Below are 144,179 nucleotides of genomic sequence, written 5' to 3'. Positions count from 1 at the left end.
TGGTGAAAAATTGGAGTAAGATTTTATTTATATATATGTATATAACAATGATTGTATATTTTGTGTTTTAAAGGTAACTTCAGTTGACAAATTCAACACATTAATATATTCTTTATGAACAAAATAAATTGTGATGTTTTGTGGTCTCATTAGTGCCATTAATGAAAAGATTTTGAAGCTATCTTATTATGAAAGATTTCAATCAAATTTTTAACAGTGTTCAGTTTTTAGAAAGCATTTAACGATGTTATATGAGTTAATAATGTAAGCTTAAGATGCCTGTCCTTATTTAAAAAAATGTTCCATTGTGCATAACAGAAGGCTTTGCAGAGCACTGACTTTGCACATTACTAATGTTAAGATTGTGAAAACTTTTAAATATGAAGATAAATAACCATAACTTTCAGGACATTAATATGCATTAGACATTCAAACAATATATCTTGCTAAAATGTGATTAATCTTACCATACTCATGGGTTTTAAAGCAGAAGCATTATTGAAATTAATTTTGTCTTGAGACAGCAAGTGTTCAATGAATCTGATGGTGTACTTATAATTTCAATTTCTGGATGGCATGCTGAAATTTTAGCATTTATGATATTCCAAATATTGGGCTAGGTTAGCCATTTTTCTATAATTGAGTTTATTTTGTTTTTATAAAACTCCATAGAATAACAATTCATTTGAAAATGAAGGAATATATAAAGCATTGGGAAATGCTTTATATATATAAATATAAATATTATATATATTTATAATTAATATATTATACAATAATGACAACAAATCAATACATTGTCTTTCCTGGTAAAGAAACTTTGGTAATGGAAAAACAACCTTGATATACAGCTCCACAAACCTGCAGTGCGAAAATGCCTCCCAGCATATTAAACTGAGTAATGAGAAATTATTTCTATTTACTTATTTGTAATAGTTAATCATATTACAAAATTATAATATGTGCATGGTGAAATAGCCTAGCTATAAAAATATGAAAACTAAAATTAAAAGACATTTTCTCATCAGACACCAGTTTTCCAGACTATTAAATGTGAAAAGTTTATTGTATGTTTTGTAGAAGCATATGTGAATGTAATTTTTTATAAAATAATATTTGTATATATATATATATTATCCTGAAACATGAATTACTAACTTAACAATATACTTCCTATATGTTTATTCATCACTAAATATAGATGGTCCTTGATTTATGATGGGGCTAACATCCCAATAAAACCATAGTAAGTTGAAAATACTGAAGTCAGAAATGCATTTAATATGCCTAACCTACTGAACGTTATAGCTTAGCCTATCCTGCATTTAACATGCTTAGAATACATACATTAACCTACAGGTGGGCAAAGTTATCTAACACAAAGCTAATTTTATAATAAAGTGTTGACTATCTCAAGCAATTTTAAGGTAACAGTAGCCTCCCCTTATCTACTGTTTGCATTCCATGGTTTCAGTTACCTATGGTCAACCACGGACTCAAAATAGGTAAACACAGTACAATAAGATATTTTGAGAAAGTGAGACAGGACATATTAATATGACTTTTATTTTTTCTATTTTATTATTAACTACTGTTGTTAATCTCTTAGTGTGCCTAATTTTAAATTAAATTTGTCATAGGTATTTATGTATGTAGAGGTGAAAACCTGGTATACATATAGGGTTTGGAGCTACCGTGGTTTCAAGCTTCCATGGGGGTTATTGGAGATTTTATCCCGTGGATAAAGAGGAAGTGCTGTATTATTTTAAAAGTGAATATTAGCATGATTTCAAAGGTACCTGAAGTATGGTTTCTACTGAATGCATATCACTTTTGCACCATTGTAAAACTGAAAAATTTTGTCAAATTATGGTAAGTTGAGGACCGTCTATAAATATTTATTACTACTATTTTAATAACTGTGTAATATTCTAAGAAAAATGTTAATTTTACTGGAATGAAGTGAGTGAGTCTCATGGCTTAAATAAAATTGGAGAGTTGGCTGGGATCGGTGTCTCACGCCTGTAATCCCAGCATTTTTGGAGGTCGAGGTGGGCGGATCAGGAGTTCAGGACCAGCTTGGCCAACATGGAGAAACCCTAGTCTCTCCTAAAAATACAAAAATTAGCCGGGCGTGGTGGCACGCACCTGCGGTCCCAGCTACTCCTGACGCTGAGGCACAAGAATTGCTTGAGCCAGGAGGCAGTTGCAGTGAGCCAAGATCACGCCACTGCACTCCAGCCTGGGCAACAGAGTGAGACTCTGTCTCAAGGGAAAAAAAAAAAAATAGAGTTATATAAGAACTCAGCAAATGCAAATGCCGTAAAATGGACCATGCTTGAAGTCTTTGAGGAAAAGAGAGGAGGCTGAGGTGACTGAACTGAGAGAAAAGCAGTAAGAAATAAGACAGAGACTCGAATGATGGAGACAGACCATGTAAAGACTTGCAGTCCATGGAAAATGTTTTGTTTAGAGTGATATGGAAAGTCTCTTGCAAAAAAAAAAAAGTAAATGGATAGAGGAACAGAGCACATACCTAGCTTAGAACAGAGCGTATTGGGGAAAATGACATACTGCTGAAAGAATTTATATGAAAATGAAAATGGACAAGAAAAACAAAATGATTTCAAATTTCAAAAACGGAAAAGCGTAACCTAGTGGATAGCAAAACACATTTAAAATTACAGTAATTTGGCTGGGCGTGGTGGCTCACGCCTGTAATCCCAGCACTTTGGGAAGCCGAGGCGGGAGGATCACGATGTCAGGAGATGGAGAGCACCCTGGCTCACACGGTGAAACTCCGTCTCTACTAAAAATAGAAAAAAATTAGCCAGGCGTGGTGGGGGAAACTGTAGTCTCAGCTATCTCTGGAGGCTGAGGCAGGAGACTAACGTGAACCCGGGAGGCGGAACTTGCAGTGAGCTGAGATTGCGCCACTGCACTCCAGCTTGGGCGACAGAGCGAGACTCCGTCTCAAAAAAAAAAAAAAAAAAAAAAAAAAAAAAAAAAAAAAAAAAAAAAAAATTGCAGTAATTTAAGCACAGTTAAAAATCCACATGTAACTATTGACTCTCCCCAAATTTAACTACTAATAGCCTACTGCTGAGCAGAAAAATGTTACAAATAACATAAACATTTGGTTACCACATATTTTCTGTTATATGTATTATATACTGTGTTCTTACAATGAAGTAACCTATAGAAAGATAATGCTATTAAGAAAATCATAAAGAAGAGGAAATATATTTACTACTAATTAATTGGAAGTGGGTCATCATAAAAGCACTTATTCATCTTCAGGTTGAGCTGAAGTCATCTTCCGGTTGAGCAGGCCAAGAGGAAGAGAAAGGGTCACATGGAGAAGCACCAGAATCTGTCAGGAGGTAGAAAGTGTGAGGGTAACAGCTTTTATTGTGGTTTCCATGGAAAAGACAAGGCAAGGCAGAGTGAACAGACTTATAGTTAGAGAGTTTGAATAATTTCAGCAGGCTCTCAGGTAGACAGGCTATCTCCAGTTGTGTTGTACCTGGCCCTAAGATGATTAGAGCAGAGAAATATTGCTTCCTGGGGTGTATAGGTAAGATAGATAGAGGTGTTTCAGAGTATGGTCTCTGAATTCTTTATAACTCCAGGGGGAGTTATTTCTTATCTTTAATAATTGGCTAGCCCAGGAATGGGCAGTCTCTTCTCTCTCATCAAGACAAGAAAGCATTGAGAATACAAACATTGAGAGTATATTTGATGAAGTGAGAATATATTTGAGAATATAGTTTATGCAATGGCTTATTAGCTCTATAAGATAGGTTTTTTGTTGTTGATTATTCGAGATTTCTAAAACAGGCAATCATATAATGTGTAAACAAAGATAGTTTTACTTCTTCCTTCTGATTCTATATTTCTCCCATTTCCTTTTATTGTCTTATTACATTATCTAGGACTTTCAGTATGATATTGAATAGGAATGAGGAAAGAAGACATCCTTGCCTTGCTCCTGACCTTAGTGAGGAAGCAGTTAGCTTCTCAACATTACATCTGATTTTAGCTCTAGGATCAGTAGATTCTTAAACATCAAATTGATAAATGTTCTTCTATTTCTAGTTAGGTTTGTCTATTTAATAGGTAACACTGTATTAATTAAATATCCATAATTAAGAAAATAAATTTTGACCCAGAAATTTCACTAAACACAGCTGTTAGTTCCAGATAAATCATAGACCAAAAGAATGAAGATTCCAGAAACAAGGAAGAATGTTTTCATGAGTTTTATGTTAGAAAATTTCTTAAACAAAACACCACTGTAAAAAAAAATTGACAATTTGGATTACATTAAAGTCCACAAGTTTTGTATATTAAAAGAAATGACTCCAAAATAGGAAAGGCTGTAAGCAGTGGCTCACTCATGCCTGTAATCTCAGAATTTTGGGAGGCTGTGGCAGAAAGATCACTTGAGTCCAGTAGTTTGAGATCAACCTGGGCAAAATGGTGATACCTTGTCTCTAAAAAAATAAAAAATAAAAATGAAAATGAACTAGGTGTGGTGGTGCACCCTTATAGTCCCTGATGCTCTGGAGGCTGAGGTGAGAGGATGGCTGGAGCCCGGGAAACCAAGGCTGCAGTGAGCCGTGATCATGTCACAGCACTCCATCCTGGGGGAAAGAATGAGACTACATCTCAAAAGAAAAAAAAAAGAGGAAAGTGAAGTCATTGTATGGGATACACAGTTTTCAAAATATTTATTTGGCAATAGACTGGGATACATAATCTAAAAATAACTGGCACATTTCCTTTAGAATAAACAATCTCTGCCCTCTCTTAGGCAAATGATTGAAATTGCACTTCCCAACAGAATACATTTAAATGGGTAAAAGACTATTAAACTTGTTCTGAAAATCATATTATCATAAGGAAAATGTAAATCAACACAGATTGAGAAAATGAACTGGCAACAGAAGCCTAAAAAATCAGCAATACAAATAAAAACATGGCAATATCATATGTTGACTAAGGTATGTAGCAAGAATAATTCACTTATCTCACTATTCTGATCACAATAGAACCTTTAATTCAACAATTTGCTGCTAAGTGTATACCTAACAGGACTGCTGACGTGTGAGCACCAAAGTACACTTTAATCAGGAGAATGTATACTGTATGATTGTCTAGGTATTATATTTTAAAATGGGCCCAATTAAAAGACTGTTTATGTGCCTTCCCATATTTATCTTTCCTAACTTAAAATTGGATGCAAAATCTTGCTCAAAGAAGATATACAGAAGAGCTTCATCTATTCTGCCTCTTCATATGGCCAACTTAGGTTTGAGTGCATACATGAAATTTGACCAGAAACGCTGGGTACCAAAACAAGGTACTGCAGAGTAATTAATGCCCCATGGGAAGAACTGAGATCAATGAGAAATAGGAAAAATAAAGGATAAAAAGATAATTCCTTTTTCTTTTTTTTTAAATAGTAGACATTTCTATCTTGCACATAATTCCACATACCTTGTGGAAAAGGCACAAGTGTATAAGAACAAGCTGTGCATTTTGTAGTGTTAGCCAGCCGAGTAAGATACTACCTTTATCTGACTTTCCTATCTCTCTGGCTGCTTTTGCTTTGCTCCTGTTATTCTGGCATCCTGAATTACAAATTTTCAGTAAGGCATAATCACATAATATTTGTTTGTTGTTCTGTTTGATAGAGAACATGAGATAATAGGTGAAGAAAAAAAAGAAATGTGTTACTATTAACTAAATCTCAATTTCTATACATAACATTTCTACCATTAGGTATAAACTTTTTAATACATGTGGAGATAAGGCTAGAGGGATAAATGGATTGGCATAAATTGGGGGGAGTTGATAATAAATTGAGAGATAAAGACAAGCTTATTTTCATGAAATGTGATCAATTATGAACTTACTTTAATAATTTATTAACATTATTATTTGTATTTGAATTTAGCACGTTGAAATAATTAAAGTAGCATTAAAGAATTTTAAAAATTAGGTGAATTTTTCTACCTGACAATTGTAATATTTCTTATAATATCCCTATAGAGTTACAAAACAAAGATTATGAAAAGCATGACGGTTTTAGATTTATTATAAAACTACTATAAATAAATATAATAAATAATTTATTATAAAGTAAATAATAAAAGACCTTCTGTATCTTCTCTTTATTGAAATTTGAAAATAAGTTATTTCTAAAATAGAGTTGGAATAGTTGCTATGGAAATGATACAAATAATATAAATAATTCCATTACAGATTATTTTCTATGTTGCAGAACATAAAATATTTTTCTACTTTTTCATAATTTTACTTCTATATGAAATCATATTGCATTTCCTGTTCCCCTTGCATAACATTTGCACATCAACCACTTGTAAAAATTTTAACCAACTCAATTTAGTTTCTACTCGGTAATGTATAATCTGGCACCCCACCAAACTTTACCACCATTTCTTATCCTTCTCTTTTGCATGAATGGAGCTTACCAAAAATTACTCTTTCATTCACTTTTGCAGACATCATTATTATGTTATGCAGTTTGTGTGTTGCATTTTTTATAAATCTAATGTTATTATTTCATTTACTTATTTTAGCTGGTGTTTATTTCATGTCATGTTTTTTGATTTTGAGGAAATGGTATAAACTGTCAGAAAGAATTGAATTTTGTTTCCAAAGCTAACAGTACACTTTATTTGAAGCAGAAGCTACTTTATTACAAGTAAACTTGCTGTTTTTGCAAGTTAAGTTAGGGGCATTAATGCATTTGAGAGGATATATGTCAAGGTTTCTGAGAAAAATAAAATGAGTGTCAGAGTACCGTGTCAACGCAAACTATCACACACACAAAAAGCACTACTGCTTCTATAAAATATCATTTTAGAGATTCGTATAGAATAAAGTGGTACGGTTACCCATGAACATTAGAAAAAAAGAAAATAGGCTGGGCTCAGTGGCTCATGCCTGTAATCCCAAGCACTTTGGGGGCTGAGGTGGACGCATCATGGGGTCAGGAGATAGAGACCATCCTGGCTAACACGGTGAAACCCCATCTCTACTAAAAATTCAAAAAAAAAAAAAAAATTAGCCGGGCGAGGTGGCAGATGCCTGTGGTCCCAGCTAATTGGGAGGCTGAGGTAGGAGAATGGCGTGAACCCGGGAGGCAGAGCTTGCAGTGAGCCGAAATCTCACCACTGCACTCTAGCCTGGGCGACAGAGCGAGACTCCGTCTCAAAAAAAAAAAGAAAGAAAGAAAACAAGAAAATATTATTCTGCCCAATTCATTAAGCAGGTTTTACTTTACTTAACTCTTAATAGATTAGCTGCCTATTTAATACCTGGAATTTTCTACTTAAAATAAATAATGACCTTGCAACATACATATGCTGAATATATTCTGACAAAAAAAAATTGAATGGTTCATTACTCTGTTGACTCTAGTGATAATAAATTCCTGGAATTTGCCAAACAAGTTTTTTTTTTTTTCTGTATTTCTGTGGATAATAACATTATGTCCTCTCCAGCACACATGAAGTGAGACAATTCAGTTGTTATCAATTTCTTATAATAGATAAGTCATTTTTTTCCTAAGAAATGACAAACTGTAGTTCAATATACTCTCACGCTAAAGGTTCATTGCTTAAAGTACAGGCTTGATTTAACCTTTGGGAATCAGTGATGGAATAGGCCTTCCCTCAGAATTTTCTGCAAGTTAAACGAAAAGTCTCAGAACTGAAATGTTATTGAAACATGCTCAAACTTTAAAGACACATTTCACAATCTCTTTTCATGCTGGTATGTCAGAGCTGTTTAGTTTAATTAGATCCCATTTGTCTATTTTGGCTTTTGTTGCCATTGCTTTTGGTGTTTTAGTCATAAAGTCCTTGCCAATGCCTATGTCCTGAATGGTATTGCCTAGGTTTTCTTCTGGGGTTTTTATGGTTTTAGGTCTAACATTTAAGTATTTAATCCATCTTGAGTTAATTTTTGTTTAAGGTGTAAAGAAGGGATCCAGTTTCAGCTTTCCACATATGGCTAGCCAGTTTTCCCAGCACCGTTATTAAATCGGAAATCCTTTCTCCATTTCTTGTTTTTGTCAGGTTTGTCAAAGATCAGATGGTTGTAGATGTGTGGCATTATTTCTGAGGCCTCTGTTCTGTTCCATTGGTCTCTATTTCTGTTTTGGTACTACTACCATGCTGTTTTGGTTACTGCAGACTTGTAGTATAGTTTGAAGTGAGGTAATGTGATGCCTCCAGCTTTGTTTTTGCTTAGGATTGTCTTGGAAATGTGGGCTGTTGCTACAAAGAGAATAAAATGCCTAGGAATCCAACTTACAAGGGATGTGAAGGACCTTTTCAGGGAGAACTACAAACTACTGCTCAACAAAATAAGAGAGGACACAAACAAATGGAAGAATATTCCATGCTCATGGATAGGAAGAATCAATATCGTGAAAATGGCCATACTGCCCAACGTAATTTATAGATTCAATGACATCCCCATGAAGCTACCAATGACTTTCTTCACAGAATCGGAAAAACTACATTATTTTCATTATTCTAACCATAGTAAGACCATCGGATATAAAACAGATGATTTCATATAAACACTTAAATCCATTGAGAAGATATATATATACCAAAGAGAGTCTTATGATGGCTGTTAGGAGGATAACAGAGTGAGACTCCATCTCAATAAAAGAATAAATAAATTAATTAATTAATAAATAATAAATAATAATAAAATAAAATAAAATAACTTTGTGAGAATTCCTCTTCTACAAACTTTCTACAATTTTCTCATATATATTCAATTTTATGTTCTGTACTTTTCCATTTTCTTATTTTGAAACAACCAATCACTTCATTTTAAGAAAAAGTTACTCTCTTTTTCCCCTCATAAAACAGAACAATTTCACACCTGCTACCTTTTTCTTAACAAAAAACACATCCTATTTTTCTTGCATATTTGCATATAGATAATTTTAAAATTCTAGTAATATTAGTTAAATATATCAATTAAAATTTTTAACCCTTAGTGACCTTAATTTCCAGTCAATGCTTGGAAGCAAGCAATTTTGAACTGTCTGTCACACCAGAAATCTACAGATTGACAAATCTATCTATGAACCATAATTTCTAGATGCATACTCTTTCTCATAGTAAAATTTGTCAGTGTGGCAAAGAACATGTTTAGTATGTTTAGTCTTTCTGTAATAAGAAACTGTGGAGGAGGAAATTTTTTTTGGGATTTCTTTAGCTAAATGGTAATTAAATAATTTATTTATATATTTTTCTCAATGTTCCTCTCTTTACAATAAAAATAGTAAAACCTTCTTGTATAGGGAGGACATCATTCATACAGAAATTGTATCTTACATCTATTTAGCTCACTTGTTTTTCAACAAATATGCTTGAGTTGCTCATGAAAATGAGACATTATCAGCTAGCCAGTAACAAAAGCTATTTTTCTTGCTGACAAATTTTGCAATATAGAGATAACAAAGGCTTAATTTACCACTAGGCTTAGATAGGAAATCATGTGTCTGTGTTATATTTAATGCTGAGCAATCTGAAGATATGCCTGTTTTAATCAAACCAATAGTGTCTCTATTTACCAAAGATTACCCAAGTCATGTAAACTTGAAAAGAATTTGAGTTATATCTTATTTTTCTGAGAGAATACTTAACTTATGTAAGTGCACATTTTAAGGCAATTACATAGAGCGTTTTTTACAGTTTAAAATTTTCAATATCATAGAGAGAAAAACAAAATCACACGAATATGTCATACATACAGTTATATAAAAACATTTACACCGAAACAAATCTTATAGCTTTCATTCTAAAAGTTTAACCATGTGCCAGATACTGTAATACAAGCGTTTTGTAGGCTTGTACTCAGCATATAAAGGAGAGGTTTTATCATCAGAAACAGGTTCAATATTTTTTTGTTTTCAGGATTGAATGACAGACCAATCATTTTTTTTGTTTGTTTGTTTTGTTTTTGAAAGAGTTTTGGGGCATAGCAAAGATCATGACAACAAAAAAGAAGTAGACAGAGTTGGTAGAGGATTTAGTCATAAGTGGTTTGAGAAAAGGGGTTTTAGTTGACTGAAGGGTTCCCACAGGAGAAACAGTATCAAATAGAGATAAGAGAAAGGACTAATTATTAGAAAATATATATATATATATATATTTGTTGTTGTTGTTTAATGAGCCAAGTGTCAATTGAGTTCAGACATGTAGACTTTTTGAACTTGATTTGAAACCCCATAAAAAATCTTTTTTTTCTTTCCGAGAAATTAGTTGATTATTGTCTTAGAAGTAAAATCTTTGGCTATTTCCTCCAGTAGGAAAATAATCCAAGCCAAAGGGATGGTCTATCAGATGGCAGGTTTAAAAATGAATCATTTCTTTTCCAATGGCTGGGCTATTTCCAAAAAGGCAGGCATTTCAGGACACTGGATTTATTAGTTTGGGCTACCTTGGTTTGAGTTTAAAGAGGAGGTCCTCATGGTCCCTGTATCTATTGTAGTTTTTTGTAAGAAGTCCCCCTTCCCATGACCACTGTAGCTTTTAAGTTACCTTTGGGAAGGCTCACCCGTTTTTCTAGAAAAGCACGGGTTTTGAATCAATAGTTCTTGTACTTGAAATTGGCTGAAGCTCTACATAGAGAAGTTCTAGACTCTTTGGGTCCAGATGAAGCCACAATTCCCTGTCTTCTAGTAGCCTTGCCTACCTATTGAACCCAGTCCAGTCTCTGTTGGACCTACTCAGACACTGAAGGCCTCCCTAAAAGACCTAGTTATATTTCTGTTGCAAAAATGTTTAAATAAACTCAGAGAGCTGATAACACAGGTTTGTGCAGCTTGAATCTGAGACAAATCTCATTCACAACCTCTAAGTGCTGCGAGACAGCAGTGGACACTATATTTCCAGCAGGTACCTTGACTTGGTCACTCGCTGCTCCTGGGGATGGCTGGAGGTCTACTCTAGATCCCGCTTCTGATTCAAAATTATTAAAAGAAAAACTCTAGACAAATAAATTTAGGAGCGTTTATTTAATAAAAAAAAATTCATAAACAGGCATCACTCAGAACCAGAAGAGATTCAGTGAGCTCCACCCAGCAATGGGCAGGCAGTATTTATATACTTAAAAGGAATGTGGTGACATAGAGAAACCACTTGGTTCATTACAGCTCAGCCCTTGGTTTATTTGGGCATGGTGTGATGTTGCATGTGCTTTGTATGACATGGTCTGATCAGTTGGTAGCCATTCATTGGCTGAAGTTTGGCTGCTATGATTGGCTGAGACTCAGCTACTTGTTAGGAGAATAGACTCCTAAATTACATTGCAGTTTGTTTACATAGTATGTTAAATTGCAATTTGTTACATATGGCTTCAAAGTACAGAGAAATCGTTACGCTAAATATAATGTAATGTACCAATTTATATTATTGCAATGCTAAGAATGACGAATACCATCAATAGATGTTTAAAACAGTGAACTAATACAACACTCTCAGAAATTGATGGTGGAATTCTAAATTATACAAAAACACCTTGAACAAAATTTCCTGTTATTTATTTATACCTTAAATATAAACATAACATAGAATCCAACAATTCTACGGTTAATTATATACACTCAATTAACTCTTCACCTGTGCACAAATATCACTATTACATTGAAAAAAATAAGCAAGTCTTACAAGATACATACAGTATAATTGTATAAACACAAAGTTTAGAGGCAAGACAAATAAAACACACATACCCTAGATATAGAATGAAACGCTAATATTTATAAGGAATTGAGAAACATGCTATGTAGAATAAGAGTTATCTTTTGAAGAGAGGATGGTATGAGAAATACTAGCATCGTTTAAAATATTGGCAACACTTTATTTCTTAACTTAAATAACGGGTAAAATTTGTTTTATTTGTCAGTTACTATAGAAAATCTCTACAAACCATTCAAAGATAAATGACATATATGGAAAAAATACTATATATGTGTATACACACACACATATATATATATATGACAAACTTTTATATTCTTTACCATCCTAAGGATCATATAGGTCAATAAGAAAGAGCTGAATCTCTAGAAATCTCTAGAAATAGTCTGAAGGTAAAGATATGTACTGCTTTAAAAAGAAATATAAATGGCCAATAAATGTTCAAAAAAACTTTATAAAATTCTGCTACGGGAAATGTATCATTTTGAAATCCTGACAAAACTGAGCAAAGATCATGCCTCTCGCACATGTTCTCTGTCTTTCACCACCTTATATAACCTTTCCCTGTCTCTGGCTCTGGCTCTGTCTGTCTGTCTCTGTCTGTCTCTCCCTCTCTCTCTCTCTCTCTCACACACACACACACACACACAGAGACACCCAAAGAAAGGAGAACAATAACAATATGTCTAATAAAAACATTGGAAGCACTCTAAATATTTGTTGTCAGGGCATTGTTTAAATAAAATATAAGACAATGTAATATATTATTTTGAGGACTTAAAAAAACGGTTTTATTGACAAAGACTTCATGTACTATAAAATTCAATCTTGTAAACTGTGAAATTCTGTAGAATTTAGTATATTCAGAGTTTTGCAACCATCATTACTATCTAATTTTAGAACATTTTGATCACTTTAAAAAAGAAACTCCATACTACTTTGCAGTCACTTACTCCCTCCTCTCCCCAGGTGCTGGCAACCAATAAGTTACCTGCTGTCTCTATAAATTTTCCTATTCTGTATATTTTGTATAAATACAATTATACAATATGTGGCCTTTGTGGCTGACTTATTTCACTTCGCTTAATGTAATCAACATTCATTCATGTTGTAGTATGAATAAATACTTCATTCTTTTTATTGCCAAATAATATTGCATTCTATAGATATATTGAATTTTATCTATTCATCATTTTCTGAAAACTTGTGTTTTTTTCTACACTTTGCTTATTATCAATAGCAATGCCATAGACATTTATGTCTAAGTTTTTGTCTGCATAGATGTTTCAATTCTCTTGGATACATAACAGGAAGTGGAATTGCAGAGTCCTGTCATAACTCTGTTTAGGGAAGAACTTTCAAACTGTTTCACAAACCACTTGAATGATTTTATGTTTCTACCAACAATGTATAATTATTTTAAGCTCTCCATGTACTTACCGACAGTTCTCATTGTCTACCTTTGGATTGTAGTTGTCATAGTATGTAATGTATCCCCTTTTGGTTTTCATTTGCAATTTCATAATCACTAATAATGTTGGGCATATTTTCATGTTTACTATGGCTATTTGTATATCTTCTTTAAATATTTATTGTAATTATTTGCACAATTTTAACTGGTATATTGTCTTTTAATTATTGAGGTTTAAGTGTTGTTTATGTATTTTTAATGCGAGTCTTTTTTTAGATAAATAATTTGCAGTTATTTTCTCCCATTCTGTGCTTGTTTTTTCACTTTTAATTGTGTTATTAAAAATTCTTATATTTTTATTTGTGTAGAGTCCAATTTATCTATTTAAATATTATTGAAGATATTTCTTTCCATTTTGTAGATTGTCTTTTCACTTTTTAACAGCATCCTTAGAAGCACTTACGTTTTTCATTTGTATTTAATTTAATTAATTTATTTTTTCTTTTGTTTCTTGCTCATGTAATGTGATATGCTTTGATAAGCAAAGAAGTCTCCAGTTTATTTGTGGCTGCAAAATACAAGTTACAACATATTTAAATAGACATACGGGGTACAAAAAGAAAAGCTTTCTATAGGTAAGCGTAGAGGAAGCTTTTATGACATTGTAGTAGAATATTCTTAAACAGTACACTAAGAAAATGCCTAACATCAAATTCAATTCATTGAACTGCATTAAAATTTAAAATTCCTATGCAAGAGGCACCATTAGGAAATGAAAAATGAAATCACTAGAATGGGGGAAGATATTTGCATCACATGTAATCAATAAGAGGCATATAATAAAAATATGTAAGGGATTTCTACAAATTCTTTGTCAAAATATGGACAATTCAATGGTATAATGAGAGAGAAAAGTGACCAAGAACTTTATAACATAGAGTATAAAAAAGGTCAACAAGCACAAAGAAATGTAGTGAAAAATATACAACTCCACAACACACATCAGAATGACCATAAAAATAAAAGAAAATCTATAAAACAAGGATGTGTTGATATCAGAACTCTCATATGTTGATGAAAAGAGGAAATTTGTAGAATCATTTTGGGAGAATATTAGGTATTATGAACTAAAGCTGAACATACACACACTGTGACTCTGAATTTTCATTTGTAGGTATAGAGCCATCAGAACAGATATATATATATATATATATATATATATATATATATATAACACATACACACACACACACATATATACACACACACACGTATACACACACACATATATATATAGCATATATATATAGCAACACAATAAATAGAAAATATGGATGCATAAATCATAGTATAATCACATACTGGAATATTATGAGGTAATGAGAGTTAATGATCTACAACTACTTTTGTCTATGTATATATATCACAAACATAAAGGTGAGATAAAGCAGCCAGATCAAAAAAGAGTACACTTTCTATAATTTCATTTATATAAAGTACCATGCAATTCAAGGTAATATAGTCTGTAAGACTGCAGTCTCCAACATTTTTGACACCGGGGACAGGTTTTGTAGAAGGCAGTTTTCCCACAGACTGGTGGTGTGGTGGGAATGGTATCAGGATGATTCAAGCACATTACATTTATTGTGTACTTCATTTATATTATTACTATATTATTATATATAATGAAATAATTATACAGCTCACCATAATGTAGAAATCAGTGGGAGCCCAGAGCTTGTTTACATGCAACTAGATGGTCCCATCTGGGAGTGATGGGAGACAGTAACAGATCATCAGACATTAGATTTTCATAAGGAACTCACAACCTAGATCCCTCACATGTGCAGTTCACAATAGGGTTTGCACTCCTATGAGAATCTAATGCTTCCACTGATCTGACAGGAGGCAGAGCTCAGGCAGTGATGTGAGTGATGGGAATAGCTATAAATACAGATGAAGCTTCTAACTTGCTTGCTGCTCACCATCTGCTGTGTGGCCTGGTTCCTATAGGCCACAGACCCATACCAGTCCATGGCCTGGGGCTTGGGGACCCTTGCTATAAGAAGTCAGAAATAGTGGTTCGCTAGGAAGGGGGTGAGGTAGTAGCTTTGAAACTGACCCAGTAGTCTCATAACTACTTTTTTAAAGATAAACATAGAAATTGATCCTTCTAGTCTTAAAACTTCAAACTTATATTTATTTTATGTGAGTTCATTCCTCAGGAAGGGATCATCAGGCTTCCCCCGACCGCCACAAAAAGAAAATCAAAGAAGTGAAACTCACCGTATCACATCCAGAAAATGAGATGCCAGACCTCTCATTTATTATAATGCTTCCTATCAACTTCTAGTTTTAGTCACGAAGATGGATTTGAGACTGAGGTCCCATCTCCTCAGCTGCAGCACCCAAATAAAGCCTTCTTCCTTGGTAATACTTGCCATCTCAGTCATTGTCTTTCTGTGTGGTGAGCAGTAGGAACTAGACCCAATCCCTGGTGTTTGAGTCACAGCTTGAAAGAAACATAGGAAGGCTACCTGTATGCTAGCAGTATCTCTCTCATGATTGGGGTTTTCATTTCATAACTGCTCCTTGTAATTTGTGCAAATTCCTTCAACTATATATACTTAGGTTCTGTTTTCTATAATGTACCTAAAAAGGCTTGTTATAGAATTAAATATTAGCACTATTAATCTAATTATCATATATATTATATACATATATGTGTGTATACATCTATCTATAAGAATATATCCAAATACTGTGATTACCACTGAGAAGTAGTATAGAAAAAGTATTGTGGGAAGCCTTCAATTTTTCCTTTTTTTCTTTTACTTTGATAGAATATAAATTTCACTGTAATGTTAAACCGCAACTTTAATACTATAATATACTGCAATTGAAATATAATACAATGAATGATTTCACAAAGTTATAAAAATGTAAGCAGGTGAATATTTCATTCAAGGTTTTATCACCTGTGCTCTGCTGGACCACTAAATTTGTTTCTTTAATAGTTCCTCCCTACAATGCTTCTTTCACTAATTCTCTCCGTATGGCTTTGTAAGTTTGGGCTGTTATAACAAATTACCATAGATTAGGAGTCTGAGACAAGGGTGCCAGTACGGTGAGGTTATGGTGAGGGCAGAGGACCATCTTTTTATATCTTCATGGAACCAAAAAAGGGCTAGCAGCTCTCTGGGGTCTCTTCTACAAAGTCATTAATCCCATTCATAAAGGCTTCACTCTCATGACTTAATCATCTCCCAAAGATCCTACCTCCTAATATCATCATCTTAGGAGTTAGGACTTCAATATATGAATTGGGGTTGGAGGACACAAACTTTCAGGCCATAACACTGTGTTATTGCTATTACTCCTTTTCTCATGTTAAAAATATGGCAAACAAATTTAAATCTAAATCACTCACAATACTACCACCTAATATAATATACTTTTCAATATAGTATATTGACTTTTGTTTATATACTTACTCCAAAGTTGCAATCATAGTCTATATATCCATTAGAAATTTACTCTAACTTGAATTCATTTTTTATGTTTGTGTATGAAATTCAAAATTCAATCTTCATTACTTCATATTATTTGAACTAGCAAATATGCCAGAGCATAAACGTTTGTTTAATATTGGTCATTTTGTAACCACCTGATGAATAAAGCCAATTGTACTGAAAACAATAGGTATTGCAGCAAAGAGAGTTTTATTATCGCAGTGTTAGCTAAGCAAAGAGAACAAAGAGAAACTTCCCAAACCCATCTATATCTGAGAATTTGTAAGCTAGGGCTTTTTAAGGGTGCTTTGGCAGCCAGGGTACAGGGAAACTGAAACGATTGCTGAAATCACAGGGGTGTCTAAAGCTGTCTTTGCTTGACTAAGTCAGATCCTGGCAGAGTCCCCCAAAACCAGGTGGTGGCTTTTGGTCTGCCAAAGTGCTAAGTTTGAAATATCTCAAAGATCAGTTCTTTAGGTTTCACAATGATGATGTTATCTATTGAAGTAGGTGGAGGAATTTTAAATCTTGCGACCCCCAGTTATGTGACTCTGTGGCAGTAAACAACTGATAGGAAAACAAGCTAAGTGATGCCAGGTCATTGTTAAACTATGCCGCCTATTCTTTAGCAAATTTTAAGCCCCTATCACACATTTAGCCTTGCCTTATGAATGCAGAGCTTTCTAACAAGGAGTTTTCCTTGCCTCACACTTTAACTACAAATTAAATTCTTCTCATAGTAATCTTGGCCTCTGTGTTAGAATAAACAAAACAACCTATTTAGCCTTTAAGGTTAGAAACAAGATGGAGTCAATCATGTTAGATTTCTCTCATTATTTATAATTCTGGAAAGGCAGTTTCAATTTTGGCCACTTCCTTTGTTCCTTCTTTCCTTTTTCTTTTCTTCCTTCTTTCCTCCTTTCATTCCATTCTTTCCCCTTTCCTTCCTTTTTTTATTTCTTCTTTTTCTGTCTTCCTTTTTTCTTTTGTAGATATGTAGCAATGCTATAAATGTCTGTCATCTAGATAAATATATATTTCTATAATGAATTTTTACATGAGAATAAAATGTTAGAGTCATATCTTAAAAGTAACAGGTCAAAAGGTATGTATATTCTTAGTTATCTTGAAGTATTGTTGCTTTTTAAATTTCCATCCAGCATTGTGCATTCGGTAGCATTTACTCATCTAAATTATTATTTTTTTCACTATTCATAGGAAATTAATGCCCAAAGGATGTCCTTTGCACCTCAATCTTAGCCAGTCTCCAAACATTATTAGTATCAACGGTATTATTATTACAATTTCCTTTCCTCCTACCTACCCTACCTTTAAAATATTACACCACACACTCAGTGCCCTCTGCTGATCAAGAATTTGCAACCCGCAATGCATTTTTCAATATCTCCACTTGTGCTCAATATATTTCCTTTGCTTGGAATTATTTTCTTCAATTATGTGGAATTCTTTCCATCCTTAACACCCATTTTTAGTTTTTATCTAGACTGAAATATTTCCATTTCCTACAAGCCAGAATAATTAATATCACCTTCCATGCTACTCTAATATTTATTATATTGCTCTATGCCTAATTAACTAAATGTAATTTACAGGGTTCTTTGCACAGTCTTTGGCCCATAATAAGTTCTCAATAAAAGTAAAATAGGGAAACAACATATCATGTTGAATATTAAATATAATAAATACAATATTGTTACAACTTATACAAATATATTTTCTCTCTATTAATGTTGAAATCATTAAAAATACAAATAATGCTTTATGTATTATCGCATATAGACATATATATTGATATAGAAGCACACACATACACAAACACACACATGCATATTTTGCAGAGTTTCTAGAATATAGGATATAATACTTTTTAAATTACATTGAAATAAAATGTAAGAATGCCCTTCTTTCCTCTTTCATAATATTGGAAATTTATTTTCCTAAAGGCTAAGTTTTAAGATAAAATTCTCTGTCAAGTATTTCTTGAGTAAGTTCATTATGAATTTTTCATCAAGTATTTCTTGAGTAAGTTCATTATGAATTTTTCCAGCCTGTGCCTCTAGCTTTGAATATATAAATTTATTATCACACTCAACACATTTGATAATAATAAGCAAATGTGTTATATCTCTTTTGCTAATTGTGAGCAATCTTAAATCAAGTAGTTTTTATGTATTATATTTGGTGTCCTCATTCAAGCACAGTGCCTGACTTATACGAAGTTCTCAATAAACGTTAAGTTGTCATAAGAAAGATAAGGCAACAAATTTACTGCATTTAAAAAACAATTTTTAAGTGTTAACGCTTATCTATATTGTACAATTTCATAAATGTTTTGTACTTATGCATACATATATATTTATGTATATATGTATGTGCATATTTATGTATGCTATATGTTAATTTCAAATAGTTTGAAAATGTGTTAAGGAAGCTATATGCTCATAGAATTTCATATAATTATCTCAGTATACATTAAACTCATAAGCAGAAATGTTAACAATGTAAGAACCGATTTTATATTCTATAATTTATTTAACTGTTTCTCACACACTTCCTGGTATAATTTAAACACAGTTATTCCTGAAAATATAAATTTCCAGACCGACCAAATTAATACCTGATAAAAGTATGATAGATCTTAAATACATATTATTTTGTCTAAGATTGTGTGCTATACATTTATTTTTGTCATGAAGGTTTTTTAAGAACAGCAATACTTTTCCGTTGAAAGTTAATTATAAATTTTTTACTGAATCTATGATTTATAAGAGTAATTTTTTATATGTAAAAATTACGTTTCTTAGCTTTCTTTCACCAAATATATTCAAATACCTATATAAAGAATAACTTAATTTGCAGCCTAAATAAAGAGTACCTTTCTGAGTAAGTAAAGATGCAGCTGTTGAAAGACTAAAGCTTGAAAAAATAATAGTAATAGTGTTAATAACACTGCTTATACTGAACAATCAATTTGGTGTTAGAAACTATGGGATCTGATACTGACTATGTAATTGACATGCTCCATTACCAGTAGGAATTCCAGGGTATTTTTGTTCATATCAGCTAAGGAGGAAATTCAAGAATACTAAAAGCCAAAGAAAATATATTGGCCTATTCTTTTTTTTCTTTTAAAAATATGTCAGTAAATTTTCAATGTGCTAAAAACTTTCAAAAAATTTAGAAAAATCAATGAAATTGAAAAAAATAATTATAAGTTGTTCTTCACTGAAATTAATGTAAGTAATTCATTGAAAATATTTGTCACTGAATATGGACAAATTAAATACATAAGTTAGATACAGATGAGTACACAGATAAGCCTATATATTTTAAAACATGGCATCTATTATTTTTAGAAATGCATATTTTTTAGATTTTTAAAATTAAATATTTAAATCTAACTAAACAACAATATATTCATAAAGCAAACCATCAAGAATAGTATACCTCTATGCTTACCAGTCCCAGAGAACTGTCCCTCATCAATGTATAAGTTGTTTAAGAGTTTACTGTGTCAATTTTCCGATTAACTCTATTTAATTATTGGCTTTGTAATAATTATGCACTCTCTCTCTCTTAATTTAGCATGGGACATCAGCTTATACTTCATACTTATTATCTTGAATCTGAAATATATAGGGTGGGCCAGTAGACTGAAAAGTCAGTTGTGATTTCTATGTTAAAGTCTTGGGGCAGAATTCCTTCTTCTATGGGAAATCTCCATTTTTGCTCATCAGATTTTTTTTTATTATTATTATACTTTAAGTTCTAGGGTACATGTGCACAATGTGCAGGTTTGTTACATATGTATACATGTGCCATGTTGGTGTGCTGCACCCATTAACTAGTCATTTACATTGGGTATATCTCCTAATGCTTTCCCTCCCCCCTCCTTCCACCCCACAACAGGCCCTGGTGTGTGATGTTCGCCTTCCTTTGTCCAAGTATTCTCATTGTTCAATTCCCACCTATGAGTGAGAACATGTGGTGTTTGGTTTTTTGTTCTTGCGATAGTTTGCTGAGAATGATGGTTTCCAGCTTCATCCATGTCCCTACAAAGGACATAAACTCACCCTTTTTTATGGCTGTGTAGTATTCTATGGTGTATATGTGCCACATTTTCTTAATCCAGTCTATCATTGATGGACATTTGGGTTGGTTCCAAGTATTTGCTATTGTGAATAGTGCTGCAATGAACATACATGTGCATGTGCCTTTATAGCAGCATGATTTATAATCCTTTGGGTTTTACACCCAGTAATGGGATGGCTGGGTCAAATGGTATTTCTAGTTCTAGATCCTTAAGGAATCGCCACACTATCTTCCACAATGGATGAACTAGTTTACACTCCCACCAACAGTGTAAAAATGTTCCTATTTCCCCACATCCTCTCCAGCTCCTGTTGTTTCCTGACTTTTTAATGACTGCCATTCTAACTGGTGTGAGACGGTATCTCATTGTGGTTTTGATTTGCATTTCTCTGATGGCCAGTGATGATGAGCATTTTTTCATGTGTCTGTGGGCTGCATAAATGTCTTCTTTTGAGAAGCATCTGTTCACATCCTTTGCCGAATTTTTGATGGGTTTGTTTGTTTGTTTTCTTGAAAATCTGTTTGAGTTCTTTGTAGATTCTGGATATTAGCCTTTTGTCAGATGAGTAGGTTACAAAAATTTTCTCCCGTTCTGTAGGTTGCCTGTTCATTCTGATGGTAGATTCTTTTGCTGTGCTGAAGCTCTTTAGTTTAATTAGATCCCATTCATCAATTTTGGCTTTTGTTGCCATTGCTTTTGGTGTTTTAGACATGAAGTCCTTGCCCATGCCTATGTCCTGAATGGTATTGCCTAGGTTTTCTTCTAGGATTTTTATGGTTTTAGGTCTAACACTTAAGTTTTTAATCCATCTTGAATTAATTTTTTTATAAGGTATAAGGAAGGGATCCAGTTTCAGCTTTCTACATATGGCTAGCCAGTTTTCCCAGCCCCATTTATTAAATAGGGACTCCTGCCCCCATTTCTTTATTTTTGTCAGGTTTGTCAAAGAACAGATGGTTGTAGATGTGTGATATTATTTCTGAGGGTTCTGTTCTGTTCCATTGGTCTATATCTCTGTTTTGGTAGCAGTACCATGCTGTTTTGTTTACTGTAGCCTTGTAGTATAGTTTGAAGTCAGGTAGCATGATGCGTCCAGCTTTGTTCTTTTGGCTTAGGATTGACTTGGCAATATGGGCTCTTTTTTGGTTCCATATGAACTTTAAAGTACTTTTTTTTCCAATTCTGTGAAGAAATTCATTGGTACCTTGATGGGGATGGCATTGAATCTATAAATTACCTTGGGAAGTATGGCCATTTTCATGATATTCATTCTTCCTATCCATGAGCATGGAATGTTCTTCCATTTGTTTTTAACTGATAGGATAAAGCCCACTCACATTATGGAAGTTAACCTTCTTAAAATCAATTGATTGTAAATGTTAGTCACATCTACAAAGTACCTTTACAGCATTGTCTAGATAGGCATTTGAACAAACAACTGGGAACTAAAGCCTAACCAAACTTACAAAAATAAACCATCGCACAGGACAGATAGGAACAACTGGTGAATAAATTACATAAAGTGCACTGGTGTATATTCTTTAGTGCCCCTGGCCTTGAGGCTGACCTATAGATTATATAAATCACTGTAGACAGATAATAGCACTGAAAACTTCACAATGGCTCTGTCTCTTATGGGATGTGCCATTACTCTGTTTTTCAGATAGATTAGAATTGTGCTGGCTTTTCTTCACTTGAAAATCATTGAGTCAATTTGCAGAATAATGAATTGGGAAATATCTATAACACATGGAGTGATTTTTATGTTTATGTTAACCTTATATGCCATTATTTCATATTCCAAGAAATGTGTGTGTATAATAGTTACTGGTATCGAAATACTTATTCCCAACAGACTTCAGTTTAATAACATTTATCTACTATTTCTTAAAATGTTATGTTTTGCCAGATTACTTTATTGAATTTCATTTTAGTTCTTCAAGTTTTCCCTGCGAATATTTTCATGTGATGATAAACTGTATAATTGAGAATCAAAGAATAAATTGCATAAACCAGATATTTTAGTTTGTCAGATAAGTTCTGCGGGTCCACCAGAAGAAACAAAGCATTTTCCCTGACAAGAAGACGAAGATGAAGATGAAGACGAAGATGAAGATGAAGACGAAGATGAAGATGAAGATGAAGAAAAAGAATAAGAAAAGCAACTGTGGCTACTGGGTTGAAATTTTAGTTGTAGTATTGTTGATAATAATGACAATAAGAAGAAGAATGAAAATGATAATTATTTTATTATAAGAGATTCTCATGGTCAACAGCACACCTTTGCTCAAGCAAGTTGTAGTTCTAGAGTTTTCACCTGTGGATCTCAATCTCTAAATTTCTAGGTTTATGGTGTTTGCATCTGGATCTTCTTGAGCTTCATAGTTTTAGTTCATTGATTTGTTCTGTGGGGACTGTGGAGACACAGCCTTGATAACCTCCCTGGCTGTCCTGGGAATATAATAATGCTTTAAATGTGTACTTCTTGGCACACTCTTTATCTAATATCTGTGTGTTTTGTAGAGAAAAATGTAATACCTAATCCACCTTCTTGCCTGAGTCTCTATTATGCTCAGTATGATAAATACAAACTTTATTGTATGTTATTATTTAATCACTGTGCATAAAATATTTCTCCTGAAGCTCCTATTTTTTAATGCTCCTTTTCTTTGTAAGCATACTTGCTATTCAATCTAATATTTCTGAATGTCTTTCAGAGTCTACAGATTTATTTAGCAAATTAAAATCCAGACCTCCAGTCCTATTTGAATTTATGATAAACAACAAATATATTTTAGTATAATTATTTTCCAAATATTTCATATTGTATATTTAAACCAAAACTCTATTTGTTGTTTATACGAAATTCAAATTTATCTGGGTGCTGGATTTTTTTCTGGCAACTCTACCTAGTGTACACAGCCTCTCATTCCACATCCTCTGCTAGTTAGGTACATATTGCCTGCTTTTCAATAAAGCCTCACCTGACTCTCTCTCCTGACTAGAATGATTGCATCCATACCTTTTTGTCCTGTAGATGTTTTTTCTTATGTCTCTAATGGCATTTAATATCATGATATATCTGACTATATTTGGGAGTTTCCTGTAGGCAAAGACAATGTTCTATTCATCTTTGTACCCACATCACATACACAATGCCTTAACCTTAAAAGGACATTGGTTAGTCATTGCTGGCTACATTAATATATGTTTGTTCCTTCGTTTGATTTAGCAATAGACTTTGAGAGAAAGTGCACAGTAATAGTAATAATGACTAATATTTCTTGAGTGTTATCTATATTCTAAGCATTATTCTGGGTATTGTTTCTGCTATAATATAGTATACGAGTTACTGCAAAGCCTCAGATTTTACAAAATCGTGCATTAAATATAAGGTAGATAGAAGCAGAAAATTCAAATCATATACAGGTTTGTAATCAGAAAACCAACAATAACAATATTGATTCTAGTAACTATACTGGTTCATATTAAAAACAAGTTAAGTTTATAATAAGTAATAGAAAAAACACTACAATAAATCTAGTACTTCACTTTAAATTAACAAAATAGGGATGGGAATTTTATATAAAGGGTATAAGGAAGTGTTGTGGCTGTTCAGTTATGGAGATATGAGAAACATGTACAAATCAGGTAGAACTATGAAATGAGCATATTCAGGAAAGAGCATGGTGCCAAACTGAGCATCAGAGAAGAGTGATTGGGCATCACATACAACATTGCATGGTACATGGGGTTATGGTTTGCTGTTTCCTGTTGTGTATGTCACTTTTTGTATAGCTGATTTTATCTGGAGGAACAAAATTAAATGAATAAAAAAAGCTGGGAAAATTTGGCACGGATCAACACAAATTCCTTGTTATGTCAACATTATCCCTATTTACCGATTACCTATATGATTAATTTTATGAGTTAATGATTCTAAAACGCCTATGCAGTTAAGAACTAGTTTTTTTTTTTTTTTTCCATTTTCCTAGCTCTTTTATCATTTAGAAAAAATATCTGGGACAAAAACCAAGTTTTTTAAATTTTTTTTTATTATACTTTAAGTTCTAGGGTACATGTGCACAACGTGCAGGTTTGTTACATATGTATACATGTGCCATGTTGGTGTGCTGCACCATTAACTCCTCATATAGCATAAGGTATGTCTCCTAGTGCTATCCCTCCCGCTCCCCCAGCCCCATGGCAGGCTCTGGTGTGTGATGTTCCCCATCCTGTGTCCAAGTGTTTTCATTGTTCAGTTCCCACCTATGAGTGAGAACACGTGATGTTTGGTTTTCTGTCCTTGTGAGAGATTGCTCAGAATGATGGTTTCCAGCGTCATCCATGTCCCTACAAAGGACATGAACTCATCCTTTTGTAACATGTCTATGATAACATAGCTAGTGAGGATAGAGCCAAGTTCCGGCCTAGATTGCCTGAGACATAATCATCACTCTTGTCTATGAAGATATTTGTATACTTTTGAATGGTTTTTCCTTATTGAAGTTGTAAATTGTGACATTAGTGTTTTAAAACTTCCTGATTCATAAGCCTGGAAATATCAAAAGAATAACTAACTTTACATCCTCATGGTTCAGAACACAAAAGTTTATAAAATTTAACGTGTCAAATTCATCTCTAAGGTATCTTTTTTGAAGTACTGATTTTTAGTATCAAAATACTGAAATTGGTTTGTAATTTATTAATAGTTACATGTTTTCTAAGCTCATTTATCATTCCCATTGTATATGATATGACCTCAGATCTATGCAGATAGGTCTTTGGCGGGAGTATGTATATTTTACAAATTTTCCTCCTTGCCTCAAGCCAAGTGGACACATTTTTCAAGTAGAGCAATAATATTTTCTTTCTCTGAAATTCAGAATTTTAGTCCACAGTTTTTACCCAGTCTGAATATGACTAGGATTATTTTATATAAATTCAAGAAAAGTGGGCAATAATATCTCATATGAACAAAAGGGCAGAAAATCTATCTGTAATATGTGTATTTTCAGAGAGATGAGGATACAAGAGATATTGTAAATGTATTTTCTCACATACTGATGGTTTCCTAGTTCCTTGTTTCACCTAAGACTTAGCTATTCTTTGCACTTATGTTATAAGAACCACTCCTACCTTATTGATTAAGAAAAGCTAAGTTATTTCTTTACATAAAAAAGAATGAATACACCAAAATCATGTAAATAATGTTTTCTTTTACATGTATAGATTATTTCTTTGCAAAGAGCTTCTTTAAAATTACAGAATATAATTTTACAATACTATAATTGATAACATTTAAATATCAATGCCATAACAGAGTAATTTGTACAAAGTTAAATTTTATTGTGAGAATTCAGTAATCCTAATTTAAATTATTATATTATGGAAAAGAAGCCCTCAGGTAACACTCAGCTTTTTTGGTTGAATCTTAACAGAATATCTTATAATAGTTGGAAATAAAAATTGACTCTCTCTTTGGAAAAATAACTTACTAAACATTTTTACTATTTAAAAAGGGCTTTAGAACCCATGAAGAGTCAACACTCTAAAGAGATGAAAATATGAATATGTCTTAAAAGAAATCTAGCACTGTTATTAAGGGTTTATGAAATTAAGGAAAATATTTTCTATTTAAATTTTTTGTTCTCAAATAATGTTGTGATGATTATTAAGAAATTACATTGAAAATTAAATCCTTAAATGTTCTTTGAAACTCTATTTTATACTCTAAAAAATGATAGTAGCCATTATTGAATATTCTTATTATTAATGTGCATGTAAAGTAATACATAATGAAATAAAAATCTGGATGTAATTTTCTCCTGATACCAACTTCAAATCTGCTGATTTCTACTTCATGGTAAGTTAAGAAAGAGAGTCAGGGGAAAAAGTAAGAATGCATGATTCATTCCAATAAAAAAAAATAGAATGTGAACTGGCAAAAGCTGGTGAGTACACTCATCAAGAGTGTTAGGCAGTAAGTGGTTGTCAGAAACATCATTTAAAAGCCTCAATGACAGCTTCAGAATATCCTTTTCAAAGTAAAATAAATCGATATATTCAACAAAACTTGTTACTTTCCTCCTCTATTTTAAGCTATATTTTTATTGGCAGTGTGATTCTTCTCAGGCAGATTTGTAAATTAGTAAGAGCTCTAAGTAATTCAGAGTCAAGTTTGTAATTAGGAAACATTAAACTTCTATTTTTATTTTTTAAATAATAAAATTATTTTAGTAATTCCCAGTGTCTACTAGTTGTTTGCTCTACAGAAGGCTTTTGTGTTGTGTGTAAGTGCAAGTATTTTATTTGCTCATAAACCTTAGGAATATTTCCAATCTGGTGCTTAGATGTAGCATAATTTTTTTCTTAATTTTTGTGTCCATTCAATGAATGCCTTTTTATTCTACTTAATAATAAAGGTCTAAATTAAAGATCAACATTTCAATAGCTGATCATAGTATTCATTTGAAAGCCTAGTTTTTATGCAAATTATTTATAAACTAATTTGAATATGAATTACTGGCAATTTTATAGCTAAAAATAATGTTATTGCCATAGTTGTGCCAAGAGGATAAGCAAGGATATTTTGAATGATTTTAAAACTCCAGGCACTAACATTGTAAGATAATCTTGAGTGAATAAATCTGTGAATAACACAAGAGTCTCTCTAGGCTTTTTCATATGGTCTGTGTTGTTGTAATGTTTTCTACACAGCAATGAGCTGCCTAATAATGTATTTTTGTTAATATAATAATTAAAAATAAAGAAATATATAATTTTTACAATACAAAGTTCTGATGTGATATTAGACATATTTATAATATTTCTTAGTTTTACACATCATTGCTAAATGGGAAATACATTTCAATTGCATTGAATAAAAAACTTTAAAAAATGTATTTTATTAATTGATTCATTGATACTATTTGTTTTTCACCATTTTATTCCAAGCACTCTTCTAGACCCTACAGATAAAGCAATGAACAAAAGAAACAGATATCTTCTTGTGGAGCTTATATTTTAGTTGGGGGGATAACAACAGCAAATGTGTATAGTGTTAGGTAGTGATAAGTTCCCTAGAGAAAACTAAGGTAGAAAGTTTGATAAGTTTGATAAGGAATATACCAGGTGTAGGAAGGATTTAATATAAAATATAGGAGATAGATAATTTTTTACTGAAAAATTATAAATTTTGAGTAAAACTAGACAGATGTGAGGAAGCATTTCACCAAAGTAAACATTTTTTAGTTTACTACAAATAAAATTGTATTTTATTTCACTAAAATAAAACATTTTTAGATAAAATATTCCAAGAAGAGCAAAGGCCCTAAATATATTATCTAGCATGCCTGAAGAACAGCAAAGAGGCCAAGATGACTCACACAGAGTAGTGAAGTTGGTGAAATAACAAGAAATAAGGTCAACTAGAAAACAAGATGGTGGAGAGAGGTGGGTAAAACTGCATGGAACTTATATGGAGTTTGCCTTTTGTCTAAGTGAAATGAGAATATTTGCAGGATTTAGTGCAAAAGAGGGTGCACTTTGACATGATTGTTAAAACCGTGTTAAGTGTAGAATGAAGATGACTAATGCTAAAGTTAAGAAGACAAGTTAGGAAGCCATTAAAACAATGCAGTGGAAAGATGATAGTGACTTGGAACAGATAAATGCACTGCATATTAGGGTGGTCAGCTGGGACTGTATTTTGAAGCTACAGCTTTCCACCAAATTTGCTGGAAAATTGAATTGAAAATGTTTAAGCATGAGAAAAATAAAACAATATACAAGACTTTGGGATTATACTACTGGTACATATTCATTGAGTTAGCTAAAACTGTGGAAGTGACATATATCACATGGCTGGAAAGGGGGATGAAAAATATTTAGTTTTGAACATGTGAAGTTACTTGAGATGCTTATTTGCCACCCAGGTAACAATATGAGTGAAACAGGAAAACATTTAGTTGAGATAATCAGAATCACATTTTATTTAACAGCATTTCTCATGCTACTCTGTTGATATAAAGGTGGAAGGGAGCAGTCCAGGCCAATGAACTGGATTGGAAATAGGAAAATCTACTATCAATAAAAATATCATATGTAGTGGACACATGATTCATACTGTAACAAAACTCTAATGAGCAGAAGTATATCATTTAATACTGGGATCTGAAAAATAACCAATAAATAAATAAGCCTTGAACTAAAGACTTTCGGAGCTGATAGTTTTCTCTAAAATCACCTTTCCAGGAAACAAGCAGCTCTTAAAAGGACCAAACCCAACTGTTATGTATATTATTCGTTACCCTGATAAGAATTCATAACAGTATGTTTCACCAGCATACAGATGATTATTTTGAAGTTTGCTCATGATTGTACAGAAAGGTATGGAGCTATCGGTTATCTCAGGTTAGAAACTAGGATAATGAATGCTCCATCCACTTGAGTCTTTTAGTGAATTTTTAAGGGGGCTGAGTTTAAAATAAGTATCAGAGTGTAGTAGTTAAAATTCTTAAAATAGTTCTGCTCTTGGAAGCTCATTATTAATTTGATTGAAAGCTTCAAGGAAGCTCATTATTTGAATGACTTGTTATTCCTGGATAAAATCACATTTTGTAAATATTGTTCATTTAACAATAACACCAGATGTAGAAACTTCTCAGTCCTCTTTGGTCTCCACAAGTTTTTATTTCAATTTATTTTTATACAACTGGCAAAACTGGGTGTGTGTCTTTTGTTGATCTAATAATAAGTTGTGTCAAGTCAGCCAAGACTTTTATAGAAATGTTTACTATTGCCCACTTAAATACAATTGGTCTCAAGGCACACCTTTTATAAGCCAAGAATACAGACATAAAATACAATTTATATATTTAATTTATTTGGAAATCACTCCGGCTAGATCAGCCTCCCAGCCTATACAGTTACCATTGATCTCCTCCAATTATGGTAAGCAAACATATATGTCAGACAACTAAAATGTTCCCCACTGGAGTGTACAAAATTGTGTACTCATTTTTCTCATGATACTTGCTAGATGCTTGGCAAAGGATATATACTGGATTATGTTTTTAAGAACCAATATAACATGCTTCAATTAAATAAATTTATTAACCTGCATCAGTGCTATTGTGGCAAATAAGAAAGAACTGAGAAAAATGCATGTGGGAAAGATCAAAACACTAATCGGAGGGAAGCTATATAAGATAATGCCCTCCATGAGCTACTGATAAAGATATATATTTTTCTCTTTAAATGATGTAACTCATCTTGCTCTCATTTTGTAGTCACTCCTCAATAATGGGAATTGACATTGTCCCAACACTATGTCTTCATTTTGAAGGACTGGAATATCCTTAAATGGACAGTTACTAAATATGGAACATCTGGGAAAAGAATAATTAAAGTCTCATGCACCTCCCTATTCTTATCCATTGACCCACAAATATCCATGTAGCACAAAATTTGTACGCTAACACAAAAGAAAAAAACTAAATATTAAGCATCACTGTCAAGTTAAACATATATATAACATTAAGCAGTTTTAAGCACCAAATCATTCCCAGTTCCCCACTCTTTTTCATTGGTGAGGGCTACAGAAAGACGTGCAAGTGTGGAACTAAGGGTAGCACCCAGTTACATAGGAAGGAAAGTCTAGTGTAATCAGCTGGGCAAATAGTACACTTTTTCCTTAAATAAAATAAAATAATAATAGTTATTTTTCTTTAAAAAATGTATAAAGTAACTGATTTTCTAACTTATGAATATATTATACAAACAAATTTAATAATAATGAATTTAGCTGTACCTGAGAATATTTATACTTGACGATGTTTCTATTACACGAACACACATGGTATGACAGTCTCAGTTTGGTCAGAAAACTGACCGTATATGTGCTATAAAATAAAGACAGATGTAGAAATAAGAGTTTACTTGTATGCAGATGGAAGTGAGGAAAAAAAGATCTGGAATACTGCCCCTGATGCATATGAGAAACTGGCATTATTGAAAGATCTAAGCGGCATAGCGTCTGGCTACCACTATGAAAGAGGAGCAAGCAAAGAGGTCTGTGAAGCCATCGGCCTACCCCAAAACATCAAAGCATAGTCTCAGAAGTGAAAATTACTATTCTGACATAACTAGTTACCATTGTTGAGCATCAGGGATCATGAGAAAGTCTGCCAGGCCATCTCATCTGACTGCGACATGCCCCATGAATAATGCTTTTTCTTTGTCTTCGTCATTCATTTTCCAAATATTTTATAAATTCCTCTCACTGACAAACTCTAACCCAAAATGCATAGGTAAAGAGATTCTGGAAAACCTGTACCAGGCTCTTTTGCATTGCACAGAGGAATGTGGGGATAATACTGAGTAGACCAGCTAATACAGTACAGCCCACCTCCTCATAGACTCAGAATATATACATAACAATAACAACATCATAATATACCCTAGCTTGATGCAACTATCTCTCACACCACGAAAGTCATGCTTACCTCCACCATGAATGGAGACATACCTCCCATATGCCACTTTATATTTATTGATATTTATTTTTTTATAGCTCATTCACTATTTCAATGTGCTATCCTGATTTGTAATACTGAATTAAATACTGAAATATGTAGAAACTCTTACTATGTAAGAAATATGTAGGAAATCTTACTATCTTACTATGTAGGAAATATGTAGGAAATATTACTAACTTACTGTGAGGTAGTAAAAAAAGAGTTAAAGAAAAAAATTGGTTTCATATATTTCATATATATCATATATATTTCATATATTTCATATATATCATATATATTTCATATATTTCATATATATTTCATATATTTCATATATATCATATATATTTCATATATTTCATATATATCATATATATTATTTCATATATTTCATATATACTTAGTACACTCATGCACATGCGCACACACACACACACACAAACACCATGCACACATAAAACAATGATTACATTTGTGTTTTAAATTTTTTCATGGACAATTTGGAGTAAAAGGCGCCTCACCTGTATAAACTTCCTGGTTTCCTGACCAGCATATTCTGACTGTGGGAGATATATTAACATCTATTTGTTTCTAGTTCAGAAACTCTACTACCTGAAACTAGAACTAAGTATTCAAAATATTATTCTACTGCACTTCCAGGCCATCTTCTTCATTTAGCTCAAAGTAACACCAATGAGTTCTGTGGTCTAGATACTGTGTTTTGAATTATAATGAGCTACATTTAGGAAGATACCTTATTATTCCATAATGCTGTGTGGATTTCCCTGAGAGCAAACAACATTTTATAAACATATAGATAAGGGTTTTGGCAGAAGCACTGTAGGTAGGGAAGAAAATAAACATATCCAGGTAAGTTTCTTAATGTGTGACTATCAGAATGGCCATGTAAGGATCTTAGTGAAACCTCGTAAAACCAAGACAGCAATTTAACCACAGAATATTATAAAAACATAATAATTAAAATTTCTGAATACAGCAAATAGATAAATCTTTGTTCATGAAAATCTACTAAATCTTAACAAGAACAGTGACAGTGGATGTCTGTGTCATTTGTGGTATTATCTATTACCTTACTGCAGCCCCTCCCACTCATTTTTCTTAGGGAAGCTCTATACTGGTAACATGCAGCCAAACATACAGGGTTCCCCTATTCTCCAAACAGCCAAGGTGCTGTTTTTCACCCTTTCACTCAAGGGCATTTTGGAGAGGCTCTATTCCAGGTAGACATGGCTGGGAGAAGCAGGTCTCCCTTCCTCTAGCCAAGTCCTCTAGAAGTCCTACCCCAGGTATAACAGGCCAAGAATATTGCAGCTCCAAACATTTCTTCCTCAGCTTGTGCCTTCATTACACAGCAGTTCAAAGGCCCAGGTTTGCTGCTCCCAAATCTCCAGTGCCCTCTCGTACAGCAAGACTGTCACTCTAGGAAAAGCAAGTTTCTGCCCCAAGCTCTGGTCCAGTAGTGCAGGGAATCTGCATGATGGAAAGGTGGAACATGAGGATGAGGAGATTCAGAGATTTGTCTGAAAGGATGGCACTGACATGACTAGATAGCCAAATGAAAAAGAAAAAAAAAATGAAGTTGACTCCTACCTCACACCAAATGCAAAGTTAAATTAAAATGCTTTAAGGCTAATATAAAAGCTAAAGGTACAAAACTAAAGAAAACATAGCACAAATATGGATGACATTGGCTTTGGCACTTTCTTTCAGCTCTGACGTTTTTAAATTTTTATTTTAGATTCAAGGTGTACATGTGCAGTATGATGCTGAGAATTGGACTTCTACTGATCCCATCACCCATATAGCGAACATAGTACCCAAAAGGAAGTTTTTTAGCCCTTGTACTCTCCGCTCTTCCTTTTGGAGTCCCCAGTGTCTATTGTTTTCATCTTTATGTCCATATGAACACAATGTTTAGCTCTCACTTATAAATGAGACCATGCAGTATTTTTTTTTGTCTCTGCGTTAATTCACTTAGGATAATGGCCTCCACCTGCATCCATGTTCCTGCAAAGGACACAATCTCATTCCTCTTTATGGTTGCATAGCATTTCATGGTGTGTATGTATCACCTTTCCTTTATCCAATTCACCATTGATGGGCACCTAGGTTGGTTAAACATCTTTGGTATTGTGAATAGTGCTGCAATAAACATGTGAGTACACGTGGATTTTTGGTAGAATTATGTATTTTCCTATGGGTATATACACAGTAATTCAATTGCTGGGTCGAAGGTAGTTCTATTTTTAGTTCTTTGAGAAATCTCCAAACTGCTTTCTAAAATGGCTGAACTAATTTACATTCCCACCGACAGCATGTATGCATCCCCTCTTCTCTGCAATCTCACCAGCATCTGTTATTTTTTGACTTTTTAATAATCACCATCTGACTTGTATGAGATGATATTTCATTGTGGTTTTGATTTGCATTGCTCTGATGATTAGTGAAGTTGAGAATTTTTTTCATGTTGTTGGCTGCATGTAGGTCTTTTTTTAAAGAAGTATCTGTTCGTGCCCCTTGCCCACTTTTTAATGGGATTATTTGTTTTTTTTTCTTGTTGATTCATTTAAGTTCTGGATATTAGTTCTTTGTTGGATACATAGTAAATATTTTCTCTCATTCTATAGGTTGTCTACTCTTGATAGTTTCTTTTACTATGCAGAACCTCTTTAACTAGGTACCATTTATCAATTTTTTGTTTTTGTTGCAAATTGCTTTTGAGGACTTAGTCATAAATTATTTGCCTAGGTTGATGTCCAGAATAGTATTTTCTAGGTTTTCTTCTAAGATTTTTTATAGTTTGAGGTCTTACATTTAGGTTTTTAATACATCTTGAGTTAATTTTTGTATATGGTAAGAAGCAGGGGTCCAGTTTTATTCTTCTGCATATGGATAACCAGTTTTCCCAGAATTATTTATTTAACAGGGCATTCCTTCCCCATTGCTCATTTTTGCTGACTTTGTTGAAGATCAGTTGGTTGTAGGTGTACAGCTTTATTTTCTAGGTTCTCTATCCTGTTATGTTGGCCTATGTGTCTGTTTTTGTACCAGTATCATACTGTTTTTGTTACTGTAGCCTTGTAGTTTAGTTTGAAGTTGGGTAATGTGATGCCTCAGGCTTTGTGTTTTTTGTTGTTGTTGTTTGTTTTGTTTTGTTTTTTTCTTAGAATTGTTTCGGATATTTGAGATATTTGGGGTCTTTTTTGGTTGAATTTTAGAACAGTTTTTTTCTAGTTGTGTAAAAATTGATGGCAATTTGATGGGAATAGCATCAAAACTCTAGATTTCTTTGGGCAATCAGGCCATTTTAATAATTTTTAAAGTTTTTATGTGGTACTGTATTCAGTTTGCTAGTATTTTCTTATGGATTTTCATATCTATCATATTGGCCTGCGGTTTTCTTTTTTTGCTATGTTCTTGCCAGATTATGGTATCAAGTGGGATCTTGTTTCCTGTAATAAGTTAGAGAGGAGTCCCTCCTTCTTAATTTTTTTGAAATAGTTTCAGTAGGATTGGTACCAGCTCTTCTTTGTATATCTGGTATAGTTCAGCTGTGAGTCCATCTGGTCGTCAGCTTTTTCTGGTTGGCAGGGATTTTTTATTACTGATTAAATTTCAGAATTCATTGTTGATCTGTTCACATCTAGAGCACAGCAACTAAAGGGGGAAAAGTCAATAATGTGGATGTTTTTAAAATTAGAAACTTTTGTGCATAAAAAATTAATAACAAGAAAATGAAAAAAGCATAGATTACATGTCGATAATCTATCTATCTATCATCTATCTATCATCTATCAATCATCATTTTTTTTTGAGACACCATCTCACTAATACCATTGCTGGTCTTGAACTCCTGGCCTCAAGCCACACTCCCACTTTGGCCTCCAAAAGTGCTGTGAATTCGGGCATGAGCCACTACATCCAACCTTATATATACGTAATAAGAGAAGTATATCAACAATATAAAAAAACCCTTTAACCCAGTTTTTTAATATAAAAATTTAAATAGATATTTTATTTCAAATAAGATACACAAATAGCCAATAAGCAGCACATGAAAGGATATTTAATGTTATTAATCATTAAGAAAAGGCAAATCAAAATCACAATGAAGTCACATTTCACATTTTCTTGAAGGCTTTAATTAAAAAAAAGATAGATAATAACAAGTATTGGTAAGGATGTCCATAAATTAAAACCATCAAATATTGCTGGTGGGAATAGAAAATAACACAACTACTTTGCAAAACAACTTGACACGTTATCAAAATGTTAAACGTAGACTTTCAATGTAACCCACCAATTTTACTCCTAGGTATAACCAAGAGGATTGAAGACACTTTATACAAACAAAAATTTATACATGAATATACATATTGACATTTTTGTTAGTATCAAAAAGTGGAAATGATCCAAATATCTATCAAGTCATGAATGGATAAATATTTTATATCAATGCAATGGAATATCAATCAACAAAAAATGAATAATATATTATTACAAGCTACAACAAAGATAGAACTTGAAATATGTTGTGAAATATCCAGCCACAAGAAACTACATATTACAAGAGTTCAAATATATAAATTGTCCAAAATAGACAATACTATAAGAACAAAATGTGAGCTAGCAGTTGCTGGGCAGAGGGGACATGTGGGTGAAGTTTAGAGTGATTGCTAATAGATGCAATTTGGATGTTTTTGGTATTGACAAAAATATTCTAAAATTAGATATGATCATGTCTACATAATCATGTGTGAATATACTAAGAACATTCAATTGTGTACTTTAAGTAGGTAAATTATATGGTATCTTAATTACATCTTAATGAGGCTGCTAAGTATTAATTATAACAGAAGAGAAAGGTGTCCATATTCTAATGAGGATAAAAATGTCACAGTAGAATTGGTTCAATGTAATCAACATGTTTTCAAGTGGCTTGCTATTTCCCCTGTGGATCTATGCTGTAGGAGGAACCACTGATAGTTTCTGCTGTTGGCTATGACCAGATTAGCCCCATTAAATAGAAATTATTATTGTTGAATTTATATACAACCTGCTCGCTGTTGTGATCAACATTTTGCAGTGAGTCCACAGAACAAGGACAAGAGCTACTGGAGGAAAAGCTTACTGGAACCCAGATAACTTACCTTGATTACCTGAGAGCCTTATTTTTCTGCACTTAACTTTTGATGTGCACTCTTTTGGGAAACAAACCTTCTCATATATTTGTCAAATTGAGAGGTGTCTTCACGTAGCTCCTTCCAGACCTCCTTATTATCCAATGTCCATTCTTTTTCCTCCTAAGGTTTTGACCTTTCAGCAAATTATCAGCTATGTTCCCTGTGTTCATGTCAATTCATGCTTACCTCTCCCTTCAGACGAAGTCAGCAACTGGAGGTGAAGAGTTAAGTTTACCCACTTGCAGGATTTTCATTTTTCAGTTGTTCACTTTCAAGTGGTACTAGTATGTTAATTAGCATTATCCTAAATTAGATCTCATTCATTTTTCTTCCTCAGTTAAGTGATTGTAGGAAATACTCCATGGGGCATTGTGGGTTTAAGGTAAGAAGGCAATGTGGAAATGTGTTCCACGAACATCTGATCTACTTCCTTAGGCAACTTACATGCCTTTCCAACACCTGTTACCTTATATGCTCACATGCACATTTTCATTTGGCAATAGACTGCTGCTAATGCGCTCAAATTTGTGGCTTTATGGCTCAGATCTCTAGAGTCTAACTGAGATAGACCAGTTACATAGTAACCTGAAGGTTCATTCTAAAGCACTCTATTTCTACCATCTGCCAAGTTAACAAAGGATATTTTTCCAAAGAACACATTCTATATTCAATGGCTTATATATGCTACAAACTACTTAGTGTATATACATTATAGTTCACTAATGGTGGTCTTCCTAACATTTCTACTTACCATAGACACTTTATCCACAATCGGATCTGCTGTATCATATGATCCAGGTGTTAGAGCACCTTGTTCCACAGTCCAAACCTGTTTCTCTCCTGTGAAACTCAAACCAAATATGTGTTACTTGGTAAATGAGTTTGTAGAAACACTCTACAAAGTATCAATAGGTGCTGCCAAAATCTAGAGTAGGGTAGATATTAAGGGGATGGTGAGTTTGAGGTATTATTTTCCCTTTATAATTCCTGGAAGCCCTGGCCTATTTGCTGTGTCTTTTGTAATTTGATCAAGAGACACAGCTTCTTTCAGGTGGCCCAGTTTATCCACAAAATTACAAAATTGCTCTAACTCTGATATATATGTATATATATACACATATATATCAGAAGTGTACAGCTTTATTTTATTGTGTATATATACACACACATATAATGTATGTATATATAATTTATTGGATATATATCCAATCAAATAATCACTCTCTCATCATTCATATTGTCCTTTCAAAACTGTGAGTAGTAACATCTCCTACTCTTATTTACTACAGGATTATTTCCTCTGTGCTTCCCCTAAATCTACTCCCTACCGTGTAAAATATCTTTGATAGAAACTGAGTACAGTTAATTATTTCCTTCTTCACAGGATCCTGAAGGACTGAATATATGTTATCATTGTATTTTAGTAGTTTACAATATTACTAATGAAAAATGAAATTTTATTTTATGAACTTTTTATCTTGCTTTAATATTTATATTTTAGAAATACTTCAGCTGAATGCTTTAAGATATGGAGAAAAGAAATTTAGGTTTTTTTTTTCTTTCCATGTTTTTTGTTGTTTTTGTTTTCTTTTAGAACCAAGATCTCATTCTGTTACCTGGCTGGAGTGCAATGGCTTGGTTATGGCTCACTGAAGCCTTGAACTCCTGGGCTCGAGTAACCCTCCTGCCACCTCAGCTTCCAGAATCACTGGGATTACAAGCATGAGCCACCACACTAGACAAGATTACAATTTTTTAATATTGATTTTTGGTAATTTGTATTCAAAAAATTTTCCTTGGCATGTTGTTTGCCTTTCAGCTCAGGTATTTATTTTTCTCTAATTAAACTTTTGATTATTACTTTCCTACTATTTCTTTAAGATTATTATTCATTAATGTCTCATAATTGAGAATTACATTTCTACTTTGTATATACATATTATTATCACTCATAATTCTGATTACTTTGTCATTTTCTATTGTATCAATATCCATCTTCGGTTTGACTTTTAAAATACAGATTGCATATTCTTTTGTGTCAAATTTGCTTTCTGTTGACTTTTAATGTAGAATTCAGTCTTCCTACTAAAATTTTACAGAATTTGCTGGCTTTTATTATTATTGTTTGTTCTCATTTCTTCTCAGGCTTTTCTTTTGTCTTTTTAATCTGTCCTACATCATAGTGAATCTTTCTTATTTATAGAAACACCATAGACTACTATTGTACAGAGAAAACAGAACTTGCTATTGCTTACCTTGGCTTCTGATTCTGAGAAAATTAGAGAAAAGCTTTCTTTACAAGTCTTAAAATTAGTCTCGTTTTCCGATTTTTAAAATGCTTGATGACACAAAAATGCTCTCTGGCTTACAATTTTCTCTTTATCCTTATTTATATGTGAAATAGAATAAATTTATCCAGTGCTTTACATTGTTGTCAATCTGCTTCTGAGCATGCCTTTTCTGGGAGAATTCTCTTATCTAAAGCTGGATCCCAGATTTCTGTGTGTAGCCTGTGGTAGAAATCCAGCAGGGGTTAATCTATGATAGTGATAAACTTGGACAATGTGCTAGCATTTCCTGCCCCATTACTTGTTTATAAAAATTTATGAAGAACATGAATGCCCTGAAGAATCAAAGGCTACTAGTAATGACTTTCCATAGACGAAGTACAGAGAGCACAACTTTGATTCAGTATGTACAGCTCCCAGCGAATTTTAGTCTCCATTTCTTGTTGTAAAATGTACAATTATACATTTTCTTTTCTTCAATAACATGGTAGAGATTACAATTTGTATTTTCTGGTGGATTAGAAATCTATTCTCAAAAAATGAGTGTCCCAAATCAAGTAAATGTAGGCTTTGCACTTCCAAGCCTAGGGTGAGAAGAATGATGTGAGGTGTGTCTTCTTCCTCCGAAATTGTTTAGCATGTATTTCCTTCCTTCTGATACTAGATGCAGCATATTTACTGTTTTGCTTATTCTATGAGCATTATATTATGTGACAATTATTCTCATAGTGTAGCAGATTCAGATTCTTTTTGTTATTGCTGTGAAAAAAATTTATTTGTTTTTATATCAGCAAGTTTTCAAGGATGTTTTTGTTGAAAGAAATCAAAGAATAGTTATTAGACTTCAGAATGTTTAGACCTGAAGTCTGCCTAAGTTTTTGACAAGCTAACATTTGTCCTTGTGACAGGTGTCCTGAATTTCAACATAAGTACATCTGTTCATTGCCACAAAAGGTGTTACATGGGGTAATGGTAAAGAACAGACAAATAAAAGCAGATTTGTCCAATAGTACTACAAATACTAGGAACCATATGCTCCCTAGAATAAATAGCATTAATTATACCAGGAGCATTTCAATTTTTACAGAGTAAGCCTAATGTCATAGAGTGAATGCTAATTGTTCCTTGTGCAGTAGAAGTTCCTTGTTTGTAGGTTGTGGCTTCCTATGATGTCCAGTTTCCCTTCCTGAATATAAGCCTGTCAGTGAATTTAAGCACCTCTTAGGAAATTAAATATCTTGATCATGACAATGAAATCACTTTATTTGACCTTTTGATAGTGTAGCAAAATGGACTGTCCAGAAAGTAGGGAATTTCAGACTGATTGCATCTTGGCTGTATCTTTCTATTGATATTAACTAGAAAAATGAAATTATCACTGCCTTTTACCATTGGTATAAGTAGAATATCCATTTGTGAATTTGTTTTCAAACATAAGTTATAGCAAATATTGAAAAGAATTTTATGTAACAAAATGTAGTGTTTAAATGTACAGCAATGCTAGAGGTAGAAAAATACTTTTGCCAATATTGTGTAGTAGTCATAAAATCAAAATTAGCAATTATGTTATTATACCTATTTTCTCAAAATATAGTGTTATCATATGTATTTTAATATAAGCATTATAGGCCAAGATCTTTACTATTAAATATAGTTTCTAACATAACATACTTTTAAATACAATTACATGATTTGGAGATTTTCTAAATATTATATTTTCCTATGTATTTCTTAATCATAGAGTGTTCTTTTGAAGTTGTGAAAAGTAGAGGTCCTTTGATAAATTGATGCAGGGGAAATAAGCCTCAAAGTGGAGCTTAGCGCACTGGGTTCTTGGCTTTGCCCAGGAAAGAATTCAAGGGCAAGCCAATGGTAGAAGAAAACAGCTTTATTGAAGAGGCAGTGTTACAGCTTTGTGACTGCTTCTGCAGAACGGGAATATTATGTAGGCAGAGAGTAGCAGCTCAGGGAAGTTTTGCAGTCATATTTATACCCACTTTTAATTGCACACAGATAAAGAAGTGGTTTATGCAAAAATTTCTAAGCAACATAAGGACACATGTACTTACGTTGAATCTGTAGGGAAAGAGTAGTAACATTTGGGTCATTGGGTCATTGCCATGGAAAAGGCAATAACTTCTGAGTGTCACCACAGCAGCAGTAACTTGACATGGCACGATGGTGGGCGTGTCTGATTGAAAGCTGCTTAAGCCCTGGTCCTCTTTTTGCTAGTCCTTCATCTGACCCAGAGTCCCAGCCCTGTCTCTGGAGTCAAGTCCTGGCCCCTGCCTCAAAACTATTTGGAAAATAATGATAGATATTAAACAAGAGTTTTCAATATAAACTTGGATTGATATTTATTATTTTATTCAACAAATATTTTAGAGGTATAATGATTTTCTAAATTACATTTATGTTCTAAGTACTAGTCCTCCAAGAAGTGCAAATTTTCAATGAAAAGTGTAAACAGATATACTTATACAAGGAAAAAGACATACTTCTTGATAAGATAAGAAACAAATTGTCTTTTCTGTTAGTAAAGACCTTGGTATGTGAGAATAATTTTAATTTGTAAAACAAAATGAAATACTAAAAAGCAGATAAATCATTCTATTGCTTTCACAAATATAAACTATAATTACTGTTAATGGGCCCTGTGGCCCTAAATAAAGTAGATGGAATGAAACACATTAAGGATTATTTTGAGCTCTGGAAAATTACTATACATGTGAGATAACTTCAGAGTTTTACTTTCACTCTAATGAAATTTTGCAATTTGAATAATAAAACTATCAATTAGTATTTTATGCTTGGATTATATATTAATGTGTTGATTATTTAGTCCTGGGATGGGCAAACTACTGCTCACAGGACAAATTCAAACCACCACTGATTTTGTAAATAATGTTTTATTGAAACAAAGATACGTTTTCTCATTTAGGTTTTGTCTATGTGTATTAGTCTGTTATCATGCTGCTAATAAAGATATACCTGAGACTAGGCAATTTACAAAAGAAAGAGGTTTAACTTGATTTACAGTTCCACATGGCTGGGGAAGACTAACAGTCATGGTGCAAAGCAAAGAGGGGCAAGCCACATCTTACATGGATGGTGGTGGGCAAAGAGAGAAGAGTTTGTGCAGGGGAACTCCTCTTTATAAAACCATCAGAACTCCTGGGACTTATTTACTATCACGAGAACAGCACAGGAAAGACTTCTCCTCATGATTAAATTACCTCCCACCAGGTCCCTTCCACAACATGTGAGAATTCAGTATGAGATTTGGGTGGGGACACAGCCAAACCATATCATTCCACCTCTGGCTCCTTCCAAATCCCTTGTTCTCACATTTCAAAACCAATCATGCCTTCCCAACAGTCCCCCAAAGTCTTATTTCAGTATTAACTAATATATGTGTATACACATATATGTGTGTGTATGTGTATATATACATATATATACGACCTACTAAGTATTTGTGATGTGTTTTTATTCTTGAAATTACTTGGTGTTGAGCCTTTATGCATGTTTATGTTGTCTTAACTAGAAAAATCTCAAGTATATCTTTGTAATTTTAACTATATCTTTGTGAATGTTTACAATGTTTTTATTATTGGTGTCACTGCAGACATCCAACTAACATAGAAATAATGCATATGTATTTTTTTACATACTTACTGATTATGCAAGGAAATGTTGTTTAATATTTTACTGACTTCTGGAGGTAGTGGGGAAAAGTATCTATGATGAAATGGTACTCAGTTTTTTGAAGCTAAATGGATGTTCAAAAGACTCAACATGTTAGTAGGTTAAACTTATATTTTAAAAATGCCAAGAGTGGAATTGCATATATTGACAAGGCATTTATTATTAATGAATATATTTTATTTTGTTTACATTGACAAAGGCGACATCAGTTTTCCCAGTTTCACTAAATATGTGTATATATATATATATGTAGTACATATAGTCTACAACTTCTTTCTCTTTACATACAAACTGAAACTGAATCTAGCTATAAAGCATATTTTTTGGCCATTTTTCTCAGTGTTAAAATTGTGTTTGAATTTCAGAAATTGAATGGCACTGTATCCCTTGAACAAATAAACACATGAACTAAAATGCAAAGTAAAATTTATAATTATCTGATGAGAATTCTCTAAGTTTTATCAAATATGAATAATCCATATATTTTAATTATATGTGAAGAATATATATCAAATAATTTTGTAAAACAAATTACAGAAAATATATATTGAATGGCTGCTTTTTGCTCATATGTGTAAAATAAATTATTATTGAGTAAGTAGAAACTATTCATCTATGGTTGAAATCTGTTCAGATTGAGGCAGTGTAAATCCATGAATCAGTAAGCTGAATTAGAAACATACACACTCATTCAAAATTTAGGAATGTGCTAAACAAACAAGCAAGCAAAGAAGCAAACACTTGGGGTGTTACTAATTGACTTAATTTAGAATGAGGCTTAAACAAACATTTCAATTTCTTGAAACTGGTTTTAATTTAATAAAGCCTGTATCTTATTGCCAATTTATTATTATAGAAAGATGAACTTAAAAATATTATTAAAAACATTACAGAAAAGCATAAAATTCTACAATAGAGACTTTTTCTTCTACAGTTACTTTTTTGTACCTATGCTTTTAATGTATGGAACTTTTTCTTTGCAGACATGGGGTTGAAGGCACTAAAGCTTCTATTTTTAAAATCAAATATAAATATCTGAAATTACTAGTTCTTGGCTCTTTTCCTTCCTAAATTTTTTTCCCCTCTGGCTGAAATTACTTTTTTTTTGACATTTCTGGCTTTATTTGGAAAATTAAGTTAAAATTGTTATTGTGTTTAATACTACATTTTGCCACAAGAGCTACCATTGTGATTTTCAAACCCATAACAAAAGATATAAAACATGACAGTGTCTTCAAAAAAGCAACTGGTTACAAAACAGGACCAAAAGGAAAATTCCCATTTTGGTCTCTGGTCCAACAATAAATACACCTTCTAATGAATATATATCATTAGATGTGAGATTTGTCAAAATCAGTAATAAGAAAACCAGCTGACCTTAATTACAATTTACAATTCTTGCTCTATTGGTGTGTATTACTCAGTGATACAATTGCTACCTCAAAGTGCTAGTCACTTAGGATTTGGCTAGTTACAATGCAAAAGAAAAGACACAGTAAAACAGTTCCAATATGGAGGAATCTTCACAGGTAAAAAGAATGGAGACAGTCTGGAACTGGGACAGTCTGTGTGCTGCTGGTAGGGTGCCTTTCTTAGAGAAATGAAATTTCCAGTTGATCCATGTGTCCAGTGCATTCTCTAACAGAATCCACATTCTCATTCATATTCATAAGTCTTGCTCGTTCCATTCATTTGCATACAGAAACTCTTCCCTGAGTTCACACAGGTCAGCGTTATAGATGATGCAGTTGTTAGAAATTCTATCGGCTCATGGAAAAGGCAGAACTTTGCAAAAGTCCATGGAAGTTTGTTCCTTAACAGGCCAAATTGCTACAGGTGTAAATTCTTGACTGACTGACGGCAGGTAGAGAGTTTGCTGTGTTCTCTCTCGGGGAAGGGCTTCTTACAGATCCAAGGGAGAGTCCTTGATGTTTCCAAAGTATGACATATGGATTTCTTTAATTCAGCTTAGGCTGAAGTTGGCTGGTGATTTCCATGCCCAGTCGCTTTTCGAGTTTATGCCATCGGGGGCCCTCCACGCTCACAGCTCTATCATGGCTTAGTTTGGGGCCATTCTTAAAAACAAATAAAAGGACATAGAAAACATACCCAGAGTGCTGCACTTTCTTGCAATTCATCATGTGTACTGCTCCAAGAAGTCAAGTAGAAAACAGGAACAAGACTATTCAAAACAAAAATAGGTATTTTTCGTTGTACAAATGCTACTGAATAACTTGTAGCTTTTTTTAAAGTGTCAAAAATCTCAGAAATGGCATAATTCAGAAAGCTTATCAAAATAGTCCTTCTTTCATGGTAAAAATGTGCTTTGTTGGTTCAATTGCTATAGAAGTCCACGGTTTTAATACTAGACATAAAGCAAAAAATAAAAAAAGCTTTATTTTGAAGGAAAAAAAGTTATATCTGCTCTAGGCTAGGTTTTCAGTAAGAGCAGTGAGGGTAGTATTTTTTGTTTGTTTGTTTGTTTGTTTTGTATTATTCCAAGATTCCGAAAGTGTTTTTCCTGGGCTTTGGGTGTGTTTTATTCAGTAGGAAACCCGAGCAGTGAGGGTCATGTTTTGTTTTGTTTCTCTTATACCACCAAGATTCCTGAAAGTGCTTTTCCTGAGCTTTGGGTGTGTTTTATTCAGTAGGAAAATATTTTTCCAACATCTGCAGTGGAAGGCTAGGGTGGAAACCGCTCAGGGCACCAGGCCCCTTTCTCTGGGGGAATATCATTTCTATAGTTTGTTACTGGCTGAAATGTGTATAAGTTTTATTGGAAATACATAATTTCCAATGCATTTTTTTCACGGTCTCTTTAAAAGCAACTTTATTGTGCATGCTTGTGCATTTAAATTAATAGTAATAGTAACCTCTTAGATGGAAATAATATATAGATAAATATGTCCAACTACTTTGTTTCATCATAAAGTATACACAATATTTTCATTAATTTTTACCATTTAAAATGTTGGAAGTTATGCAAGTTTGTTTCTTTAAGTGGCTATATATTCAATTGCCACAATCCAATGACAATATGATGATAGATAACATTTATTGAGTACTAACTATGTGTTCAGACTCTTGGTTAAATGAATATTATTTAACTTTGTTTAATCCTCACAATCAATGCAGGAGTGGATATCAGCATTAGAGTTTCCTAGATGATGAAACTGAGGATTAAAGTGAAAAAGTTCCTTGATTAGGATTACGTAGTTTGTAATTTATGGTGTTGAAGTTCAAATCCAGGCAGATAAAACAAGTATACTTTTAAATGCCACGAAATTTTCTTTCCCAAGTAAGTTTGGATGACAACCGAGGACTAAGAAACGCATGAAAATAGTGTTTCACTGTTCCAGCATTTTGATGGAAACACACACACACACACACACACACACAATTTAAATGATATATTTATTGTCACAATTTTTGACAGATCTTGCTGGAGTGCAGTGGTGCTCTCTTGGCTCACTGCAACCTCCACCTCTCGGGTTCAAGCAATTCTCCTGCCCCACTCAGCCTCCTGAGTGGCTGGGATTACAGGCACCACCACCATGCCCAGCGAATTTTTATACTTTTAGTAGAGATGGGGTTTCGCCACGTTGGCCAGGCTGGTCTCGAACTCCTAAACTCAGGTGATCCGCCCGCCTTGCCCTCCCAAAGTGCTGGGATTACAGGTGTGAGCTACTGCACTCGGCAAAAAATTATGTTTCTTATTCCTTAAATTCTTGAGATGAAAATTTATTTCACAGTATAGATTTCAAGAAGGTACATCAGATAATTAACTGAAATATCTTTATGCTATAGAAAATCACCTAATGAGTAAAAAACAAATCTTAATTATTGCTTTTGTTTTTATGTGTGTGTCCTGTAGAATCAAGTGCACATTTTTAACTTGAATGTGCCTAGTTTTGAGAGTACAGTATATTTATGTGTTAATTTACTTTTATTCTCCTCTAGCTAGTAACCCATTGATTGTGACTAATATTATTTTAATGAATGTTGAATTTGAATACATAGCAAAGTGCCAGAATATAATGAATGTTTAATAATTGTTTGCAAAATGAATTCACATGCATACTTTCTTATAGTAATAATGGTCAGGTTTACATACCTCTATATTATCTTCTACATTAATAAATATATATTTAGTTGAAAAATCAAAGCTTTTGTGGATTATATTCTTTAAAAATTAAAAGCACTGAAGTATATTTATCTAGCGCCTTCTATGGTAAACTATATCTATATCCTGAATTAGTGCATATTTATCTATGAAAGAATATATAGAGTTGAAACAGCTATTTTTCAAAATTTAAGGAAAGCGTATAGTACTACTTTAACGTAAATTGCATTGTCTGTCAAACAGTGCCATATTTTAAATTAGGCCACACAAGAGCAAGACTGTACCTTCTTTAATAAAAAACAACAAAATTAATTAATCTTATAATGAGTAATTTTAGTAGTATTATATAATATTTTACATAACAGTTAAATAACTCAGTCTGAATAAAATCTATGTGATTAATTAGACAAAAGGATTGCAAATATATAATATGTAAAATAATATTCAAGATTTTTAAAATATAAAAATAGGATATATTATAGCTTAATACTTAGGATTTCATAAAGTTTTTTGTTACAGAAATTTCTTCAGTAAGGTTGAAAGTGAATGGGAACTTTCTGAAAGTCATGGTGTATTTATGATGGCAGCAATGGAAATGAATCAATGAAATATCTTTAAAAAAAAGATTTCCAAAGAAATAAGATCAAATGAGCAAATTCTCAGATGTTGAACAGAAATAAATTCTGGTGCATCATCCAAAAAGATCAAAGAAAAAGATCTCTCTAAAGTAAACAGAGTGATATTTTTGTTTGGGTGCCATAACTTTTCTGGTAACTTGTCAGCCTTAATAAGAAGGTGTAAAAATCTCTCTGCATGACACAGAAACATCATTCCTAAACCTGAAGCAAAGTCACGTTGAGCAGAAAACAGTTTTAAAAGAACTCAAAGAAAGATCAGAAAAAATTGCCTATATCAGTGTTCAAATTCTAAGAAAGAAGCAAAAATGTTTTAAGACTTAGGGATATTATAATTTTCAGAACATTTATCATTTTGGTCAACTGAAAATTTTCATAAACTATGAGCAGGCAATTGCTCCAAGCATATCTCAGTGCCAACAAAATTCGACTCCAATAATTCAGAAATGCTATGCATTAGATTAAACTCTAAGAACAAAAAATTATATTTTTATTACAGTAGAAATGAAACTACAGATGAATACAAATTTAGAAAGAAAAGTCCTACTTACTTAAGTTTTACACATATGTTTAAGAAAATTGATGCAGAGGTAAGAAGTATTTTTAAAAATCATTGTTAACCCAATGTATTTGAAAATAATATTTGACTCATCAATATTCTGAAGTCAGGTTGGTATTAATTATAATTGTACCTAGTTTCTCAAAACCTCTAAGCAAATGACGTGTCCAAAATAATTATTTTTATCTCTCCTCTGTAAATTTGTAAAATTTACTTAGAGATATCAAAAACATGTTATGGAAACTAAACTTAGACCTTTATTTTAGACTAATAATATGTGTATTTAGAACTATTTTATAAAATTCTCATATGAATCTTGGCTGAGGAGGAACCAGTTTCGATTATAAAGTTTTGAATTAATTGATTCCAATATTGTATAAACAGATTCTGGCTACATGATATTTATTCTCAACCATGTCACTGGCAAAAATTGAAGAAACAAAATAACACCTGTGCTAATGGTGACGCAGTAAAACTGACAATATTAAATCATGCTAGAGAAAATATAACATATATATATATATACACTTCGAATGCTGTAAGTAAATCTGTCAGCAATAAAAAATGTGTTAGGCTATAATAGCTTGTAGTATTCTAATATTACTGCTGAGAACAACAAGAAAGTCGCATAACATATTTATCTATCCTATTTTTAGGGAAATAAGAGAACTGTTGAAGCAGTGAAAAGTTGAAGGGCAAAGAGTTTGCAGAGGGGAGAATAAAACAGAAGGATTCTAATTTTTTTTTCAGCCATTTATTTTCAAGGGAATTTCTCAAATCTGGGAAAACACACAAGATTAAAAATTGTGTCCTTCACCCTTTACCACAGGGTCGCTACAGAAGGACAGTAACACTGACAAAACTTTTGGTTACATTGTGGTGTCACAGTAAAAAAAGAATTATTATTGCATAGGTGCTAAATCCATGATCGCTTTCTCCTGAATAAATCTGCTAAATTGTGAAGATAACAAGGTTAGAAGCTAAGGCACAACCAGTGAAACTAGACTGAATGTATTATCAAGCTTGTGGGAATCAGAAGACAATACAGATAGAAAAATAATTGCTAATGGAGCCCAGAAAACAGGATATCATTTTAAATATACAATTTTATACATAAGATAACATAAAGATGATGTAGGTAAACCTGAATTAAGAGAGTATTTTTCAAACTATAATCCAAATGACATATTTCTATTTCTGATTTTTATAAAGCAATAAGGGTCTAGCTACTTAACAAACAAAAAGGTTAACACTCTCTAAAAGAAGAAACTACCATTTAGACTCTACAATTATATATATATAATATATAGATAATGAAAAATTTATGGTAGCACTACTGTATATCAGAAAAATTGGAAGCACTCAAATCCTTATCTACAGTTTACATATAAATCAACTTAGCCATACTCATATTTTTGAATAATATACATCAGTGAAAGTGAATATGATACAATGGTACAATAAGTATGAGTGAATCTCCTCAGCAGAAATCACACACATATCTCATAAACATAACCAAAAGCAGATGTGCATTAACTGTATAAATCAAATAACAATGCTTATAGATGCAAGAAGAGAGAAAAATAAGTTTGAAAAGTAAGAAAAAAAACCCTTAAAAAATTCAGTCTAGACAACAGACTAAATTATATATGTTAATTTATATGAGTTTCTGCCATATGACAATACTTAGAATGATATGTGTGTCACACAAAAAAGCCAACATTCTACTCTCAGGTATATGTAAAATTTGAGCTACATACATACAGTCATATTATAACATTATAATTGCTACAAAGTGCTATTTGTCAACGGATTGTCCAATGGTAGATATCACATTCCAACAACAGATACATTCATTAATTACTAACTGATTTATCACATGGCAAAACTCATTGCAGTGTAATATTGCTAATTTTTCAATAAATTGTGTGGGATTCTATTTTTAATAAATGGTCATTTGTATATTAATATATAAAATAATAGATATTCTTTCATTTTGCACAAAAGTTCCGACTGATTAAATACTGAAGTTTAAATATTAAAAACTTGAGTTTCTAGATGTAAACCTGAAAAACAGCCCTAAAACTTGGCATGCATACATATTCCTTTGGAAGTATCCAAGATACACTAAATAAAGAGAAAAATTATAACCATTACTACATACGCATTATGAGTTTCCACTTACCAAACTACACTTGACTAAATGAAAACCAAATAATGAGTTCATCATATTTGTAATACCAATATTTGAAAAAATTTAAATACTAAATAATGTACAAACTAATAATGAAATAATGAATGAGCAGAATACTTGAACAGACACTTCACAAGGAGAGATATCCAATTTCTTATTTCATGCAAGCTAAAAAACATTGAGATATTAGCATGCATTTATTAGACTGGCTAACAGGAAAATAAATATACAATGGTAAGTCTTCTTGAAGATTTGCAGAAATTAGAACTCTTACTTTTGAAAGAGTAAATTGGATCAACTAGATTGGGGAAGTGCCAATACAGTATCTATAAAAATTAGCCATACACGCACATATGGCCCAGGAATTTCCCTCCTTGGTACGTGCTAAACTAAAAGCATGTTACTATGTTAATTGAACAACATAAAAACTAAAGTTTATGTTAGCACTATCGTATATCAGAAAAACTGTAAGCATCCAAATGCTTATCTACAGTTTACAGATAAATCAACTTTGCCATAATTATATCCTTGAATAATAGACATTAATGAAAATGAACATGATACCATGGTACAATAAATATGAATCAATCTCCTCAGCAGAAATCATACACAAATCTCACAAACATTACCAAACACAGACGTGCATTAACTGTATGAGTCTACATTTATAATGTTTTTAAAATATGCATAACTAAACTGTGATGTTAGATGTCTAGATATTGTTACACTTGTGGAATTTGACGATTGAAGACACTTGGGGAGCCCTCTGAATTACTTTAAATGTTCTTTTTCTTGATCTGTGTAATAATTACTCAGGAATGTTTACTTTGTGAAAATTTACCAAGCTCTGCATCTATATATTGTTTTCTTTTTATCCGTGTATGTTACACATGCTACAATGAAATATTAAAATAATGCATGTGTTTTTAAATTAACAATACAAGTTCTAGGGATCATTTCCAATTGTTTCCATCAAAACCACTCCAACAGACCTACTGTACAAGAAATATTTTAAGAAATTTTTTAGACAGAAGAAAAATGATACAAATGGAAATATAAATCTGAACAAAGAAAGAAAGAATATTGGAAACAGTAAGTACATAGAAACCTTTATATTCTTTTTGTCAATTATTCAAATCTGTTTAACATATAATTAAGCAGTCTAAAAATAGTCACTATATAGCGTGGAATTTATTACACATGTGGGAGAGGAAGAATGAAAGCATACAATTATAAGGTACAGCATCACTTATTGTTAGACTGAGAAAAGTTAAAGATGCATATTTTCAACTGTAAACTAACAATTAATATAATAAGGATTATAACACATAAGCCTGTGAAAACATTGAAAAATAAGAACAACATATTCAACTGTCTCATAAAAGGAGAGAACAAATTTGAAAAAAGCACATATGAGTAAAATTAAATAGATTTAATCATAATAGCAATAATCACACAAAGCGTACATAGTCAAAAATCCCAATTGTCAATATCCAAACTATATATTGCCTATTAAAGCACTCTTTAAATCTAAAAACACAAACAAATTTGAAGTGAAATCTCGGTTAAAGATTTACAATAATAAACTTAACTAAACAAATTGGAAATTGCTAGATTAATATGAGATATAGTAGATTTTAGAGATAAATATCACTAGGAATACAGAAGTTTATTGCATAATTATAAAAGGGTCAACTCATTAAGATGATGCAATCATCATAAATGTTTATGCCCATAATAACAAATCTTCAAAATAAATGAAGCAAAACTCTATAAAACTATGAGGAGAAACAGTAAATCTGTAAGTTGGAGTTGGAGATCTCAATACCCTTCGTATTAGTATTTTCACACTGCTATAAAGAACTACCTGAGACTGGATAACTTACAAAGAAAAGACGTTTAATTGACTCACAGGTCGACTGGGAGGCCTCAGGAAACATGCAAAACATGCAATAATGGCAGAAGGGGAAGTGGAAGGAAACTGGTCTTTCCATGGCAGAGCAGGAGAGAAAGAGTGAAGAGGGAAGTGCTACACACTTTGAAACCATCAGATCTTGTGAGAATTCACTCGCTCTCATAAGGACTGCAAGGAAGAAATCCTCACGTGTGATCTAATCACCTTCTACCACACCCCTCCTCCAATTAAACATGAGATTTGGGTGGGGAAACAAATCCAAATCACATCACCAGTCTTCTCTGTATTTCTTGAATTTGCATGTCAACCTCTCTAGTGAGATTAGGGAAATTTTTATGGACTGTATTTTCATGGACTATGTTCTCTATATCGGCCCCTCCCAAATCTCATGTCCTTCTCACATTGCAAAATACAATGACCACTTCTCAGCAGTCCCCAAGTCTCAACTCATTTCAGCATTAACCCAAAAGTCTAAGTCCAAAGTCTTATCTGAGACAAGGAAAGTCCCTTCTGCCTATGACACTGAAAAAAAGCGGGGGAGAAAAAGGTAGTTACTTTCAAGATACAATGGGGGTATAGGCATTGGGTAAATGTTCCCATTCCAGTTAGGAGAAATTGGCCAAACAAAGCCACAGGCCTCATGCCAGGCCAAAACACATCAGGGCAGTCATTAAATCTTAAAGCTCCAAAATAATCTCATTTTACTCCATGTCTAACATCCACGGCAGGCTGATGCAAGGGGTATGCTACCAAGGCCTTGGGCAGCTCCACCCATGTGGTTCTGCAAGGTACAGCTCTCCTCTCCCAGCTGTTTTCACAAGCTGGTGTTGAGTGTCTGTGGCTTTTCTAGGTGCACAGCACAAGCTGTAAGTGAATCTATCATTCTGGTGTCTGAAGAATAATGGCCCTCTTCTCACAGCTCCACTAGGCAGTGCTCCACTGGAGACTTTGTGTGGGTGCTACAACCCCACATTTCCCTTCTGTACTTCCACAGTAGAGGTTCTCCATGAGACTTCTGCCCCTGCAGCACACTTCTGCCTGGATGCCCAGGCATTTCCATCCTCTAAAATCCAGGCAGGGGTTCCCAAACCTCAACTCTTGCCTTCTGCACACTTGCAGTTCCAACACCACGTGGAAGCTACAAAGGCTTAGGGATTGTACCCTTTGAAGCAATGGCCTGAGCTGTACCTTGAACCCTTTTGGTCCCAGATGGAACTGCAGCAACTGGAATGAAGGACACCATGTCCAAAGGCTGCACAGAGTAGTGGGGGCCCTGAACCTGGCCCACAAAACCATTTTTCTTCCTAGGCCTCCTGGCCTGTGATGAGAGGTGCTGCCATAAAGGTCTCTCACATGCCCTGCAGACATTTTCCCCATTGTCTTGTCTATTAACATTTACCTCCTCCTTACTTATGAAAATTTCTGCAGCAGGCTTAAGTTTTTCCCTAGAAAAATGGGTTTTTCTTTTCTACCATATAGCCAGGCTATAAATATTCCAAATTTTTATGCTTTGCTTCCCTTTTAAATATAAGTTCCAGTTTCCGATTATCTCTTTGTTCAAACATACGAGTATGTGTACATGCTCAGAACAGCCAGTTCACCTCTTGAATGCTTTGCTGCTCAGAAGTTTCTTCTGCCAGATGCCCTAAATCATCTTTCTCAAGTTCAAAGTTCCATAGATCTCCAGAGCAGGGCAAACTGCCACCAGTATCTTTGCTAAAGCACAGCAACAGTCACCTTTATTCCAATAAGTTTCTCATCTCCATCTGAGACCACCTCAGCCAGGACTTCATTGTCCATATCACTATCAACATTTTGGCCAAAGCCATTCAACAAGTCTCTAGGAAATGACAAACTTTCCTTTATCTTTATGTTTTCTTCTGAGCCCTCCAAACTGTTCCAATCTCTGCCCATTAGCCAGTTCCAAAGTCACTTCCACATTTCAGGTATCTTGATAGCAATTCCCCACTTTCCTGGTAATTTTCTGTATTAGTCCATTCTCACGCTGCTATAATGAGCTACATGAGACTGGGTAATTTATAAAGAAAAGAGGCTTAATTGACCCAGTTCCACAGGCTTAACAGGAAGCATGACTGAGAGGCATCAGGAAACTTATAATAACGGCAGAAGGGGAAGAAAGCACATCTAATCATGGCAAAGCAGGAGAGAGAAAGAGAAGGGGGAAGGCCATACACTTTTAAACCATCAGATCTCATTGAGAACTCACTCACTGTCATGAGAACAACAAGGAGGAAATTCACACACATGATCTAATCACCTCCCACCAGGCCCCTCCTCCAATTTGACATGAGATTTGGCCAGGAACACAAATCCAAAGCATATCACCTTCTCTCAATTATACATAGAACAAGTAAACAGGAATCAAGAAGACTAGAGAAGACTTGAAAAACACTATCAAGCAACTTGGCCTATTGACTTTATAGAAGATACCATACAACAACAGCAGACTATAAATTATTTCCATGCGTACACAGAATATTTACCATAATATGAATCATAAAATAAATATCAATACACATAAAAGGATTCAAATCATAAAACGTGTTTTCTGATCACAATGTGATGAAATTAGAAATAATATTAGAAACTAGAAAAAAGTAACAGAAATATCTCTGGAAAATTCCCAAGTATATGGAAAATAAATAGAAGTATATAAAGGAACCGAATAAAACTCTTCTAAATGACATAAAAAACACACTTTCATTCATGAGTAAAAAAGAAAATTACATGGAAATTAGAATCTAGGATTGAAGCAAAATGAAAGCAAAACATTGAAATTCTCAGAGTGTGCAAAATTGGTAAACTAGACTTCATCAAAAATGACTTCTGATATTCACAAGGCACTATTACATAAATAAAAGGCAAATCATAGCCTTGGAGAAAGTATTTGTATATCATATATCTCATAAAGATCTTGGATCCAGAATATATAAATAACTGCCAAATCTTAGTAATAAGAAAGCAACATAGTTTTTATTAAATTGTAAAATAGTTAACAGACACTTCTCCAAAGACATAGAGATGGCAAATCGGCACACAGAAATGTGCTTGACATCAATAGTTATGAGTGAAATGCAAATTAAAGCCGCTCTCCTATTAGGGAGGCTAAACTTAAAAACACTGACCATATCTAGTGTTTGTAAGCATGTAGAAAAACTGGAATCCTCATACACTGTTAGTGGGAATGAAAAATAATGCAAATACTTTGGAAAACAGTTTAACAGAACCTTAAAATATTAAAAACATACTTACCATCAATCGGGCTATTTCATTTCTAGATATCTGCACCCCTCAACCACAACAATATATGTTATACAAAGAATAGAAAACCAATGATTACAGCAGCTTTATTTATAATAGTTTCAAACTCAAAACAACCAAATGTCCATCAACATTTGGATAAATAGATAAATTGTGGGATATTCATAAATAAAATATTACCTTAGCAATAAAAACACACTATTGATATCCTAAAAAATATGTATGCACCAAAAATAACTACTGAGTGAAAAAAATAAGATCTTTAAAAAATTTATCCTGGTTATAGAAAATTCTAGAAATAGCAAACTGAGTTTTAGGGACAGAAAGCAGGTTATTGATTACCTTTGGACAGTGGGAGGGTCAGACAGGAATAATTACAGAGTAGCATGTGAAAACTTTTAGAGATAATGGATGTTCGACTATCTTAATAGTGGTAATGTTTTGATGTGTAAATACATATGTCAATACTTAGTAAGCTGCCTACTATATAATTACAGTTTATTGTATGTCAATTACACCTCTTTAATGTTATAAAAAGAAGTCAATCACCTGTACTTAAAATTCAAATGCAAGAGCATTAATTTCTTCACTGTTATTAATGGCAAAAATAAAAAAAGCTGAGTAACCATCAATAGGGAAATATTTAAGAAAACTGTGATTTATGTAACTTGTCATATAGTATGTAGCCCCTAAGTCAATGAGCTCTTCTTAAAAGAGAAAAATCAAGACACAGAGATTAAAATGTGATTTATTTTTTAATTGGAAAATTAAAAAGTAGTCAAGATATATTAACATACATACTTTTAAAAATATTTTTTAGCTAGTGGGGTAGTCACTAGCTAACCCAACATAAAAATAAATCAGAAGAATTAGCTGGAGAAATGTTAAAGTGATGGTTGGCTATGACTCCTGGTGCTTTCAACACAAATAGGTGTACAAAAGTTAATCTATTCATATTTTATTTATTGCTACAACTGTACTTCTGATGTTTCCAAAACAGCTATATCTTTCTGTATTAGTCTGTCTTCATACTGCTATAAAGAACTGTTTGAGACTGGTAATTTATTAAAAAAAGAGGTTTAATTGACTCACACTTCTGCGTGGCTGGGTTTGCCTCTGGAAACTTATAATAATGGTTGAACGCAAATGGGAAGAAAATCACCTTCTTCACAAGGTGGCAGGAATGAGAAGTGCAAGCAGAAGAAATGCCAGATGCTTATAAAACCATCAGATCTCATGAAAACTCATTCACTGTCATGAATAACAGCATAGAAGAAACTGCCTCCATGATCCAATTACCTCTACCTGTTTCCACCATTGACATGTGGGGGTTATGGCGATTACAATTAAAGGTGAAATTTGGAAGGCGACACAGAGCCAAACCGTATTATTCTGTCCTTGGCCCCTCCCAAATCTCATGTCTTTTTACATTTCAAAACTAATCATGCCTTCCCAACAGTTCCTCAAAGTCTTAACTCATTTTAACATTAACTCAAAAGGCCACAGTCCAAAGTCTCATCTGAGACAAGGGAAGTCCCTTCTGCCTATGAGCTTGTAAAATCCAAAGCAAGTCAGTTACTTCCCAGATACAATGGGGTACAGGCTTTGGATAGATAGTCCCATTCCAAATAAGATAAATTGGCTAAAACAAAGGGGCTACAAGCCTCATGCAAGTCCAAAATACAATAAAGCAGTCATTAAGTCTTAAAAGTTCCAAAATGACCTCACTTGACTACATGTCTCACATCGAATCACACTGATGTAGGAGGTGGGATACCACAGCGTTGGGCAGCTCTGCCCCTGTGGCTTTACAGGATACAGCCCCTCTCCTGGCTGCCTTCATGAGATGTCGTTGAGCATCTGTGACTTTTCTAGGTGTACGATGCAAGATGTTGGTGGATCTACCATTCTGGGGTCTGGAGGTTGGTGGCCTTCTTCTCACAGTTCCACTAGTCAGCGCCCCAGTGGGGACTCTGCACTGCCCTAACAGAGGTTCTCCATGGAGAGCTCTGCCCCTGTAGTACTCTTCTGCCTGGACATCCAAGAGTTTTCATACATCCTCTGAAATCTAGGTGGAGGTTCTCAAACCTCAATTCTTGACATCTGTGCATCTGCAGGCCCAAAACCACATGTAAGACACCATGGCTTGGGGCTTTCACCCTCTAAATCAATGGCCTGAGCTGTATGTTGGCCACTATTAGACACAGCTGGGATGCAGGGCACCAAGTTCAGAGACTGCACAAAGCAGCAAGTCCCTGGGCGTGGCCCACAAAATTATTTTTTTCTCTCCTAGTCTTTCAGGCCTGTGATTGGAGGGCTTGCAGTGAAGACATCTGACATGGACTGCGGACATATTCTCCATTGTCTTGGTGACTAACACTTGTCTCCTTGTTACTTACGCAAATTTCTGCAGCAGTCTTGAATTTCTCCCCAGAAAATGAGATTGTTCTTTTCTATTGCATCATCAGGCTGCAAATTTTCTGAACTCTTATTCTCTGTTTCCCTTTTAAATGTAAGTTCCAATTCCAAACCATATCTTTGTGAATGCATACAACTGAATGGTTTTAAGAGCACCCGAGTCACTTCTTGAACACTTTGCTGCATATAAATTTCTTCCACCAGATATTCTAAATCATCTCTCTCATGTTCAAAGCTCTACAGGTCTCTAGGACAGGGGCAAAATGCCACCAGTCTCTTTGCTAAAGCATATATAGCAATAGTCACCTTTATTCCAGTTCCCAACAAGTTCTTTATCTGTATCTGAGAGCATCTCAGCCTGAAATTTATTGTCCATATCACTATCAGCATTTTCGTCAAAGCATTCAACAAGTCTCCAGGAATTTCCAAACTTTCCCACATCTTCATGTCTTCTTCTGAACCCTGAAAATGGTTCCAACCTCTGCCCATTAGCTAGTTCCAAAGTTGCTTCCATTTTCAGGTGTCTTTACAGCGGTGTCTTTACAGCAGTGCCTCACTCTCCTGGTACCAATTTTCTATTTTAGTCCAGTTTCACACTGCTATAAAGAACTGCCCAAGACTGGGTAATTTATAAGGAAAGAGATTTAATTAACCCACAGTTCCACATGGCTGGAGAGGACTCAGGGAACTTACAGATATGGCGGAAGGCAAAGGGGAAGCAAGTGCCTTCTTTGCAAGGCAGCAGGAGGCAAAATGCTAGGAGGGGAAATGCCATATGCTTATAAAAAAATCAGATCTCATGAGAACTCACTCACTGTGAGAAAAGCATGAGGAAAACTTCCCCCATGATCCAATTACCTCCACCTGGTCCTGCCCTTGACACATGGGGATTATAATTTGAGGTGAGATTTGAGTGGGGAACACAGAACCAAACAATAACACTGTCCTATATATAGAGTTTACTCAAAGCATATAACCATGTCTTTTAAATTTTTGGTCTTCACACTCCTGTTAGGTCTCATCTTGACAGTCTCATCTCATTTATAATCTGTAGCATTTCTTGATTTATGAGAAAAGCTGCTTCCATGAGTAGCTTCCTGTCTTCGCTTCTTTTGAACTTCAGTGTTTTCCCCATCACCACATTCAACTTTTTTTCTCACACTCCTACAATATGTCACATACACAGACTTTAGAACACATTCCACCTCTTCTGCCTAGTGATTTCATTATTCTATAAATGGACACTTGTATGTTCTGAGTATTTGTTTTTAAGCAAGTAATTGTTCTATTCAAAATCAAATTATTGAGGACCCATGAAAGACAGAAAATGAAAATATTGCAATGTGATATTTAAACACAAACTTACCTGATGTTCATATTTCAATTAACACCTGTAAATTCACCAACAGAAAAAGTGTCTGATATTGTCCTTCACTATTTTTTCACGTGTCATTTTATTTATTTATTTATTTTTGTTATTATATATATTTTTTATTATACTTTAAGTTCTAGGGTACATGTGCACAACGTGCAGGTTTGTTACATATGCATACATGTGCCATGTTGGTGTGCTGCACCCATTAACTCGTCATTTACATTAGGTACAGCTCCTAATGCTATCCCTCCCCCCTGCCCCTATCCCACAACAGGCCCTGGTGTGTGATGTCCCCCTTCCTGTGTCCATGTGTTCTCATTGTTCAATTCCCACCTATGAGTGAGAACATGCGGTGTTTGGTTTTTTGTCCTTGTGATAGTTTGCTAAGAGTGATGGTTTCCAGCTTCATCCATGTCCCTACAAAGGACATGAACTCATCCTTTTTTATGGCTGCATAGTATTCCATGGTGTATATGTGCCACATTTTCCTAATCCAGTCTATCGATGTTGGACATTTGGGTTGGTTCCAAGTCTTTACTATTTATTGTGGCACATGTCATTTTAAGTAAAGAAAGACGATGTTCACAATAAGAAAATGAGGAGAACTATTTTGCCTTTGGCGACAAAATGTATACTTCAAATTATATTTTGTTAATTTTAAACTTCTGGCACAATTTACCTTTTTTCCAATGATAGATTTGACTAGTTAATATCAATAATAAAATGTAAATTTAGAACCTTCCTGAGTCATTGAATCAAAGGGATTAATTACCATACTCCAAAATATTCTAGGTTATCCAAGGCATTAAAACACCTCTAGGGGAAAAAAAAAACACAAATAAATGGAAGCTCAGAGGAAGACATATAGACTCTTAAGTCTTTCAATTAGTAATCTTTCTATGAAAATTTTAATTATATGTTATTAGGGAGTCAAAAGTTACACACAAAGTTTTGAGTGTATAGGGAAGTCAGTGCCCTGAAACTCCAAGTTATTCAAGGGTCAACTGATATATACTGTACATTCAACTGTATATATCTACACACACACACAAATACACACACACACACACAGTTGAATATACTCTATATATTTTTTTGTTTCTTGTACTTCCCCACCATTTAACTCTCCCATCAAACCCTTCTTCCCTTTTTCCTCACCTGATATCCATTCTATAACTTCTCAACTACCATGGAAATTTCAGTATATTTCAAAACATCTCCAGACATTGGGAAAAGTTATTTTAAAGCATTATCCAAACAAGATTGTTATAAATTTGCTTTGTCCACTGTTTTCAGAAATATCACATTAATATTGATTGACAGAAATTTAGGGGCCAGTGAAGAGCCCTGTGGAGTCCTCTTAAATTCCTCACTGTATGTCACTAACAAATCAGCTTATATAAGATCAGACATGAACCAGGCAAAAGTGTCAAAAATATCGACAAATTTTTAGGCTGAGGTGTTTTTAAAAATGCAATCATGTCATCAAATTGTGCTTATACCACATCACTTTTTAAAAAAAGAAACAATAGAGGCTTATGTGGTAGCACAAAACGATTGATATGCAACTTATCCTTATCCCAATTAATTCCAAATATAAAAGTTTAAGAAGCTTATACTCAATTATTTTTGAGATGGAGTTTTGCTCTTGTTGTTGCCCAGGCTGGAGTGCAATGGCACAATCTCAGCTCACTGCAGCCTCCGCCTCCTAGGTTCAAGCAATGCTCCTGCCTCAGCCTCCCTAGTAGCTGGGATTACAGGCACCTGACACCATGTCCAGCTAATTTTTTTTTTTTTTTTTTGGTATTTTCAGTAGAGACAGGGTTTCGCCGTGTAGGCCAGACTGGTCTCGAACACCTGGCCTCAGGTAATCCACTGGTATCAGCCTCCCAAAGTGCTTGGATTATAGACATGAGCCACTGAGCCCAGCCTCAAAATTTTTTTATGTTGAAAAAAATAATAAGAGACAGAATTTTAAAATCTCACTTATATTTGTACTTCTGAAAACAAAGGGTCTGAAGTGTTACTGTGTAATTTTCTGATTACATTTTGTTTTCCCTAATTGATACAATTCATTGCTCACATTAGTTTTTAAGAGATTGCCAACCAAAGCCATTATTATTCACCAATAATCAATTATAAGTGTTCTAATCACATTAAGTTTTCCTTTATTTTAAAGAAAGTTATAGAAGTTAAATTTTACATGCTGTTTTAATTCTGGAAAATTTCACACAATTTTGTCAGACAAACAATTTCACGAAATGTTGCCTGTATACCTGCCTCATGGAGAAATGCCAGCATCCTTTGCAAATCTGACAGGAGATTTGCAAATAATTCTTATAACTTTCTCAATATCAAGAGTTGTTAGTCAGCTGCAAAAGTGTTCTTCAGTCTACCCTGCAATGATAAATGGCAAAGTGATGGTGCATACAATGGCAGGATGATCAGTAGCCTGAAGAAGCGTAGGAATGTAGTAAGTCATCATTTCCATTTTTATTAGAATCCTTTTTTTCCCCAGAGCATCATTCCTTTCAGCATTAGCCAAGTTGCTTTTGCACTCTAAGTCCTTGAGCAGATATAATTTCCATGTCACACAGTGCTCCTTTTGTGAACTTTTACAAAATTTAATCCACTAGTATTTTTAAAGTGCTTTCGCACTTATTTTTCCCAAAATGATCATATACTGTGACCAGAATATAAAAATATTTTTTCTTTAAAATGTATAAAGTATTATGAGTTACACTCAAATTGGTTGAAACAATTATGTACCTTGTACAATACATTGAATGTCAGCTCATGATTCCTCTTCTATCCTATTTGGTTTTTAAAAATTATTTACTTATTTATGGTTTCTTCATTCATTTGTTTCTTCATTCATTCATTGGATGTAAGGCATCTAAAATGAAGTAATTATTTTGAAAATGAGAAATTAATACCTGACATGTAATGAATACAAATTAAGCAAATGACCATTTTTTCCCATTTATTACATTCTTTTCTCCTAAAAGCAGTCTCACGTTAGCTCTGATCTTGCCATGAACAACTGAACTCAAATGAAATGATCTGTTTTGTAAGTTATAGTTTTCACCTCTTCTGTGTTAAATTAAGATGTCATTTCACTGGAGTGCTTCTATAATTCCCCCACTGGTCCTAAAATGTATAAGAAGTTATGAACATTTTATTAGACTAGGGACCATTTTTCTAGCATTTACCTACTGCATGTAATCTTGGGGTAAATGCAGTTTTGTTTTGCTTAATTATCTTAGCATGACTGAAAATAAGCAGAGACATTGGAACTGGATTTAATATTAACTCCATGATTTGAAGATAAATGTAATTTTGTAATTTTTTTTACTTTGTATTTTTTCTTCTACAAAATGTGCATTTATAATATCTAAATGTTGAAAGAATTAAATATAATATCAGAATGTTGAAAGAATTAAATAAGTTTATGTATGTAAAGTGCCAACATATTTCGAATTCCCAGGGAATCCGTTGACTAGTTATTTGCACAGCCACTCAAAGTGCCTCATCTATAAAACTAACTAAAATTGCCTCTCAGGAGTGAGAACTGAATATGATTGTGTATGTATAGATGACATATAGACTAAAAATTGCTAGGTGGGTATTGATAATTGTTATTCTAAGAAATATCTGTGTGGTCTGAATAATAAAATTGTCAACTTCATTTTAACTTTTATGTATAGAAATTTTATGCATAACCAAATAGGAAAATTGCCTATATTTGATAGCTTTTTGTGTGAATTAGAAAACTAACATCAATAATACTGTAACTATACCATTTGTTGAGTATTGTCAGTTAATCTAATTTCTAGGCTTATAAATATTGGACACTAATACCATTAGATTAAAATTATTCTTAAATAACATTCAACTGTTTGGGGGTTACTGCTTTCAGTATATAAATGAATTGTTCTCTTGATGCTTAAAATTCAAATTTTCATGTCCTTTTCCATATTAAATTAGTTTATAATAATATATTTAGCAGAAACTTTTTGACAGTTGTTTCTTTATTAACATACACTCTCTTAATACCTTCATCAATCCAAGGAATTATATTACCCTCCAAGTCGATAACACAGGATAGGCAAAACCATTCCTTGCTAAAATAATGTTCTTAGAGTGCCTAATAAGGCACATTCTTATGAGTAAGCTCAATAAATAGCAAAATATTTTTGGCAATTATGTGCTTAAATTGTCTCAGTAACATTTGTGTTGTACTTGCCTTAGATTGCTTTTTACTTTATATTGACTAGTATCATAGTCTATTCAGAAAGACTAAATGGAAATAATTAGAAGTGCCTCTACTCAGGAATATAGTAAATAAAAAAAAGTACAGCATTCCTTGAAGGATTGCAGAGATTAGTGCCACCATTAAAAACTTCCAAGATGTAAGGGTGGTGATTCCCGCTACATCCCCAATCTACTCTCCTATTTGGCCTGTAGAGAGAAAGACAGTAAATTACCATCAGTTTAACTAAGTGGTGACTCCACTCATAGCTGCTCTACCAGATCTGTTTTCATTGCTTGAGCAAATTAGCGCATCCTCCGATACCTGGTATGCAGCTATTGATCTGGCAAATGCCTTTTTCTTCATACTTGTTTATAAGGCTTCATACTTGTTTACAAGCAATTTTCTTTTAGCCATTAAGGTCAGAAATAGACCTTCACTGTCCTACTTCAGTGGTTATATCAACTCTTCAACTCTGTCATAATTTGGTTTACAGACATTACCTTTCTCTTCCACAAGACAATACAATGGTCCATTACACTGATAACATTATACTGCTAGAGTCTACTGAGCAAGAAGTGGCAAACACTCTAGACTTATTTGTAAGACATTTGCATGTCAGAGGGTGGGAAATAAAGCCAATTAAAATTCAGAGACCTTCAACCTCAGTGACATTTCTAGGGCTCCAGAGACGTGGGGCATGACAAGATATGCCTTTTCAGGTGAAGAATAAGTTGTTGCATCCCACTCCTCCTACAACCAACAAAGAAGCACAGTGCCTGGTAAGCTTATTTGGCTTGTGGAGGCAACATATTTTTCATTTGAGTGTGTTACTCTAGCCTATTTTTCACATGACCCCAAAAGCTGCCAGTTTTGAGTGGGGCACAGAGTAAGAGAAGGCTCTGTAACATGTCAAGGCTTCTGTGCAAACTGCTCTGCACCTAGGGCATATGATCCAAAAGATCCAATGTTTCTTAAAGTTCAGTGGCAGATAAGCATGCTGTAAGAAGCCTTCAGCAGGCCCCTGTATGTAAATCACTGCTTAGGACTTTAGAATTTTGGAGCAAGTTTCTCATGCCATCATTCGTAAATAAGACTCTCCTTTTGAGAGTTAGCTCTTGGTCTGCTACTAGACCTTAGTAGAAACTGAATACATAGACACCAAGTCAATGCGTGATCTGAGCTGCCTATCAAAATTTAGTGTTATCTGACCCACAAAACCATACATGTTGGGGGAATGTCCATAAATACTCCATTATCAAGTGGAAGTGTTACATGTATGATCAGGCTAGAACAAGCCCTGAAGGCACAAGTTAGTTACATGAACAAGGGGCCCAAATGTTCATGGTTTCCACTCTTGCTGCATTGCCTTCTCTCTCAGTCTGAACCTATGGCCTTACAAGGATTATCCTACAATCAGTTGACAGACGAAGAGAATAATGGGGCTTGGTTTACAAATGGTTCTGCATGATATGCAGACACCACCTGAAAGTGAACAGCTGCAGCACTACATCAATTTTCTGGGACAGGCCCTAAAGGATCATGGTGAAGAGAAATCTTCCTGGTGGGCATAAGTTCAACAGGTGTACCTGTTGTGCACTTTGCTTGGAAGGAGAAATGGCCAGATGTGTGATTATATATTATTCATAGGCTGTAACCCATTGTTTGGCTGGATAACTAGAGTTTAGGAAGGAATACAATCAGAAAATTCATGCCAAAGTAATATGGGGAACAGATAAGCAAATTAGAACTCTCTGAATGGGCAAAAATGGGAAGACAATTTTGTCCTATGTGAATGCCCACCAAAAGGTGACCTCAACAGAGGAATATTTTAATAATCAAGTGGATAGAATTACCCATTTAGTCAATACCAGTCATCCTTTTTCCCCAGCCACTTCTTTTATTGCCCAATGAGATCATGAACAAAGTGGTTACAGTGGCAGAAATGGAGGTTTTTACGGGCTAAGCGACATGGGCTTTCAGTCACAAAGGCTGATCTAGCTATGGGCAAAACTGGAGATTTGGAAAACAATTGTTAAGACATGAAGTTTGTGTTTTTACATTATACTATATCAAATATATGTGTAAATACATCATGGTATATGGTATATTATAAGTATATCTTATATTACTTATAATATTACTTATAATAAGATATATTTGAAATAATTGACTGTTGTGAGGATTGGCAAGTGTTAAATCAGTGGGACAAGCTGGCAGGTGGTAAACTCTCTAATAGAGGCTGCTGCAGTCTTAGGGTAGAATTTCTTCTTCCTTAGGGAAGCCTCAGTTTTGCTCTTGAGGCCTTTCAACTGATTGAATAAGGCTTGCTTACATTAACTATATAATCTTTAATTGGAGTCAATTGATTGTAGATATAACCACATCTATGAAGTACCCCCACAACAATACCTAGATTAGTGTTTAAGATACTATATCTAAATTGACACATAAAACTAGCCATCACAAATACTGAATAAATGAGTTACTAAGTATAATTTTTATGCATTTTATATTTAAATATATGCACTAGAATTTTAACAAAATATTTTAAACCATCCTAAAATTATATGATAGTTTAATGAGTCATATGCAGCTTACCAAGAAAAGACTATCAAAAGATATAATTCTTTAACTTTTTTAAAAAATTTAATTTTTCTGATCTTAAATTCAGCAATATTACAATGCCTTCTGTTTGTGTATGGTAAAGCTTACAACAGTGTATTTCCTTTTTATTTTCCTGGCCTTTCTTTATTGTTGTCATACAAGTTAAGTCTTATATTTTATTTTATAAGACACCAAATAGATTACTGTTATTTTTGCTTTTTTTTTTTGAGACGGAGTTTCACTCTTGTTTCCCAGGCTGGAGTGCAATGGCTCGATCTCGGCTCACCGCAACCTCCACCTCCCAGGTTCAAGCAATTCTCCTGCCTCAGTCTCCCAAGTAGCTGGGATTACAGGCATGTGCCACCATGCCCAGCTAATTTTGTATTTTTAATAGAGACAGGATTTCTCCATGTTGGTCAGGCAGGTCTCGAACTCCCAGCCTCAGGTGATCCGCCTGCCTCGGCCTCCCAAAGTGCTGGGATTACAGGCGTGAGCCACTGTGCCTGGCCTTATTTTTGCTTTTAATAGGCAACTTTCAAAATAATTTAAATAATTTTTAAATGTTATATTTACTCACATAGTTAGGATTCCCATTGCTCTTCTTTCGATTTGGTAGACACAAGTTTCCATTAAGTTGCCTTTTTTCTTTCTTGGAAAGACTTTCTTTAACATTTGTAATAGTACAGGTCTTCCAGTGGTTAATCCATTCATCTTGTGTATAACTGAAAAAATATGTTTATTTCAATTGTATTTTTAAAAGATGTTTGTGATGGGTATAAAACTCTAATTTGATCATTTCCACCCACTAACCCACCCACCCTTTCATTATTCTAAATATAGTGCTGTACTGTTTCCTGTCGTGCAATTTTTTTCAGGCAAGAAACTTTCCAGTTTAACTTTATTTTTCTGTGGGTAATGTGTCTTTTTTTTTTTTTTTTCCCCATCTCTGCTTTTAGGAATTTTTTTTCTTTATCACTGACATATGTAATTTGTTTATAATGTGCCCAGCATAGTTTTTTTTTCAGGTTTTATGTGTTTGGGATGGCTGACCTTTATTATCTGAAGGCACGTATTTTCACCAAATTATTTTCTTTCTTCAAATATTTCTTATGTTCCCCCTATTTTGTGTGACTACAAATAACATATATGCAAGCCCTCTTGATGTTGTTCTACAGCTGTCACTTTAAAATGCTTTTACATCTCTTCTTTCCTTTCATTTGAGATAATTTCTATTCTATGACTTCAAGATCACATATATATTCTTTGACAATGTTTAATAAGCTGTTGATATGAGCACATTTTTCATCGTGAACACTAAGTTTTATATACAGAAATTCATTTTGGGTCTCTATATGTTTGGAGTTTTTATTTAACATGTATAATCCTCCTCTAACTTATAAAACATATTGTCATTTTATATATATAATATATATACATATATATATGCTGAATAATTAGTGTTGTCTGCTATCATTTCTGGGTCTGATTCAATTGACCTTGTTTTCACCTCAGTATATGCCATATTTATACGCTTTGTTGTTTGACTGGTAATTTTTCATTTGATGCCAGATATTGAAAATTTTACTTTGTTGTGTGCTGGGTATTTTTGCATTCTACAAACATTTTGAGCTTTGATCTATGCCACAGTTAAATTACTTGCAAGCAAGTTTCCTTGTGTTGAGGTCTTCTTCATGAGTTTTATTATGTAGGGCCAGAGCAACATTTATTTTAGGGCTAAATTTTCAGCTCCTATTCTAAACAGTTTGTGCAATACCCCTAAGAATTATAAGGGTTTTCATGCTCACTTGTCGGAAAAACAATTATTTATTTTCTTTTGTGCATTGTTCCCCACAGATCTTTTGGATGGCTCATTGTTTCTTTTCCTATTTTCTCCTCCTCTTTTTGATTCTCTCTTTATTTTTCTCCCTCCCACCTCTCTCCTGTTTTCTGTTTTATATTTTCCCCCTGTGAACTGCAGCTTCCTTTTAGACTTCAGACTGTCAATTTTGTTTGCTCATTTCAGGAAAAAATCTGGGCTCCACTTCCTCCCTCCTGCGTCACGGCTTGGAAATTTTCTCTAGCAGATAAACTGAGTTAATTGTAGGATTTGGCTGTTTTGTTTTCCATATCTCAGGGATCATTGCCTTATTGTCTACATCTTGAAAATGGTTGACATACTTTGTCTGTGATTTTGTTTACTGCTTTTAAAGTGGAAGAGAGATGCATTTCCCATTACTCCATTTTAGTCACATGAGTTTAGCATGGTTTGTAAAGTTTATAATAAAAATTGTCTGCGTGGTGATTTCAAAAATTTCAGTATTACATTTCATTATGCAGTCTGAAATCATTCGTCTCATATTCAGAGATAAATAGATTTAAAGAATCCATGAGTTATCTTTATTGGGATCAGTGCTTTTTAAATCTTGGCTAAACAATTTTTTTCCTACAGAAAATGGAAATTTCTACTTAGATGTTCTCCTTTTAGGATAAAATTATTTTTAAATGGTTCAGTTAAGCTTTTAAGTTTCATACTGTGACCATAAACAAAAATTTAAAATGTCTGTCTCTATTCTTATTTGCCCATTTTTTTTTTTTTTTTGCTACTCTACTTATCTGTATTTACTTTGTATCAGCATTAGTAGTACTCAGGTTCTATCAAGTAAGAATCAATTGAATAATTGTAATCAATATACTATAAATATATCCTAAATGTAATAAAGCACAATTTAGAAAAAAAATTCTTATGAATGGGTTTCATTGAAAGTAGGTCATTTTTTCTTTGCTGGATAGTACATTTTTCTAGTATTTATAAAGCTTGCTCTGCTGGCAGTTAATTCATGGCCCCAAAATACAGAATATAAATTACTGTTCTTGTTGCATGGAGCAGAGAAACATCTGCTGGTTATTAACATAACATTTGAATCTGACAGAATTCAGTTCTGGTTTGTAAAGTTTATTACAAAAATTGTGTGTGGTTAATTCAGAAGCTTTAGTGTTACTTTTTATTGTGGTGTTTAAAATTATTCTTCTGAAAGTTGTGTATTTTTTTTCTTTTACAATTTTAAAAGTTTTTCTTTTTTTTTTTTTTTCTTTTCTTTTGAGACAAGGTTTCACTCTGTCACCCAGACTGGAGTATAGTTGTATGATCATGGCTCACTACAGTGTCAACCTCCATGGCTCAGGCACTTCTGCCCCCTCAGCCTTCCTATTAGCTGAGGACACAAGTGTCTCCCTATGTTGCCCAGGCTGGTCTCAGAGTCTCAGACTTCTGAGCTCAACCAATCAAGTGTGACCCACCATGCTCAGCAAAAAGTTTCTTTTTTGAATAATTTTTGACATTTAAAATAAGGTTATTAAAACCACAAACTACACATCTATGAGGGCTATTTGGTTTTTAATTTATTTTAGTTATTATTTATATATTTATATCATTATCTTTGTTGATGAGTTGTAAGATGACTTAATTTTGCTCATTTGCAAACCCCTCAGGACTTCCTAAGGAGAGCTCTCCTTAGAGAATTCCCTTCTTCTATTATTGGTGTCCGTGTTGTATCTTATACTCCTGATGCTAAGCACCTCCATGTAAGCATGGCCTTCTTTATCTACGGCAGGAAAAATAGAAGGAAAATACTAATATAAATCTTCATCTTTTAGAAAATCTTCTTATCTTTATGAAAACAGTTGACAAGGTGACCACTTGCAAGATGTCACAAGTAAAAGTCAAAGACAAAACCTCATGAATATTTTATAGACATACTACTGTATTCTGTACTACTAATTTGAACTCTGTTCTAGGTACAATATACAATCAATGCTAACATTTAAGGATATTATCAACAGAGGCAGGAGAGAAAAATGTGTGTTTTCACTCAAGGTTTATGTCTGGCATTCTTAACATTTTTCTTGAGGTATTTGCCCCAATATACTAGAAATATGCAAATACTATGACAATTTAAGAAATATATGGGTGTTTTCAATATTCTGGAGCCAAGACCATACTCATGTGCATAAATTACCTTCTATAATGTTTATCTGTTATTAATCTAAAAAAATAAATACACCTATCTAAGTTGTTCCTAGAAAGGGGAAAACATAATCACTTTATTATTTGACAATAAGATAACTGCAATTGAAGCTGAAATGCATTGAATGTTTTTAAAGATACATTTCTCAAGATTTAGATAATTTTTTAAAAATTAGTTCTTCTCGGCTGAAATCAGCAGTCGTAAAATCATATAATCAAGGGAAGCAAAGTTTAAAAAAGGCCAAGATTCACTTTAAAACAATATATCTTTTAAACGACACACTCAGGAAAAGTTATCTCAGTTCTATTTCAGGGCTTTCCAATTTGAGTCCCCTTCATATTACATATTATGTTTCTTCTTCCATTAATTAGTCAACTTATGAAAGTTTAGATCACCCTCTTTGTCACATTTCCAAACAACCATTGTCAATTTCTGCTTCTGACAAAATGAAGTAGATGCACATATTCTATTCCTTCTACTAAGTGCAATTAAAATTATTGTACATTACATGTAAAACAAATGTTAAGAAGCCTCTGAAAAGTGGAAAGAAAAATGCTGACCAGTTAAGGAAATCAGGACCTGAGGAATCATTATGGCGCTGAGTTTCCTGGGTTTTCTTTTTGCTTCATTTTTCTACAACGTGTAGTTGAAGCAGCTGGTGAATCAGAATAGCCAATGGACACAGATAATAAAAGCCCTACTAGGACAAAGAAAGCAATCAGGAAAAGACAGTAAACTTTTGTACGATAATTGTTTTAGTCTAGTCCAATACTGCATGGAAAACTGGGTGTCAGACCCAATGAAACATTCATAGACTGAATGGTGATCTAGATCTCTACCCTGTCAATGCTGTAGAGAGGTGGCCCAATACTCTGCTGTTACTATCAAAGAAGACAATCAGGGTGCCAGAATTTTCCACCCTGACTGCAGGTAATATACTGCTTCCTTTCAGGGAATCAGTGGAGGCCACAAAAGGAACCTGGGGTCCCACCTTCACTGGCAGTAAGGTGTGCTCCTACCCCTCACTTCTCGGGTAGTGTAAGGGGTTGCTTAGTGGAGAGTCAAGATTTTCACAATTGCGCATCAGTAATGAGGCCATTCTCACTGTAGTGCCAAAGAAATCCACGTGGGGGCCGGGCACGGTGGCTCACGCCTGTAATCCTAGCACTTTAGGAGGCCAAGGAGGATGCACCACGAGGTCAGGAGATCGTGACCATCCTGGCTAACATGGTGAAACCCCGTCTTTACTAAAAAAAATACAAAAAAATTAGCCAGGTTTGGTGGCGGGCGCCTGTAGTCCCAGCTACTTGGGAGGCTGAGGCAAGAGAATGACATGAACCCAGGAGGCGGAGCTTGCAGTGAGCTGATATCGCATCACTGAACTCCACCCTGGGCAATAGAGCAAGACTTTGTCCAAAAAAAAAAATAAAAGAAAGAAAAAAGAAAGAAATCCATGTGGGGACTAAAAACTCCCACTCCTGCAATGTGGCAACAAGGACCTCCTCACCAGGGTGCTGATAAAAGCAGAGTGAAAAATCTACATCTGTTTGATGGTAATAAGGTAGAATTCCCCTTTCTCTTGCTGTTAACAGTGTTAGAAGCCCGTTTGTAAAGGCTTAACTGAAATAAAATCTTAAAATATGAAATGTCAATTTTCAATCAAAAATCATTTATATCAAGAAATAAGAAAACCTCAAACTGAAAAAATCAATAGGTGCCCACAAAAGATGACCGATTTTGGTTTTATATAACAAAGATTTTAAGACAGCTATAATAAGAAAGCTCCAAGAAACACTTTATAACATGCTTGAAACAAATGAAAAGCCTTAACAATAAAATGGAAAATCACATCAAAGAAATGGAAGCTATAAAGAAGAACCAAAAGAAGAATATTGGTACTGAATAAAGCAATAAACAAAATAGAAACTTTTTGAATGGGATCCAGAGCAGAATGGAGAAGATAGAGGAAAGGATCCATGAACAAGAAAATAAGACAATATAAATTACCTAATCTTAACAACAGATTTAAACTAGACTGAAATAAATAATAACAGAGACTCAAGGATCTGTGGGATAACAATAAGAATCTAACGTTCTAACTTTTTCTCTGTGAAAGTCCCTGATATGATAATGAAAAGACAAGCTACAGATTGGAGTAAAATATTGCAAGTTACATACCTGGTAATGGACGAATATCTGGAAAATATTTTTTAAAACTCTCAAAAAACAGTAGTAAAAAAAAACTAACTAGGACAATTAGGAAATGAGCAAAAGACATGAGGAGACATTTTACCAAAGATGCGTGGTACATCCGTAGATGGCAAATAGGCATATGAAAGGTATTCAGAATTGTTAGCTATAAGGACATCCAAATTAAAAACCTGTTAGAACTGCTAAAATAAAAAATAGTGACACCACCAAATGCTAGCAAGAATGCAGAGAAACTGGATTATTCAGACATTGCTGATGGGAATGTAAAATGGTGCAGCCACTCTGGAAAGAAGTTGAGCAGTTTCTTAAAAACCAACATATAAACATAGAAACCAACAAAAACCATGAAATTACCATACAGCATAGCTACTGCACTCTTGGGTCTTTATCCTGTAGAAATTAAGACTTAAGTTCACAGAAAAACATGTACATGCATTTTTGTAGCAGCTTTATTTGAAGTAGCCCAAAACTAGAAGCAACCAGTTTGTCCTTCAACAGGTGAATGATTGATCAAACCATGTTGTATCCATAACATGAAATACTACTCTGCATAATAAAAAAAAATCAAACCATTGACATGCACAATAACTACCTCCAGATAATCATGCCTGTGAAAAAAATGCTAAAAGTTTATATACTATATAATTCCAGTTATATAACATTCTTGAAATAGCAAAATTATGGATATGAATTACAGAATAGTGATTACCAAAGATTTAGAGGGTGGTATGGGTGAGAGAGAAGAGGGTGTAGTTTAAAGGGCAAGATGAGAGATTCTTATGATAATGAACATTTTCTGTATTTGACCATATCAACCTCACTATCAGGTTGTGATGCTGTACTATAGTTTTAAAAGACGTTACCACTGGAAAAACTGGTTAAAGATACACAGAATCTCTCCATATTATTTCTCACAACTGCAAGTTAATCTCTCTATCTCTCTCTTTCTCTCTTTCTATCTATCCATCTATATATATGTGTATATGTATATGTATTTATTTGTAAATATATTTATATATTTCGTATATACATATATATGAAAATGTATGAAATGAAAAAAGAGATGCACACATTGACCATTGTTCAAATGCTCATGTGAATATCTGCTTCTGCTTTTCATTGACTTCAGAAAATATACAATAAAAATATTTTTTCTCTCTCTGTTTTTTGTTTTGTTATAAAAAGTTATCTATTTTGAGTTTTTGCAGTATACTTGAAGAAAAATATTTACTAAAAAGAGTTACTTACTTGTTCAGCAGACAACAAATATGGAATATTTTGTTTAACTTGTGCCTTCAGATGTAGTAAAGAAGAACCAGTATTTAGCACTATTTGAACTCAGATAGTTTTACTCTAAATCTCAAACTCTTAACTATATGGTTTATTCCTTCACTCAATCATCATTTGTATTTTGACAAACTTACAAAATATATATCTACTCTAGAACTATTTATTGAGTTTCAGACCCATAAAACAGCTTCCTAATGAATATAAAGTAGCTACCAAAATCTTAGATGTTAAAGCTGGACTCATCAGAATATCAGAGTAGACTCTAATATCGTACTGGGTTTGTATCCCTGCTCTATCAGTTACTAGTTGTATAACTTTATATATTTTTTTAAATCTAAATATCACAATTTCTTTATGTGTAAAAGAAGTGCAAAATTACTACTATTATACAGGACTTTTGTGGGAGTTGACTTAATATACTTTAAGCAGTAAGTGCCTGGCACATAATGCTACATCAATGTGAATTATTTTTGACATTTTATTGTTATCATTATTAAGAGAAGTAGCTATATAATTATTTATTATGCCCCCGTTTTCTCCCTGTACCTTACTTTCATTATTTCTGAAGTCAGGGAGTGAAATGATCCTTCATTTAGTGGCCAAGTAAATCTTGAACATTAATCTTTTTATGTTCCATTGTAGCATGTAATCAATCTTTAAATATTGTCTATATTTTCTTCTTAATATATCTGAAATATGTTCTCTTCTTTAAATTGTATAATGTTAGCACCATTAGGTTGCAGACAATAGGAATTAATATTTGTTCACTAAATATTGCATATATTTCAAATTGGCAGGAGGGTCTGAAATCAGGCTTAGGAATGGTAAGAAAATAGATCAGTTTTAGGGCATTGAATGATAGAAACTCCTCAACAGCATCCTGGGGTAACCACCTCCAGAATGAATGAATGAACTCCACTATGCATGGGTTCTAATGTAGACAAAATGCCTTTAGGAGTTAGCCAGTTCCCCGGAGATATGATATCAGGGGCTCAAATGTGGTTGTATTTATTTACAAATTAAGTACTCAGCATCTTTGATAAAGTTTTTTTTGTGTGTATGTATGTTTATTTTCCTTTCGTTTTTGATACTAGACACCTATAATTCTGTGGACACTGTTTGCAATCCCAATTCAAAAACTCTATGGTGGCTAAGAAAGGTGTTCAGTTGGTATCCAGTGAATGGGCCTCCCTCATCTTCAGATTAGGAAGACTTTTTCTGTAATATTTGTACTGGGTGAAACTTTCTCTTACTCTAGGCCCTTTCTGTGAGGCTATTTTGCTTACTGATTTTCAAAAATTCCCTGTCACCCATATACCAAATATGCTTCCTTATGGTTCCTTGTCAGTGCCTATAAGTCTGAACAGATACCAAACTTAGACAAACTGGATCTTTCAAGTCTACCCACTGAGAGGGTTTTACTTTTCCAGTGCCCTTTAGGACCACTTTCACTTGAGACTATAACACTAATAAAATACTGTCTGCTTTTCATCTAGTAAAGACTAGACAGGGAGGTTCTTATATATGAAAATGGGATGGAGATGTCTCAATGGCTGTCTGGGAAAGTTTTCATGCTTTACTTGCATACACATGAGCCATCAAGGGTGGCACTTCTTCCTTCACTTTCAGTGCTCTTTTAACACATATTCCACAACACTGAATTGCCAATGCATGTTAATCATAATAATCTACCATTCTTTATTAAATCTGTTTATTTGCAAGGAATACAGGGTGCCTGCATGTTTTAACAAAGGAATTTCATTAATACAGTGTATCAGCATGACATCTTGTGAGATCGTGAACTTCTCAATGTTGATATGATTAAGTTGAGGCACTGAACAAGAGAATCAATATTGATAAAGATACTTTAGCAAGAATACACTATTATGTTTTCTAGATAAAAGCACCCTTTAAATATTTTCTCTTCAAAAAACGGAGTAAAAGCATTCCTTAATGTGGCATCCATACTGATTTATTCCAATTAAGGACCAAGTCTGCCATAACAGCTTAAATTTGAAATACTTAATTAAACTTCTTAACATTCATTATCACATTTCAAATTTCATTCTTTTTCTGGTATAGATAACTTAGAAAATAAATCAAGATTTATTAAAAATCACAACGAATATTTATTTCAAGTATTTAATGGTATGAACAACCAATTGAAAAGCAAGTCTGCAATAACAGCTTAAATTTGAAACAATACTTGTATTATATACTCATGTATTTAATGGTCTGACAACCTGCATACTGAACTTCAAGGATATATAATACTGAAGGATTTGACACTTTCTAATAGCTTTCCCTAAGAGGAAGTAAAGTAACAAGGGAGCCAAGAAATGTTTCAGAGTTCTGACTCGAAGAACAAAGAGCTGAGCATAGACAACTATAACAGAAGAACTGAACATTTATAGGAAGAAAATAGGCACAGAGGAAACAACAGAAAACTGGGGATATTTAATCAGAGAAAGCAGAGAAGAAAGGGAGAAGTAATATCAGATGTGATTTGATTGGGGATGTAAATAAATAACCAAATTTGAAGTACTTTGTAGTCTGAGTAAACATGTTTTTTCTTCATTCTAAGAGCAGCTATGTAGCAAAGAAAAGGTGTTAAGCACAAAAAAGTTTTAAAACTAATATGATCAGTTTGTGCTTTCATTTAATTACACATTATTCATGTCACAGTTTAGACGCCACACCTCCTAACAAACTTCTAGTCTTTGTTACAAATGCACACAAAATATCGTTATTTGGTCCCATTATTTACATTAAAAGCACAGGTTGTTTAATCTTTCGTAGTATTTATTAATCAGTATTATAATTGTTTACCTTTTAAAATTTATTCTAGAACAAAGTTTCTTTGAAAATATAAATTGTGTCTTTCACATAGCATGGTTCACAGTAAGAACTCAATACATTCTTGTCAAATAAATGCTTAAAAGTCAAGTATGCTGCTCATTGTTGTCATATATTCTGTCATTACTGTCTCCTGTTAGTTATTCCTGTCAGTTATTGTCTCCTGTTAGTGAGCCCCTGTATTGCAGCATATGTTCTAATATCTGATGTCTCACATCTCTCTAGTAATCTAATGGTAGCAATTTTCTGCAACTTTATCAGACTCTAAGCATTTCACTTGTAAGTGAAAATTATAAAAGAAAAATTAGTGCCAATATAATTTCTAAGTCTCTATGGTATGATTCAAAAGAGAAACTGATCATAACAATGCATCTTCAAGTGATACTCTCTATAATATCTTAATTATAATCTAGTCAATAAATGTTACTGGTTTCCAGTTTAGCAGTGTGTTGTATAAAGTTCTTATTTTGCTTTCTCACTAAAGTTAAAAGAGAAAATAAACAGTTGGAAACTGAGGTCACAGATTTCATTATAGAAGAAAAAATTAGTCAAGCTAAGAAGATAAGTGTCATGCTATGTTTTTACTTTATTTTCACTAATTTGTTTTTTGAAATGGGTCATATTTTTCTTTCAACTCTTTGTAAAATAACTGCAATTATACTTTAGTATGTTCTATAGCTACCATTAAATTAGGTAAATTAAGAAACAATTTTCACTATTGCTTATTTTGAGTGATTTAACCACCTATCTTTCATTTTAACTGGTGCATTTTATTTTTTTAAAAAAGCAATATTATCTAATTTAAGATAACAAGTATATCAATTTTAATTTGTTTTATTTTCATGTTTACTCTTGCCTAATATACTCCAAAAACAAAATCTAAATGTGATTTACTTACAGTTTAATAAAGTATGCTTTATTTTCATATTGGATAACAAGGATTAAGATCATATAATTTCAAAATAATAGACTTGAAAGACTAGTAAACCCAAAGTAAAATCAATAAGCAAATAAATGAAACTTCATCCCAGTTCCTGATTGAAGTCAGGCAGCTTATTAATTTCAAGTATATAGTCTACTTCGTCCTAGCTCTACCCCACTTCATGTTTAGCTTTCCTTCCTGACTGCTGCTTACTATAGAAAAAATTCCACTATAAACAAAGCTTAAATATTACTGTCAATGAAACAGACATTGATCTACTACCATTTGCTGATAGAACAGCCTTATATATATTTCTCCACTAGCTTCTGCAGTTGCATAAGGTCTAAACTTTACAATAAGAAACTTATTTTATGTCAATAGCTACATCAGTGAATCACTTATTTTATAATTTATGTTGCTTCCATTTCTCTGATAAAACACTAACTGATACATGGCTAAGGTATATGACACAGTTTTTCACTAAATACATATATGCATATTTAAATATAAGATATAAATACATAGTAGCAACACAACCAAAAATGTCTCTGAGAATTTTAATCAATCATCATATCTGCGCATTATCAATGGAACAGTACTGAATGTAGATACAATTTACAAAATGCTATCATAAGCATATTTTGCATAATAATTGCCAAATAAAGTTCAGATTAGAAGTGTTCCTCTAAGTTAAACACGTAAGAAAAGTCTCTAATTTAATGAAGTTAAATTTACAGTAGAAAAACTGGCTCCAATTGAGTAATGAATTGAGCAATAAAATATATTACCATATCTTATAAAAAAATTGTAATTGAAGAATCATTTATGGATTAGAAATAGTGAACATTTTAAAATTTGGATGGTTCATTATTTATCCAGAATCCAGCTCCCACACCAACACAAACATGCAAAAAACACCTTCCTTTAGATTTTTTAAAAGACATTAAAAAGTCCCAATATTATAAAACATATTGAAGTATATGTTTATTACTGGTATCTCTGTGGGCAAAGTTGCTTGTAAAACAACAAAAACAAATAAACAGTGAAATGAAAAGTAAATGACTGGGCATGTAGAAAACATTACATTTTTAAAAAAACTGCTACACCAAAAATACCACTATTAACAAAGTTTAAGTATTACCGATAACAAAATGGAAAAGGCAAAATTTATGAGACAAATATTACAATACTGAATAAGAACTTTCATATAGGCATTAAGAAGATTAAAGAAAGAAATCATCTTTTAAAAAATAACCCTTATAATGAATAGACAAATGAATGTTGATAAGTTGATTAAATGTTGATTAACATTTAAGACTAGTATAACATTAACACTATAACTTCTTTTTTTTTTTTTTTAAACATACTACATGGATTTATTGAATTTTTTTCCTTGATGTAGTCTTAGAACATAAAAGGGATATACAAATATATACCTATATCTTTTTTTTTTCTTTTTTTTTCTTTTATTATTATTATTATTATTATCATTATTATACTTTAGGTTTTATGGTACATGTGCGCAATGTGCAGGTAAGTTACATATGTATACATGTGCCATGCTGGTGCGCTGCACCCACCAACTTGTCATCTAGCATTAGGTATATCTCCCAATGCTATGCCTCCCCCCCTCCCCCCACCCCACAACAGTCCCCGAAGTGTGATGTTCCCCTTCCTGTGTCCATGTGTTCTCATTGTTCAATTCCCACCTATGAGTGAGAATATGCGGTGTTTGGTTTTTTGTTCTTGCGATAGTTTACTGAGAATGATGATTTCCAGTTTCATCCATGTCCCTACAAAGGACGTGAACTCATCATTTTTTATGGCTGCAACACTATAACTTCTTAAGGACAGGAAAAGCAAAAATACTTAAAAATCACCATTATTTTGCCTAATATCTTAACTTTTCGGAGGTCTTACAGATATTCAGGTCATAATAATTATTTTTGAATACCAAGTCCCCAGCTTGTTTTTTCTTTTAGTAGGGCATTAATTCTTGAATATGTCCTCCATCTGTCTCCCAATCTAAAATATACATCCTAGCCTTCATCAAGCCCAGCCCCATGTAATAGCAATTGTTTTCCAGGTAAAGTGCTTTCTGGCACTAATTTGAGTAGTGTACAAAATTCTTGATTTTGTTCTTACCACATGAGAATCAAAGGATACTTAGAAAAACTAAACATGGCTGTCAATTATTCATATAATAAGCAACTTTTCAGGTTATTATGGAGTCAGCCTACAAGATCATTCCTTCCCAGAGACCTCACATAGTAAAGATACATCTGTGGGTCATAGCATTTCCCTTAATATGTCTAAGATACTTCATTTTGTCTAGAATATTAAGATAGTAAAAAACACAGATTTGCCTCCACTATGTTTACCTCTTCTTTTCTTAACCTAATCCTTTCCATGATTGAATCTCAACAACTCTTTACTAACAAAGCTTGCAACAAACTATACCCTAGTTCAAACTAAATAGTTTGCACTAGAACTATCTACCTAAATACTAATTTACAATTTTCAAAGAATGATAATAGATTGTTTCAAATACATACATACATATATATATATATATATATACACACACTCAACTTTCATAAATGCTGCCAAGACTTTAAAGAAGTAAAGAGAGAGATACCAATTTTGCTAATGTGAAAGTAGTTGTTAACCTTAGCAAGAACAATTTTATTGCAGGCACAGAGGCGGAAACTAGATCAGGCTGGTTGAAGTGTAAGGAGCAGGTAAAGAAAGAAAAAAACTAAAATTAAAAAAAAAATTAAAAAATTAAAAAAAAAATTGTCCTATGAAATTAAAGTGATATTTTTATTTCTTTTCTCCTCTGCCCACTCTCTCTCTCCTCATTCATTACTAATGACAGTAAAAATCTATAAAGCATTTTTATTCTAGTAGAAAGGATCTAATAGAAAAGTTAAAGTTAATAACATAGAACAGAAAGGCAGTATCACAAGGGAAAATATATTTGAGCAGATGAAAAGTGTTGGAATTGAAAGCAAATATTCAAGAAATGCCCTGTCACGGGAAGTCAGTGTAGTAAATTTGTATAATTGTATATGTCTTGGCATCCATTTTGAATATAGATTTAACTTGCTCATACGAGAAGCAGGGCTCAGTCACCTTTGACACAGTTTTCAGTTCTATATCACATCCAAAGAGCTCCAGAAAATGGCCAGAGATAAGGACTTAGAGGCATTTCCACCTAGTAGACTGAGCTCCTCCATTTCCTGTGCTTCCTTTAAAGGGATCATTCACCCATTCGCCCATGAACTTGAAATGACCACACCCTATTTTTTTATGTATACTGCAAGTTGCCATGTTCCCTCTCTTGCTTCCTGACTCTTCATTTCTGCCTTGCATGACTTGAGAATGGAGAGCTGTCTTCCCAACTCATTGCAACTTCCCTGCCCAGGATCTGTAAGTTCAAAAAAAAATGTGATAGTGTATTAAATTTGTACCTTCTATCAAAATACTAGGGGTTGCTCCAGGCCAGGTTTTCCCCAGGATGCTGGGGAGAACACAAGGTCAGACTCTTAGCTCCAGAGAAATGGTCAGGCAGGCATAAACTGGACACGAGTCAGGCAAAAATGTCTGCAAGGATAAATAAACTTTTCATGTGAGGGATGTCCTGGTCATGGGCAACTAAGCATTAAGACATCCACTAGTTAAAAGAAATATCCCATAAAAGGTACACTGAAAAAAGTCACATTCAGCTCCCCTTTATTTTCCGTTAGGGCTTCGTACTCTGGTACTGGAATGCTAATTTAGTTGGTGGATCTCAAAACAGGCAGATACTCATACTTCAAGAAAAGTGAAGAAGCAGATGTGATATACTTAGTGGTAGAAATATTGGGGGTGTAATACCTGATAACTTCTATTTTCTTAATAGATTAGGGATATCTGAAGAAAGATCAGATGAAAAAAATTATTCCTGAGAGGAAAAAGAGCTAAATGTGAGAATTCCACGGCAATAGTAATTAGTATTTAAGTTTATAATGATAAGATGTAAGTAAAACCAATCTTTTCTCATTTTACTTTACTCAATAGTGTTCAAATGCTTAATTGTATGCAAAATAAAGGTCAATAGTTGAATTTATCCAGGTGAACAGGAGAAAAGTGAATGCTAGGGCTTAAAGAATTATATTTTCCAGGGAATGACTAAAATAATAGATAATGCAGTTTAAGAAGGGCAAATAGTTAATTGTAACGAGTTGTGACTGATGCTAATTATTAGGTAAATTATTAAAAGTGTTTGTGTGTGTGTGTACTCTATGCTGACTTATGTTATATAAATTACTGACATAAAAACATCATAGGGAAATAATATAATAAAACACTAACCTCTATACTATATCTGACCTTGCAAATAAACCCTACAAGATCAATTATCCTTTCAATTATCATGTATTCATCATCAAACTTCATCACTTTTTTGCAAATATATGAATGATACATGTGTTAGATTAAATGTCCCCCAAAACCCTTGTGTTTCCTGCCTTGATAAATCTTTGCTTTTCATCATAATTATCAAGTAATTCTGCAACAATAAAAAGTAAGAAAAACTACACATCATTTAGTAAATACAAGGTGAGGTACCCAGATCCCATCCCTCCAGGGCTGAGGCACTCATTTGCCCAGATGCTGCTGCGGTATTGGCAATATTGACAGCTGTTAGCCGAGTTCCTTGCTGGGAAATTTACTGGATTGAAGAGGCTACTTCACCTAAGTTTATGTCTCCGTGTAAAAGAGTTCAATGATTTCTTGATGGGCATGTAAATAGCCTGGCTCTTCATCCCAATTACAGACATGGCTAAAACTCTAACCCATCTCCATATTTTGCCATCAGATGAACCGAGAAATTTTAGGCAACTGCATTGTAGTTCAAGCTCTTACTCTGCTTGACTTCACTTACTATACTTCCTGAAAGTTTTTGGTCTTTAACTTTTACAATTATTTGAATATCAATTTTCACCTCAGAGACTGCTTCAAGAGAAACCAGACATATGATTGCTGGTCCAAAGATTCGTCAGGATAAAGCAGTTAGAAAGTGGACTTTTACATGTGGTTTTGTAGCTTGTTTACCCAATGCCTCACTGGCAATGTTGTCCTCATCAGTTGTGATAGGTGGAGCATGCAACAGTAATATGTTTGTTAAAATTTTCATTAATGGTGACCTGCAATAGTTTATCAGTGCAAGAGAATTATCTTGAGTATAAAATATATTATGTACTTGAGAAATATGTGAGATATAATAATTATATGACACTTAAATCTTGGGAAATCCATGCTTTGCAGGAAAGAGAAACACTTAGGAAAATTAGTCATCCATTAAAAGTTAAGTTTGAAAGCCAGAAGATATCTCTGGCAACATACAGAGAGACTCCAGTATCCTGCACCAGAAAGCAGAAATAGATGAGGAGAAGGCAAAGAAAGAAATTATAAGACAAGCAGTTATAAAGGTGTTGTTTTATTCTCAATTAGGCCATCATGTATGTCTGATCAAGCCCCTGTTAAAAAGATGAAAGCCTAAGATTGGAGAGGGAATAACTGGATCAATGCAGATGAAAATATTAACTCAAATATATTCCTTTGAATCATTTTACCCTGGTGAATCAGCCAATTTCTCCCCGATAAAGACAGTGCTAGTACCTTGCCTAAGAAAAATATGGGCACCTCTACCTTGCAAAACAACACATATTTACCTTAAAAGGTACTTGTTTTCTTTTCTTGGTCAACAGATTAAAAACTAGAGCTGTTTCAAGATGTAATACAGCCAGGCAAGTTTGATATCTTCTATGATTAAAAAAGGTCAAAACTTTGAAAGAGCCACAAAACATTCAACATGCACCAGCAGGGGCAAAGAGAGTATAGCAAATCCCGAGAAATAGGGAGAATTAGATTTCCAGAGTTACCACATTATTAGATTAAACTATAGTTTTCAACAACAACAAAATTACAAGGCATACAAATAAGCAGGAAAGTATGACCCATTCAACGAAAAAAATAATAAACCAACAAGTCTGTCCCTTTAAAACACCTGATGGCAGATCTACTAAACAAAGATTTAAAATAACTATTTAAAGATGTTCAAATAATTAAAGAAACTTAAGAAAATATTATTCAATCAAAAAATAAACATCAATAAAATAAAAAGAAATTGTAAAGATTAAAAGTACAAATAAAATTTTAAGAAATCACTAAAGGGATTCAATGGCAGATTTAAGAATCAGAAGAAAAAAAATCAGCATTCTTAAAGATAAAACAATAGAAATAATTAATTTGATGAGCAGGAGAAAAAAAATTGAAGAAAATTAAACAAAGTTGCGGAACACAATCGAGTGGTCCAAAATACACATTCTGGAATTCTTGGAAGGAGAAGACACAGAGACAAGGACAAAGAGAAAATTTGAATAATTAATGACTGAAAGCTTCCAAATTTCATAAAAGACAAGAATATAAACACTCAAGAAGCTTAAAGAACTGCAGGTAGGATGACTTCAAAGGAAACCACACCCAGACACATTATAAGCAAACTTTCAAAAAACAAAGGCAATTTTGAAAGCAGCAAGAGAGAAGCAAATCATCACATCAAAGTGACCCTCAATATGATTAACAGATTTCTGATCAGAAACTTAGGAGACCAGAAGGCAGGGGGCTAACATATAAAAAAGGTCTAAACAAATCTGTTAACCAAAAATCCTATCTTCAACAAAACCTTCTCTCAAAAGTGAGATAGAGATTAAGACATTCTGAATAATCAAAAACAGAGGAAGCATGCTACCAGTAGTCCTGTCTTTCAATAAATGTTCCAGGGAGTCATGCATGGTAAAATAAATAGCACCAGAAAGTAATTTCAATCTTTGTGAATAAACAAAGATTTGAATATAGGTAAGTAAATACACAGGCTATTATAAAGATTAGTATTATTGAAACAATAGTTTGTAACTCTACTTTCTGTTTTCTACATAATTTGAGAGACTAATACATATTTAAAACAATTAATGTGAGAGCTAGTATTATTGTAGCTATGGTTTGTTGTAACACCACATTTTGTCTTTTATGTAAATTAAGAAACTAATGTCTTTAAAAGAATCATTAGTTTATATTTTTGGACACACAATGTATGCAGATGTAATTTTATGACATCAGCAACTAAAGGAAGTATTGGAATTAAATTTGAAAAATTTAAATGAGTGTATTAACTTCAGTATGCTAAATATAATTCCTGTTGTAACCACAAAGAAAATAGATAAGTAATATATACAACAGGAAATCAAGTAGGAATTTGAATGTTTCACTACAAACACACACACACACACACGCACTAAAATGAACATATTTGCCACAGTGCCTCCTTTATCTATAGCTTCGAAATATCTCCTGTAGAAATGGCAAGATGGCTTTGAAGATGCCTCCTTCTCCATAACGAAGGCAGAAAATCAAAATTGTTCTTGTTTTCTGAGGAGAATAGCAAAGATTTGTACCATTCTTAACAATCTAAAGGATACAGGGATGGTGAGATACTATTATATCACACTCAACTCACCAGTCTGTTTTATATGAAAAACCTGAGAGATCATTGGGTATGACAGTAGATTATCACAAATACAATTCATTTGTTCCCAAATTGCAGCTGCTGTACCAGATGTGCTCTTTGCTAAAGCATGTAACTACAGCCTCAAGTACACATGATGCATTTATTACTCTGAAAAATTCATTATTAACAATCTCTATCAAGGAAATAAATCAAAAACAGTTCACAATGGACACTTTGAACAACCATGAATATTTATATCTCATTTCAGTGCTATATTAACTTGCCACTGGCTTCTGTTACAGTATATTATAAAACAAAATGTCATTTGGGAACTGTGTGGAACATCACATTTTGTATGATATCTCTGTTTTCTTGTTAATCAGATCAGATAATTTAAAAAATGACTATAATTTAGAGGTCTTGGTAATGCAAATGCTGTGCACAATTAGAAAATAATTCCTATCAAGTTTCAGAAATCTACCACATCATGAGAATGTTAGTAGTCCCAGTAATCTGAGGTTACATAGATATGCCCAAAAGTGTAAAAGACAAATGGTTGTACCTCATTCTTTCCACCACTAAGTAGTAATCACCATGCTTCTCAGGCTTCTTTGGGTTCTGGAGGCAGCATATTCTGGATTTAGGGATACAAATTTGACTCACGTAACCAATGAACAAAAAGACTTGTGGGGCCAATACAAGCTGTAAGGTGGCTTAGAACCTCATTTCATCTCTCCTGCAGCTGTGCTGGCTTCTGTCTCTCTGCTCAGACCTATGATGACACAGGTGTTTCTTAGAATATACTGAGAAAAATGTAGGCTTCTTTAATAAGTGGACCCACTGAAATATGCCTACAAGCTCTGCCTCTCACAAAAGACTCCAGTTGCATTACCAGTTCCTTAGAGATGCCTCTGAAAGACAGCAGTGAAGGAAGCCCAACCCCCTCTCTCCTTCCCCCAGCAGGGAAGAAATTTGTATGATGCATTTCATCACCCACAAGTTGAAAAAGAGGCACATAGTATATGCAACCCAAAGTATATGGAATTAATAAAAAAAAAAAAAAACTCTCAGATTTTTTCCAAACTCAAGGCAATTTTTGGAGGTTATATTTGTGTAAATTAAAACATCTGCAGTTTTGATGTGCTGAGACTGAAAAAGAATGAAATAGGATGAAACCAAATCAAATACCTAGACTTTCAGAATTCATAGTTTTACACATAAAAGCCTTGTCATCTAAACTTAGTCTTTTATTCCCATCTCTTTAAAAGCCACTCACACATAGGTGTCCAGCCTCAATTTCAACATATGGAAATAAGGTATTTTCCTCCCTTAAATTTGTATCAATGACTGGATTATTCATTTTTACTCCCAAAGACATTACTATTTTCTAGACCACAAAAATTAAAACCTTCAAAATATATCTTCTTTGTTGTATGTCTTATTTTATATTTAGTATAGGTGCTCTTTTCTGATATTAATGGTCTGTTAACGTTGCTGATCATCAGGAAATCATCCATTGCAATGTGTGCAATTTATGCAGGCAGTAGCATCTGAGGTACACATTTTTTATGACTGAAAATGGTCACACCTTTCCTTCTGCTAGGATTTTTATACAGATATTTGTACTAATCAACTTAGCATGTGAATTAGTTTGTGATTTGCTGTTAAGTCTATACCTATTTTTAGTGCTCCTTGGCTTTCACATCCTGTAGAAATAGCTTGTGTCTAGGGTGAAAGGTGGTTTACCAGAGCATGATTTAAAAAATATGTTTATGAAATAAATTCATGTTTATCTTTGTGTTGTGTCTCATAGTGGGTACCTTTGCAAGTTCTTGTTGCTCTCCTGTCCCTCTCCTAGCACTTGTTATTTGAAATTCATTACTTTGGCTGAGGGGCTTAATGGGGCCCCAGTATGTGGCTTGGTTTGAATCTTTGTGGTTGTAATAAAGTTATCCTTCCCATGGTATCACCACTTCTACAGTCTAGACAGTGGAGACTTCCTTTTCCTGTCCCTCCCCTGCCTGTACTACTTGGGGTCAGCACTTAAACTCACAATTCCTTCCTGAATTGTGCTCACTCTCCCTCTTCTTCCCTTCTCTCAACTGTAATAAGTATTCATCAATATCTTAAGGTCAGCAGTGTTCCATTTTGTCACCAATCAAGGTTTTTATTCCATAATGGAGAGAGAAAAAAATTTCTTCACTGCAGAAATTTCTGTTGAACAGAACTAATACAGAGTTCATTGCCTACACTGCAGCTGTGTTCACTTTTTGTGAACTCTTCTCTGTCTACCTGCTGAGTCCATGGCAATCGGCCTATAATGGGGAGTGCAGACTCCCCACTTTCGGGACCTTCAAGGATTTTCCCACTGTCTTATAAGCCCAAACACAGCCTTTTCCAATTTGTTACCTCTCTTAAATGAATTTTTTTTACTAGTATCACTTTTTACTAGTATCTACCTTCAGATGATCATGGGTGCAAATCTCCTTTCTCCCTGGAGATATTTTCTCTCCTTAGATTTTGGGCCAGTTGTTTGCTCTCTTTCCATAGGTTTTTCAAATCTATGAAAAATTTGAAAGAAATGTCAACAATTAACTGTGGATTTGTTATAAGGAAGCTACTCCTTCTCTCCAGATCCTAGGGTAGAAAACAACTATCTTTGTGTCTGAAGAATACTATCTTTTGTTACACATAAAACTCTACATATAGTATGTCTTCTCCTAGCACATTAAAAATGTCAGTCCTTTGACTATTGGCCTTTTTTTTTTTATATACTAAGAAAAAGTACGTGCTTCTACATAATCTCAAGATTATCACACTTAAGAAATTTAATAGAGCCTTAGAGGGCAGAACAAAATGACCCACCTTCTCGCTGTGACCCCCTGAACACCACATTGAATAGCCATCCACACAAGAATGCACCTTCATAAGAGCCTAAAATCAGGTGAGCAATCACAGTATCTGCTTTTAACATCATATCAAGGAAAGAGAAACTGAAGAGGGTAGAAGGACAGTCTTGAATTGCTGATAAGACAGCTCTCCCATCTCCCAGCAAAAACGAGTGACTCAGAGACAGAATCTGTGTGCTTGATGGGTAGAAAGCTCAGTAATGATGCGACTTTGCATTGGAACTAGTGCTTAATGTTGCCCTGTCACCGCAGAATGAAATGCAGGACAGAATTCACCCAGAGCCCATAGGAAGAACATTTAGACCAGCCCTAGCCAGAGGGAAAGTTTCCATCCTAGTGGTTGAAACCTGAGTTCTAGCTAGTCCCACCACCACAGGCTAAAGCATTCTGGGATCCTAAACGAACTTGAATGGTGGCTGTGAGGACTACAATTTCTAGGCAAGTCTGGGTGCTGTGCTGGACTCAGAGCCAGTAGATTTGGGGTACATATTACCTATGAGATACCAATGGGGCAGGCAAAAAAGTGTTTGTGTCACCCCTCCCCCAACCCAAGGCAGTGTAGCTCACAGCTCCAGGAGAGACTCCTTCCTTCTGCTGGAGGATAAGAGAGGAAAGAGTAAAGAGGACTTTGCAACTTAGATACAAGCTCAGCCACAGTAGGATAGACTACCAGCCAAAGTCCTGAGCGCTACATGCAAGGCCTTAGCTCCTGGACAATATTGCTGGACACACTCTGGGTCAGAAGGGAACTTGCTGCTTTGAAAGGAAGAACCACGTCCTTGCAAGATTCATCATCTACTAACTAAAGGGCCCTCAGGCCATGAATAATATTTGTGTTACCCAGACAGTATTAGCCACCAGCCTCGGGTAGGACCCAGGGCTGTTCTGGCTTCAGGTCATACCCAGCTCATTCTCAGCTGTGTTGACCTTGGCAAGAGCTTCTGTCTGCTTGAAGAAAGGAGAGGAAAGAGTGAGGTCTTTGTTTCGCAGCTTGGGTGCTGACTCAGACACAGTAGAATAGAGCACCATGTAGATTACTAAGATTCCTGATTCCAGACCCTGGCTCCTGGGCAGCATTTCTGAACTCACCCTGGGCTGAGAGGGGGAGTTCACTGCCCTTAAGGGAAGGACACAAGCCTAGTGTGATTTGTATCCTGCTTAGTGAAGAGTCCTTGGGCCTTGAGTGAACATTGGTAGTAGCCAGGCAGTGATACTGCAGGTATTCAGGCAAATTGCAGTACGGTCTTGGCTTCGCATATGAACCAGCACAGTCCCATTGGTGGTGGCCACAGTGAAAACTGATTGTTTTAACCCTTCCCACAACCAGGCTGCTCAGCACAGAGAGAGAGAGACTCCATTTCTTTGGAAGGGAGTAAGGGAAGAAAGCAGGAGTCTCTGCCTGGTAATCTAGGGAATTATTTTGAGTCTTACCCTAGATCACCATCTTATAAAGTTATAAACTTACAAATCTTATAAAGTCACAGCAATCCTGGGCTTTGGGTGCACCCTAATGTACATATGGGTACAATGACCAAAGACTTAGATCACAACACTCAATTCTCTTTGAATAATTGGAAAGGCTTCCCAAGAAGGACTGATAAAAACAAGCCTAGACTGTGAAGTCTACAATAAATACTGAACTCTTCAATGACCAGACATTGATAAACATCAGTACTACCTAGGAAGCATCATTACCATCTAGGAAAACATGACCTCACTAAACAAATTATATAAGGCACCAGCGACCAATCCTGGAGGGACAGGAACATGCTCCCTTCAGACAGAGAATTTAAAATAGTTGCTTTGAGGTAACTCAACAAAATTCAATATAACACAGAGAAGGAATTCAGAATCTTATCGTATTTAACAAAGCGATTGCAATAAGTGAAAACAATCGAGCAAAAATGCTGAGATAAAAAAATTTAAATGACATGAAGAATGCATCCGAATCAACCACAGAATTGATCAAGCAGAAGAAATAATTATGAGATTGATGACAGGCTACTTGAAAATACAGTGAGAGAAGACAAAAGACAATGTACAAAAACTAATTAAGCATACTCACAAGATTGAGGAAACAGCCCCTAAGGGCAAATTTAAGAGATATTGGCCTTAAAGAGGAGCTAGAGAGAGAACTTGGAGTAGATAGTTTATCCGAAAGGATAATAGCACAGTGTTTTCCAAACCTAGAGAAAGATGTCAACATTCAAGTATAAGAAAGTTATAGAACACCAAGCAGATTTTACTAAAAAAAGACTATCTCAAGGAATTTGATAATCAAACTCCAGAAGATCAATAATAAAGAAAGGATCCTAATAGCAGCAACAGAAAAGGAACAAATAACATACAATGCAGCTCCAATTCTTCAGGCAGAAGACTTAGTGGAAAACTTGCAGGCTCGGAGACAGTGACATCACATGTTTAAAGTGCTGATAGAAAAAAAAAATGCCTTTACCCTAGAATAGTCTATCCAGGAAAATATCCTTCAAACATGAAGAAGAAATGAAGACTTCCAGAAAAACAAAACCTGAGGAATTTTATTAACACCAGACCTATCCTACAGAAAATGATAAAGGAAGTTCTTCATTCTGAAAGAAAAGTTACTAAGAAGAAATAAGAAAACATTTGAAGGTACAAAACTCTCTGGTAATAGTAAATACACAGAGAAACAGAATGTTATTACACTACAATTGTGGCATGTAAATGACTCATATCTTGAGTAGAAAAAAATAAATGATGAACTTATCAAAAATAATAACTGCAATATTTTTTCCAAACAGACAGTATATGATATAAATAGAAATAAAAAGTTAAAAAGTAGAGAAATGTACTTAAAATGTAGAGTTTTTATTCTTTTTATCTTTGTTTGTCTGTTAGTTTCTTTGTTTGTTTTTCCAATCAGTGTTGTCATAAGTTTAAAATAAAATCACCCCACTGCACTCCAGCCTGGGTGACACAGTGAGACTCCGTCTCAAAAAATAAAAAAGAAAAAAGAAAATATTCAAATAAAATTAAAGATGGAAAAGGAGACATAACAACTGATACTGTTAAAATTCAAAGGATTGCTGGAGAATACTATAAACAGCTATATACCAATAAATCGGAAGACCTAGAAGAAATGGATACATTCTTAGACACATACAACCTAACAATATTGAATCATGAAGAAATCCAAAACCTAAATAGACCAATAACAAGTAATGATATCAAAGCCATGATTAAAAGTCATCCAGCAAAGACAAGCCAAGGACCTGAAGGCTTTACTGCTAAATGTTTGGTAAAATTTTAAATACACAAAGATCAAATCAAAATGAATTAAAGGCTTAAATCTAAGACTTCAAAACATGAAACTAGTAGAAGAAAACTTGAGGGAAGCTCCCTAAGACATTGATCTGAACTTAAATTTCTTGAGTAATACCTCAGAAGCACAGGCAAGCAAAGCAAAAATGGACAAATGGGATCACATCAGGTTTAAAAGCTTCTGCACAGCAAAACAAACAAACAAAAAACAAAGAGACAACCCACAGAATGAGAGAAATATTTGCCAACTATCCATCTAACAAGAGATTAATAACCAGAATATACAAAGAGCTCAAATAACTCAAAAAATATAAGAATTCAATTACATAGGCAAAATATCTAAACAGACATTTCTCAAGAGAAGACATGAAAATGACAAACAGTTACATTGAATGGTGCTCAACATCATTGATCATTAAAGAAATGCAAACCAAAACTACAATGAGATATCATCTCACCCCAGTTAAAATGGCTTTTATCCAAAAGACAGGCAGTAATAAATGCAAATGATGATGTGAGCAAAAGGGAACCCTCATACACTGTTAAAGGAGATGTAAATTAGCACAACCAATATGAAGAACAGTTTGGAGGCTTTTCAAACAATGTCCAATAGGTCAAGTGTGGTGGCTCCTGCCTTTAACCCCAGAACTTTGGGAGGCAGTGGCAGGTGGATCATTAGAGCCCAGGAGTAGGAGACCAGTCTGGGCAACATGGGGAGACTTTATTTCTACAAATAATACAAAAAATTAGTCGGCCAGCGGATCACGAGGTCAGGAGACCGAGATCATCCTGGCTAACACAGTGAAACCCTGTCTCTATTTAAAAAAAATACAAAAAATTAGCTGGGCGTGGCGGTGGGTGCCTGTAGTCCCAGCTACTTGGGAGGCTGAGGCAAGAGAATGGTGTGAACCAGGGAGGCGGAGCTTGCAGTGAGCCGAGATCGCGCTACTGCACTCCAGCCAGGGCGACAGAGGGATACTCCGTCTCAAAAAAAAAAAAAAAAAAAATTAGTCGAGAATTGTGGCAGACACCTTTAGTCTCAGCTATTTGGGAGGGTGAGACAGGAGGTCAAGGCCTCAGTGAGCTGTGATTGCACCACTGCACTCCAGCCTGGGCAATGGAGTGAGACCCTATTCTCAAAAAAATTACAAAGAGAGTTGCAATCCCACTGCTAGCTATCTACCCTAAAGAAAGGAAATCAGTATATCAAAGAGATACTTGCATTCCAATGTTTATTGCAGCACTACTCACAATAGCCAATATTTAGAAGCAACCTAAGTGTCTATCAACAGATGAATGGATAATTAAAATGTGATACATATTCTCAATGGAGTACTATTCAGCCATAAGAAATGAGATCCTGTCATTTGAAACAATATGGATAGAACTGGTTGATATTATATTAAATGAAATAAACCAGGTGCAAAAAGACAAAGTTTGCATATTCTCACTCATTTGTGGGAGCTAAACATTAAAACAATTGAACTAATGGAAATAGAGAGTAGAATGATGGTTACCAGAGACTGAGGAGAGTATTGGGGAGGGTGAGGGGAAATGAGGAAGTTAATGGATACAAAAATATAGTCAGGTAGAATGAATAAGGTCTAGTATTTTATAGCATGATGAAGTAACTTACAGTCAATAATAATTGATTGTACATTTAAAAATAACTAAAAGGGTGAAATTGGAATATTTGTAAGAAAGAAATGATAAATGCTTGAGGTAATGGACACAGCATTTACACTGATGTGCTTATTACTCATTGTATCCTTGTGTCAATATATCTCATACATCCTTTAAATACATACACCTGGCCCGGCTTGGTGGTTGGGGCCTGTAATCCCAGCATTTTGGGAGGCTAAGGCGGGCAGATCACTTGAGGCCAGGAGTCAAGAGCAGCCTGGCCAACATGGCGAAATCCCATCTTTACTAAAAATACAAAAATTATCTGGGCGTGCGCTTGTAGTCTCAGCTACTCAGGAGCCTGAGGTATGATAATCACTTGAACCCAGGAGGTGGAGGTTGCAATGAGTTGACATCATGCCACTGCACTCCAGCCTGGGCAACAGAGTAAGACTGCCTTAAAATAAATTTACTTGCACTTACTATGTACCCATAAGAATTAGAAATTAAAAAATAATAGTGATAAAATGTTAATATCAAATATAGACTTTCTATTCAAGTTTCTCCAATTATCTAAAGAATGTGTGCTTTTTAATATTCTTTATAACAATTTTGTTTTTTAATTCAAGAGCCAATCAAAAGTTTATCATTAATTTATAATTTTGAAATAATCTCCCTTCTTATATTGTTTCTTTCATGACATTAATATTTTTAAAGGGTACAGGAAACATTAAAATTGTTGTCTGAATAATAGCATTTCTGAAATTGAGGTTATTAAGGCACATATTTCTTAAGAAGGGCAAGGTTTAGAACTAAGGTATTCAATATGGTATCAACTACTCATATATAACTAGTTAAATTTAGATTTAAGTTAGTAAAATAAAATAAAATAAAAATTTATTTTTTCAATTGCACTAGACACATTTGAAATGCTGTATAGTCATTTGAAGCTAGTAGATATCATCTGGACAATGCAGATACAGAACTTTTTTTCCCACTGCATTAATTTTTGTTGAATATCACTTGTATAGGACATAACTATATTTTTGGTGGCTAAAGTGATACGAGTGCATATACATTTAGTTAAAACCTAGGTGTAGCCTGTAACAAAATGACTAAAAATATCGATGTTTATTCCTCTTTGATTTTCTGATTTGAATAAAAGAATTTCAATTCTGAAAGGGAATCTTTACAACGTTAGAAGCTTAATTTTGTTTTATCTTATTACTCTATCATTCTCAGCACATGGCTTTATCATTCGCATCTAAATACAAGATAGCTACCCCATTTATCATCATTAAATCTACACCCAACTCCTTGTTTCAAAGTGAAAGAAGAAAATGAGGGTGCTCCCAGTTTCGTTAAAGTTAAAAAATAAAAGTATGCATAGCTTTCTTTAATATTGCATTGGCAAACATGTGGTCACATAGCCTCAAATATCTCTAAGTATGCCACAAAATAATTGTCTTTAGCAAAGCAGCCCAGTGTCCAGCCAAAACTCAAGAGGTTCTAAATCTCAAAGGGAAAAATGGTGTTGGAAGATAACTAACTGTATCTGTTAATGTATTGGACTAAGAAAAAAAATGCTCATTTTATATTGCATCATTATAGTGTTCTGATTAGTATGGTATTAAATCCATAGTCTCAGGAACTAATGATATAAATCATGATGTTAAATATATTAATAGTTATTTTTTAGGGATGCCAAGATAATTGTTTAGAGCTTTGGGGTTTTCAGAGCACTTTTCCATGTTTATCTCATGTATTCTTTCGTTACTACAAAATCTGGATGATCTTTGCTCAAGGTTTAGCGTGTTCTGGGAACAGTTCAAGGTCGTCCAGATATAGAAGTAAGCAAAAGATACAATAATTGTGTCACTATAAAGATAAAAACAGCTACATAAGATATTTTCAGTTGTAGTTATTTATATCGATAAAAATAAACATATGAGAGTGTCTGGGGTCACTTTATCTAAGATACTCAGGTAAAGCCTCTCTGATTCAAGCCGAACACAGAAACACAAAATTATTTTCACGTTGTTCAGATATGACACAGGATTAGTTAGGGGAAAATTACCAGGAAGAGAGATAGTAGAATGCATGCAGTTAACTGATGGGTCATTACTCCATAAATATTCATAGATATGCATCTTGGGCACATTTCCAGCAGAAATGGCTTTTCCTAAAATGGCAGGCTAGACAAAGGGAAGAGGATGCCTCATAAGAATGCACATGGATGCACTCTACTGCCACACTGCAATAAATATTTACAGGTTATCATAATAGGGTTTAAGGATTACCTAGCTTCCCTAGGATAGCCATATATACAGACCCAGAGAGAACAATACGGAACATGCATACCAAGGGCTAAGAACTAACTGCACTCCAAGAACCCTGGGAACATGTTGTATACCAAGAATGCTGACCTCGTGCAGAGGCCTTTTACCACCAACAGCTGACTCCATCCAATTGATGAGTTCTGATTAACTACCCATAGGAAAAATGAAACAAAACTCCAGGGACAACTAGTTTTGTCTACCACCTCTGTAGAGATTGCATTAAATCTGCTATTTCAGTGATGAGTTGTAGCCATATGTAAGTCTCCAGGGAAAAATACTCTTAGGGAAAACCAGTATTTGGCAATTCCAAAAGCAGATTTTGAACTGATCTTCCTAATAAGGACACTTGTTAGGGCTGTGAATACCATTACACAAATTAAAGAAAAACAAAATCCAACTTCAGTTTAAGTAAAACCTTGCCCCATAATTTGTTTCAATCAGTAATAGTGAGCATTTCTTCAATTATAATTCAGGAAAAATAAGGTTCTAGGAATGTATTATTTACTATTAAATACTACTAAGTTAGACTGAAATAATTATCATGATATAGTTATTAACATCCCTATCTACAGAGAAAGACAGAGAAGTTTGGTATAATGATTTCACTAATTGTGAAGGGTTAAACTACTACTTGGAAACACTGTATCTGGTTCTAAATCCCTACACACCACTTATTTCCAGGAAGGAATAGAAGGGAATATGCTGGCTTTGTATTTCTTGGCACCATTCTCCAATATATTTTGTATTTGAAAGACGATTTGGCATGTCTCTATATAAAAATAATCCCAGGATGAATACATTTAACACAGTTTTCTAATAAATTACTTTTCAGCTTCTGCAACCATAACATACTAGCAACTTAATTCGTAAACTTTCAAGATACAGTGACTTTGTCCATAAAACTCATTTATGCGTTAATACAATATCCTCAGCAAGTTATGAACCTCAATAAAAGTGAGAGACTAAAGAATAATTAAAATAGTTTTTGTTTGTAAGGTGAGGTCTTTCACAGTAGAAATTATAAAATATACAATCTCAGCAAAAATATTTATTTATTGCCTTTTGTATATTGTTATTAATTTGTATTATTTGTATCTGCTAGCTTAGAAAATGACCTATTCTGTCTGTGCACAGATCTTTCTTTCTTCTTATGATTTCACTACTTATTTCAAATACAGGGGGACATGTGAAGATTTGTTACACTGGAATATAGCATTATGCTGAGGTATGGAGTCTACAAAATCCCATGATCCAGGTAGTAATCACAGTACCCAATAGGTAGTTTGTCTTTTTTTTTTTTTTTCCTTTTTCTGGAGAACGGGGTCTCGCTATATTGCCCAGGCAGGTCTCGAACTCCTGAGATCAAGCTATCCTCCCGCCTCTTGCCTCCCTGAGAGCTGGGATTACAGGCGTGAGCCACTGCACCTGGCCAGCAATAGGTGGTTTTTTAACCCATTCACCCTCCACTCTTTATTATTCCAAGTGTCTGTTGTTCCCATATTTATGTCCATGTGTGATCAATGTTTAGCTGCCACTTCTAAATAAGGACATGTGGCATTTAAATTTCTGTTTCTGTATTAATTTGTTTAAGATTATGGCCTCCAGCTCCATCCATGTTGCTGCAAAGGACATGATTTCATTCTTTTTATGGCTGTGTAGTACTCTATGATGTATATATGCTACATTTTCTTTATCCAGTCTGCCACTGATGATCACCTGGGTTGATTCCATGTCTCTGTTATTGCGAATGGCACAACAATTAACACACAAGTGCATATGTCTTTTTGATGGAATAACTTACTTTTTTGAAGGGGGTATTTACCCAATAAGAGATCTGTTGAGTAGAATAGTAGCTCTGTTTTAATTTCTTTGAGAAATCTCCAGACTGCTTTCCACAGTTGCTAGACTAATTTACATTCCCACTAACAGCGTATGAGCATTCCCTTTTCTCTGCAGCCTTGCCAGCAACTGATGTTTTTTGACTTCTTAATAATAGCCATTCTGACATGTGACATAGTGTCTTATTGTGGTTTTAATTTGCATTTCTCTGATGATTAGTGACACTGAGCATTTTTTCATGTTTGTTGGTCACTTGCATGTCTTCTTTTGAGAAGTGTCTATTCATATCCTTTGCCTATTTTTAATAGGGTTATTTGTTTTTTGCTTAATTTGTTGCCTTTGTCAGATGCATAATTTGTGAATATCTTCTTCCATTCTGTAGGTCATCTGTTGCTCTGTTAATAGTTTTTTTGGTTTTTGTTGTTTTTTGTTTTCCTTTTCCCTGAGCAGAAGCTCTGTAGTTTAATTAGGTCCTATTTGTCTATTTTTATTTTTATTGAAATTGCTTTTGGAGACTTAGCCAAAAATTATTTGCCATGACTGATGTTGAGAAGAATATTTCTTGGATTGTGTTCTAGGATTTTTACAGTCTGATGACTTATATTTAAATCTTTGATCCATTTTGAGTTAATTTTTGTACATGGTAAAAATCAGGGGTCCAACTTCAATCTTCTGCATATGGTTAACCAATTATCCCATCACAATTTATCAAATAGAGAATCCATTCCCCATTTCTTGTTTTTATCAGCCTTGTCAAAGATCAGATAGCTGTACATGTGCAGCTTTGTTTCTGGGTTCTCCATTTTGTTCTGTTTGTCTATGTGTCTGTTTTGGAACCAGTCCCAAGGTGTTTTGCTTACTGTGGCTTTATTCCTGGGATATGAAGCAAAAAATGTAATTTACCACATAAACAGAATGAAAAGTGAAAGCCATATGATCATCTCAATAGATGCAGTAAAAGCTTTCAGTAAAATCCAACATCTTCATAAAATCCTCTCAACAGATTAGGCATCAAAAAAATACCTCAAATAATAAAGCCATCTATGTCAAACCCACAGCCAATATCATACTGAATGGGCAAAAGCTAGAAACCATTTCCCTTAATAACTGGAAAGAGACAAGGATACTCACTCTTACCACTCCTATTCAACATAGCACTAGAAAACCTAGCAAAAACAATCAGACAAAAGAAATAAATAAAAGGTATCCAAATAAGAAAATAAGTAAAACTATATCTGTTCACTGACAGTAAGACCCTATACCTAGAATATCTTAATCTTGCAAAAGGCTCCTAAAACTGATAAACTAGTTTAGTAAAATTTTAGGATACAAAATCAATGTACAAAAATCAGCAGCATTTTATACACGCAATAAGATCCAGGCTGAGAGTAAAATCAAGAACGCATTCCACTTACAATAGCCACAAAGAAAATCAAATATCTATGAATACAGCTAATGAAGGAGGTGAACAGTCTCTACAAGGAGAACTGCAAAACACTGCTGAAGGAAATCAAAGATGACACAAATAAATGGAAAAATATTTTATGCTCATGGATTGGAAGAATCAATATCATAAAAATGGCCATAGTGCTCAACGTAATTTACAGATTCAATGCTATTTCTATCAAACTACCAACATCATTCCTCACAGAATTAGAAGCACTATTCTGAAATTCATATAAAACGAAAAGAGAGCCCAAATAGCTAAGACTAAGCAAAAAGAACAAAACAGGAGGCATCACATTACCCAACTTCAAACTACACTAAGCAAAGTTTGATTGAAAAAATATTTTAACTATTATCTTTCTTAAAATTTTAAACTTACTTTATCTCTCTTTAATGCAGTATTTTTCTTCAATTTTCCTCATATTTTCTGTCTTTCTAAAAGTTGTGATAAAATGTTCCACATATCATAATGAATCCCTGTTATTTGGTGGCTGTTGAGTTTTCTGGATTTTTGGAAATCAAGTATCATTACCTTAGACAAAGCAACATTATTTCATCAATATAAATATATGATCCTCAGTGCCTGAAATAAGAATCCCTGTGGGAGGGAGGGGCCAAGATGGTCAAATAGAAACAGCTCCAGTCTGCAGCTCCCAACGCAGAAGATGGGTGATTTCTGCATTTCCAACTGAGATTTCCAGTTCATCTCACTGGAACTGGTTAGTCAGTGGGTGCAACCCAAGGAGATTGAGCAGAAGCAGGGTGGGGTGTTGCTACACCCAGGAAGTGCAAGAAGCCAGGGGACCTCCTTCCTCCACCCAAGGGAAGCCATGAGAGACTGTGCTACCAAGCCAGGGTACTATACTTTTCCCATGGCTTTCGCAATCCACAGATCAGGAGATTCCCTTGTGAGCCTACACCACCAGGGTCCTGGGTTTCAAGCAAAAAACTGGGCAGCTGTTTAGACAGGCACCAAGCTAACTGAAGGAGTTTTTTTCATATCCCAGTGGTGTCTGAAACACCAGTAAGACAGAACCATTCACTCCCCTGGAAAGGGGGCTGAAACTAGGGAACCAAGTGGTCTCACTCAGTGGGTTTCCCTCCCATGGAGCCCAGCAAGCTGAAAACCACTGGCTTGAAATTCTCACTGCCAGCACAGCAGTCTCCAGACTGGGATGATAGGGCTCCGTGGGGGAGGGGCATCCAGCATTACTGAGGTTGTAGTAAGCAGTTTTCCCCTGACAGTGCTAAGGAGACTGAGAGATATGGAATAGGTGGAATTCACCACAGCAGAGCAAAGCACCTGTGGCCAGACTGCTTCTCTAAATTCCTCCTCACTGGGCATGGCATCTCTGAAGGAAATGCAGCAGCCCCAGTCAGGGGCTTACAGATAAAACCCTCATCTTCCTGGGACAGAGCACTTTGGGGAAGGGGCAGCTGTGGGCCAAGCTTCAGCGGACTTAATTTTTCCTGAATGTCAGCTCTGAAGAGGGCAGCTGATCCTGACAAGAGGGATCCTCCAAGTACAGCACACCAGCTCTGCTAAGGTACAGACAGCCTCCTCAAGTGCTTCCCTGACCCCCGTGTCTCCTGACTGAGAGAGATTTCCCAACAGGGGTCAACAGACACCTCAAACAGGAGAGCTCTGGCTGGCATCAGTCCAGTGCCCCTCTGGGATGAAGCTTCCAGAGGAAGGAACAGGCAGTAATCTTTGCTGTTCTGCAGCCTCCGCTGGTGATATCCAGGAAAACAGGGTCTGGAGTGGACCTCTACTTGCAGCAGACCTGCAGAAGAGGGGCTTGACTTTTAGAAGAAAAAATAACAAACAGAAAGCAACAACAACATCAACAAAAAAGACCCCACACAAAAACCCCATCCAAAGGTCATCAGCCTCAAAGATCAAAGGTAGATAAATCCACTAAGATAAAAAGAAAAAACAGTGCAAAAATGCTGAAAATTCAAAAAACCTGAAGCCTCTTCTCCTCCAAATCATTTCAACTCCTCTCCAGCCAGGGCACAAAACTGAATGGAGAATGAGATTGATGAATTGACAGAAGTAGGCTTCAGAAGGTGGGAAATGACAAACTCCTCTGAGCTAAAGGAGCATGTTTTAACCCAATGCAAGGGAGCTAAAAACCTTGATAAAATGTTACAGAAATTGCTAACTAGAATAACCAGTTTGCTGAAAAACACAGCATGATAACTTCGTGAAGCATACACAAGTATCAGGAGCTGAATCAAGCAAGTGGAAGAAAGGATATCAGAGTTTGAAGATCACACTTGCTTAAATAAGGCATGAGACAAGATTAGAGATAAAAGAATGAAAAGGATTGAACAAAGCCTCAAAGAAGTATGGGACTATGTGAAAAGACCATACCTACAATTGATTGGTGTACCTGAAAGTGACGGGGAGAATGGAACCAAGTTGGAAAACACACTTCAGGATATTATCAGGAGAACTTCCCTAACCTAGCAAGACAGGCCAACATTCAATTCAGGAAATACAGAGAATACCAAAAAGATGCTCCTCGAGAAGATCAACCCCAAGACACATAATCATCAGATTATCCAAGGTTGAAATGAAGGAAAAAATGTTAAAGGCAGCCAGAGAGAAAAGTCAGGTCACCTAAAAGCGAAGCCCATCAGACTAACAGTGGATCTATCTGCAGAAATGCTACAAACTGGAAGAGAGTGGGGCCAATATTCAGCATTCTTAAATAAAATAATTTTCAACCCAGAATTTCATGTGCAGCCAAACTAAACTTCATAAGCAAAGGAGAAATAAATTTTTTTTACAGACAAGCAACTGCTGAGGGATCTTGTCACCATCAGGGCAGCCTTACAAGAGCTCCTGAAGGAGGCACTAATTATGGAAGGAAAAAACTGGTACCAGCAACTGCAAAAACACACCAAAATATAAAGATCAATGACACTATGAAGAAACTTCATCAACTAATGTGCAAAATAATCAGCTAGCATCATGATGACAGAATCAAATTCACACATAACAATGTTAAACTCAAAGTAAATGGGCTAAATACCCCAATTAAAAAATACAGACTGGTAATTGGATAAAGAGCCAAGAACAAATGGTGTGCTGTATTGAAGAGACCTATCTCACTTGCAAGGACACACATAGGCTCAAAATAAAGGAATGGAGGAATATTTACCAAGAAAATAGAAAGAAAACAAAAGCAGGGGTTGCAATCCTAGTCTCTGATAAAACAGACTTTAAACCAACATAGATCAAAACAGACAAGGAAGGCATAGTGGTGCACACCTGTAATCTCAGCTACTCAGGAGGCTGAGGCAGAACCCAGATTCATAAAACAAATTCTCAGAGACCTACAAAGAGACATAGACTCCCATAAAATAATAGTGGGAGACTTTAAAACCCCTGTCAGTATTAGACAAGTCAACAAGACAGAAAATTAGGGATATTCAGGACTTGAACTCACCTCTGGATCAAGTGGACCTAACAGACATCTGCAGAACTCTACATCCCAAATTAAGTCTTCTCAGTGCCACATGGCACTTATTCTAAAATCAACCACATAATTGGAAGTAAAACACTCCTCAGCAAATGCAAAAAAAATAAAATGGAAATCATAACAAACAGTCTCTCAGACCACAGTGCAATCAAATTAGAATGCAGGATTAAGAAATTCACTCAAAACTGCACAAACACATGGAAATTGAACAACCTGCTCCTGAAAGACTACTGGGTAAATAACAAAAATTAACGCAGAGATAACGAAGTTCTTTGAAACCAATGAGAACAAAGAGACAATGTATCAGAATCTCTGGGACACAGCTTAACTAGTGTAAGAGGGAAATTTATAGCACTAAATGCCCACATCAGAAAGTGGGAAAGATCTGAAATTGACACCCTAACATCACAATTAAAAGAACTAGAGAAGCAAGAGCAAACAAATTCAAAAGCTAGCAGAAGACAAGAAATAACTAAGATCAGAGAAGAACTGAGGGAGATAGACACATGAAAAACCCTTCGAAAAAGCAATGAATCCAAGAGCTGTTTTTTTGAAAAAATTAACGAAATAGATATATTGCTAGCTAGAAAAATAAAGAAGAAAAGAGAGAAGAATCAAATAGACACAATAAAAAAGAGAATATCAGCACTGTTCCCACAGAAATACAAACTACCATTAGACTTTACTATAAACACCTCTACACAAATAAACTAGAAAATCTAGAAGAAAGGAAAAATTCCTGGACACAGACACCTTCCCAAGACTAAACCATGAAGAAGTTGAATTCCTGAATAGACCAATAAGACGTTCTGAAATTGAGGCAGTAATAGCCTACCAACAAAAAGAAGTGCAGGATCAGATAGATTCATAGCCGAATTCTACCAGAGGTACAAAGAGGATCTGGTACCATTCCTTCTGAAACTATACCAAACAATAAAAAAAGAGAGGCTCCTCCCAAACTCATTTTTTGGGGTCAGCATCATCCTGATTCCAAAACCTGGCAGAGACACAACCAAAAAGATAATTTCAGGCCAATATCCCTGTTGAACATCTATGTAAACATCCTCAATAAAATATTGGCAAATTGAATCCAGCAGCACATCAAAAAGCTTATCCACCATGATCAAGTCAACTTCATCCCTGGGATGCAAGTCTGGTTCAACATACACAAATCAATAAACATAATCCATCACATAAACAGAACCAATGACAAAAACCACATGATTATCTCAATAGATGCAGAAAAGGCCTTTGATAAAATTCCACATCCCTTCACGTTAAAAACTCTCAATAAATTAGGTATTGATGGAACATATCTCAAAATAATAAGAGCTATTTATGACAAACCCATAGCCAATATCATATGGAATGGGCAAAAGCTGGAAGCATTCCCTTTGAAAACTGGCACAAGACAAGGATGTCCTCTCTCACCACTCTTATTCAACATAGTATTGGAAATTCTGGCCAGGGCAATCAAGCAAAAGAAAGAAACAAAGGGTATTCAAATAGGAAGAGAGGATGTCAAATTGTCTCTGTTTGCAGATGACATGTTTATATATTCAGAAAATCCTGTGGTCTCAGCCCAAAAACTCCTTAAGCTGATAAGCAACTTCAGCAAAGTCTCAGGATACAAAATCAATGTGCAAAAATCACAAGCATTCCTATACACCAACAAAACACAAGCAGAGAGCCAAATCATGAGTGAACTTTCATTTGCAATTGCTACAAAGACAATAAAATACCTAGGAATACAGCTAACAAGGGATGTGAAGGGTCTCTTCAAGGAGAACTACAAACCACTGCTCAAGGAAATAAGGACACAAATAAATGGAAAAAAAATTCCATGCTAATGGATAGAAAGAATCAGTATCATGAAAATGGCCCTACTACCCAAAGTAACTTATAGATTCAATGCTATTCCCATCAAGCTACCATTGACTTTCTTTGCAGAATTAGAAAAAAAAAAAAAAAAACTACTTTAAATTTTCGCCAGGCTCAGTGGCTCACACCTGTAATCCCAGCACTTTGGGAGGCCAAAGCAGGTGGATCACCTAAGGTCAGGAGTTCGAGACCAGCCTGACTAACATGGTTTAGACCAGCCTGACTAAAAATAAATTAAAAAAAATAGCCAGGCATGGTGGAGCACACCTGTAATCCCAGCTACTCAGGAGGCTGAGGCAGTAGAATCGCTTGAACCTGGGGGGTGGAGGTTACAGTGAGCTGAGATCATGCCACTGCACTCCAGCCTGGCAACAGAGTAAGACTCCATCTCAAGAAAAAAAAAATTATATGAAGCCAAAAAATATCCCATATAGGCAAGAAAATCCCAAACAAAAAGTACAAAGCTGGAAGCATCACACTAACTGACTTCAAAATATACTACAAGGCTATGGTAACTAAAACAGTATGGTACTGGTACCTCAACAGATATATAGACCAATGGAACAGAACAGAGACATTAGAAATAATACCACACATCTACAACCATCTGATCTTTGACAAACCTGACAAAAAAAAAGCAATAGGGAAAGGATTTGCTATCTACTAAATGCTTCTGGGAAAACTAGTTAGCCATATGCAGAAAACAGAAACTGGAACCCTTCCTTACACCTTATACAGAAATTAACTCAAGATGGATTACAGACTTAAATGTAAAACTCAAAACCATAAAAACCCTAGAAGAAAACCTAGGCAATATCATTCAGGAGATAGGCATGGGAAAAGACTTCATGACTAAAACACCAAAAGCAATTGCAACAAAAGCCAAAATTGACAAATGGAATCTCATTAAACTAAAGAGCTTCCACACAGCAAAAAAAAAAAAAAAAAAAAAAACAAAAACAAAAAAAACTATCATTAGACTTAACAGGCAACCTACAGAATGGGAGAAAATTTTTGCAGTCTACCCATCTGACAAAGATCTGACATCCAGAATCTACAAGGAACTTAAACAAATTTACAAGAAAAAAACAACCCCATCAAAAAGTGGGCAAAGGATATGAACAGACACTTCTCAAAAGAGGATATTTATGTGGCCAACAAACATATGAAAAAAAGCTCATGATCTCATGTCAGTTAGAATGGTGATTATTACGAAGTTAGGAAACACATGGTGGCAAGGCTGTGGAGAAATAGAAACATTTTCACATTGTTGGTAGGAAGGTAAATTAGTTCAACCATTGTGGAAGACAGTGTAGTGATTCCTCAAGGATTTAGAACCGGAAATACCATTTGACCCAGCAATCCTATTACTGGATATATACCCAAAAGTTTATAAATCATTTTACTATAAAGATATATGCACACATATGTTTACTGCAGCACTATTTACAATAGCAAAGACTTGGAACCAACCCAAATGTCCATCAATGATAGACTGGATAAAGAAAATGTGGCACATACACACCATGGAATACTATGCAGCCATAAAAAATAATGAGTTTGTGTCCTTTGCAGGGACATAGTGAAGTTGTAAGCCACCATTCTTAGCAAACTGACACAGGAACAGAAAAGCAAATATCACATATTCTCACTAATAAGTGGGAGTTGACAATGAGAACACATGGACACATGGAGGGAAACATCACACACATGGCCTGTCGGGGGGTGGAGGCCAAAGGCGGAGAGCATTAGGACAAATACCTAATTCATGAGAGGCTTATGGGTTGACAGTTGCAGCAAACAACCATGGCACATGTGTATCAGTGTAACAAACCTGCACATTCTGCACATGTATCCCAGAACTTAAAGTAAAACCAAAAAGAAAAAAAAGCACTCGCTATGGTTATGTACAATTATTCATAATATTTTTCAATTTTCAATTTCCTGAGTTACTTCATGTATCTATTCCTTATAATTTATTGATAGATTTACTTACCAAAAATTTATCATGTTAAGCTTCCAAAACAAATGGTAAATATTATGTTTGATATTTCTTCATCTATTTTATACCTAATCTTGGAAGCATAGAGGAAAGGGCATGGTTTTGAATTCAAGATGTCTTGAATTTGCATCATGGTGCATCCAATTATTCTGTAAATTTGATCAAGACACTTAACCTCTCTGAGATTCAGTATACTAATATATAAAAAGGAATACTGATAATTCTGTCAAAATCATTGAAATATTAAAAATAATATATTTTGTTTTTCACATCCCATATATAGTGTGTGATAGGTATTATCTACTTTAAAACACACAGATTCAAATTTACATACTTTAATCAGTGCTAACTTTGTAGTCAGCATTTATGTAAATAATTTTCTGAAAAACAATATTTATATTATTAAATTATGTCTTACATATTGATTATAGCTGTTTTCTCTACATCCTAGGCTTCAGTTAATAAATGTGAGTAACGTAAAATTGGTTTTAATAGATTCTAGACTTTTAAGATTCTCACCCAGTTTCATTTTAAATATATATAACATTAATATATTTTTGGATTTTTATATATTAAAATGGCCAAAATAATTTATACCTCAGCATGTCTGCCATGCAGCACAATGTGTATGTATATCTAGTCAAATAAATATTTAATTACTTTCTTTTTCTTTTTATATACTTAGCTAAAATGAAAGTACATGTCCATGTAGCTACAAATATTATGATTTACTATCAGAGAAATTTTCATTATCTTTGAAAGGGGAAGTTGAGCCCTAGTCCTAAGCTCTGAAGATTGATGTGGATGGAGCACCAGAATCTGACTTACTTTGTTGGCATAAGGCAGAAGCTGAGTCTGAACCTCTCTAGGTACCTTGTGATGTCTCCATTCTTCTTCTCTGACTTTTGAACCATTTATATGTACAACTTCATGACAAAGGGCAAAAGGCTGTGATGTAAGTTGGTTGTCTTGCTACAATTAGAGTTCATGAGAATCATAATTGAGTTCTACTCTGACCTCATTAGTTCTAGTTTTCTTTGTTGGATCTAATTGGTTCATACACTCTCTTACTTTCTGTATAGTTTCTCTCTGTAATTACTGCTACTCTTGGCCTTCAGTGACTTCAGGCTCACTATAATAAAAAGATAAAAGAGCTTTCTATAGATATCGTCACTGGATCTCATAAATCCATAAGATCTAATTTCTATAATAAATACTTTATTTCATATCACTCCTAGTGGTTTTACTATCTTAACTGAACTCTGATATACAAATTCTAGATATGTCCTGTAGATAGAAAAATCTATAAAGCAAAGTGATAAATAAAATTAAATAAGCAATGATAATAGAAAATGATAAAGGTTTATTATACAAGTCCAAACAATAAAAAAACGGAGACTGCAACCTTGACATAAAGCAAAGGATACTCAAGCCCCAAAACCCTAACTTCCTGAGAATATAGAATATGCTTTCATCTGAAGTGCACATAGCTCTTCCAGAAATTTTGATACTATTATATTTTGACAATAAAAAGTTTAACAAACTTTATAAAATAAAACCAGTAAAAATAAAACAGACCACAAATGAAAAATATATATGTATATATTTTTAAATAAAGAAGAGATTCTTAGACTTGTGACTTTATCCTATTACACTATAGTGCTCATGCTAATAAGGAAATTTTTTTAAAGTGAAAGTTTATAAAAAGTAATGGTAGTCATTAGGGTTTCTGGCTCTGCATGTAAGGAGCATCCAAATCACCATCCATACTAAAACAAGTAAATATATGAACAGACTGAAGTATCAACAACTCTTCTTGGATTTTTAAGAGAGATGTGGATACAGGAAGAATGGCTGCACCCAAGACTGGAGAGTCAGACAGAAAAATATAGGAAATCATGGCTTACTGGGGCAGAGACTAACAAATGGAAATCACCGAGGAAATCAGTGCTGGGATGGGAAAACTTAAGCTGCAATTGACAAATTTCTGGAGACTCAGGACAAGCTGTAGAGTTATATACCCCAAGGAGCCCCACAGTTTTGTGAGTTTTACAAACAAGGTAGGAATGCTGGAATTATCAGACCCGGAATTGAAAACATTTCTAAATATTTCTGAATAATATGCTTAGGGGTCAAATGGATAAAGTAGACCACATGAAAGAATACATGGGGAAAATCAGTAAAGAAGTGGGTATCCTAAAAAAAGAGCCAAAAGGAAATGTTAGAGATAAAAACCTTTGTAACAGAAATATTAATAAACAATGCCTTTAATGGCCTTATTTGTACTCATGATGTGGCTCAGAAAAGAATTTCCGAGCTTAGAATAGAAACTTTCAAACTGTAAAGCAAAGAGAGTGAAGACTGAAAAAAAAAGAATATCTAAGGACTTTGGAATAACTACAAAACATTTAATATATGTGCAATGGAAATACTAGAGGAAAAAAGAGAGAAAGAAACAGAAGAAAAATTTGAAAATATATGACAGGTAATTTCTTCCAATTTGTTTCAGACGCCAAAGCACAAATCCAAGAAGTTCAGAGAATATCAAGCAAGATAAATACAAATATATGTATATACAGACATATCATTTTCAAATGACAGAAAATCAAAGATAAAAAATCCTGAATGAAACTAGAGGGAGAAAATATACCTTTTATAAAATAAAAATGAAAATTATATTTAACTTCCCTCAGAGCCACTTGCACTGTCTGGCAACCAAGGTAGTAGAATGAAGTATTTAAAAGTAGTGGGAGAGCAAACTACTAACCTAGAATTACGTATCCTAAAAAATTACCCTTGAAAACAGAAAATGAACTAAATACTTTTCTAAACAAAATAAAAATTGAAGTGACTTATTGACAAATTTGCCTTGCAAGAAAGGTTAAAAAAAGTTCTTTAGACAGGATCTAATAATGTGGGACATTGAATCTACACTGAAAAAAGAAGAGCATGAAATAAAGAATAAGTGAATAACAAATAAAAACCTTTTATCCTTAATTAATCTAACATATAATGGTTTATTCAAAATAAAAATAGCAATATGTATTCAATTATGTATACTTGTGTATATATCATATGTAAAAAATATAAACATATGTTATATATCCTTATATATAAGTAAAATGAATGACAGTAATGGTGCAAAAGATGAGAGGGAGGAGTTAGAATTATTTTGTTATCAGAATGTACTCATACTACCCATGAAGTGATATAGTGTTATTTGAAAGTGGGCTTTTACTAGTTTTCAAGGTGTATTCAAACTCTCAGGCAATCACTAAAAAATACATAAAAAGAAATATAACTTATATGACAAGAAAAGAGAAAAAAATTATACAAAGTGCTCAGTTAAAACCACAAGAGACAGAAAAAGAGTAGACGACAAAGAGACAAAGGAAAAAATAAAAAGCAATAATAAATATAGTAGATATTAACCAGACTATACTAATAATCACTTTGAATAGCAATGGTATAAATGCATCAATTATAAGACAGTAATTGGCACAGTAGACCAAAACTCAAGACCCAGTTACATGCTGTTGACAAGAAACATACTTTAAGTAAAAAGATACAGAGGCTAGTTCATGAGATTTAAGAAAGGAAGCTACCTCCATAAATAAAAGTGCAAGGCGATGCAGCAAGTGCTAATATAGAAGCTGCAGCAACTGATCTAGAAGATCAAGATAAGATAATTGATGAAAATGATTACACTAAAAAACAGATTTTCAGTGTAGATAAAACAGTTTTATATTAGAGAAAGATTATAAACCAATGGAAGAAAAATATATAATGCTAACACTAATCCGAAGAAAGTGGGAGTAGCTATATCAATTTCAGACAGAGCAGACTCGACCAAGAAACATTTTTAGGGATAAAGGGCATTAACTAATGATAAAGGAGACAAGGCTACAAGAATACACAGCAATACTTGACACGTATGCATAATACAGCATCAAACGACATGAGGCAAAAACTTACAGATCTGCAAGGAGAAATAGATGAATTCACTACTGTAATTCGAGACCTTAACAACCCTTGTAATTATTTGGGAGTACCATGAACTAGACCTGTATAAGGCAGAATAAATGTTATTAGTGTTCAGAATGCTCCATTGACCAGATTTTTCTTCATCCCTCTCCCTCTTCTTGTGCCTCCCTATTCCTGAAGACACAACAATATTGAAATTAGGCCAGTTAATAACCTTGCAATGGGCTCTAAGTGTTCAAGTGAAAGGAAGAGTCATACTTTTCTCACCTTAAATCAAAAGCTAGAAATTATTAGGCTTGGCATGTCAAAAGCCAAGTAGGCCAAAGCTAGTATTTTTGCAGGAAAACATTAGCCAAGTTGTGAAGGCAAAATAAAGTTTTTGAAGGAAATTAAAATGACACTCTAGTGAACACACACATGATAAGAAAGCAAAACAGCTTGATTGCTAATATGGAGAAAGTTGTAGTGGCCTGGATAGATTAAACCAGCCATATCATTCACATACACTAAAGCCCAATCCAGAGCAAGGCTCTGTCTTCAGTTCTATGAAGGGTAAGAGAGGCAATAAAGCTGCAGAAGAAAAGTTTGAAAGCAAAGGTTGTTTCCTGAGATTTAAGAAAGCAAGCTGCCTCTATAAAACAGAAGTACAAGGTGATGCAGAAAGTGCTAATATAGAGGCTTCAGCGGGTGATCCGGAAAAATCAAGCTAAGATAATTGATGAAATGACTACACTAAAGAACAGATTTTCAGTGTAGATAAAATAGTTTTATAAAAGAGAAAATGGCATTGAGGATTTTTACAGCTAAAGAGAAAAAGTTAATGTCTGGCTTTAAAACTTCAGAGTTGGACTTTCTTGTTAGGGAATAAGGCAGCTGGTGACTTTACACTGAAGCCAATGCTCATTTGCTATTTCAAAAATCTTAGGACCTTAAGAATTATGCTAAATCTACTCTGCCTATATTCTATAAATGGAATTGCCAAAGTCTGGATGACAGCATTTCTGTGCACAGCATAGATTACTGGCTATTTCAAGCCCATTCTTGGACCAACTGCTCAGAAAAAAAAATTATTATAAAATATTATTGTTCAGTGACACTAGTCACCCAAGATCTCTGATGGAGATTTACAAGGAGATTAATGTTGGTTTTATGTCTGCCAGCACATCTATTCTACAGTCTATGGATCAAAAAATAATTTCTAATTTCAAGTCTTATTATTTAAGCAGTATATTTTGTAAGGCTATACCAACCATAGTCATTCTTCTGATAAATTTAGGCAATGTAAATTAACAACTTTGTGGAAAAGAATCACCATTCTAGATGTAATGAAGACCATTTATGATTTATGTGAGTATGTCAAAATGTCAATGTTAGCATGAGATTGAAAAAAGTCAATTTCAACCCCCAGAGTCAATGACTTTGAGGGATATAAGATTTGAGTGGAAGAGGTAATTGCAAAGTGATGGAAATTGCAAGAGGGCTAGAATGAGAAGTGGAGCTTGAAGATGTAACTAAATTGCTCTAATCACACTATCAAACTTAAGTGAATAGGGAGTGGCTTATGATGATGAGCAAAGAAAGTGGTTTCTTGGGATGAATTTAGTCTTCATGGAGTTACTGTGAACATGGTTGAAATGACAATAAAAAGTTTAGAATATTTCATAAACTTAGTTTATAAAGTAGTGGCAAGGTTTCAGAGGACTGAATCCAAGTTCGGTTAGTAAAATGCTATCAAACAGCATTTCCCGCAACACAGAAATCCTTCACGAAAGAATCCATCATTGTGGCAAAATTTATTGCTATCTTATTGTTTTAAATTTCCACAATGACCCCAAACTTCAGCAACCACAACCCTGACTAGTCATCAGTTAACATTTATGCAAGACCCTTCATCAGCAAAAAGATTAAGACTCACTGAAGGCTTAGATTATTGTCAGTATTTTTTAGCAATAAAATATTTTTAAATTAAAATATGTCCTTTTTCAAAATAACACTATTGTGCATATAGGCTACAATATAGTACAAACATCACTATTATGTATACTGAAAAACCAAAAATTTGTTTGACTCATTTTATTGTGACACTCACTTTATCACAGTAGTCTGGAATGATATGAGAAATATTGATGAGGTAGGCTTGTACTTTACCCAACAACAGCAGAATACACATTCTTATCAAGCTCATGTGGAACGTTTCACTAAGATAGACCACATTTTAGGCCATAAAACACACTTAAAATTTTAAAATAATAAAAATTATACAATATTTAATCTCAGAAAACATTGGATTTAAACAAGAAATAAATGACAGAATGATAAATTTTAAAATCTCCAAATATGTAGACATTCAACAACACACTTCTAAATAACACATAGACTAAAGAAGAAATAGCAAGAAACATTTTAAAATATATTAAGTTAAAGGAAAAATAAAAATACAAGATAAAACAACATAAAAATTTGTAAGGTACAGTAACAGTAGGGCTTAAAAGGAACATTTTATAATTGAATGCATATATTAGAAAAAAACAAAAATCTAAAATCAATAATATAAGTTTTACCTGTCTGAACCAGAAAAGAAGTGCAAACTAAATCAAAAGTAAGCAAAAGAAAATAAATAATAAATATCATAGAAGAAATTATTGACATTGAGAACAGGAAATCAATAGAGAATATCAACAAAACCAAAAGCAGATTCTTTGAAAATAACAATAAAATTGATAAAACTCTTATCTTGTTATCTAAATAAAAAAAGAGAAGAGACAAATTACTTTCAGAAATCACAAAAGTAAACATCACTTCAGATCCCATGGACAATAAAAGGAGAATAAAGGAATACTACAGAAAACTTCATGGTCACAAACTTGATAACATGTATGAAATGGACTAATTCCTTGAAAGACACAATCTACCAAACTCACACAAGAAATAGACAATTTAACTGAAGAAACCAAAAAAATAACTAATAACCTTTCCGAATGGTAAGCATGAGGCCCAGATGGATTCCCTGAAGAATTCTACGAAACATTTAAGAAAGAAGTTACTCCAATTGTTTTTTACAATTTCTTTCAGAGGACAGAAGCAGACTTTCTGACTCATTCTATGAGACCAGCATTCCTTTGATAATAAAATAAGACAAAGAAATTTCAAAAAAAACTAAACTATAACCAATGTCTCTCATGGACATAGATGCAAAAATCCTCAAAAAAATACTATGAAGATAAATTCAATAGTGTATAAGAATTACACACAACAACCAAGAGGCATTTATCTCATTTAGGCAAAGCAATTTGAACATTTGAAAATTCATTAATGTAATTTACTATATCAATAAGCTAAAAAAATCATATGATCATGCCAATATATGCAAAAAAGCTTTCAACAAAATTTAACAACCATTCATGTTAAAAAAATCTCTCATTAAAATAGAAATATGGGAAAATGTCCACACCTTAATAAAGTGTATGTACAAAAAAATACTATAGCTAATTTCATACTTAATGATGAGAAAGTAGAAGCTTTCTAATTAAGTTAAGGCAAGAATATCCCCTCTTACCGCTTCTTCAATCTCATACTGTAAGTTCAAGCTAATGAAATAAGATGAGAAAGGGAAGTAAAAGGAACACAGATTGGGAAGGAATAAATATATTTTTTAGTTCACAGATGACATGATCATTCCTTTAGAAAGTTTGAAAGAATTGACAAAATACTTTAAGAACTAATAAGTGATTATAGTAAGGATTTAGGATACAAAGTCAGTACAAAAAATTCATAGCTTTCTGTAAAAAGTTTCTTTGTAAATACAAGAAACAAACAAGTACAGTTTGAAATTTAAAAAATAATTTAAAAATAAACTAATAAAACATTTATATTAACATCCTAAATAATGAAATACTTAGGTATAAATGTAAAAATAGTATACAAGATCTATATAAAAAATATAAAACTAATTAATAAAATCAAATAACTATACAAGTGGAAATATATTTTATGTTTATAAATAGGAAGACTTGTTGGGGAAAAGCTGAGTGTTGGGAAAAACGCTGAGGTACGGCTTGCATGTCTGACATAATGTAAAAGAGTCTTGGAACATGTCTGGGGTCCAGGGTCTAAAACCCCTCGTGGCCTTTGGAACACCAAGCTCTGTGCAAAACGGTGGAAGAGTGCCCTGCCACACTGCAATCTAAGCCCAGGGCATAAAACCCCTCATGGCATGGATGGAATCCAGGGCTCTGGGCATAAAACCCCCTGTGGCTTCTGCAATGTGTCTAGACTTTCTGGCTCCTTGCTTCTAGCACTCCCAGGTGCATAGATCAATTGTATCTTAAACTAGAACATGTTTCCCATTACCTCAAGTAGCGAACATGTTCCATATGTTTCAAAGAAAATGCTAAACCATCACAGCTGTAGATCATGCACTAGATACACCGCTTTCTTTCAACCCTCACATCCTCACCACCTGCTTCTTTGTTTGATCACTAATAAATAGTTTGGGCTTCCAGAGTTAGGGGATTTTCCAGCCTCCATACTAGCGTTGGCCCCCTGGTCCCACTTTATGCACTCTTGTTGTCTCATTCCTTTGACTCCACCAGCCCCCACAGCCTGGTGTTAGGTCTGATCAACCCAACAAAGACTCAATATTTTCAAGATGTCTGTCAATTCTTCCCAATTTGACCTATTGTTTCAATGCAATCCCAATTAAAATTCCAGTAAGTTATTTTTGTGAACATTGACAAACTGATTCTAAAGTGTATGTTGCAGAGGGAAAGATGCAAAATAGCTAACACAATACTGAAGGAGAAGAACAAATTTGAGGGCTAACATTATTGATGTTAATACTCCCTATAGAGCTACACTAAGGAGGACAGTGTAATAGAGGCAAAATAATACACCTATAGATTAATGGAACAGAATAGAGAGCCAAGAAATTGACCCACATAAATACAGTTAGCTGATCTTTGAAAAAGAAGCAAAGGTAATATGATGGAAGTAAAATAGTATTTTCAACAAATGATGCTGAAACAAGTAGGCATCCAAATGCAAAAAATAAAAATAATCCAGACATTGACCTTTCAAGTCCAGAAAATTGTCTTTAGTAAAATAATGCTCAATTACTACAAAAGAACACAGAAAAAGAGGAAAAGAAAAATAGCAGAATGATATACTGAAATCTGTTTAAAATATTCTATGTACTTTGTTTAAATATTGCAAATAAAAACAGGGCTTGTGAGATTGTATTTAAAAAGCAGCACCTACTTATATCCTGCTTACAAATAAATACAACAAAACAAAATCCATAAAAAAGAAACCTTTAAATGCATAGATAGAAAAAGTTATATACAATGTTAACACTATACAAAGGAAGGCTGTTATAGCTGTATTAATAGCGAAGCAAATTTTAGGAAAAAATAATATTTGCAAGGATTAAAAAAGATTTCCAAGATATAGGGCAGAAAATAATAAATAAATATTTGGGTATGCAAAATTAAAAACAACTTATAGAAATTTGGGTAAAATGTAGTGGACATAATTGTGAAGAGTCAAAGGACCCCTCAGCTAAACTGTGTCTGCTTCCAAATCTCTACACAACATTGATATCTTTTCACACTACCACTATTTCCAGGAATATATAGAAGGGAATATGCTGGAATCATATCCCTTGACGGTGTTCATACATATATATATATATATATAATATATATATAATATTTGAAAGTAGACTTAGAACTATCTAAGAAGTAAAGCACATTTGACACTAGTTTCTAATAGAGTGGTGTTCTTTGGGAACAATTATGTACTAGCAACTTGGTTCCTATACTTTTGAAAGACAGTTTGACTGTTGTGGCCAAATTTATAATTTAAAATTTATCAGAATAGTGATGAAAATTAAAGTCTCATTTTTAGTTAAGCATTTTGATTGAGAAAACAAGAATAATGAAATAGGTAATTTTTACATTTTAAATATTTCCAAATTTGTCTTTATCCATTTTAGCATGATCGTCATCTTGTATATTAACAAGATACCCAGTTGAATATAATAACTTTTATTTGTTATTATTGCATTAGAAAATCTCTTTGTATAATGGTAATGAGAGAGAATTGAAGACAATAACCTTTGAAGCTTCAGTATTTCAACTTTACATCTACCAAAATTGTTAATTATTTAGGTTTCAAAAATGTTTCTATTTAAGAGGCTTTCAATGTTAAAAAATCCTAGTTTGATGTATTTCAATATTATTTGATGTCATACTATTTTAATGTATATATATGTACATATATCATATAATATTAATTAATTTTAATAACTGCAGTTCTTTTTACTGAAGTAAAAATTAACATAATACTAAAGATTATGAGAAGACAAAATTTAATGTGTTACCAACAAATGTATTTGGTAATATTATAAAGACTTTACTTGTTATTTTATGTAATTTTTGTAATAATCCCTATGAGTTAGGCACTATTATGATTTCATTTTATAGATGAGGACACCAATGCACTAAATGATGAATAACTTTCCTAAGGCCACATTGTTTGATTTTCTAATCTTATTTTAAAATTTAAAAATTGTATACTTTACTCAACAACAAAAGATACATAGAATAAATAAGAACACTGCAAAACAAATTGCAGGTAAAGTTAAGAAGAATATTAACTTATTTATTAATTGAATAATAGTTGTAATGGGGATAATTGAACAAGTAAAATATGAGTTTATATTTGCAGAGAAATGAGTTTGTATTTTATTGAGAGATTAGCAATATCAGACAATGCTAATAAAAAGCTATGACTTTTCTGTTGCTGTTAGAGATGAGGTGAAATCAGTCATGAGAAATGAATTATTAAATAAGTGTAAAAACAGGATTAAGGAAGAATCACCCATATGGACACTGAAGTCACTCTGAATAATTTTTAAAAATATAGATGATAACACAGTGAACCAGGTGTGCAAATTATCATTACATGAAGAAGATTGCTATATTAGTGTGAATTTTCAAGGCTGATAGTGTAAATAATACCAGATTAGTTGTTATTTTCTCAGCGTTTTCATGGTATTTTATTTGCTGCTTTAGTAAAATATATATTGTAACTATCATTGTTTACCTTTGGATTCTCTTTGTTCAAATGAATATGTTGAAATTTTTAGGTACTAATCTTTTTTATGGTTTATATTCTGTATAGAATCAAATTATACATTGAAGCTGAAAGAACAAATTCTATAAAGCACATAAGGAAGACTTGTATATAATTTGAAAATATAAATAATCAAATGAAAATTAAAATGTTAAATATTGACCATTTTATACTTAAAAAGATAGTTTGGTTTTAAAAAAAAACAAAAAACAAAAAGAAGCAATTGCAATTTTAAGCTGCAGAACTACATAGGACATCAAATTCCAGCATCATTTGCTTTGAGTTATTAATTCCAAACGTTAATAGGGACATTGATTTAGTAATGTTCCTCATAAGAACAATGAAAACATCACCATCATTATGAAAAAATTTAAGTTGCTGGACAAGCTTACTTTGGAAATAAAACAGTGTTGAGGGCTCTCTTCAGCTATTTACCACATAGCTCCGTAAAAAAGTCATGGTGCCAAATGATTCAGGATAAACGAATGAATGGAGATTTTAAAATGTTTAAACACAGAGAACAGCTCTCCAGAGAACAAGTGTCTTTTATTGGGTGTAATCTTCCTTAGGAAAGAATGAGCTTCTCTTAACTTGACTGATGTTAAGTGAAGAATTGAGTTCCATTTCTTTAGGAGCAATCTGAAATAATCGCTTTCCTCTAGAAGACAGCTATATTGGAAGGTTTATAAGGCTTCTTATAAACCCAACAGCTAATGGTTCTATACATTATTTCATACATTATATGGCATGTTTAAAAACCCCAAATTAATAACTAATTTTTATTGAACAACTCCTACTCAAAGGGAAATTTAATTGTAATTTTGTTAGCTTATTGTATGTCAAAGAAAAATAGTATTTTATTAATGTTTAGATAATATAAATAGAAAAAATAATTATAGCTAACTCTATATCACAAAGAAAATTATGACTTGTTGTTTAGAAAATTAATTTCCTTTCCCTCTTAACGTCTATGGGAAAAGTGAGTTGACTGGTCTTACTTTACAGGAAAAAAATTATAAATGATAATACATTTGAATTTATATGAAGTTAACAGGACATTTATAAGAAATAATTCAAATAGTATAGAGTAATGCTTACAGTGCATATTTCAAAATCTATAAAATTATATGTTACCATAAACAGAACAAAATTTTAATAACCAGCCATCAAATTCAAGGTCACTATTTCCTCAGTGGAATGAGTACTTTTTAATATTCACACTCCTTCTGAAATTTTAAAATGCATTATGTATTACAAGTTCCCTGCTAAAAGATAGTTTGAGCAAAAATATAGAACACCAGCTCTCTCTTTAATGAATTAGGAGATGGTCCACATTTATACATATATACATAATACATTGATAAATAAACCACTAGTGAAATTACTTATGCTATCATGCATGCTTTAAAAGAATTTCCAAAGTAAATATCAATTTACATTATCTAAAAACATATGCAACAAATAGTGCTTTATAAATACATATTAAAATGATGAACAAAACTATTAAGGTTGACATTTTTCCAATATTAGGTTTGCATATCTATATTTCTTTACAAAAGTAATTTATACTTATTTATGCATTTGATTAGAAGGAAGGAAACTAAGGTCATTCTCAGAAAACAAAATAAAACTTGAATTGGATTTTTGCTCAAAAATGTGTATAGAATATTGTTTACAGTCTGACAGTTTTATAATAAAAATATTATGTGTACTGGTTGCAGTTTTACCATTTATTAGCAAGTTGTCAATTGAGTGAAAGTTTGTAAGTTGTAATCATTAGCCCTTTTTTTATGAAGTAAGTAGAATAATATGGTTAAGATTGTAAGAATTGTTTCACTGTTAGTCATCTCTGAGATGGGCTCAGAAGTACAATAATAAGATTGTTATGTGCATAGCTCTGTGGTTTTTGTTAATTTACATAAAAATATTACAATGGTTTTGGCAATATACATAATTTTGGAAATTATTCCTTTATCAGTGAAGCATAACAAAAATGATGCGGGGACTAATTTCACAATTGAAGAGACTTTTGTCTTATCGCACATTCAGAAAATATGTTTTATACAAATCATGTTTCCTGTTGATTTTATTCAATCTTGTGATATATGTTATTACAATTTTGAAATTGAATTCTGTATACTTTAAAATATGTATAAAATATAAAAGAACAAATGTTGGTGAAGTTGTGGAGAAAAAGCAACCCTGGTACACGATGGATTGGAATGTAATTAGTATAGCCTTTAAGGAAAACAGTGTAAGTCTCCTCAAAAAATTAAAAATGGATTTACCTTATGATTCAGCAATCTTACCTCTGGGTATAGATTAAAAAACTGAAATCTATATGCTAAAAGATATTGGCACTCTCATGCTTTTTGTACCATTATTCACAAAAGGTAAGATTTGAGACAAATCTAAGTGTTCATCAACAGATGAATGGTTTAAAAATTTGGTGTATATACACAATCAAATTATATTTAGCCTTATAAAAAGAATTAAATCCTGCCATTTGTGACAACATGGATTAACCTGGAGAGCATTATGATAAGTGAAATAGGCCAGACACAGAAAGAAAATTATTGCACAATCTCATTTGTGAAATATAAAATAGTGAAGCTTACAGAGGCTGACAATATAATTGTGGGCACCAGGGCCTTGGAAAGAAAGGAGGATGAGAAGTTGTTAGCCAAAGCATACAAAGTTTCAGTTAGACAGGGTGAATAAGTTCTTGAGATCTATTGTTAAGCATGATGGCTATAATTGATAATACTGTATTGTATAGTTGAAAATAGTTAAAGAGCAGATCTTAAATGTTCTTACCACATACAAACATAAATATGTGAGGTGACAGACATGTTTATTAGCTAACCGTGGTAGTCATTTTACAATATATACATAAACCATATGTATATATATACCATTTTCTACTATAAATATATACAATTTTAAACTTGCAATTATAATAGACAATCATAATAAATTCTTCTAATAGAATCTAAAGTAAATAAATAGTTATCTACAAAGTAATGTCTAAAAAATTTATTTGATTGAAAAAAGAAGAAAGTTAACATTAACTATTTATTCAACTTAATTTTGTCAAACTAATATGTTAACATTTGGTACACTAAAATCTTTAGCAGAGATTAATTTCATTCATGTTATGAATATAATCTGTCACTGAATATTTATGTTTCGCAAATGTTATTTCTGTTATTTATTAAGCAGACACTATACACATATAAATCTATTATTGTCTTATAAAATCTTATATATTTATGAATATTTTACAGTTGATATATCAACATGTAAAAATTTTTTTTTATTTAAGATAGTAAAAATAGACTGATTTTTTAAAAATAGCAAATGGAAGGTGAATGGGAGTCAAAGTCAGTTGTTTTTTTTTTGCTTTTAATGTTTATATATACTGATTGAAATTTGAATGCCTAAAGCATGGAAACAAATCAATGAATAAAACACATGAATAAAACCAAATATCTATGAAGAAACCACTGTAAAAAGCAGAGATATTCATAATTTTATTTTAGAATATGATATTTGAAGCTGTTGTTTCAAAACAATATTTTGTGAACTTATTGCAATTTAAAAACTTTTATTTTCAAAAAATAAAATAAAATAAATAGGAATATTTTGCCAAAAAAATTCATTGAGCTTTGCCTTTATATATATATACACATATATTTTTTGAACATTTCTAATGTATTTTCTTAGAGATATAAAGTAGTTTAATGAATTTTGTACACTTTCAATTGTAAATTAAAAGACATAGTATTATATTAATTTTTGAAAACCTATGTTAAAACATCCTAGTTTGATGTATTTCAATATTATTTGATGGCATACTATTTTAATGTATATATATCTACATGTATCATAATATTAATTAATTTTAATAACTGCAGTTCTTTTCACTGAAGTAAAAATTAACATAATACTAAAGATTATGAGAAGATAAAATTTAATGTGTTACCAACAAATGTATTTGGTAATATTATAAAGACTTTACTTGTTATTTTATGTAGTTTTTGTAATAATCCTTATCAGTTAGGCACTATTATTATTTACATTTTATAGATGAGGACACCGATGCACTAAAATGATGAATAACTTTCCTAAGGCCACACTGTTTGATTTTCTAATCTTATTTTTTGCTCTAGGGACAAATTTTTTTTAAGGCTAATTCCTTTTTGAAGTGTCACTCTTAAAAGATTATAAGATATGTATTGAAGGACAAAGTTGGATGCATAACAAAACATGTCTCCCAATATTTTTGCCACTTAATATGAAAGAACAAGATAGGAAAAACAGTTTCAATATTAAGGTGTACACTTGGCATTACTCAAAGACAGATCATATTAAACTACAAAATAACAGTGAGTAAAACTGAAATACTAACAAATTACTGTTTGCAGCATCTTGGGCTACCACTCCACAGCAGCACAGCTTAAGGAATTCATGAAAAGCAAATGTAGACAGAAAATCTGTAGAACAGTAGACTACTAAAGGAACCTGAGCAGGATATTTAATAACCACCGAGAAGATTAAATTCACTCTAAACCCAAAAACACTGGAAAACTGTCTAGGCAAATTAGAGTATGGTCGACAGGACAGGGATTTCAAATTAGCCACTTGAAAAAGCACACTTTAAAGCTACAAGTGCTATTTAAAGAAGTCAGCTCAATTGTAAAGAATTTTATGATTTAAAGGTTAGTTGTTGAAACACGTAAATTATGTGTGCGGGAAAAATAGACAAAAATAAAACAAAAAAAAAAAACACCCTTTAGCAATTGTGGAAGAAAAAAAAAAAAGATATTGAGAGACAAAAGAAAGCCATAAATTTGGCATTCTCACAAAACCTCCCATATCCCCCAAACAAACTTAAAAAATATATGTGTTAAAGTAATTGGGCTTTGTGCTTCTGACGGAAGAGGGCACCATTAAACTAATAATTTTTGAAAAATTCTATCATTATAAAAATCAATAAGAAAAAAGTAAAGTCCTTACACAGCAATTGCAGAACATCAGGAAATAACATCCCAAACATATTAAGGGAGAAAAAGTATTCGTTAAAAACAACCCTAAAGGAGAAGAAAATGTAAGTCAACAGAACAGTTATACGTAATCAATTATCAAGGATGTAAAAACATGTTGAATTAGAAATTCAAAAACTAAAAATAAAAAAATAGACAAAAATGAGTATTGAAGATAATTTATTGACATCAGAAAACTAAAGGAAAATATAAAGTTAGAAATCATAGTAAATTGTATAAGTCCCCAAAAGGAATAGATTCATATAAAATTAAATAAGGGACATTAAAATGCAGAAAAACAACCAAGAGAAGAAAAAGGACTCCCCCCAAATTTTTTTAAGTGGTTAGGTTTAGTATAAATGGAAAATTGGCAAAGACACAAAAGTGTCTAAATTATCAGTTACTAAAGATAAAGATTTTTTAAATGCAAAAATATAAACAAATTACAGTATGTATACATATATATGTATATATAATTAGTCCATTTTCGCACCGCTCTAAAGAACTACCTGAGAAAAGAGGTTTGATTGACTTAAAATTCTGCATGGCTACGGAGGCCTCAAGAAACTTGAAATAATGGTGGAAGGCAAAGGGAAGCAAGACATGTCTTACCTGGTGGCGGGAGAGAGAGCAAGATGGGGGAACTGCCACACACTTTTAAACTATCATATCTCATGATAACACACTCACTATGGAGAAACCGCGTGGCAGAAAACTGTCCCTATGATTCAATTACCTTCCACCAGGTCCCTCCCCTGACACGTGGGGATTACAATTGCAGATAAGATTTGGGTGGAGACACAGAGTGAAACTATGTGAGTATATTCCAAGAAACTTTCCAGAAATAGAAACAACAGCAACAATCACATGATTCTGTTGATTTGAAAGTGGTTACTAGGTACCTGAAAAAAATTAACCAAGAAAAATTAACTCCAAATCATATTATAGTAAAAATATTACATTTCAAATAGAAAAAATTTATGACGACATCCAGGGAACAAAGAAAATAAAATAACTTACAAAAGCAAAAGTAGCAGACACCCATGAGACTTTTTAAAACCAGCAGGCAAACGGAGGTAACAATGAGGCAGTATTAAAAGTGTATGAATGAATGAAAGAAAATGTGAATCACAGATGTTACATGCACCTCATCTGTCTTTTAAATATTAATCTTTGAGAAAAAAAATGTTTTCAGCACATTTCAGACTTAGGAAAGTCTTTCCCCTTTGGCTTTCTTGAAGAATCTGTTACAGGATAAGTATCATTCAACTAAGTAATGACTTAAAAAGCTGGTAAGCATATTAAAATAAATATATTTTGGCAATAGAAAAAAGAAAATGGAAAAGTTTATTTTTATATAAGCAAATGTGTATTATAGGATATCACAATAAACTGATAAAGTAAGTAATTAAACATTTAAAGACATTAAAACATAAGTAAAAAGTAAAGAACTTGAAGAAATACAAAACTTTCTAAATACAACAAATACACAAATAAAGAAAAAATACACATTTTTAGAAAATTAAATGTAGCAAATAAAAAATTTAAAATGATAACATTACAGAGTTGAGAAAAAACCTTATGATTCATAATAATAAGTTAGAATGAGCTTAACCAACCTGTTTAAAAAAATATATTTTTATTTTGGCTCACAAAGGAGACATAATTATATGGCATAAAAAAGACCCATTAAAAACAAAGGAAAAAGAAAAGGTACATATAAAGTGTTTTTTTAAAAAAGGTGCTTCAGGTAACTGGAAACGAAAAAGAAGAATGGATAGTGATTCTTTTTTTTTTTTTTTTTTCCACAGCTCATTGACTTATGGTCTTTAATGAGGAAGCCACAATAGAGCAATTATTTCACTGATAACACATTTATTATTGCTGTAACTTCCTCCTTAGCTCTGTTAACTGTATTATTAAATAAATAGCAATACTCACAATTTCTTTTAAAAGGCAACTAACTGCTATGTAAAGAACAGTGAAGTAAAATATATTTATAAAAAATGAATATTTGTTTACATTGGTTTTTTTTTTTATTCTACTAAAAGACACATTGAAACTGTAGGAGTCAAAAAAAGAAAAAAAAACACCTCTTTGTTCTCTAAAGTTTGTTGAAAAATCAATTCACACAAGGCAAATTAATTGAAGAAAAACAATATAAAATTTATTAACATGTACACAGGTAACCTCAACGTGAGATTACTTAACCCTCAATAGGGTGCAGAACCTTATATACCATCTTGGGATTACAAAAATAATTAGGGGCTTGGATTATGGCAAAATATGTTATGGCAGCAAAACAAATAATGGCAGACAGGGGGTATTAGGCTTGGCTAGCAAAAGTGGTCTTGTTATATAAATGAAATCTCACAGGTGGCAACCTTCAGAAATAACATATAATATATGTTTCTTTCGTCTCCTTTAATCTTTCCTAGAGCTAGGTGAGGGAAGCCCTGGCTGCATCAATGCACATTCTCTATAGATGAAAATTTCTCCCATGAAAGGCAGCTTTGTCAGGCTACTCCTATTTGTTGCCTCTCTAAGAGCCATCTCAAAATATGTCAAAAATATATATATATTGGGGTAAAATATTTTTATATTTTAGGAAACCCACTTTGAAACTATAAAAAGTTTCGCATATTAAAAACCAAGTTAATAGCTTTGGAGAAGGCTAAATGTTGTAAGATAGAGACAGACAAAGGAGTGAAAAAACAAGTTGAAATAGGTGAAAGAATAAATTTAAAGATTTCACCCCATATCTCTTTGAGCCAGTCTCTTAGTCCAAAGAATAGATCAGTTCAGTTAAACAGCTGTATCTCATTTCAAGAGATGACACTTCCAACGGGGTAGACCTCCATAAATGATATAGGCAAACAGATCATTAATAAAAGTCATTTCTATGGAAACAGAAGTAAAACAAAGGTTAAAGTCTGTAGTAGTCTATAAACTAGCTTTTCTGGAGTCTCTGAAGCATCTTCAGATTGCAGGGGCAATCTGATAGATTTTTCTGTTTATAATTAGTATTAGGAACATTCTGACTAGCCCATACATCAGCAGACATGAAGGCTGTTTATGTAGAAGTTGCTGTGATTTCTTCTGAAGTTTATTTAATTTGTGTAACTTCAGTTTGCAGGGCTTTACAAAAAGCAAAGTTTCTATTTCTAGTGCTTTCAAGTCAGAAAAATGGAATAAGAAGTTGAAAATGTTAGTTTTTGGACTTGTAGCCCAGAAATAATTCAAAATACAATTCAAATTGTATGAAAATAATACAATCATAGTAGGACCAATGTATTAGCAAAATGAGTTCTACAAAAAAAGTAACCTGATTATTTGCATAAAGTTCAGAAAGAATAGTAGTTGTCTATGTAGGTTCTCTTTAAATTATCTTTACTATAACTTTTCTATAGGGAAACTAAGATTAGACTTTTAAAATCCTCAAGGATAAGAAGCCAAGCAAAAGTTTGCCATCAGATTGTGCTTGCAATACCTGTTTGAATTGGGTGGGTTTCTATTTTTCAAAGGTCCCAAAACAAGTTGAGGTTTGTGGACCCGTCAGAAAGTTGCATTATTTACTTACCACAGGTCAGGAACCTTGTAAAAGAAACACATAGACAAGATACCAGGCCAATATTTCAAGGGTTTTTTTTTTTTATCAGTTCTCTAAAGTCAATTTGAATTCCTCATAGCCGTCTGCTCATATGTAAAATGTTTGCCGTTCCAGTCAAAGCCTTGGTAAAATAACCAGTGTCTCGAATTGTGTGCTACTTATTCCAGTGGCATGATTTTCAAAGTTATTAGTATCCTGTATTCAAGAGCACTTGTCAGTCTTTTTCATAATTTTCTTTTTATTATTATTATTATTATTATTATTATTATTATACTTTAGGTTTTATGGTACATGTGCGCAATGTGCAGGTAAGTTACAAACAGCAAATTTTGAACCGTAGCTGTTTATAAACTGCTTTTTGAGGAGAACCAAATAAAACAATAATTTTCTGTGAATGATTATTTCTGTCATAAAACAATTTAACTTAATAATCATAATTCTTAATAATATCAGAATTTTAGTACTCTTCTACAATTTTGGAACACATATTAATAATGAATTTATGTGAATATAATCCAAAAGAAGTTAAACACAGTTTCTTATTTATCACTACTTGCTGTAAGACTTTAACATACCAAATATTTATAAGGTGTCTCTCTTAAACTTTTAGAAGTCCTAATATCTAAAAGGTTAGTCTGAGGTAAAAAAGACTGAATTTAAAATTTGAAATTTTGATTTTGAAAAGTTTGTCAGATGTTGTAGGCTGAAAACACTTGTTCTAAATAGGATCAGAGATCACTGTAAAATCATTCATTTATTTAGCCAAAGTAATAAAAATTTCAGAAAGCTAAAACTTTTACCTTTTGTTAGAGAAGAGATTTAGTTTCCCGAGCAATCATAAGATCTAACAAAGACACCATGACGAGACTGAATATCTCTCCTTCTCTTTCACTACTATTATTATTTTTGCTGTTCATTCCAAAGGTAAACAAAAATATTTTACTATATTGTATTAATATACACAAAAATCTTATTAAAACAAGAAAACCAAATCCAACCTTTGCATCCATGTGCTATTAATGCTAAAGCTAGTTTTAATAAAATCTTATTAAAAAATCTGACCACACAGTATGTTTTCCCTAAACCTTTTATGGCCTCTTACATATTTTCTACCCTCTTTCTTTTACAAAATGTTTATATCTATTATCTTTAGTTTTTCAATTTTAAACAACTCTTAAAAACTTCTAAACTGGACAAAATTACTTTTCCTTGAACAAAAGTCACATTACACATTACCTTTTTTTTTTAACCAGAAACACATCCTACTTTTCTTACAGTAAGAAATTGTATTATGTACCAAATGCAGAGCCCAACCAAATGACAGCTGTGAAGACAATGCCTGGAAAATCCAGTTTCTCTTAGTATGGCGAAAAGTCACAGCTGGTCCAGAAAACAAGACTCGAGTGTTGTCCTTATGCCTCACTTTGATTACTTCTCTAAACCTCATAATCTGAATGCTCAACTCCAAATATATAAGCTCACAGACAAATTAAGTAATTATCAAAAATGAAATCATAAAAGCAAGAGTTTTATAATCTTAAAAATTTTTTTCCTGACAGTATAAGTGTATCTGACCAATGTACCTAGGCAAAAATGTCCACATTAAATTTTGAAGACATTTTTCTTTTAATTTACCATCAAGCTTAAAATTATGCTTATTACTCATAGATTACTAAAATATATGAACTTGGAAAACATTTGAGATAGTTATTAGTACTCATTTGTTTATAGGTCAATTCGATATTATATAGATCATCTATAAATAACCATGCACACATTTTTCAAAAATGACATAGTAAAGGCTTTTAGCATGCCTCAGCCACTTGAAAATACCAAGATAGCATATAAAGATCAACTCTGTGAGCTTTAAGACAGAAAATGGGAATCCTCCAGAATTGTGAAGGACATCCCATATTCCAGGGAGGAGAACACCAACAAACAGGCTACATGATGGTGTCTGAGTGATAGAAGTGAGGATAGCCTCAGTATATGAGAAGGGCAGAGAGTCTCCCTTGGTGACTTACCTTTTCACAGAGGAACTGAGCAACTCAGGCCAATGGGGAGCACTATGTTTCTCCCAAGCCCTGAAGCTAACCTGGGGAGAGGCTTGGAGATCTTGTAAGGGAAAGGCAGTAGGAAAATCTGCAGACATAGTGTCAGAGCTAGGACCAAGAGCAGGGTATCATTTTTAATCCATACTTTTAATCCATACATAAAAATGTAGCCATTCTCTAGTGACCAGGAAGCACGGCCATGAGGCATTTTATTCTCAGGCCACAGTGTAAAGCACCTGCTGATAAGTCATATAGGAACCTCCTAAGCCAGAACTGTGGAAGGAACTTCAGTAGTAGGTGCTGGAATTGTGCTCTCCCCAACTGCAAGCCTGGGGTAGGAAGAGAGTTGCTACAGCGGCAGTTTCTCCTGGGTGGTAAGACACAGCTAGGGCCAGCTTGGCGACCTGGAACTGATCTGCATATACCATTTCTGGGTGCCCCAGCCTGTTCCTCTGAAATTGTAGTGCGGCAGGTCCTACTGTGCTTCACATCCAAGCAGAAACACAGGCATTTGGAACATCTGCTTGCTGGGACCAGCCATCAGAGCTGCCCTCCTCTTAATGGTCACAGATTGTGGTGCACAGGGGCCTTCTCTGCTCCACACCCAAGCAGAACTCCAGGCATTTGGAGCACCAGCTCACCTAGGTTCAGCACCCTGAGCCTTGTCCTTCCTGGACATAGATCATGTTGCAGTGAGCCTCTTTCTGTTCCAAGCTCAGATGGATTTGCAGGCATTTGGAACATCAGCTTGCCTAAATTTGAAGCCTGAGCTGTCCTGCCTTTCCTATGCAGACATCCTGGTGCAGGGGGATCCTTTGCACTACAGGATCAGGCATATCTCCAGGCATTTGGGGCACCCTCTCACCTGGATCAGCAACCTGACTTGTCCCACCCTTTCTGTGCAGAGATCCTGGTGCAGGGATGCCTTCTCTGCTTTATGCACAGGCGTATCATCAGGCATTCAAAGCACCCATATGGTACAGAGTCTGAGTTGCCTGACACTCCAATGCAGACATTTGGGTACAGGGGATTGAGAGGGGTATCTGCTACACACTCAGGCAGATGTTCATGTATTCAGAGCACCTGCCTGCCTGGGTTAGCAGCCTGAGTCACCCCATTTCTCGTGTGCAGAAGAGTCCTCTCCAATTCATGCCTAGACAGCTATCTAGGCATCTGGAACACCTGCTCTCCCGGATTAGGAGTTTTGGCTGACCCCCAGCCCTTTGCAGAGAACATGGAGCTGAGGATGTTTCCCAGCTCTATGCCATGCCTAGGCATACCATTGGGTGCTTGGTGGCTGCACACCAAATTCTCCCTTGGCGCTGTGCTTGTTCCTGTCATTAGGGCATGGGCCTGGTCAGGGCCTGCCAGATCTTGCCCTGCCTTTTGTGGCCCCTGCCCGCTCAGGGCTGAGTAAGGAGCTAAGGCCACTGTGAATTTCATGAATCAACCCATTGCCTGAGACAACAAAGAGCTTCTGCCAGTAAACAAGTATCAAGTATATAGCCATGATGGCCACAGCCATCCCTTATCTGTAAGTGCCATTTACTGGCTTATAGGTCAAGCTTCATAGCCAAATATAAAACCTGCCAAAGAAGTGCATAGGACTATAGAAGCAAAGCTAAAAGACCCTATCAAGCACTCTCTATAGCCATACACCCTGGGGAGGGTGAGAAAAAAAGAGGGAAATAAAAAATAATATTCAAGGAAAAAAAAGAAAAATAAAATTCTACCTGCATGAAAATGATCGTAAAAATTAGAAGTACCAGCATTTCTAGATGAGAAGAATGAAAGAATTCTGGCACCATGAAAAATCTGAATGTAGTGACACAACCAAAGAACCACACTAGCTATTCTGCCATGATCCCTAAATAAAACACACATTCAGAAATGACAGATAAAGAATTCAAATCATTAATTACAAGGAAGCTCAATGAAATCTTTCTTGACCTATGAAAAGATGTACACAGCCACATAATAATAGTGGAGAATTGAAACACCCCACTGACAACATTAAAAAAGTCATTGAGTCAGAAAACTAACATAGAAATTCTGAACTTAAACTTCACACCTGACCAATTGGACCTAATTGAAATTTACAGAATACTCCACCCAGCAACTACTGAATACATATTCTTCTCATATGCACATGGAACATACTCTAGGATTCAGCACATTCTTGACCATAAAGCAAGTCTCAATAAATTCAAACAGAATCAGTAATTAAAAATCTACCAATCAAAAAAAAGCCCTGGGCCAGATAAATTCATACCCAAATTCTAAAGGCAATGCAAAAAGAGCTAGGATCACTTATCCTGAAACTATTCGGAGAAAGGACTCCTTCCTAACTCATTCTATAAAGCCAGAAACACCCAGATATGAAAACCAGGCAAACACAACAAAAAAGAGGAAACTATAGGCCAATATCATTAATGAATGTAGATGCAAAATTTTCAACAAAATACTAGCAAAACAAATTCAACAGCACATCAAAAAGTTAATTCACCATAATCATCTAGGCTTTATACCTGGGATTCAAGGTTGGTTCAACATATGCAAATCAATAATTGTGATTCACTACATAAATAAAATTTTAATATATATATATTTATATATACATAACATATATATAATCATATATATGTATAATCATCTTAATAGATGTAGTGTATATATATATATATAAAAAATCATCTTAAAAGATGTAGTAAAAGTTTTCAATGAAATTCAATATTCATTCATAATAAAAACCTCCAAGATAACAGGCATTGAAGGAACATACCCCAAAATAATAAGAGCCATTTATGACAAATCCACAGTCAACTTTATACTGAATGGACAAAAATTGGAAGCATTCCACTTAAGAACTGGAAGAAGACAAGAATGCCTACTCTCATCATTTTTATTTAACAGAGTACTGGAAATGTTAGCCAGTGCAATCAGGCAAGAGCAAGAAATAAATGGCATTCAAATAGGAAAAGAGGAAATCAACTTATCTCTCTTCACTGACAATATAATTACATACCTGGAAAACCCTAGAGACCCTGCCAAAAGGCTTCTAGAACTGAGACATAACTTCAGTTAAGTTTCAGAATACAAAAACAATATACAAAAATCAACAGCATTGCTATACTCTGATAACATTCAAGCTGAAAGCCAAATTAAGAACAGAATCCCATTTAAAATAGACACACACACACACACACAGACTAGGGATACCTTTAACCAAAGAGGTGAATGATCTCTATAAAGAGAACTACAAAACCATGCTAAAGTAAAACAGATGACACAAACTAATGGAAAAAAAATAAAACATTCTATAGCTCATGGATTGGAAGAATCAGAACATTAAATAGCCACATTACAAAAACAATCTACAGATACAGTGTTTTTCTTATCAAACTACCAATGACATTTTTTACAGAACTATTTTAAGATGTATATGGAATAGAAAAAGAGCCTGCATAGCCAAAAAAATACCAAGCAAAAAGAACAAAGCTGGAGGAATCACATTACCTGACTTCAAGCTATACTATAAAGCTACAGTAAACAAAACAGCTTGGCATTTGTATGAAAACAGACACATAGACCAATGGTACAGAATAGAGACCACAGAAATAAGTCCATGGATATCAGATTTTTAACAAAGTTGAAAAAAATAAGCAATGAGGAAAAGACTCCCTATTAAATAATTGGTGCTAGTATAGCTGGCTAGTTATGTACAGAAAAATGAAACTGGACCCTCAACTTTCACCATATATAAAAATTAACTTAAGATAAACTAAAAATTTAAAGTAAGACCTCAGACTATGAGAATCCTAGACGAAAATCTAGCCAACACTCTTCTGAACATCAGTCTTGGCAAAAAAAATTATGAATAAATCCTCAAAAGTAATTGCAACAAAAATTGGCAAGTGGGACCTAATTAAACTAAGAAGCTTCTGTACAGCAAAAGAATCTATCAACAGAGTAAACATAAAACCTACAGAATTGGAGAAAATATTCACAAACTATACATCTAACAAAGGTTTAATATAAGGAATCTGTAAGGAACTAATACAACTTAACAAGCAAAACTATGAACAATCCCATTAAAAAATGAGCAAAATGCATGAACAGACATTTCTGAAAAGAAGACATACAACTGACAAACAAAGAAATAAAAAAAAGCTCAACATCACTAATCATCAGAGAAATGCCAATCAAAACCGCAATGAGACACCATCTCACACAAGTCAGAATGGTTATTATTAAAGAGTCAAAACAACAGATGCTGGTGAGGCTGTGGAGAAAAGGGAATGCTTATACACTGTTGGTAGGAAAATAAATTAGTTCAGGCACTGTGAAAAGCAGTTTGAAGATGTCTCAAATAACTTAGAATTACCATTAAACCAAGCAATCTCCTTGCTGGGTATATATCCAAAAGAAAACAAATCATTCTACCAAAATGATACATACACTTGCATGTTCATTGCAGCACTATTCAAACTGATCAACAGTAACTAGGTAATAAGGTATTTTCATAAACCATAAACTGGAAGAGATCACCAAATGTATCCATATTCATATAATAATATATTTAATATCAAATATCCAATAAAATATTCAATAATCCAATATCAATATAAGTCCCTGTTTAAAAGGAAGCAAACGGATAATAAAGGAACATGAAATAATCCTGAAAACCACAGAATACAGAAATCTCTGTGTCCTGTGCCTGTATTCTGTGGTTTTCAGGATTATTTCATGTTCCTTGATTATCCATTTGCTTCGTTTTAAACAGGGACTTATATGAGAACACATGGACACAGGAAGGGAAACATCACACACTGGGGCCTGTTGTGGGGTTGGGGGAGGGGGGAGGGATAGCATTAGGAGATATACCTAATGTTAAATGATGAGTTAATGGGTGCAGCACACCAACATGGCACATATATACATATGTAACTAACCTGCACGTTGTGCACATGTACCCTAAAACTTAAAGTATAATAAAAAAATAAAATAAAAAGAAAAACAAAAAAAAACAAATACAGTAAGTGGGTCTATTTTAGATCTGGATCAAATTAACTGTAAAAACACAAAGAATTATTTTAGTAAGTAGGTAAATTTGCATATGGACTGAATATTAGAGGATATTAAGGAATTATTGTTAATTCTGTTAAATGTGATAATGATGCACTGTAGTTACTTAAGAAAACATTTTTAGTTTTGTTTTAAGATAATGAAATATTTAGGGATGAAATGACAGTATGAATCAATTTGATTAAAATGTTTTAGCAAAAAAAAAAAAAAAGAAAAAAAGAAATCTCTAATGAATCTTCCTTTAATTAGTGAGTCTTCACTTGGGATAATAGTTTGCCAGGCCTTAGAAAAATAGTCAAAGTCAAAAGGAGTTTTTGATTTTCAACTTGGACTGAATGAAATATATTTTAGTTCTAGTAAGTATAAAAAGTTATGAGTATTTGTACATACTGCACCCTAAAATTACTAAACTAGCTGGCCAAAACATTCTACCAGAAAAATCTCTAAAATTAATAGATGTTACTGGAAATATCTAATTGAAGTAGGACATGGTCAATGAGGTAAAGGCAAGATACACATCATAGTATGGAGGAAGGGAAAGAAAGTGAAAAATTAATGAAAGCTTGTTGTACATACATGCCAACAAACAGATGAAATATTTAACTCACTATGTTAAAACCAGTTGTATTAGTCCATTTTGCTTTCTATAAAGTAGTACCTGAGACTGAGTAATTTATAAAGAAAAGAGATTAATTTTTGGCTCATGGTTCTGCAGACTGTACAAGAAGCAAGGTGTTGGCATCTGCTTCATGTGAGGGCCTCAGGAAGCCTACAATTATGGCATAAGGTGAAGGAGAGTGGTGTGTCACATAGTGAGATTAGGAGCAAGAAAAAGAGAGGAGGTGGTGTCAGGCTCTTTAACAATCAAATCTCATGTAAACCAACAAAATGAGAACTCACTTATTACCTCAGGGGGAAGGCACCAAGCCATTCATTAGGGATCCACCTCCATGATTCAAATACCTTCCACCAGGCCTGAATTCCAACATTGGAGATCACATTTCAACATGAGATTAAGGGGACAAACATACAAACTATATCACCAACTGAAAATACAACTAGGAAAATAATTGCAGCAATAAGAGAATAAGTCAGAATAAGCTTAAATTAGAAAGGTGACAACAAAAATTTTAAAGCGGATATGTACACTCAGAAAAAAAGGAATTAAAAATTAATTCAAAAATAAAGATTAAAATTAAAATAGACACCGACATACACATATATGAATGGATAATGAAGAATGTGTAATAAACAAAATAGAAGATGTAAAGTAGAAAAGAAAAAATGGAATTAACCAAAATAAGAAAGAAATTATGACATGAGTGATTGAGGCATTTGGCAAAACCACATTATGAAAGCAACTATGAAACTGGACAAAATTGTGAAAAATAGACACTGTAGCAATCTGTAAATTGATTAAAGGAATACAACAAATTTGAAGCTTTTTCTCATGAAAATGATTTCACTTGGGTATGAAGTAGTCTGTGGCACTAGAGCTCATGGCTTCTCTCATATGCCCTCCTTGGTTTAGTCAAGAGTAGAAATTCTACCAGAGTAAGGCAGATCATGAAAACTATCAGATTCCATGTCAGAGGAGGCTTATAATTTGAAGCAGAAATATTTTTTGTTTTTGAAGTCCAGTAAGTCTGAGGTTGCTGTTCTGGTTGGGAAAGGAATGACTTGTAGAATCCTTACAGATTTAACATGTGTAATAAGACTTGATAAATGTGACTGTGTTCCTGTTAATCAAGACATCAATAAATACAGTGAATTATACACGTTACATTTTAAAATGTACACCTTAGACAACGGAGCTGGAATGAGGCTTCTGCTCTAGTAAGGACATGCATGGTTTGACTTCTTTACCAGTGGCAAGACAAGGAGCACCAGGCTGGCTTTCTTATTAGCTTGGCCAGTTATGAGGCAGAAGAGGCCTCATAAAATTTTATTGATACACTAAAAGTGCAAGAGCCATAAATCTATTCCATCACTATACCTGAATGCCTGGAACTCTGAAGTATGTCACATGACAACATTTCCAGAAAGAAAAATAGTTAAGGTCATTATTTAGCAATTTTTGACACATTCAGATATAATGATGAATTTGAATCCATTTTTAATATTTGACTGCAGATAACTTTCAAGCCCCACCATTGCCTCTGCCTCTTCTGCCCCATAAATGGCCAAGCTGATAAGAAAGCCAGCCAGGTGCTTCCTGTCTTTCCACTGGTGGAGAAATCAAATCATGCAAGTCCTTAGAGCTGAAACCTCACTCCAGCTCCATTTGTCTAATCATGATAAAAGTCAAGCCAGTTTCCATTCTTTCTCAAAATGTATCTGGACCACCTTGAGAGCTCGCCATATTCTCCCTAGAAAGCCTAAGTATGTGAATAATAAAGTTGTTCACACTTCCTTGGTACTTGTGTAGCACATCAGTGTCAACACTGTTGTGGCAGGTCCGCTCCACCTCTGAAGAGTTACTACAACAGGTGTGAAAATGTTTGTATCCACTTACCATAGATAATGTAATGGAAAGTAAAAATCAGCTTAAAAAAAGAGGTGCTAACTGTAGGTTTGAAGCTTAAAAATAGTGGTTTTAATATAGATATTTTCCATATAGTAATGATGATATGTTTGGATATATTTTTCTGTTTTCAAATGTACTGCTTGTAGGAGAACTATTATTACTACAAATTATATCAGTTAGAAACAGTTGAATATCTTTCAATGCTATCACATGTGCCTAGCAAATAGTGGGCTATCCATAGGTACCACATGGTAAAACATAGTCATGCCAACCTTTCACAGTTTATTTGTAAGCTTCTTCCTAGTATATATGGGGTTACTATTTCAAACTAGTTAGACCTCAATTCCTAGTAACTGTATAAAATTTGAGTGCAAAGTTTTAAGAATAAAAACACATAACCAACAATGCCAGCAAAATGAAACACTAATAAACTTTGCAACGGATTAAATTGCTCAGTGAATGAATTTTACTCTCCTTCAGTTGTTTGACCTGGTTAGGTTATGTAGAAAAATAGCTGATGTTCTGTGTATTGGTGTAATTGCTTCTCTTGAACTAAAAGCTTCTTAAACAATTCTAATCTTACTTCTTAAATCACTCTTCAATAATGTGTGTTGCTTAATTTTCACAGCTTCTGAGCACATAACACAATTAATTTAAACAAGCCTTCAAGCTAATGAGTTTTTTTATGAATATGAGATTAAAAGCTGGAAATGATTGTTGCTGTGAGAATTATTGAGTCCCATTATTTTTGTCAAATCAGTCTATAGATTTCAAGGCAGGTAGGAAAACTTTTTTCCTCTTTTTTTTCTTGCCATTGTTTTCTTCATTATTTCACTTCTTCTCTAAATGTGGCTTGATATTTACTCCGTGCTTAACAATAGACATAACATTTTATGATTGAATTTGCCACAGCATCTTTTAATACCAAAACTACCTGTATCTGTGGGAAGTTATAGGTAATCACTTTTTAAACATTATTTGTTTTTAACCTGACAAATTAATAATTTATTTATATAAATTACTAAGGTAGTCAATTATTTTCTAGGTTATTACAAATATATGATTATGAATACTATTCCATGACTAAACGTGATGAAAATAACTATATAAATAAAATATACTAAATTAATACTACATGCTAATTATTGTGCTAACCACTGAAAGAACTAGAAGATTTAACTTAAAAATGGAAAATTGTCCCAAATGTTGCTTTTTTTTCTGACTTGGGTGCCCCTAATGTAATGAGATAAATGAGGGAAAGAATTGACTTCTGCCCAAAAATTGGGGAAATTTATCAAACATACAAAAAGTATGAAGAATATAATAAATGCATACATAATTTAAGAAGTAACACAGAGACAATGTGGTCCATCCCTGTGTAATTCACATATAGTGTCATATTCCTGAATCTCTCCATGCTCCTTCATATTTGGAGATCACCACTATCTTAAATTAGATGTTTATCATTCTCATGCATAGTAGCTTCATACTATCATTACAAGTGTACATACAATATACAAGTGGTATGTTAGATTAATGACCTAGTTTAAACTTTCTACAAGTGGCATTATACTCTGAATTTGTTTACAAAGTTTAAAATGGTTTATCTTCCTTACAGATGGCTTTTAAATATTGACCTAAAAGCCCAAATTTCTTTAATCATGTAGTTCAGTTTACCATCAATATGCAGCTTTAATGATGACTGTGTTAGTGTGAGTCAGATTAAGAAAAGAGGAGAGACAAAGATTGTATGTACATTAATAAATTATATTACACCAAAACAAAGGAATATAATAGAGCTGCTAAAACAGGTAGATCTATATACTGATGTGGATTTTTCAGGTATAGTGTTAAATGAGAAAGACAAGAACACTGAGCATTATGTGTAGTATGCAAATGTATATATAAAAGTATTACTTTATACTTAGACAATATATGTATATATTCCCAAAAATATATAGGATGCATTGTCTACTTTGAATTTTATACAAATTGTATCATTATTTATGTATATTTTTGCAATATTTTTATTTGGTCAAATGATTTTTGTGGAATTCATCAGTGTAAATATTGGAATCTCACTGCAATTATTGTCATTGTAGTAAAGTATCATTTGCATAAATATAGCAGAATTTATCTTTCCTTTTACTAGTGGATTTTATTCTGGTTTAGGCCTTTTTGGTTAATTGCTGCAAAAAGCATTCTTTAAAGGATTTTTATGTGTTTTTGTCAGTTTTTCAGCAAGAAATTTCTGACTATGTGTACCATAAGCTTTGCTGGATATATTCAAAATCTTTTCTATTGTACTTTTACAAAGGGTTATGTATAAGAGCTAAATGAGATCACATCATTAACATTTATCTCACTGAACATTTTTTTTCTTTCATTAATTAATGTTTCATATTTTAATTACATTTAGGAGCTTCAACTGCATTTAGGAGCTTAATTGCATTTAGGAGCTTCAACTCTTAATTACTAGGTTTCAATAGTTGGTAGAGTAAGAAACACAATTAGGTACATTTTCTAATGTTACCAAGCATAAATAAGTTAAGGCCAAGAGAAGGAGTGAATTTGTAAAGGTAGCTAGATCTTTATCAACTACTTCAAAAAGTTAATAGATACTCCATTAAATTTAAAAACGGTCTGAAATATAAACATGTTATATAAAAATTGAGTTAAACAACAGTAATAAACTTTCAGAGTTACAAAGTTTTTTTCTTTTAATAGTAATGCTAGCAATGGGCAAGTGGAAGTTACTTTTAATAAGAACACACAGACACGAGATATGTATGAATATGCATATACACACACTTGCTTAAATATACATAAAATACCTCTGTGAGAATATATAAGAAATGGACAACTGCAACCAAAACTGGATGTGGAAAGAGGAGAGCAGGGGCAGTGTGTAAGAAGAAGGCTTCTCTTTCATTGAATGTCATTTTTTCCTTTTGTTTTCTTCCCTTGTGATTATATCATCGATTAAGAAATAATTAAAATATAATTTTAAAAAATTGAGTCTACCAAGCTGTAATCAACTATGTTTTAACTATCTCTGGAGTATAGTAGTTGTCAAAATAGATTTAACAAAATATTTAATGCAGAGATAAAAAAAGAAAGTATGTGTAATATCTATATTTAATGAGTTATTAATTTCTGGATATTTATAATACAGAGAGCTCATAACTTGATCTGTCATTAAGAATATCCATACTGGTAATAGGTTTACAAAAGACCTCTAATATTTTCTAAAGAATGCACTTTATATTTTTTGCATTGGCAATGATGTCTTAAAAAATCACATTTATTAATTTTGAATTCTATTTACAGATAATAAAGTTTGAAGTTATTCATCTTAACATAGAACCTTCATTTATTTTATATAACATGGTGACTTTGGCAACTGAGCAATTGTTACTACTTTTGTATGTGTTACGTTTCATAATTATATCAGAAAAATCTAATTGTAGAATTTCAACTCCTTTCTTTCCTACCTTCTAACACCGTATGATTTTCAATTCTTTCTCAAATTTTCATACATTGACATTTTCAACATTTAAAAAATTAGAAAGTTTTATTTTGCTAGGCTGAAATGTGAAAGCATCTAGCAATTATGGCTCATTGATATTCAATTTAATAAATGTACTTCTCAAATAAGAAGAGCATTTATCATTTTCAAAACTGTCTCCTGGCTTACTTTGTTGTGATGAATCTTTAATTTTCATATCTACATCTAATATGCTATAACATTTACAAAGTTGTGAATTTTTTTGATACTGTGTGTATTAGTCCATTTTCATGCTGCTGAGTAAGACATACCAGAGGCTGGGAAATTTACAAAAGAAAGAGGTTTATTGGACTTACAGTTCCACGTGGCTGGGGAGACCTCACAATCATGGCAGAAGGTGAAAGCCACTTCTCATTTGGCAGAGAAGAAAAGAGAGCTTGTGCCGGGAAACTCCCCTTTTTAAAACCATCAGATCTCATGAGACTCATTCACTATCATGAAAACAGCACAAGAGAGACCTACCCCCATAATTTAATCACTTCTCACCGAGTTCCTCCCACAATACGTGGGAATTGTAGGAGTTACAATTCAAGATGAGACTTGGGTGGGGACAAAGTCAAACCATATCATTCCACTCCTGGCTCCTCCCAAATCTTGTGTCTTCATATTTCAAATCCAATCATGCCTTCCCAACAGACCCCCAAAGTCTTACTTAACTCATTTCAGCATTAGCTCAAAAGTCCACAGTCCAACGTCTCATCTGAGACAAGGCAAGTTCCTTCCACCTATAAGCCTGTAAAATCAAAAGCAAGTTAGTTACTTCCTAGTTATAAAGGGGGTATGTGCGTTGGGTAAATACAACCGTTCCAAATGGGAGAAATTGGACAAAACAAAGGGCCTACAGGCCCCACGCAAGTTTAAAATCCAGCAGGGTAGTCAAATCTTAAGCCCCCAAATGATCTCCTTTTACTCCATGTCTCGCCTCTGGGTCACACTGATGCAAGAGGTGGGTTCCCATGGTCTAGGGCAGCTCTGCCCTTATGGATCTGCAGGTTACAGCCTCCCTCCTGGCTACTTTCATGGGCTGGTGTTCAGTGTCCGCAGCTTTTTCAAGCATACAGTGCAAGCTCTCACTGGATCTACCATTCTGGTGTCTGGAGGACAGTGTCCCTCTTCTCAAGGCTCCACAAGGTGGTGTCCCAGAAACAATTCTGTTTGAGGGCTCTGGCCCCAGATTTTCCTTCCACAATCCCCTAACAGAGGTTCTCCATGAGAGCACTGCCCCTGCAGCAAACTTCTGCCTAGGTATCCAGGCTGTTTTCATACATCTTTTGAAATCTAGGTGGAGGTTCCCAAACCCCAGTTTTTCACTTCTACGCTCTCGCAGGCTCAATACCGTGTGGAAACTGCCAAGGCTTGGGGTTTGCACCCTCTGAAGCCATGGACCAAGTGGTATGTTGGCCCCTTTCAGCCATACCTGGAGCAGATGAAAGGCAGGACACCAAATCCCTAGGCTGCACACAACTCAGGGACCCTAGACCCAGCCCACAATCCTACATTTTCCTCCTAAGCCTCCAGGCCTGTCATGGGAGGAGCTGCTGTGAAGACCTCTGACATACCCTGGGGACACTGTCCCCATTGTCTTGGGAATTAACATTTAGCTCCTCATTATTTTTGCAAAATTCTGCAGCTGGCTTGAAATTCACCTCAGAAAATAGGATTTTATTTTATATCACATTGTCAGGCTGCAATTTTTTCAAACTTTTATGCTCTATTATCCTTCTAAAACCGAGTGCCTTTAACAGCACACAAATCAACTCTTGAATGTTTTGCTGCTTAGAAATTCCTTTCACCACATATCCTAATCATTTCTCTCAAGTTCAAAGTTTTGCAATTCTCTATGATGGGACAAAATGCCACCAGTCTCTTTGCTAAAACATAACAGGAGTAACCTTTGCTTCAGTTCCCAATAAGTTCCTCATCTCCATCTGAGACAACCCCAGCCTGGACCTTATTGTTCATATCACTGTCAGCATTTTGGCCCAAGCCATTCAACAAGTCTCTAGTAAGTTCCAAACTTTCCTACATTTTCCTATCTTTTTCTGAGTCCTCCCAACTGTTCCAACCTCTGCCTGTTACCCAGTTTCAAAGTTGCATCCACATTTTTGGGTATCTTTTCAGCAAAACCCCACTCTAATGGTACCAATTGACTATATTAGTCCATTTTCATACTGCTGAGAAAGACATACCCGAAACTGGGCAATTTACAAAAGAAAGAGGTTTATTGGACCTACAGTTTGACATGATTCAGGAGGCCTCACAATCATGGAAGATGGAAGGCACATCTCACATGGCTGCAGACTAGAGAAGAGAGCTTGTGCAGGAGAACTCTCCTTTTTAAAACCAACAGATCTCATGAGACTCATTCACTATCATGAGAACAGTGCAGAAAAGACTGTCCCCATAATTCAAACACCTCCTACTGGGTTTCTCCCACAACATGTAGGAATTGTGGGAGTTACAATTAAGTTGTGATTTGGATTGAGACACAACCAAACCATATCACTGTAGAAACCAATTGTATGGCTTCTGCACAATAGATGTATAAATTAAATTTCCAAATTTTCTGTTAAATTTCTTTAAAAAGAGAGGCCATGATGACATTTTTAAAATATTGTTTAGTACTAAATCAGTCATATTTGTGAGATATTTGATATGTGCCTCATTAATTATTGATTGCTGCTTTAAAGATTATCCACACAGCAGGTTAAAACAATATTTATTTATTATCTCATAGTTTCTGTATATTTAGAAGTCCAGGTACAATTTGGTGTCTCAGTGGGCCGAGATCAAGTTGGCTGCCCAAATGTAGTCTTATCTGAAGGCTTGAATAGGGAAGATTTGGTTTCTATGCTCATTCACGTTTCTGAAGAAACCCACTTCTGTGAGGTTGTTTGAATAAAGTCTCCATTTTCTTGCTATCTGTCAACTGAAGATCCCTCTCAGCTGCTAGTAACCACGCTCAGGTTTTACCATGTGGCTTCCTCCTCTTAGAATATGGTAGCTTATTTGTTCAAGGCCCTGTGAAGAGTATCTGCTATTTTTAAATACCTTTTAAGAGCTCAACTGATTAGGTTAGTCCCGCCCAGGTTCATGCCCCTTTTGATTTACTCAAATCAGCTAACTAGAAATCTTAGGCTGGGCAACATGGCTCACGCCTGTAATCCCAGCACTTTGGGAGGCCGAGGTGGGCAGATCACGAGGTCGGGAGATCGAGACCATCCTGGCTAACATGGTGAAACCCTGTCTCTACTAAAAATACAAAAAATTAGCTGGGTGTGGTGGGTGCCTGTAGTCCCAGCTGCTCGGGAGGCTGAGGCAGGAGAATGGCGTGAACCCAGGAGGCGGAGTTTGCAGTGAGCCGAGACCACACCACTGCACTTCAGCCTGGGTGATAGAGCAAGACTCAGTCTCCAAAAAAAAAAAAGGTATCTTAATTGCATCTTCAAAATTTATTTTGCTATCTAAAATAAAGCACCTATGGTAATCCCATCCACTAATTTTGATGGGCCCCTTCTACTATGAAGGATCTGGGATTATGAAAGAAATGTGCAACTGGGGGAAGAAACGTTGTGGCCATTTTAGAATTCTGCCTACTACAGTGCCATATGATGTTTTAATACCTGAAATGTGTGGGAAGAGACACAACCAAAAAAGAGAATTTTAGACCAATATCCATGATGAACATTGATGCAAAAATCCTCAATAAAATACTGGCAAACCGAATCCAGCAGCACATCAAAAAGCTTATCCACCATGATCAAGCGGGCTTCAACCCTGGGATGCAAGGCTGGTTCAATATACATAAATCAATAAATGTAATCCAGCATATAAACAGAACCAAAGACAAAAACCACATGATCATCTCAATAGAAGCAGAAAAGGACTTTGACAAAATTCAACAACCCTTCATGCTAAAAACTCTCAATAAATTAGGTATTTATGGGATATATCTCAAAATAATAAGAGCTATCTATGACAAACCCACAGCCAATATCATACTGAATGGGCAAAAACTGGAAGCATTCCCTTTGAAAACTGGCACAAGACAGGAATGCCCTCTCTCACCACTTCTATTCAACATAGTGTTGGGAGTTCTGGTCAGGGCAATTAGGCAGGAGAAGGAAATAAAGGGTATTCAATTAGGAAAAGAGGAAGTCAAATTGTCCCTGTTTGCAGATGACATGATAGTATATCTAGAAAACCCCATTGTCTCAGCCCAAAATCTCCTTAAGCTGATAAGCAACTTCAGCAAAGTCTCAGGATACAAAATCAATGTACAAAAATCACAAGCATTCTTATACACCAGTAACAGACAGAGAGCCAAATCATGAGTGAAATCCTATTCACAATTGCTTCAAAGAGAATAAATTACCTAGGAATCTAACTTACAAGGGACGTGAAGGACCTCTTCAAGGAGAACTACAAACCACTGCTCAATGAAATAAAAGAGGATACAAACAAATGGAAGAATATTCCATGCTCATGGGTAGGAAGAATCAATATTGTGAAAATGGCCATACTGCCCAAAGTAATTTATAGATTCAATGTCATCCCTATCAAGCTACCAATGACTTTCTTCACAGAATTGGAAAAAACTACTTTAAAGTTCATATGGAACCCAAAAAGAGCCCGCATCACCAAGTCAATCCTAAGCCAAAAGAACAAAGCTGCAGGCATCATGCTACCTGACTTCAAACTATACTACAAGGCTACAGTAACCAAAACAGCATGGTACTCATACCAAAACAGAGATATAGAGCAATGGAACAGAACAGAGCCCTCAGAAATAACACCGCATATCTACAACTATCTGATCTTTGACAAACCTGACAAAAACAAGCAATAGGGAAAGGATTCCCTATTTAATAAATGGTGTTGGGAAAACTGGCTAGCCATATGTAGAAAGCTGAAACAGGATCCCTTCCTTACACCTTATACAAAAATTAATTCAAGATGGATTCAAGACTTAAACTTTAGACCTAAAACCATAAAAACCCTAGAAGAAAACCTAGGCATTACCATTCAGGGCTTAGGCATGGGCAAGGACTTCATGTCTAAAACACCAAAAGCAATGGCAACAAAGGCCAAAATTGACAAATAGGATCTAATTAAACTAAAGAGCTTCTGCCCAGCAAAAGAAACTACCATCAGAGTGAACAGGCAACCTACAAAATTGGAGAAAATTTTTTCAACCTACTCATCTGACAAAGGGCTAATATCCAGAATCTACAATGAACTCCAACAAATTTACAGGAAAAAAACAAACAACCCCATCAAAAAGTGGGCAAAGGACATGAACAGACACTTCTCAAAAGAAGACATTTATGCAGCCAAAAAACACATGAAAAAATGCTCACCATCACTGGCCATCAGAGAAAATGCAAATCAAAACCACTATGAGATACCATCTCACATCAGTTAGAATGGCAGTCATTAAAAAGTCAGGAAACAACAGGTGCTGGAGAGGATGTGGAGAAATAGGAACACTTTTACACTGTTGGTGGGACTGTAAACTAGTTCAACCATTGTGGAAATCAGTGTGGCGATTCCTCAGGGATCTAGAACTAGAAATACAATTTGACCCAGCCATCCTATTACTGGATA

General features: G+C 33.8%; 1 long non-coding RNA gene across 7 annotated transcripts; it reads right to left on the bottom strand.

Annotated features, from left to right (window-relative positions):
* Positions 1-55,963: 55,963 nt before the first annotated feature.
* On the bottom strand, positions 55,964-122,483 carry LOC134739414 (uncharacterized). 7 transcript variants are annotated; one of them, XR_010126043.1, is made up of 8 exons: positions 106,394-106,532; positions 87,195-87,296; positions 85,298-85,507; positions 70,465-70,601; positions 66,457-66,601; positions 61,790-61,916; positions 61,297-61,417; positions 55,964-58,809 (listed from the first exon to the last, which is right to left on the bottom strand). It is a non-coding gene; the product is annotated as an uncharacterized LOC134739414 (long non-coding RNA). The 7 variants fall into 7 exon arrangements; XR_010126046.1 differs by lacking the exons at positions 70,465-70,601; positions 106,394-106,532 and adding an exon at positions 122,341-122,483 and having other exon boundaries at positions 61,297-61,916; XR_010126049.1 differs by lacking the exons at positions 70,465-70,601; positions 85,298-85,507 and having other exon boundaries at positions 106,394-106,545.
* Between the last annotated feature and the right edge of the window lie 21,696 nt (positions 122,484-144,179).

The sequence above is a fragment of the Pongo pygmaeus genome, chromosome 3 (genome assembly GCF_028885625.2).
Source record: "Pongo pygmaeus isolate AG05252 chromosome 3, NHGRI_mPonPyg2-v2.0_pri, whole genome shotgun sequence".
Lineage (NCBI taxonomy): Eukaryota > Metazoa > Chordata > Mammalia > Primates > Hominidae > Pongo > Pongo pygmaeus.
This window is presented reverse-complemented; position numbering and strand designations above follow the sequence as displayed.